This window comes from Anarhichas minor, unplaced genomic scaffold (genome assembly GCF_050575085.1).
Source record: "Anarhichas minor isolate MPS153535 unplaced genomic scaffold, ASM5057508v1 ptg000080l, whole genome shotgun sequence".
Lineage (NCBI taxonomy): Eukaryota > Metazoa > Chordata > Actinopteri > Perciformes > Anarhichadidae > Anarhichas > Anarhichas minor.
In genome coordinates, this window is record NW_027466526.1 from 1,396,562 (window position 1) to 1,515,864 (window position 119,303).

The 119,303-nt window shown below is 41.4% G+C and overlaps 4 protein-coding genes across 7 annotated transcripts in view; all 4 read left to right on the forward strand.

Moving 5' to 3' along the window:
• The first annotated feature begins 3,159 nt into the window (after window positions 1-3,159).
• Window positions 3,160-19,670, forward strand: LOC142938116 (tumor necrosis factor receptor superfamily member 11B-like). The gene is made up of 6 exons (XM_076081339.1): window positions 3,160-3,207; window positions 11,512-11,739; window positions 12,070-12,214; window positions 17,073-17,288; window positions 18,964-19,188; window positions 19,276-19,670. Exons 1-6 carry the CDS (start codon window positions 3,160-3,162, stop codon window positions 19,668-19,670), a joined length of 1,257 nt encoding a protein of 418 aa, XP_075937454.1.
• A 3,300-nt stretch (window positions 19,671-22,970) lies between these two features.
• On the forward strand, window positions 22,971-25,567 carry LOC142938167 (uncharacterized). The gene is made up of 5 exons (XM_076081412.1): window positions 22,971-22,993; window positions 23,956-24,325; window positions 24,672-24,845; window positions 24,974-25,055; window positions 25,166-25,567. The coding sequence occupies exons 1-5, from the start codon at window positions 22,976-22,978 to the stop codon at window positions 25,386-25,388; spliced, it is 867 nt and encodes a 288-aa protein (XP_075937527.1). The 5' UTR covers window positions 22,971-22,975; the 3' UTR covers window positions 25,389-25,567.
• A 1,475-nt stretch (window positions 25,568-27,042) lies between these two features.
• On the forward strand, window positions 27,043-89,141 carry LOC142938204 (F-actin-uncapping protein LRRC16A-like). Its single transcript, XM_076081459.1, has 39 exons — window positions 27,043-27,082; window positions 30,929-31,026; window positions 49,077-49,127; window positions 55,362-55,421; window positions 56,517-56,638; window positions 57,370-57,467; window positions 57,822-57,892; window positions 58,307-58,380; window positions 58,637-58,712; window positions 62,129-62,217; window positions 63,494-63,588; window positions 64,132-64,218; window positions 65,745-65,848; window positions 66,465-66,542; window positions 67,112-67,188; window positions 68,196-68,300; window positions 68,785-68,854; window positions 70,617-70,698; window positions 70,841-70,940; window positions 71,629-71,683; window positions 75,213-75,385; window positions 76,210-76,278; window positions 77,862-77,955; window positions 78,129-78,227; window positions 78,739-78,867; window positions 79,177-79,308; window positions 79,808-79,983; window positions 80,101-80,188; window positions 80,470-80,610; window positions 82,041-82,107; window positions 82,360-82,600; window positions 82,681-82,779; window positions 82,939-83,039; window positions 83,154-83,226; window positions 83,341-83,539; window positions 85,078-85,114; window positions 85,317-85,622; window positions 85,774-85,923; window positions 87,420-89,141. The coding sequence occupies exons 1-39, from the start codon at window positions 27,043-27,045 to the stop codon at window positions 87,596-87,598; spliced, it is 4,185 nt and encodes a 1,394-aa protein (XP_075937574.1). The 3' UTR covers window positions 87,599-89,141.
• Window positions 89,142-103,482: 14,341 nt separating this feature from the next.
• Window positions 103,483-119,303, forward strand: part of LOC142938205 (F-actin-uncapping protein LRRC16A-like) — a 16,606-nt gene continuing 785 nt past the window's right edge. Inside the window, exons 1-17 of one of the 4 annotated variants that reach the window (XM_076081463.1) lie at window positions 104,656-104,778; window positions 105,230-105,358; window positions 105,578-105,718; window positions 107,254-107,480; window positions 108,597-108,728; window positions 109,220-109,395; window positions 109,513-109,600; window positions 109,869-110,009; window positions 111,435-111,501; window positions 111,754-111,980; window positions 112,064-112,173; window positions 112,333-112,620; window positions 112,723-112,933; window positions 114,364-114,400; window positions 114,603-114,875; window positions 115,027-115,176; window positions 116,671-119,303. The exon at window positions 116,671-119,303 is cut by the window's right edge and continues 785 nt beyond it. In XM_076081463.1, the coding sequence (XP_075937578.1) occupies window positions 108,711-108,728; window positions 109,220-109,395; window positions 109,513-109,600; window positions 109,869-110,009; window positions 111,435-111,501; window positions 111,754-111,980; window positions 112,064-112,173; window positions 112,333-112,620; window positions 112,723-112,933; window positions 114,364-114,400; window positions 114,603-114,875; window positions 115,027-115,176; window positions 116,671-116,849 (1,965 nt within the window). In that variant the 5' untranslated portion in view covers window positions 104,656-104,778; window positions 105,230-105,358; window positions 105,578-105,718; window positions 107,254-107,480; window positions 108,597-108,710 and the 3' untranslated portion in view covers window positions 116,850-119,303. Of the gene's footprint in view, window positions 103,623-103,757; window positions 103,864-104,038; window positions 104,309-104,527; window positions 104,779-105,229; window positions 105,359-105,577; window positions 105,719-107,253; window positions 107,481-108,596; window positions 108,729-109,219; window positions 109,396-109,512; window positions 109,601-109,868; window positions 110,010-111,434; window positions 111,502-111,753; window positions 111,981-112,063; window positions 112,174-112,332; window positions 112,621-112,722; window positions 112,934-114,363; window positions 114,401-114,602; window positions 114,876-115,026; window positions 115,177-116,670 lie in introns of those variants that run through there. The other 3 variants (XM_076081461.1, XM_076081460.1, XM_076081462.1) reach the window with 3 other exon arrangements.

A 119,303-nucleotide genomic window follows, 5' to 3' on the forward strand; every position in this document is an offset into this window, starting at 1 on the left:
TACGTGTTAACACACACACACACACGCAGGAAGTACATGCGCACACAAATTGTGGCTACTATGCATTATCATAGATCTGAACAATAATAGGCTATGAGGTCTGATATCTGCCTGTAGTATGCAAACAAGATGGCAAAAGCACTACAAAGAACTAATCTCAACATCTTAGTTTACCAGTTTTATGCCTGATGGACAGATCATAGACAGACCATCATTCATGCCTCAGGGACATCAATACATCAAGACAGTACACACACGCTATGGCTGAGGAGACGACACTCATCCTTAAATACATTTTGACTAGATATTCAAAGTAAATCAAAATGTAGTATCATGTTGACAGGCCAAACCAGCCACGATTTATCAGCAAGTAGCTTTTTTTTAAATTTAAATGTGTGTGTGTGTGTATGTGTGTGTGTGTGTGTGTGTGTGTGTGTGTGTGTGTGTGTGTAGTATCTGGTTCACCTCGTAACTCCCACGTTTTCCCTGCTCGTACGCTGCAGACCTCACCGCCAACTAACACGTCACGAGGGTTCGTCGTGAGTGTGTGTTAATGTGTAAGTTTTACACGTGTGTGTGTGTGTGTGTGTGTGTGTGTGTGTGTGTGTACTAGAGAGGGTGGGCTTCAATGGAGCTTCTGCTCCACCATTGTTGCGGTGTATACCAACCTCGATGCTGAAAGATGTGTGTGCTTTTGCATTTGTGCCTGCGTGTGTGTGTTAAGTCATCGTGTGGTGAGCTGTGACCTCACCACTAAGACTTCCCTCACATGCCTCGGAGACTCGTAGGTGGGCGGCGTGTATTTTCTCTGATTACGTTGAGACCTTGTGCTTCTACGTCAGAGGGCAGTGACATTTCGTCGGGCCTCTGCATGGGAGGTAAACAGCGAGCGGCTAGAAGAATGGAAAAGCAGATTTGTTTTAGGACCTTTGACATCAGAGGTCTTGTATCAGCATCATATGTTGAAATCACAGTGTGGGACTGCCCTTTTGTTACTATGTGAGTTGTCCAGCACCCATTGTTCATTTTAACCTCAGTTTGGGAGTTTTCTCTTCGGTTGAAAAGTTGTATCGTAGATTACCCTTAAACTTTATTTAAGATGTTAAACAGACGTTGGGAGAGGAAGAAGACTAACATTTGAACAAGATTCAAATTTGAAATGTCACTGGCAAATGTCACTGGATTGGCCCATTGGACTTCAGAATTTATAAATATGTGTGTGTGTGTGTGTATTATTTCATATACCCAGAGTGCAAAAACGTTTGTCGCTATGGACTCTACAGGATGAGAAAAAAACGACTGAAATTCTTAACCTGGGAAGGGGAAAGAAAGACTTAGGGTCCGCTTACTACCTTTTTCAGCAGATGGAGTTTGCTCAGTTGTCATCAGGTGACCTAAGTATTGAACTTCAATCATGTGATTTACTTTCTTATTGTTTTTGTATGTTTATGACCCAGAAAAACTAGAAACATCCCTATGTTCTTCTAATGGGGATCCTTAAATAAATCATGATAACAGGTGGTTGTATTATACAGTATATTTACAGTGTATATTTGGGAGAAATTGTAAAGCTATTAAGTGGATCTTGAGTTAAGTTTGTTTTGTTTTTTCAAATTAGAAGAACCTTTCTTCTCTCTCCACTGAAAGCAATTAAAACTTATTTTGTATTTTTTCTATATCTGAAGAATAAAATATGTTTTCCGAACAGTTTATTTAGCCATACACACATTATATTAAAAGTAATTAAATGTATTATGAAGAATGCTACGTTCAAATGGCACAATACAGCCTAATAGTCAATTATGCCATTCGATTAGATTAATTTAGTACTCGCAAATATTCACAGGAAGATAGTGTTCAGTATCAGAGCCTCTAATCAAAGTGAATTTCACGACACAGTCCGCTGTACAGCAGCTGTGGCCTCAATGTGAGACCATGGAGCCGACAGGATAAGGGGTGAATGTGTGTAACTGTGTGAGTGTGATCAGGGTGTTCCTGCAAAAAAAAAACTGAAAAAAACAGCTTGGCTCTCAGCGAAACTTCCCTGTATAAAAGATACAAAAAAACCGACATCATATGGAGTCCATCTGGAGTCCACCCCTCATAGAAAATGATCTTAAATTTCGCAGCATAGTCCTATTTGACCAAATAAACTGTGATGGTTCACAGTTTCAAGAAAGACAGAATTTTGATCTTTGATTCTTGTGGCTCAAGTTTCTTTAACAGCTCTTCTCAGCACATGTACAGTGTTGTCCAGCCTCACTGAGATAACATTTCCAAGTTCCACCAGTGGATGTTCAAACAAGCACAACCCGTCTCACTATATGATTTTGGCTGGTCCAAATAAACAGCTGTCAATCATTGTATGTACATGCTGTCAAAGCAAAACTCACAACATTTATCCTGGAAAATGTTACGAAAATCACTCTGATTAAAACGACCTTGTTTATACTTTGACACATTGGGCGTGTTGTAGACGGGTTGTTGAATTCTCACTGAACAATTTGCTTTATAGACATATGGAAATCGTTTCTATAGCTTTGGAGTTTTACCTCATCGCTGTATTATTTTAAACATAATTTTTCAATGTCAAGCAGATAAATTATTAGCTTTCTTTCTCTAGAAATAAGGAATACTCACATCCCCACTAGTGAAAGGCACTTTTGTTTTTTATACTGAACTCATAAGTGTGGTTTTTTTGCATTCCTGGGCACTATGTGTCATATTTTTGCTGCAGTGCAATGCTCCTCTATCATTCACCATATATGTATTTGGGATATTTTAGGGAATATTTGTAAAAAAGTCGACCCATTTCAATCCACGAATGAATCCACGCCGCATTTTAGACCCCGCTTCGTTTCCTTTGCTGTCGTCTACTACACCATTGATTACTTTGCGTAATCGTAACGCAGCTCGTGAGGATACAACATTTTATTTTTAGAAGCGACTGGAGAGAGAAACACAAAGACAGACAGGGAGAGGGCTGTACACCGGATAACGAGGTGGGTGGGCACATGCTCTCTCTCTCCCTCTCTCTCTCTCTCTCTCTCTCTCACACGCTCTCTCTCTCTCTCTCTCTCTCTCTCTGTAGCCTACTGTATAAGTACAGATCTGTGATGGAGACCCCATCACACCGCATTTCACTTTCACGCAGTGAAGATGAGCGCTCGGATAGCGAAATCCAACCCGGCCATGAAACTGATACTGGTGAGTAAACAAGATATTCTGCAGCTCTCCTCCTTGGTCCGCTGAACCGATCTTATCCGCTGGAGCACCGGGGTGCTCCTGACTGGGGGGAATGAGATTCTGATTTTGCGAGACATGGATTATTATTGCGCTACACGCGGTTTCAGATAAGTGGTAATCAGTTGGGTACGGGCACTCGCCTTAGTCCAGGTTTATTACCCCAATATATTCGCTGATCACGTGGCATGTTCCCTCCTCACAGCATGCGTTCGCGTAGGTAATGTGATGATGTTCAATTTATCACCGGGGCCAATAAGCACTCACTTCAGTCACGGATGGTGTCCCCTGAGATGCAGTCCGTTTTTTTTTCATTTTAGATTTGACATTTTGGTGTCAATTGATCATGATCGGTCTTGTTTACAGTATCACTGGTTTTGAATAGACATGATCCTGTCTAAGTTTAGACAGAGTTATTTTAGAATTCACCCCGTCTTACTTACCTGTTTTAATTGTAGTCGGCATATAGAGTATGTGTGACGCATTTAAATGCTAAATAAGTAAAGCTGCATCCACTATATTCATACATATTCATGATGTAAGGTAGTAGTAACCTGGCAATATAATGCAGTCCCACGTAGCAGCCCTGCAGTAAAAGCTTGTAGGCTACAGGTAAGGTTTTGTTGAGACTATGTAGAGAGATGTCGATGCTGCTTTTTGGTTACTTCTGAGGCTGTTAGTGGTTGGTTTTGTAGTGAATAATATCATATTGTAAGCTGTTTGTGTATGTGTCCAGCTTCAGTAGCGTATTAGTAGTAGTAGTAGTAGTGTATGGATATATATGAGATCTGTCAAAGATGAATAAGAGTAAATTATTCCAGTTTTGGAAATATAATCGAACTGTGTTTAAACTGGAGGTTGTTTGCTTTTGATGATTAAAGGAGCTCGTGTTTCACCCATCTTTTTATTCACTGCTTTCAATACTCACAACCAACAAATGTTTACTTTAGCTCTTATTTCATTGCTTTTTCTATGGCACGTTTGAAATGAATGAAACGTAATCCTCTCAGAAGAGGAGCGTGTTGCCAGCAGATGGTGTTGACTGTGAGTTTGACATTACACTCATTTGTTCTACAACGCTTTCAGGGGATTAGGCCTGCAGGGTAGGAGCAGTTATTTTCTCTGGAGTGTTTTGCATGTGGTGCTGTATTGGGGCTTTGTAGGTTTTGCATATGTGCATGTACAGATGTGTATCTGGGTAGAAACAGGTTGTGCACTGTGGCTACACAACACTGGACCCACTATCTATCATAATGTGTGTTTGTCTGCATGAGAAAGAGGGAGAGATGTTGTGACGTGTAAGCTCAGTCTGTCATTTTCTTTGGAAGAAGTGCCGCTTCTTTGTGTGTAAAGTATAGTGTACAAGGCAGTGAAGTACAAATGACTGTGTGTGTGCATGTGACGGGTATACTTTCTGCCACCATTTCATGTGATGTCCTCCAGTATTCTATCCAGTATTTCTCTGTAACAATTTACCCAAAATAGGCACATGTTTTATTCTCACAATTTCCTGACGTAGTGTTGTTGTGTTTATCCATTATTCAGTTAGTCATGCAGTCAGTCATTTGGCCAGCCATGCAAGCATTTATCCAACTAATGAGTCAGACGCCCAGCTGCCACAGTCCCAACTGTCAGCATCCAGCCAATAAGTCAATCTGCACCCCTCTGGATCCCCCGTCCTCCCTTGAGCTATAGCCACTCACTGAGTTCGTAAGTAATTCTGTGTTGAAGGGGCACTCTGCCATTGTGTGTTCAAGATATTGTTTTTGCTTAGGAGCCCAGCGGCCAATGCAACTCCTTCACCTGCTCACGCTTCCTGTTCCCCCGCACGTCTCTGACTCATGTGGCTGCCTTCTGTCTGCTGAAAAAACACACTTTTTGTTTGGGTCCTTGCCCGGGATGATGTCAGTGGAACAGGCATGGAAATTGGATAGAATACTGTCATGCTGTTCCGTCTTTTTGTTTTTGTGCAGTCACATGTTTTCAAATGTTAGTGAAGAAGTGAGGTTCAAAGGAGCACAATTATGCAGCTGAGGACACCTGTCTGTCCATCCAGCCAATCAGACGGCTAGCTAGCCTGCATGTCAACCATCCATCCGTCCTTGTAGTATAGCCACTAATCCCCATTATCTCCCTCTATGATTATCTATCATCTGTGCTCTCTTTATCTCTACGCCTCCTCTCCTTCACTCTCTGTTGTGGCCGTTGGCACTCGCTGCACCAACTTCCCTAAACCTGGCTGCAGGTTCACACGCAGACAGGAGAAGCTGCAGAGAGGTCACTTGGCCAAACCGACTCAAACACTGGAGAAAGGGGGAGGAAGTGAGCGTGACAGGGGGGAGGGAGACATACAGAGGGTGTGTAAGTGTACAGGATCAACATGTTTTAAACAAACAAGCACAAACGTTTATTCAGAAAGCAACGATTACCTCTGGAAGGTGCTTCCGCACACATAACTTCCCCTTTTCCATCAACAGTAGTACTGATAGCAGAAGTAAGTGTGTGTGTGTGTGGGGGGGGGGGAATGAGTGAATATCAGATACAAAGAGCAGAAAGAATATGTAAAAGAGATACACCTGTTCGTGTCACAATCACACACTGGAATCCCTCTTTGTTTTATATTAAATCTGGATGAGTTATATTAAAAACAGCGGGATGCAAATCTGATGCAAATTTCTGTAGTTACAGTTTATTAGATATGTTTGAACATGAGAATAATTTGATTTATTTACTTAATATGCTCCATCCCAAGTAAAAATCCTTTGTTTAAAGGTTACTTAAGTAAAAGTACAAACAATATAAAGCAGCAAGATGACGATATATATTAGTACATTATAAGATTGTTAATACTATACTGGATTAATGTGAAAGTAGCATTTTATCTTTGTAGCTGGTTGAGTTGTAGCTTTTTACACAGTTGTAGGAGGTTTAGTCCGGGGACTCCCCCTCCCAGGGGTCACAATATTCATTAGGGAGTTTATGAAACTATACAATGATCTTCTTTTAGACAAATTTCAATTAATTTGTTGGACTTCCAACCGTCTTCCTTGGTTTTTATTTTCTTAAATATTGCAGAATTTGACCACTTTGGGCCTAAAATCGTCTTTTAAAATAAGCGAGAACTTTAAAGTAAAAATATATTTTTGGTGGAACTGCTAACAACCCATAGACATCTGAAGTGTGACCAGGGTCTCCAAGTAGACAAAGTTTAATATTTTGTAAGAGATCACGAGCCCAAAATGTTGGGAATTACTGGTTTAATCTTCAACAGTGCATCATATTTTATCAAATGTATATATTTTATATTTTATAAATGTTTTTCATATACAATCTTCATATGTAAAGTAACTGGTAAATATAAAATGCACTGGAGTATAAAGTACAACATTTTCTTCTGAAATGTAGTGGAGTACAAATATAAAGCAGCAGAAAATATTAAAATAAATAAATAATATCTTTCGGCTTTCAGCGATCTACATAATGGCTGCAATTAATGGTAATTTGTATTATTGATTAAACTGCTGATTATTTTCTCAATTAATCAATCAATAGTATAAGGTAAGAAAATATAGTTTTTTTATTTTTGTAAATGCCCTTCACAACCAGCAAATATTACATCTGAGAACAGCAGACTGACTGGGTTCTAGTAATTAGCCAAACACTATTAAATTCTTGGCAGAATTGCACATGTTAAACATGCACTCACACATTTTCAAGTCATTTTTATCACAATATTTAGCAGATTCAAAATTAGAAGCAGTTTTTTTTGGGATGCTGGGATGAGTAAGTGAACAAAGACAGAGTTCTCACAGGACCCAACACACACACAAACACACATGCACACACACACACACACACACACACACACACACACACACACACACACACACACACACACACACACACTCATCCCAGAGCTGGAATCCCCCCTCAGACCACCTGCGTTCTACAGTTAACTGAAGCCATGTGCCTGGTGGATAAGCTGGTGTAGTGTGGTTTGGTCCCTTTGTGCCATGGCTCTTCTCCTCATGCCATGAATTTAAAACTGACCTCTGGCTACTCAAACTCTGATTCTCCCCTTGCTTTGCTTTTCAGTGTGCTAGACATTCATTGTAACTCTAAGCCTGAACCCTATCCGTAAGTTAAATACTGAAGCAAATTTGTTCTGGAAGCATTTGAATATTTCCACCAACGACAAAAGGGAGGACATGTTTTCGGTTTCAAAATGTAATTGGGATTCACTGAATTTGGTTAAGTTGCTGCCTGAATACAGATGCTCATTTTGCCTCAATCTCTAAACATTTTTATCTTCTTTTTATTTTACCTATCAAAACAAATAAAAATGTATCTCACTCAAACATATTTTTATTATCCATAATGAAGCTGTCTGCCGTCTGTTTGCACAGTGTTTACTGTATCTTCAATGTAATGCCACTGATGAAGAGTATTTTAGCTCCAATTAATTTGTTTTTACCAATGTGCGTAAAATGAATAAACCCATTACCCGCCCATTATCTAGATGTTTCTCTTTTTTATAAGCTCTTATGAAAAGCATGTGTCCTCATTTTAAAGGCTATTTCTGGCAGGTGTCTGAACTCTTTTGATATGTTGCCACAGCCCATCTGTCATGCAGTGCATAAAGTGCAGTTACGCTTGTTTCAACAAAGCACAAGCCATCATTACACTTACGTCTATAATTTAGACAACAGACAGGTCATAGAGAAACAAAAACCCTTGGAAGTCTCATGAACCCCGTCCAGCCAAAGGACTGGCATTATTTCAGTAACTATGTCATTGAATGTCAGAGGTATTACATTTGTGCCCATACTGACAGATAAACACTCTGTGAATGACTGTAAATTTGCTCGCTTAACATCATCTCACCACCAATAACATCACACTGGATTATTCACTGTGTCCCTCTTGCATAGCCTGTTGTGAGAAACGCGGCCCATCTCCTTGAGAAGGGCCTGTGTATCTCCACACTTTACTGACTGGAATACACTTGTGCCGTTGTTTGTTTCATTCCAGAGGATAACATCTGCTAAAAAGCACATGTTCTCTGTTAAGGAATTGGTAAAGATTGTCTTTGCTCTGCATAAACATAAGGTTTTCTCTAAACTCACTTCAAATGGGATTTACTGGCATGGATTGCATAAGCAAACTGTATCAGATGAAGCCTGATTCAACCAGTAAATACATATTTCATTCTTAACCATTAAGATCCAGAGGAAGCCGATTTGGTGAGCCTTTTTTTTTTTTTTTCAGCAAACGGCTTCAAACACAGCTCTCATCAGTTACAATCATTTGCATAGCAGCTGCCCTGCCTTTCTTCGGCAGAACGTTACCATTACCTTTATACCTTCATCCATCCTCTCCCCTCAGCTGGCTGTGCTCCATGTAGGATGTGACTCTCGCTGAGCTTCCCTCGGGTGATGTGAACAGTATAATTATGGCTGTCAGTGGCCCCTAACTGCTGTGTAATTTGGGTTTCCAGCGGTCGTCCGTGATGTCATCAGATGGCAGCTTCTAAGGCGACAATGAGGTGAAAAGTTCAATATCTCTTTTAGCTGCTGATAGACTGATTCATGCACACCACAGGACATCTTCCCAATAAGTTCATTCTTAAAAAGTTGACAGGTTTCTTTTCCGCAGTAGCAGAGAGCTACTGTACTGGCTGGTTTTTGGAAAAGTGTGGCTCTCTGCCTGAAGTGTGTCATTACTAGAAAACAGAATAATACATAATACATATGATGTCCAATGTGTGAGGGTGCATTAAACCATTGACCTACTATGTGTTTTTGAATCGTTTCCCTATCATGAAGACGTGACATCATAAAGCAACGTCTCTGAGCATGCATGTGCTGTCGTTTCATTTAAACTACTGAACATTATTCTCACTCTACAGTATATTGCAGCTGGAGTCCAGCAAAACTACTGTGCTGTATGAGGGAAATCAAAAACAATACAAGCCTGAGCACTTCCACATGTGCTCAGGCTCTACATGACTAAAGACTGACTGAAGTCAAGTCCTGCCAGTAAACTCATCCCGACTCGAACCTAAGGTTAAAGCGGCAAGTGTAACCGTACCTAAATTTGCAAAAACAACAGGTGACCCTCTGTCCGTCCCTCGGTGCCCTCCACCCTCCTGATGTTTCTGAATTGATTGGATGTGGTCTGACGGCTTAATAGTGTGTATATACACTACTTAATTTGAAGAGCAAGACTATATGATTATGGGTTTGATTGCCGCGGGGGCCACCCATGCTACAAACAAACAGATGCAGCCATGGTATTGCTCAGCGAGTCGCTGCGGATGAAAGCCTTCAACCAAATGTTGTGCTCAGTGGTCGATAGGTTTTGCCGGGAAAACTACTGCGCTCGCCAGGCTGTTTGAAGTTTAGGTTTCTATTATGGTGTGTAAAACCCATTCATCTATTTTTGCTATCTTTTTCAATGACCTCCTTTGCAAAAGGAAACACAAATAGAAGGACCTGCAATTATCTTGTTCATTTTCTGTTTAATGCATCATTTCAGGTTGATAACTCCTTAAAAATGAGAAATATTTGCACAGTGTAATCGAGTATTAAGTGAAAACGCAAATACAGTTATACACATACTGTACATGCAGACCAAAAGAGTATATTTAGCAACACATGACAGATGGGGGAGACACGTCTGTGCTGCACACTGTCTCTTCTACACACACACACACACACTCATATACACATGTAGATTTCTGATGAAAAGATTTCTCTTGCCAAATATTTTGTAATATAATAGTGAATGAGAGATGCACACACACATACACACACACACACACACACTGAAAGTATCACTCTTAGTTTTGTGTCACAGACACACACACACATCGTATATTAAGTTTTGTGGTTGCAAGTTTTAAGGTAAAAGGGATAAATACACACATGCGGGAAGGAGATCAATGGTGTGTGGCGGGTAAACTGTATGAAAGAGTGGGTTAGTGTTTTGTACTCTGGTGGTGAATTGGGAAAGCCCAGTAACCTCCAACAGTACTTTTTATGAACAGCAGCCACGAGGAGACTGCAGAGCACACAGACCAACACTGAGGAAGACGATAATTGAACATCAACACTAACAAACATGCACACACACACACACACACAACACACACATTCCTGCATACACTCTTGCACGCACATGCATGAAGGTTTTGTAGTTGTTTGTTGTATGAATTCATTCATTTTTGAAGAGACACACAAACATGGTGGGAACAGAAAACCCCATACAAGCAAACTCAGTACGGCCTATTGTTAGTTTGTCCAAGCAGTGAGGATGTATCCCAGGCCAACGGGAAAGTCCACAGAGCCAATGGCTGAGGGACTTCAGGGTGTAAGGAACCAGATGTGTGACATCTGGTCTGCATGTGGCCTCGACCAGCTGCATGGCTGCATGTCAAACATGCTCACCAACTGATATCTTGGATTTTAGGCCAACGCTTTTCAGTTCCTGCTCAAGCGATGATACATGGGTTTGTTTTTGAGGCAATAGCCACATATGTCCGTCTCAGAGGCCTCGCTTACAGCCACCCACTTTACAGTGTGTCCATATGGATGGATGGATTAGGGGGGAAGATATATGGGTGTGGTGTACTCCTGCTCCAGGGCGGTATCAAACTGTTGTAGATCAGCGTTGAACCACGTCAGATGCTTTTCAGCTAGAAAGCAACCCATCTTACAGAGCTGCTGACAGGGGTAGGAGACTGCTTGTGAGGTCAGAGAACACAGGGCTGCACAATTATGGCAATGTAGAATGATCCATTACTGAAACATCTGAATTCGTTTATAAGCTTTGGAAAATCGTTACGATTTTGAGAAACAGTGACAAAAGTCCAATAAAATAAATATAGGATAAAATGATGCTCACATCATTTAGCATCGTGATTGAGGGCAGGACAAAGAGGACAATATTGCCTCCTGCAAAAAAATGTTGCTCTTGTGCTCCTGTGCAGTAATCCATATCCATGAAACTAAAGCTGAAAGTTTTAAGTCCCTGACCGGCTCCGTTTAAAGCAGAGGAAATCACTTCAGGACTGCGTGTCCACCAGGAGCTTCAACTTTACAGCTCTGACCTTTCTTTCAACTCCTTCTTACTGGAAGCTTTGGGTTGGCAAGTGCTCCAAAATGTAAACATATTTGAAACTTTAGCCAAAGAGGAGCTGTGCACGAGAGACTTTGTCACTGCTGTTGACTCTAAACTACTACTAAACCATTGTTCTTTCTCTCGCAGCTCTTCACAGCCTCTCTTTCCTGGGCCTTCCAGCAGCAGGCCGTACCGCCAAAGTACCAGTACCGCGACCCTGTGACATCTGACCTCCTGCTGTGTGACCAGTGCCCTCCTGGCACAGCCGTCAAACGACACTGCACCGCCGACTCACCCACAGAGTGCCAGGCCTGTCCTGAGAGGCATTTTGCTGAGAACTGGCACTGGGGGGACACGTGCCAATACTGCACCTCGGTATGTACGAGGCCAAAGGGTTCACCAAAGTTTCTTTTTAGTTTACCTCTTAATACCCAAGTGGCCTTTTTCTTTCTTTAGATTAGACGTCTTCCTCTTCGCCACTCTCAATGAATTACGTAATATGTATTGTAAACATATCTCCCTTGAGGTGTTTTTATATCCCTGTTCTAGTATTTCATTTCTATCATTTTTCCAGAGACTGCATGTGAAGCAGCAGCACAACACTGTTCATATATGTGCATGTAAAGCAGCATTAATGTAAATGTTGCTCTGGACCTGCAGCAGCACTGTTTCAATGTGTGTGTGTGTGTGGTTTGTTGTGTTCAGGTGTGCAAAGAGAGACAGCTCGTGAAGCAGCAGTGCAACAGCACAGGTGACCAGTTGTGTGAGTGTGCCCCGGGTTTCCACCTAGTGGTGGAGTTCTGCATCACACACAGTACCTGTCCACCAGGCTACGGAGTGACAGCATTAGGTAAGACTAAGAATAACATTATCAATATTATTATGTAGCTCTGCTGGCAGATTGCCTTTGTTTTACAGAAGATTTCTGAGAAAGGAAATCACTTAATTTGTGGATTTTCTGTCCGGTCAGCATGTAAATTAGATTTAAATCGGAGATCCCTGATTTTCTCTGGTTTTATTTTAGTTACCTATAGGTAGGTACCTATAGGTAACTAAAATACCTATAGGTAACTCAAATAAAACCAGAGAAAATTGGGAATATTCAGTCAGCACACATCCTGAGAGGAAGCACTGGCTGAGTTCAATGGATAAAAGTGTGTGTGTGTGTGTGTGTGTGTGTGTGCGTGTGTGTGTGTGTGTGCGTGTGCGTGTGCGTGCGTGTGTGTGTGTGTGTGTGTGTGTGTGTGTGTGTGTGTGGGTGTGGGTGGGTGTTGATTTATGTGCACATGTGTGAATGGGTGTTTGCTGCTATGTGTGTTATACACTGCAGAAGGTAGGTGTTTTCAGTATCCCTGTGTATTCTATATTTCCTCGAATCTTCCACTGTCACACTTTATGTCAAATCAGTATAATTCCAGATGTGTTACTGGCATGTCAGGAAGGAACCATCATGCTGCCAAAGCAGAGACACACACCAGTTACAGATCAGCATTTTCACATTAAAATGTCCTCTCCCTTATATCAATGTAAGCACTTCTCTCTCTCTCTCTTCGTCTTCTTCTGATTCTGTGAATCAGAATCTGTTCCAGATGCAGACGTCTCTTTTAACAGAGACAACATTTTTCTTTTTATACTGACTTGACTCTTTCTTAGAACTGTTCTTTCTCTGTCTCTCTGTCTGACTTTCGCACACGGACACACAGATTTTAACAGAACTATGTCATGGCCAGTAGTCTTGTTTTTAATTTGATTTGTCTGCGAGTTCCTCCTTATTCCTGTGTCTTTCTAGCAGAGAAGTGTTGTACATGCCAATGGTTGTTCTAATACAGTGTGAATAGTGGTTCTGTGTGATCATATAACACACATTTATGCATGTCTTGCACTTTCACACCTGGCCTGGTCTGAGTTGGTGGCAGTGTTGCCTGAAACTTCAGTATTTTACAGTTGTAAGTGTTGCAGCACTGATAAATGTCATGTCTTAATTCTGTCCTTACAAATTACGTTTGAACAACTCTCTTTCTAATCACTCTTAACCAAACAGCACAGACATTGGCTTGTCACTTGAACTGACGTTATTATATAATTAAATACATTATGGTGATTGATTTAGGAAAATCATTGACTGAGAGGTAAATTCTGTTTTAATGGACTATGGAAATATAGTTCTGAATATGTTCTGAAGGAAACAGTCCTTATGGAAGTTAAAAAGTCGTCCTCAAGTATTTCTAGTGTGGAAAAGGATCACTTCCTATTTTACATGAACTCCATTATTGGCATTTACAGCATTTTGTAATCGTTATCATTTAATTCCATTGGGGTAAAACTTCTGTCACTGTATCACTATGTGACAAATATCCATTATATTCCATGCTGTCATGCTGTCCTCACACCATCAGCTGACATCAGGAAGATTAACATTTACCCTTTTTCATTTGTGTGTAATTTGTTTCCAAAGTACCAGAATGATTTCAAGCAGTACTTCCTCATAACTCTGTATGTACAGAGGCTGTGAGTTTAGTTTGAATTGAATCAAATAGTTTTTGATTTCCAGGGTTTTATCGGGCCAATTCATATTTGTTTTTATTGGATCATGTAAGTGCCTTTGACATTTTTGAGTTCTCTTCTCCTGGTTCCTCTTGACCACAATACCTAGTTAAAGTTCATCATACATTGTGGGTTCCATGAGAGACAATGCTCAATTGTTTAACAAATCAATACTAATTGATATATCTTTTGGAAAAGCATTGCTCATCTTCAAAAGTGAAGTTCCTGTCTGCAGGAGGATCAGACAGTTGTTTAAGATACGCAGCTGTTCATATAATAGGTGTTATAGGTTATTATGTTATATATCTGTCTTTGAAGGAATGGCAATGGATGGACTATCCGTCCAATCATCTCTGAGTGTTAGCCAACATAAAACTATAAAAAATGAATTGGTATTTCCTGCAAAGTGCTTCATCACTTGTTCCTCATCATGAAGATGATGCATATTTTACAGGATAATTAAAGAGGAAACGGAGGTTTGTTTTGAAAGTAAATAGCATAACCTTTCCCCCTACAATCCTGAAGCTCTGCTTCCTCTTTCAATTTACTCCAGCGTGTTCGGCACAGACTCAAATATATCGTCTAGCATGAAGATTTCTTTGTTTGGGCGACTTACCTCTAATGGATTAACTCTTGCAAGAGTGGAAAAGCATTTATTTTGTTGTACGTTCAGACTGCTGCTGTTTGACTCGCGTTGTGTCACTCAAGTAGTCAAATCTATGCACATATATCCTACTATATGAAATGAATATCTCTCTTAAGAATGAGAGACATTTTACTAGAAAGAGCTACCCACGATTCTTCAGAGACAAAGATCGTCTCTAAAACTGACAGCAAATATTTGAGTAATGTTTTGTCATATGTTGCATATTAGTCTGGAAACACTGGTTCTCTGCTTTTAACATCAACATCACATTCCCTTTAGAGTCTAATGCTTTTCCACCCACTACAGCAGCAGATGCAGTCAAGGATGTCATTATCATGGTGGATATCTGACCTGATAATCCTTGCAGATTCTCTCCTTGGTGCGTCAGCAGTGACTGTGGGCAACTTAAAGAGAGGTTGATGCTGAATATTCCAGTGAACAGAATCTGATATTTCTACTGGAGCCGCAGTACAAACTGGCACAACACTTCTCATGACTTCATCTTAGACCTGAAACCAGAATCCAGCGGCTGCATAGATGAAACAAAATGTTCCATGGATTCTGGTTATTATCTGACTCACAGTATTATCTGACACCGCTCTACAGATAAGACAACTTTTTTCTGTGAATTCCTCTAGCATGGATGTTCAATCAGACCTGAGAGACTAATGATGCTCTGCAGACGTGAGACAGCATTTCAGGGGATTCCCCTCTCTGAAGCTGAAGGACAGACTAACACTTATTATGTAATGCCTTGGGTTGTGGTTTAGATCTTAAACCACAGGATGTTAGAAACCCGATGGCTCAGACCTTCTTTTATGACTCCTTATCTTTCCCCTTGATTTACTGATTTGTCTGTTTCTAGTTGTTATTCATTTCCTCTAACTGAACGCAACATTTTAAGTCTTTCTAACTAATTTATTTGTGTTTTGGGGAACTGATTTTATCGGTGTAGGAAAGAAACAACAAATGAATGAATTAAACAGTGATGTTTTCCTTGATATTAAGGCTGCCACTAAGGATTATTTTCATTATAAATGAATCTGGCACTTATTTTCTTCATCGATTATATCTATAAAATAAAAAAAAAGATTGAGATGACGTCAATAAATAGCTTGTTTTGAGCACGAAATCTAAAAAAAAATTGAACCTATATTTAACCAGGTGAGGTTTGAAATCTGTTTTTAAGGGTGACCTGCCAAGATGAAAACAACAAAACAAACTCAGACTAAAAAGAGAAAGTAATAATATAATAAAACTAAAAGTAGCGGAAGAACTAGGGCTGAGTATTTACCAATCGAGTTTACAATAATCTTGTAGTTCTCCAGAACTTATTATTATGTTTGCTATATCATAACGAAAAGAAAAGCAGCAAATCCTCACAATGAGAGGCTGAAAAAACTGAGAGATTGTTCGTAACCTATGGATTCTAGACAATTTAGTTAATTAATCGATGTAGACAGTAGAGCTACAGTAGCACCTCTACTTTACATTTTTGCTACATCTTACGATGGTAAAGTGCTAACATGCTATTTCTGCATCGACGGAGGAAATTCTGAGGAAGAAGAAGATGAAAGCATATGAAACCGTACAGACAGACGTGCACATTCTCATGCTGTATATGCTTTGTCATCAGTGCTGCAGGAAACATTAGCACGTTGCTGCATAATCAGCGAGCGGTTTCATGTTTTCAACTGTGCCACAGTAGAGGGAAACTACTAATCAAAGGTCAAATGTCATATAAGCACAACTCGTCCTCCGCCCACAAGTTTTCACTTCTACGCATTAGAGATAGAAACAAAATGAGGATGTGATTACAACGCTATTCTCAGTACATAGACATCATCATATCGTCATGCGTGCTGCAGGTCATACAGCAGAAGTTCTTGTGGTCTACTGTAGTGTCTTCATGGCATGGTTACAAGTTGTTGAAATATAGTAAAATGTCACTGTAGATGGGTAAAACATATTTAAAATGTGATCAATTGCTGAGTGAGAAAGACATCATTACATCATAAGGGCAACATTTTAAGTGATTAAATAATAAATAGGCTTAGTTATTAAATTATTATCTTTTTCTGATACTATTAATCAGTAATGTTGTTACTTCATCTGTTAAAAACACTCTGCATGCATTATGAAGTCATAGTCAGATGTTTAGACATTTATGTCAGTCACGCTTAAAAATCATCAGCTGACCAATAACGTTTCGCGGATTCATATTTCCCATTCACAAACGAGATATACCAACTAAGGAGGGGGTGTATTGAGTAAGCGCGGTGTGAGTCATTCCCGGAGTCACACAGTCTTCTGTCCTCCTGACACTTTGTCACATGTCGTCGTGGTCATAGTTCTAGGAATCACATCCTCTTGAACTCTTTGATCAGCTACTGTATGTGCAGAAAAATCTGTAAGGCCGGTTGTTTCTCATAAAATGTGACACTTGAACTGTATTATTTCTGTCACAATCATGTTTTCATTCATAAAATTAACATTTGATCCTGTGTATCTCCTCCAGGTACACCGGTGAGTGACACCGCATGTGAACGTTGTCCCGCTGGTCATTTCTCCGGCGGCGAATCCGCCACCGAGGCATGTCAGCGCCAAAGAAATTGCTCTGATTTGGGCTTGAAGACACTGAGATGGGGCACATCCACTTCGAACAGCCTCTGTGGCACTCCGGACAAGACGGCAACGCTGGAGTGTTCTCAGCAGCACACTTTGTGCCACACTGGTAAGACATACACTCAGCTGTCTGTAGCAATCACTACTAGCAAACCCTACAGGAAGGTTTTAGGACTAATGCAGGGTGGAATCAGGGTAGAGATTGTTTGTACAGAGTATTCACCGTGCACACACATACACACACGCACAAACAATGATGTTTTTGAGCTAACCGCAATTCTCAACAACTTAAAATCAGCCAGGGCTGAATTATTTCAGACATGTGGTCATTTTCATTCCAGAAATCGGGGGATTTCCTCGGTCAGGTTCTTTGTCCAGATTCCATTCTTTTCTAAATTCTTGCGTGTCTGAAAACCCGACACAAGAGAGAAAAACCAAAGCGAAGGGTTGAATGGGATGTTTATGCCACTGCTGTCATGTGACCCATGATGGATCAATTACACCGTTACACTGTCACATCCTCAAACTGCAATAACAGAGGAAACTTAGTCAAGCACAGATAGACTTAAGGCGAGCTGGTAAGTCTTTGTTACTCAGACTTAAACTATGACAGATGTGGACAATTCATTTGAGAGGAGAAGCCTCAAATATGGCAGTGAGACCCCAGAGCCTGAGAAACCACAGTCACTGAAGAACACACATACAGATGCTCAGACCCTGGCTCACTCGTGCATACTGCATACCACACTTGGAAGGAAACACACAAAGCTGTTGCCCCTCAGGGAGGGTGATGCTGTCCTCAAACATTCATTCACAAATTGTCTTCCTGCGGAGTACACAACCACAGATTGTCTCCAGCAGATCCTGGAACAGTTCAGCAGGGTTTTTCTTTTCTTTTCTTTTTTTTTACAAAGAAATGGGAAATTGAAAGCATTTGGGATTCCCAAAGTCGCTACGTGATTTGGAGAAACCACCAGGACGTCAATGTCAATTATAGAGCAAGCCACACTTAAATGATCCAGACATCAGAGAAACAAGCCTAATATCCTCTTCACATTAAACTCAACCATACTACACCTACGTTGGTTATACGAAACACTTTTTTGAAATGTCTTGGTGTCCTTCATGTTCTGCACGGCAGTCAGAAAACATATCCACACCAGGATGAACAAATGCTTCATAACGGTATGAAAATTGCAGACAGTTTCACATCGTCAGCTTTGTCAGTTCTGCGTAATACGAAAACCCTGCTCTTTGCAAAAAATTTGTTGCCTCATAAAGAAGTCCCAGAAATGTACAAGTTGGCACGTCATGACAAAAAGTGTAGGCGTTAGGTGTTTGTGGCTCAGCAGCAAAGCGCAGCAAGTGTCGGCACGCCTCACCTCTCTTCGCTGCGGTTCAACTTGCAGCTCTGGTTGCTTTGGTGCAGAGCAACAGAGATGGGCTCAGTTTGTCGGACTGATGTCAATGGTGGTTCAATGTTGTCAACGGAAAGAGAGCAAATCCTTATTTCTGCTGTGGTCAAATTACAAGCCAACGGTCTGAACACACACGCACAAACAAGTATAAAGAAATCCAGATGTATAATAGGCCATTGGGACCAAACTATGTTATCGGAATCACCTGTGCACCACGATTGGAACCTCTGTGAAGAATGCAGTTTGATTGACTTGGTCACCAGTCTAATTGTAAAATGTGCCCACTGCTATGAATTTCTTTATTGAGTTTTTTCATTTATTAATAATAATAATAATAAAGTCCCCTCTCCACACAATTTATTCCAGATGTGACCCTGTGTGAGGAGGCAGTCTTCCAGTCTCTCTCCCCCCTGCAACTGTCCTCGCTGCCCCTGGAGCGCCTGTTAGAGAGTCTTCCCGGGCAGAGGGTGGACCATAAGAGCCTGGAGAGGCTGAAGAAGACCTGCTCTCCCCAGCAGCAAGTTCTCCAGCTGCTGCGACTGTGGAGGGAGCAGAACAAAGACCAGGACAAGATGTACGCCCTCATACAAGGTACAGAAAAAAGGGCACCTTCTTTTTTTAGCCACTATAATTCAAGTCCTGGATTTGTGTATTAATGGCCGCACCTTGTCCCTTCAGGTATGAACCACTGTGAGAGGAAAGTCTCCCGCTGCAACAGCCTAAAAAACCTGACCCTGGCTGACCTCCTGAAGGTGACCAACAGCCTGCCGGGGATCAAAGTTCAGCAGGAGGATGTGCGGGCCGTGGTCTCGACTTGCCTGCCCAGGCAGTACATCCTGCAGCTTCTTCACCTCTGGAAGACAGCAAACCACGACCTGGATCTAGCCAAAGGTCTGTCTCAGAGTCTGAGGGTGCTGCGCAGCCAGGGGGCAGCACGCTATCTGGTGAAAGGCCTGAAGAAGATCGGCCGCATCATAGGAACCACCTCCACGCACAAGATGTATGAGAAGATGTTTGTTAGTATGCTTCACGATGAGTCGTGTTTTAAGGCTCATAAGCCATTAAATGAATAGAAATATGTGGCGCCTATAGCGTAAACAGAATCGAATGCATTATCAGATAAAGAACACACAAACACACATAAATGTATGTGAAAGAGTAACAGACGTGGGTTAATGTCAAGGTATCATTAAATGATATCAAGCTATGCATATAGTGCCTAACTGTAACACAAGGGCAAGACAGGCTTCAAAGATTCTTCTTTGCCTCTCTGATTTTCTGCCAAAATAAGGACGTTTTGATTATATGAGGTAGCATGGGATGCTAATAACTTCACCCTCAGTCCACAGTATCTTTCTGCAGTGATTAAACTAATAAGCCTTAAAGGAAAGAAAGAAAAACTATCACACATCTGTGTACTCCAGGTAGGCCGAAACTAAAACTTAAAAAAGAAGGTTGTCTGGGAACTTTTTGACCGGAGTCTGTGAAAAATGAAAAACTATTTAAGATGTAAATAGAACACTATTTTATGGAAGATAGGCTGGCAGATGTCGTGTTTTTATTATTGTTGCTTTCTCGCTGATTGAGAGGAAGGATTTGGTTTCATAATGAAATTGATGTATTTTCTAGTTTTCATTTGTTCGTTGGTTTGTTCTGGACTGCTGGCAAGTAAAGCTCATCAGAATTTTTTTTTTTTTTAATTGTCAGCTGTTTGAATGTACAAAGGAGTGCAATTGTTTTCTATTTAAAAAAATAATTTTACTTTCTGAATATGTAAAGGCTTGTTTTTTATTACTTTATCAGAAATACTGGATTCCAAATGCTGCAAGTTCATGAAGTGATATTTGTTTTATATTTTGTTTTATCACTTTTATATTATTAAATGTATGATCTGTGTTGTATATATGCTGTTCCTCTCTAAGCTCGTGTAACTTGTGGACACTAATGTCAATTGATCTGATTAAAATCAGTTTGTAAAAACGTGTTTTTTCTTCAGAGATAAGCGACTGGATTTGACCTGTTGGTGCAAGAGTTTTTACAGCTGCTCTTTATTGTTTACATGATGACAGGTGTGTATACAGGGAGGGGCCCTTACACACCTGCTGCAGTAAAATGAGAGGTTTTTGTGTCTGGAAACACTACCACTTTTGTCCACAGGGACCGCCAAAATCACCACAAAATGAAAGCTCCTCATAGCTTTAAGTAAATGTTAAAAAATGTTCCATCCACATTGGTCATGTCCGGTATAATTTTATCCATCGGTGAGGAATGACAGAGCTCAAAAGCCAATTTTATGTCATGGATAGAAGTGCTGGCAAACGTTGCAGGCCTGATTGACTCTGAGTCCTCCTTGGATCATCAACATTGTCTTCTGGCTCTGAAACATCTTCTTGCACAGCACATATTGTCAGCCGGGAGTGTTTCGATGGGAATTTGACCTGAGTTTGACTTACCACACATGCTACACTCATCAGTAACATCTTTACTTCTAACTACCAACCAAACAGTGATGAGAGTTGGGCTCTTTGTTCCAGATAGGAAAAGCAGTTTTGTAAAACCTTAATGTGAGATATTGTTTAGGCACCAGTATTGAAATATTTCAAACAATTCTCTACCCATTATAGTGTTGTTTCCAAGGCATTGTTGAGCATTGAAGTTCCTTATTGACCTTTGGGAGCAGATAGAACATAATCATCAAAGATCAAAGGTCCACTTACTATCTTTTCCGAGCATAAAACACATCTTGATCTGAAAGCTAGGAAGTAGATCATTGTATCCCAGTTTTACATACAAAATCTCTGGCATCATAATGGGTGCCAGGACCTTCTCCTGTGCTGCACCTGATTTTAAAACTAATTTCCCCCTCACGTCTGCATCCTGGACTCCATCACAGAATTCAGAACTGCTCTTAAAGGTGCAAAATACGAGTTTTTGATTACCTCCTGTCAGATCTCAACATGGCGACGCCTGAGCAGGTGGCTCACTGCTAACAGCCCTAACAATGCAAACTACAACAAATGTGCTAACAGTGTTCACCTGAGGGGCAACCAGAGGGTTGGTCGGGGCACCGCTGTGAGCTGTAACAAGCCGTGAGCTATAGCCAGTGGGGAACACTCACATGCACTACTAAGCACTAAAGCACACACAGGCAGCCGTGTCAACAAAGCAAAGAGAAGCTCTGATTACGACACACACGGAAGGACAGCGACTTCATTCTCTGCTCAGATCGACATTATCTTTACATGGATAATAGTTGTTTGCTCCAACATTAATGCCCTGAATGCCGCATATTGCGCCATTTAAACTGAACTTTCATCATTTTCACATCATGGTTGCGTTATATTCTCATATTCTGTGGAAACAGGAGGTGAGAGATAGATACTTGTTTGACTCATCACAGTATTTTGAAATGAATCTCAATTTGCTTGATCTGCACATTGTCATACTGTACTCGTATTTAGTGACTCATTGATTTACCGACTCTAAATCACTGGAGGTGTGAACATGAGTGTGAATGGTTGTCTGTCTATATTAGTCAGCGTTGCAATAATCTGGCGAGATGTCAGGGTGTACCCTGCCTTCGCCCAATGTCAGCTGGGATCGGCTCCAGTCCCCCTGCGACCCTTGTCCTGATCTTTGTTCTGCTCCCTCCACAGTCATGAGGAGTCATGAGCTCTAACATACACATTTTTTTTTTAATATAAATCATTACCTCAAATCATACCAAGATCATGACGCAGTATTTGTGGAAAAATCTTTTCTCACCTAATAGCCTAAAGTTCAACCATATATTTTAAATTGTGTGAGATTTCACTGAGATGGACCTTAAAATAAAACACATGAAGGGAAATGTGAACAAAATGATCACAGACCTTATACCATGGTGATTATTTCAGGTCTCATATTTATTTTACAAATCTTTTTGGAGGCATTTTCCCTTCACTGGACAGCACTCGGTCGAGCAAGACAGTAAATATCAGGAGAGAGAGAGCAAGGGGAAGATGTGTGTTGTAATCAGACAGACATTTGGGTGTTAAATTTGATGACCTTTGAATAAATTCCAGCATATGAGAAGTTGGTCATGAAGAACATAGATAACAGTTTATTCTCACAGACAAGAGAAAACCAGAAACGACTGCATTGGATCTAAGGTCAATCGGAACTGAAAAGCTTTCGTTTAATACTTCCTAAAGCTTTTTATCACCTCTGTTTAGCTGTCATGTCCAAAATTCAACTTAACTGCATGTGGAAGTAATCTGACCTTTTTAAATTACGAAGCATTATCCCTACCTCAAACGCCCACACATGGTTCCGTATAGGAACACTATATAAATGGCACTTATTCTTCTGTCAAACCCTCTTCAACAGAAGTGGTGACATGCACATCATCAGCATGGTGAGTATTCTGCATAACACAACAAGTTTAAGATGATAAAACCTACAAAGACAGAGACATACATGGTGATTAGTGATGCTTTAGATTATGTTTCATGAAAATAACTATTTTTTTTACGGTTTTATGTAAATTCTCAAACTGTAAATTGACATAGGATAAATACCTTTCTATCTTTCCTAATCGAAATGAGTGACTAGACAAATGTTTGTGGCTTTTTTTTTTATCTTATTGGAAATTGCTTTCTTGATGTAATGTTATCACTCTAATCAGGGACTTGTAGTTGTCATAGTGTATATTTTTCTTACTACTGATGCCAGCACTCTTTATGTGTTTTGACATATAGAGACATAACAGGTCTGAGGAAATACAGGTTGTCTCCACAGAGAAACAAGACATTTCAATCTAATTGTATCTCTGGCAGTTACACTGATTGAAAACAATCCGGCAGACTTATTGTATGTTATAAAGAGTTGTATGGCAAATGCTGCTGCTGTCAACTGTTGTCTTTTAATCTAGGCAGTATAAAATAACAGACATTTTTCCAATTTGCTTTTTTCTTATTCACCTTAAATTGTTGCACAAAAAAAGGTGGAAAAAACGAATTGAAATGTAGTTACAGTAACAATGGACAATCCATTCAGTCATAAAGTATGACCCAGATATGTATCAGATTACAACTGATGATGAGGCTATAAGAAACTCATCTGATGTGATCTAATGTGTAATACTATAACCTCATTCTTTGTCTCCAGTATTATTCTAATATCACTGTGATAATCCTGGTTTTTATCATTGTGTTTTGTGTCCTTCAAGGAAAAAGGAATAGCGGTAGTTGTAAAGTTATTGCTTGCCAATAAGATGTATAGTAAATGCACTCGTAGCAGTGATAGGCCCGATAAAAGGCAGTGTAGTACAGTGCAGTGCAGTCGCAGTAGGCTGACTAATCATGTGCCTCTCCTCAGCTTCTCTTGCCCGTGCTGCTCCTGCTCTCTGGTGTGGAATCCACTCCCACCTTTGCGCACCGAGACTCTTTCACCGGTGAAGCCCTCATCTGTGACCAGTGTTCACCCGGCATGCACATGACCAAGTACTGCACCGCCACCACGTCCACTGTGTGCGCGCCGTGCAGAAGCAACCAATTCACGGAGTTTTGGAACTACCTGCCCAAGTGTCTCTACTGCAGCAACTTATGCACAGAGAACCAGGAGGTGGAGACAGAGTGCACGGCGACCAGCAACCGGGTCTGTCGGTGCAAAGACGGCTTCTTTGGCTTCTTTGACTCCTGCATGAGACACAGAGAGTGCGGACCCGGACACGGTGTTCAAACAAAAGGTATGTAACAGAGAAAAGATAGTTTCTTGTTTAACTTTGTCATCGATTTGCTCTATCTGAGAGATATAATACAATATACCTGCGGGGCATTTTTGCAGTGCATGTGCATCGTGAGGCTGCATCAATGAAAACACTGTCCCTGTGTACATTTCTGAACGTTTAGAAATAACGAAAAAAACCGATCCATTAATCAATCGATGTTGTACAGGAGTAGCAGCCCCGAGACAAATTTAAGGTTAAAGTAAAAACTCTGCTGAAACACGCGCGATCACGTGGGCTCTCCGGAGCCGCAACGGTATATTTTAAAACATTGTAATGACCCCAAATGCATTGTTGTTTTCTTTAGGTACTTCGCAAACGAACACTGTTTGTGAAAGGTGTTCCGATGGCTACTTCTCATCGTCTGCGCTGGAATCGTGCGTAAAACAGCAGGAATGCGCAAGCGGACAGATTGCCCTTCTCCCCGGCTCAATCAGCCAGGATAAAATGTGTGGCTCCTGCGAGGATCTTACAAATAGTAGTGCGTACTTGTACTCTGTACAGTTTATTTCAGCACTCCGTTATGATAACGTATATGACAGAATTCTTTGGTAGGGCAAATTAAAAAGTTTGCATTTAAAACTCATGCGCTATAACTTTCTTTTTCAGGTGAGACGCTAGGAACATTCTTCTCAGGATTCTTCAGTATGCACAAGATACGTGTTGTAAAAATGAAGAGATTTATTGCCAGGTGAGTCTATAGCCGTCTAAACCGTCGTTTTACCTCTGTACAACGAATCCCTTCACTTGTAAATTCACTTCATACATAGACGCTGATAAGCCATCATCTCCCTCCAACAGGTACATTCATAAGTCAGAGGAGGGGACTCTCCCCAAACAGAGGGGTCCTCTCATGGATCAGATCAAAGCGTGGCTGGCCCAGGCTCCCGAGGAGCAGCTGAAAGCACTGCCAACGATGCTGAAGGCTTCACAGCTCTGCTCCTTGGCAGAAAAACTTGAGACAATATTCAAAGAGATTAAGCAGCAGAGTCCAAACTGTACCTTACCATTCTTAGATGTTTAGATAACAGAGTCCATGGTGCACACAGCATGGCATTACCAATATACCTCTGTCTGCTATAACTGAAAAATAAATGTTATGAAAATGTATGAAGTTCTGTCAAATTGTGCGATATCAAACTGTAAACGTTTACATGTCACTTGCAGCAGCTAAATAAAGTATACCGCTATGTTGAACTCTGAGCTTGACTGTAATTTAACCAAATCACCACAAGGTGTCGCCATCTTCCATCTCTACCTCTTTGTATCATAAATACGAAATAATACATTTTTACAAACCGTATAAGATACAGTGAAGTTAGTTATTGAACTATTGTTCATACATTTATATACCTGTCTACTTTTACATAATTCACAGTCAAAAACGTTTTGTCTTTCTTCAAAACAGACTATTGCACTGTCCCACCCAGTAGACGCACACAGTCTCATCGGTTCGTATGGACCATTGGGCTGTTTTCTCATTAGGAGCATTTTGAAATAGTGGACAAGATATAAAAATGTCCTAAAATATGTGTTTATTTTGAATCTCGAGACATTTTTTTTCATTATTTATTGTGGTTAGTTATGGTATGGCTGTATAGGCTACATACTGTCATATTTATAAAGTTAAAGTGATAACACTAAACTGCGTTGACAAAAGACCATTCTTGAAATATTATTTCAAAGACGGATCATGCCTTTTGTGATACTCAGTGGAAGTGGGCAATTAAAACCAAACTACATTCACAGCTGAACAGTTTATGTGATTTTTAGTTAGCATCATTTGTAGTATTTATTAGTAGTAGTATTTTAATAATACAAGACAGGGACAATTCTATAGGCCAACATTCCCAAAATATTCCCACGGGTTTAGAGTGTATTTAAACTCGTAGTCGTGATGTCATCGTGACGTTATTATAGGCTAGTTATAGGAGGGCTGTATTTACCTCCAATTATATGTCTATATTAAGATGTATCCATTGGGAGTGGCCTTGTGTTTGTAATGTAGCCTATTTATGAACAGCGTCATCCTCTGCTGCAACACAGGCATGGGACCAGGACCCCCATCAGCCCCCGTTAGGGACCGCTAGAGGTCCCTGGTTCCCAGCTTTGGAACCACTACCTACTGGAGCCTGCTCAATGACATCGGGCTGACACCACCGCCCCCCCCCCCCCCCCCCCCCCCCCGTGCCACGCCACGCCGCTCCGGCATCGCATCGGTTCCCTGACTGTCGCATCACCGAACGGGGAGGGGCCCCGGTTTCCACTATTGGCTGATGGGCTACTGTATCACCGACAGCTTTACGGTAGGGCCACGGCACGGAGGATGTGTGTGAGCGGTGGTCTTTTCATCTCCCCGAGGCGCAGAATCGGCTGCTTTTCAACGATGATTCTGAGAGGACTTTAGCGGGTGCTTTTTCCTGACTCTTTCTTCGGCATACAACCTGCACACAGATTCACGCGGACACATTGTCCAGACACCGCGAGAGGAGGAGAGGAGCATGTAACCGGCAAAAAAAAACACCGGCGGCGGCGGCGGCAGCACCACCTGACACTTCTGTCTGTCTCTTTCTCTCTGTCTCTCTGTCTCTCTCGCTCCCTGTTTCCTCGTAATCTGAGGCTTCCCGATGTGTTGACTGAACTCGTTTCGTCGTTTTTGGATTATTATCTTCAGCAAAATGAGCGAGGAAGTGTCAGAGGTCCCCAAAGAGCTTCTGGGTAAGCGCAGATCATTTGTAGCCATGTGTCCAGACTGGAACAATTGCTGATACTGCCTCTGTCATATCCCTGACTCACCGTGTGCATGTGCTCCTCAGTGTCTTAGTGTCTTCCATACGTACGCTGGCTGAGACACAATAGTAATGCTATTATCTCCCACAGTGTTGATACTACCCCCCCCCCCCCCACACACACACACACACACACTGGGCCAGTTTAATTGTAAAATTCTTATTGTGATGATTAGTAGATCTCTTTTCAAAATATACAGTGGGATTACTAAAACGCACTTCCAAAGGCTGAACCAGCCACATCCAGACATTACTTTGTACAGTATGTTCCTAACAGCACAGCCCTAGCCTGTAAATGCTTCAGCTGCAGTAAAGCTTGAAGCTGTGTATACATGGAGCAGTGCTGTTGTTGAGCAAGGCGCTTGTACTGTTGATGTAAAGTGGACTACAGCCTATATTTGGAAGAAAAGCTAGATAGTTTAGATGTCACCTCACATAACTCATACCTCGGTCCGCTCTCGCATATCTAACCTGGAGGTCTAAGCCTGCCATGTTTCTTTTGCTTTATTTGTACTGAGTGTGGACGTACCTAAGAGTCCTGCAGCCTGTTTGGCTCAAGCTCTGAGTTTTCTTTGTTTTTGCAAAGTAGCTCAGTTTTTAACACCTCAGTGCAATGTTTAACAAGCACAAGCTCTCTCTCTCACACACACACACACACTAGCCCACAATGCTCTTTTGGCTGCATTTATTTCTGAAGGAGACAAAAATAGCAGAATGTAGATGAGGCTTAAAAAGGAAAATGCTTGGTCATGTAGTCACTTGGTCAGGCATGCGTTCATTCACAGAACGTTTCAGCCAGTCAGTCGATTATTCTACTCAGTCATCCGGATCCTCACACAACTATCACACATTTGTTTCTGTGTTATCGGGCCTGTTGTTTGAGCTCTTGCAATATAAGAAGGAGCAGACACTAGAAGACAACAGTGTGTTCCTTTTTCAATTTAAAAACCTGTGTAACACATTTGCTATCATTGGACACTTTGGGATCCAAGCTAGAATTTAAAATGACCAGGCAGTGGGTCAATGCGGTTAATCTGAGTCCTCTGATCTCTGTAAAGTATTTTGGATGTGCACATTTTATCTTTTTTCTCGCTGTGCAGACACCATCCAGGTAATCACGAGGTCCACCTCATTAACAATGCCTCCAGAGTCTTTCATTTACAGTCTGCAGGTTCTCTATCTTCACCCCCTCTCTCAAAGAATTGTCCTGATTCTGTGCTGACCACTTTTCCCAACACGGCACACTTAACGGCAGGGATGTGGTTTGTCATGATGCTACTGCCATGGGGTGTTGACTGGAGGAGTATATAACCAGTCATTGTTTGCTGGTGATTCAGCGTCATACTACTTCACTCTTGGCATCCGGCACGTACGAGGAATGTCAGCGTGATGCTGCAGATGGAAACACCACAGACTGGGTTAAAAGAACCAACACGGAGCAGTGAGGTGTTTGTGTGCCAACTAAGAAGACATTTTACTGACATGCACTCAAACACTTCATGGCAGGAGAAACCGACTCACACAAATATTTTTGAATGAAATAAGATACTTTTTTCTTTTAAGTGACATAAGGCAAAGAAATGACTCGTGTTACCAATCAGAGCTCAACAGGCAGCTGAAGCTGTTATCTCAGAGCAGCTAGTGGCGGCATGCTGCGTCAAAACAGAGACTGTGTGTTGGACTGTCAGAACACTGGAGAGTTCTCGGTATGCTAAGGATGCTTGCATGCCGTTCACCTGAGGCGCTGTATGCGTTTGCTACTGCTCGTAAACTGGTTTCTGTGTGTTGCAGAGCAAAGCTCAGCTGATACTAGTGAACAGTTTGGTCTTCCTCTCTGCGGTCCAAATTAATTCTTTAGGTTTATAGTCACGTCTATTTGTTAGTTTGACTCATTAAGTCTACGTAAAACCACTCGTGCTTTACATGTTGTTTCTATGATCTTCCAGTAAACACCTCCAAAGTGTTTGCCAATGAGCCACTCTCTGGAGTGAAAGATACAAACCACAGATCTCATCTGTGACACAATCAACACACAAGTCTGGATTGTCCGAGGATCAATAAATGGGCGACCGACTTAATGGGCCTGTGGATTGTTTGTTGGAGCCCTTTTTACGAGGCCATAGGTCCCCAGTTTCGCCACCTTCCACACGAGTCCCTCTTGAAATTCATTCGAGCGTGACCAAGTGCACATGCCTTAACTGACAAATTTGAACCACGGGGCAGCTGGCTAGAAAAATGTCCACTCCTGTCACAGTTTTAATACATGAGCAGAACAATTGAATTAGTAGCAAAATGATCTACGAGAGTCTGTCGGGGGCTTTTCTTTCTTTCTTTGTCTGGGACCAAACACTGCCCAGTCTCATTAAAACATTCTAGATTTCATTTTGTGTAGAGGATAGTTTATAGTTTTGCAGAAATGCTGCAGTAGGAAATGGTGCACATTTTCCATAGAGTCTATTGAGAAAAGGCTGGCAGATGAACCTAATTATTAGTTTCACTTTGATCTGATGATGGTTTGTGGAAGCCTGTAGGCAAAGAGGATGCACGCATGCCAGCCCAGATGTACACACACAGACACACACACACACACACAAAACCCATCTCTGTCTCAGACGTGTGCACAGACTATACCAGCTGCTGTGTGGTGGGTGAGTGACCCAGATCTGCTCTCTAAACCAGTTCCCTGACGCTGGAGGCTTCCACTGGGTGTGAACAATCAAACCAAGCAGCAGAACACACACTCAGCATATTGCTCTGTGTTCATAGATGGTCCAAATATTATTTTGGTCCAATTACTAAGTTTGTGAGGAAATACCTGCAAAAAGACTGACCTCAGCCTCAGTTGCACTTTGTTTGTGTTTTGAGCTAATTGGCACATTTGAGTATGCTAAGCTACACACTTAACGCAGACGCAAAACATCATCATGTTAGCATGGTTGTTTTGAACATGTTAGCATGTTAGCATTTAGCTCAAAGCACTCTGTAGAGACTTTAAAATGCTGTCAGATTTCACCAGGTGAAATTGACTTCTTGTAGTGTGGCTCCAGCCATACTTTGTTATATTTGTATTATTTTGCTGTGCTATTCTGTAAACAAAGATAATAAATAAATCTACTACGTGAATGAGAGATCCGTCCGACCCCGTCTCTCAAACTTGCTGGACATCGGAGAGCCCTAATATTTTGAAACCATTGTTCAATCTGATCAAATCGAAGAAGGCGGGTCAATTTGAAGATAAAGTATGTATGTGAGGAGATGCACACAGTTTGTTCAGTTCACTAGATTGTGTGCGTGTGTATTTGATGTCAGAATTACTGGTGGCTGTTTCACGTCTCACCACAGATGTGATGACATCTGACACAAAGGAATCGGTCTTCAGAAGAGGGATTCATGATGCGCAAATTAAATGAAAACTAGAAGAAAGATCATTCCTCTGGTGGTGTGTCAAAATTGGACTCGATACATTTTTCATGGACGTACTTTTCTAGTCAGTGGATATGGGGAATTATCCCCTGTGGCAGCAATACACAGATCTGTGCTCTGCCATAGAGGTCAAAATGTTGAAATTCTGACTCAACTCGAGCTCATGATTCAGATTGGGTCTGTGTTCAGACTTCGTGGAAAGAGCCTACAAAGCAACGAGATTGCAATGCATGATTAACCGCTTGGCAGCGATTCCCTTCTTCCAATTCAAAGCACACCAGTGCAAAACTTTCCAAGTGTCGAGACTGAATCTCACCTTATTTGTATCTCCTCTCTCATTTCCTCTGTGTAGAGAGTGTGAGGGATGCAGTGGGGAGAAAGGTGAAGCTGTCACTGAGGAGGAGAGTCAAACTGGAGATCAAAGGAGACAAGACGGAGAACAGAGTCTTGGTGAGTCAACTCCTTCTGCTTTCATGCTACTTCTTCATTAAGGGGAGTTAAATCTGTGCCTGTCTTCTTCTTCTCCCACGTATCTCTGCTCTTAAAATGTACAGATTTCATCTCAGAACATCAAAAGCTCTCCGTTTTCATCTCTCTCTCTCTCTCTCTCTCTCTTCAGCACTTGAAAGACATTCGTCTTTTCAAACCACTTAATCACTTCACTGCATCGTTACTTATTTTGTAGTTCAGTTTCACTTTGATTTTGGGGTAATTTCGTGCATTTAAAAGTTGGAGAGACTGCGGGGAAACAATGCTGAAGGTCTTGTTTGGTTTGAGGAATGGTCATCGTGTTGTAATGGGAGAATTCCAAAACAGTTTGCCAAAAAGCAGTAATATCTTTCAAGCCCGCTGGTCACATTCACTTCAAGTGGAACCAGCGTCATTAGATGCAGAGAGGTTTCTTCCAACACAGAAGGGTTTGTAACTGATTGCCAGTATGCGTCCCAGTATCTGGGTTGTGGGATTTTTCTCTGTGGGCTTTATGTGTGCCAAAGTTTAAGAGTCCTTTGCAAATTGAACAAGAAAGTGTAGCACGAGATCTGAATAACTAATGATCTATCGCAGTTTGATGAATCAGACTCAAATGTGGAAAAGATTCATGGATTCAGTAAGTTAAACAAGGCAACACCTTTAGCCACACATTTCTTTTCACTATATTGTTTTACATTCTGCAAATTAGCAACATTAGAAGTGTGGCCAATAAGCAAGCTGTTCTTGTGTGCAGTGTACGCACTGTGACTGGATTAGATTGATACTCAAGAAAACTTGAAAATGTGGTGTGTCCCAGGCAAGTCCTGGAGTCATAAAGTGCGTCATTTTTCTGTTATGTCTTTATGGATTATGTTGTTTTTTTTCCAACCGACATCAGAGGCAATGATATCCTTGGAAAGTGTTAGCCGCTGCTGCTGCTACGGCTGATTGTGTTAAACAGTGGGCCAAACTACAATAACTAACTTCCTGTTTTCTTTCAGAACTGTCTATTTAACTCATTCATCCAGTCCCACCTCTGATTATGTGTCCATGTTGGCCCGGACTATGTGTCTACTGGGCAGGTGGAAATAGCAGCTCGGGCCATTAATTGCTCGCTACGGACCAGTTCATACACTGAATGGTAAATAATTAATACCTGGTAGATCATTAAAAATCCATATTGGCTCTTTCTGGGCTTGAAGCGGATTAAAAGCGGAAGACGGTTCAGACGGAAAAGTTCCCTCAGCGAATCAGTATCCGACCAGGGTCCATAAAGTTTGATGGTTCAATCAGAAAGCTTTCCTTTGCTGTGAATGAACCTGCACAACGTTTAATATGTGCGGCTCTGGGTGGAAACGGCAGGAGCCTTTTAGCTACACAACTCTCAGTGGAATGAGAAGCTTTTAGTCATACAGCTCTGTGTGGAAAAGACAAAGAAACGAGGTTGAAGAGAAACTTTTTAAAGCGCTGTGAACAGGCCTGCACAGCCAGGTGGTCTGCTTTAGGAATTAAATGTGTCATCAAGGGACATTAGCAGAGAGAGAGAGAGAGGTGAGAGACAGAAATGATGAACTTCACGTTCACATCTCTTGTACTCGCTAAATGATCTGGGAGCACGCTGAGGTGGGAAGCAGCAGGAGAGAGCGAGTTCCTAGAACATTGTCAGTTCATGTAAGCTAATCATTAACTGGAGACACATTATTAATGCTGGAATCTGGAGCCATCAGAGTGATAGCAGCACATGAGAGATTCATGTAAAGCTCTGTGTGAGGATTATTTCATCGTGAAATATCAACTTCACTATGTTCTAATTTACATTACTAGTATATAGGACTGTGACAAAATTCCACTATTTTTCATGACTTATTCTTAATGTCACCTCTGTTTAAGACATCGGGGAAAACGCGGCAAAACAACCTATATCAGTGGAAGCAGCATGAGCCTCCTAAAGCTTTGTAAATAAACTTGAGTTTTACACAAATCTTTTCAAACGTTTGTTTCAAAATCTAATCTAAAGTCAACAGAAAGTAGCCTCCAGGATTAGCTATTGTAGCGAACTGCATCGGGATGCACCTCTAGGCAACCTGTCGGTATGTATGCCTTGTCTGTATACCTATCGCGAGAACGACCACAGTTACGCAAATAAGTTAAGCTTCCCTTTAAGGACTCTGAGAGTTGCTCATACTGATTTGTGGTGTTCTTGATCATACACTAATGCTTAAGAAATGCACAAGAATTTATGCCTTTTTTGGTTGTTTGTTGAAGAATGTTTTTTGTAACTTTTCAGCTTGTGTTTCTGGCCGTCTGCTAACACGAGACAACACAACAAAACTGCATATTCTTTATAATCTAGTCCAGTCAAGTGCTTGGTTTGGGGCTAACTCTCTTGACGTGGTTATGACTACAATGTCATCATGTGGGAGTTGGAAACAGAGGCTATAGTGGTACACACACACACACACGCACACACTCACACAGACACAAAACAATGCAAAGGAGTGGGAGTCAGTACTGGGAAGTGAGGAATTCCAGTGGAGTGGTTCTGGTATTTCATCCAGACGCAGAGCATGAGAATGACTCGGAGAGTTTGTATCAACGCACTGCTTGACCGGACTGAACAAATAAGCCAGTGTTTGTTGGTCTGCATAAAAACACAGTTTGAGAGGCCAATTATACAGGAAGTGGCTCCGAGTGAAAACAAACATGTGATCGACTTTTAGCCTGTGAGTGTTATCTATCTAACGTTAGACATGATCATGAAAGAACAATATATTTACAGATTCATTTGGGATCAGATGTTGTAATGTTGGCTGTTAAAGTGAAACACAGTCTCAAGTGTTTATAAGAAGTGTACGAGCATGACGCAGCAGAATGTGGCGTTTCTTAAGACCACTTTACTCGTCACATGGGTCACTCCTCAGCCTGTGAAAACTGTATAATCGTGTCTCTCACAAGTCCATCAACTTCATGGAAGTGCATTTCTAAAGCACAGGAGCACTCCTTTAAGACTTTAGATTTATTTTCTAACTCGATAACTTCAGAAATGCAGTTTCAGCTTCACTTTATTTTATCTTACTCTATTTTCTACTGTGATCACAGATGTAATACAATCAGAGAAATAATAATTAAGTAACACTACCGCAAAAACCTATTTAGTTGTTTTTTTGGATTATTTAGTAGTGACGGTGCTCATTAATTAACATGAATGTAAATGTGCCAAAGGCTGTTTTTGTTAATCCGTAGTCACTGAACGGATCATACTGATAGCACCGCTGTCTATTGGAGAGTAATCAGACAATATTACTGTATTAACACGACAGAGTTGTCTGTTTAAACCACTTTGACATGATGTTAAACTCCATGTAATGCATTTTAGAGATTTTAAATCTAGCTGCCTGATACATTAATTGTACCCATTGTGATTTACAGTCTGGATTTGATGTTTTTAATTGACGTTTATTGAACTTCCTTTGTCAGTTTACTGCAGCCGCATACAGTAGAGAGTTTGATTTACTTCAGACAATGCAGGGCATCTATTTACAGTATACACTACACCCATAATGAAGGGAGGAATATGGTTATTTTCTCTTTCAATTTGTCAAGTACACACAAGGCTCTCCCCCTTTTCCCGCGGAGCTTTGCTCAGACTGGGAGTGGAGCACTGCAGTGCCCAAGGCGTCTCTTAAGCACACTAAAGCTTGATAGATACAGTCATCTCCCTCCTTTGAAGATGGAGGGATGAAGGAGGTACAGATAATAACATCAGTCCATCAAACACACCCCGGGGAAGAGGCGAGGGGAGAGGAAAATGGGCAATGAGACGTACTGTAAAGGGCAGAGGGGATGCAGGGGGAATGAACAGAATCATAAAGCTGTGGACTGTAAAACTCTTTGCAGTGTGACAGACAGAAATCATCAGTGACAGAGTGTAAAGCTGGAAGAAATAGAGACAACTCAGCAAAATGTCATTTAAAAGATTTGAACACGTAGTTAATTAAAGTTCATACAGAGGTATAGGATTTCTAATGGCGTTGCTATATAAAATCATTCAGTGTAAACAAATATTCTGAAATGAGAACAGCTTGACTCCAAACATTTGGTCAGACCTAGAGATCATAATGCTTTGTGTTGTCCTGCTATTACTCACGTAGCAGTGTTACTCATTCACAGATCCCTGGCTCCCATTTAAAACTACAACACTGGAGGGTTGGTGTGGTGTCAAAACCTCCTCTTGATCTCCTGCTGTGAATAAAGGAAAGTGTGTGTGTGTGTGTGTGTGTGTGTGTGTGTGTGTGTGTGTGTGTGTGTGTGTGTGTGTGTGTGTGTGTGTGTGTGTGTGTGTGTGTGTGTGTGTGTGTGTGTGTGTGTGTGTGTGTGTGTGTGTGTGTGTGTGTGTGTGTGTGTGTGTGTGTCCTAGCCAGAGACTGTCACCAATAGTTAACTGCTTTATTGCATCTCATTGTTTGCTTTGTATGTGGGAGTGGCACTAACACAGCACAAACCTGCTACGCATCAGCACAATTAGATCTGGAGTAGCTCTGATTTTAATCGTATTTTTACTTTACTTCGGAGACGATGGAGAGCGGGTAGAGCCGATGTCGGAAACCAGGATGTCTGCATTACATGTTTTGTTTCAGAATGGGTCCCACCGCCTCAGCACATGTCCTCAGATCACAGTGTTTTTCTGTTATATTACATTTCTACATTACACTGCAGAGAATAATCCGTCGTGCAACCGTCCCGTGTCACTGATACAACATGATAAAACACGGTCCCAGTTCTAATCCTGTTAAGTGACCTGGAAAACAGGATGTAGCAATCTAACCAGAGAAATGGTGCATCACAACAGCTCTCTATATTTATATATGTATGTATGTATATATATATATATATATAAAAGTTTGCAGTATGCATTTTTAGAAGCTGACACTGTAGCGGAGCTTCTGTATTTTTCCCTGTTAGATTCCTCAAACGTGCAGCTTCTCCTTCCATGACTCTGCTGTAGGATAATTCAATAGAAGGCCAACAGAAAGTTTGGCCATTTTCAAGTCTAACAAAGTCGTGGGAACCAAACTGTTAGCAAAGAGCAATTGATCCTTTGTAATTGTATTTCATTGCAAATGTTGTGCGTATGTTAAGAACACTAATATGTGTGAGACAGTCTAAGAGTGCTGTAATGTAGTCCGAAGGTGGAAAATGTTTAAGGAGCCACCAAAGCCTAACATCTCGTCCAACTCGTCTTTCCTGCCGTCCCTCTCTCCTTGTCAGTAACCTCGAGGTCTATCATTAGGGGCAGTGACCCAGTTCTGTACTCCCTGATGATCACCTGTAATGTCCTCTCATGGGAGCCTGCACTGGTTTCTTTTGTTGTGGTGCTACCCCTTCCTTTAAAGGCTGCACAGCAAGTATCCTCCACATTTTAAATTCCCTTTGATAACAGACTTTGGTGTTCAGTCTTTGCTGTAGGCTGTTGAAGTTATAGATAGTGTGGCTACTTTCTTTGCAGAAAAGTTTTAGCTGTGACTTTATTGCAACTTTGCGTTTTAAGTATTGTTAGCTGTGGCTGGTTGGTCGCTCTATATAGTTTCCTGTGATCACAGAATGATCATCTAAGAGTGAAGACCTGGAAAATAATTATTAAAGAGGGAGACGTATTTATATGATGGTTAATGGTGGAACATATTGTAGTGTCTATGTTGTGTATATATATAGAATATAATAGGTTTTGATATACTGCTAATTGGCATTGTGTTCTGTCACAGATGAAATCTTTAAACATGCAACATGTATGTTGTTTGTCTACGCTGTGAGAGTCCATCACTCTTCAATGGAGGGTTGAACACCTAAAGTTTACAATTCCGTGGAGAGCATTTCTTTTCTCTGTTCTGTGCCTTCAAAGTGTCTTCATGGTTAATCTTTCTTTCCCTCCTCTTTTCTTTTTTTCCTCAAAGTCATTCAGTGGGTTTTTGTATTTTGGGATTTGTGGTTAGAGCAGAGTGACAAAAACCACACATACAGTATGCATTTAAACCTTTGCTTGGTTGAGAGGACACAAAAGCACTTTTCTTTGTCCTTTAATCGAGGTTCGGCCCGAGTTCAAACTATTATAATGCTGTTTGGCACATAATCATTGTTTCTATTAAACAGTTAACTCTGCTTGAAGGTTCTCTGTGTGTCTGACCATATATGCTGTGGTGGTGACTATTATCATAATTTGGGGGGCGTTCAGAGCTAACCAGGCAGACAAAAAGTGTCAAACAGGTCACCATTTCCCTGCTGAGTACAGTATAGACTGTACCTCGGTGACTGTATAGTGTGGTCTTTGATGATTTATGTGTTGTTAAATGGACCATATTAGACTCTGGCAATTACATTTACTATTGCAATTTAACGTGATGTTTTACTTTAAAATAATGAAGAGGATTCAGTTTAAACAGAAAATGAATTAATGATTTTCTTACTTATAAATGTAACAATTCAAGTTTGCACAATACTGTTATGTATACTAAATAACAGAAGACAGAATATACTCAAAAAGAAGGATACATGTGGCGCTGACGGTGGCATCATGAGAACATTATTCATCTGGTTTTCTCTTAACATCTAAATGATTCAATAAAGGTGTTCCACAAATCTTCAGAAGCTGGAATCAGCAAATGTTTGAAAAATAGATATTTAAACATTTAGTGTCCTCAGTCTGAAATAGTCTCATTAGGTGCACTTCTCTAATCAAACAGAGCAATGTGTTGTGTGATTGCATATCAAATAGGATGAAAGATCCTAAAAAACGCCTCACAGTGACTCTTCTCAACTTGAGGCTCATTTGCTGTGTCATACTGTGACCAGTTCAACTAGAGCTGTCAGAGTAGCAGATGCTGGTTTAGGTTAGTCAGGGAGTCTAATCTTAGCGCACCGAGCATCCACAACATGCTATCAGACAGTTATTTTCAGCCTCCTTCTGAGTGGTTTGGTTTCTGAAAATGTTTGGGACGGATTTAGCTGATTGAGCCGGTTAAGGACCACAGTTCCCAGGACTGTTATCAGCTAGCAGTGGGCGATATCACAACAATGTTACAATTCTTTTTTTGTTTGTTGGTTTTGTTTCATTTTGCAAGTTACTGAATAGTAAAGCCTCATTTTCTTATTTAAAAAAAATACAGCCCTACAAGGTAACAAAACACCAACACTTTAACGTTTCTTTAAACTTTCTTTAAATATTTATCTGTTACTTTTTGAAATCCACATGAACCACTCTTCATATCTGTGTAAATTAGATTCACAGCACTTTATATGATTGATATGATACGTCAGTTTTAAAGCTGACGTGGTCAAAATGATCACTGCTGTGTTAACTGCATTCCTAAGTTATCATATGATTGGTTGCTGACAAACAATGTAGAATTTTAAACAGAGCTCACACACCATAGAACGCTCATCACTTCCGGCAAACTTCACCGAGGACAAGTTGGACAAAAGAGCATCACTGATCTGTTTTGACATATATATTCTCTGGTCTAACACAGATAGAAACAAAACAACACGTTAATCAGCACGTTAGCATGTCGTTCACTATTGAGCCTGTTTGTAACCAGTACCGACGTCGTTATCTTCACTTCACCTGTCTCTCCTCCGCTCCGTGTGTGGAGAGCCTGAACGGTGGAAATGTCTTGGAGTGTTTGACCTGTAATCCTAGCTCGTCCCTGACATAGGCTGCTTAAGAGATAGTGAGCACTACTAAGCACTTTATTGCAAAGCAGCAGACATGGCAGCAGCATGACCTCCCAGCAGTTGTAGAGCAACAAGCCATTTACAGTGTCTCTCTTTCATCAGTGCTCTCTTTGCCTTCCTGGAGAAAGTGAAGAACGAAAAGAGAGCACAATGCACAGCCATGCATAAAAAGCTCCACATCCGTGAACATGGTCTCCACAGTGCACTCCATCGCTACTAGCTACATGGAAGGCTAGTCACACACATGCCTCAAATAAACCTCTCTTATAATTAGATTTATGCATGAAATTAATATGAATATAAATAAAGCAATATCAATACATTCACTAAACAGCAAAATTACTTCACCATAAAAGTAAACAGAGCACAGAAGATGCAAACCTTCCCAGCGAAAGTCCAGAATGAAACGATTATTTCCACAACAATATTTTAACAACGCTTGAAGAAGCGTCTCTGTTGTATATTTACTTGAAATGACCACAGCTTACAGCGGTGTGTATGCATCATGTAACTTCTTGTCAATAATGTGTGTGAGAGAAAAAACACTCCCAGTGTGGCCCGTCTCAGAAGAAGGTTGAACATGCTCATTATGTCCTATAGTCTGCTCACTCGCCGTCACACTTTAGAGGCTGAGTATCTATCAGTCTCACTCTGTGTTGTATTGCTCTCCACCAAGCTGAATGGGGATTTTTTTTTTTTAATAGCAAGGCTTAGCATGTTTCCAGTCCACAACGCCCTACAAAAAGCCTCCCTGGAGAGATATTAAACCAGCCACAGAGCCTGGCTCCACGCAAGCACCGCCCACAGTCATTCATCTTCATTACCTCATAGGTCAGGGTCATTGTCACTCAGACGGTCTTAGTAATATAATTGACCCTGCCTCAGGTCGTTGGCTTGATAGGTTTGGTTTTATAATACAGTACTGACTTCCAATATGTTTGGATTCAACTGCTGGATGAGATGTGTAAAATAAGGTCTTGTTACTTCATGGTGCTCTTTTTGAACAATGAATGTCTTATCTGCGCGTTTTCTACATGTGACCATGCTGAACTGGTCTGACTGGCCCTGTCCCTGGTGAGCACCGTTTTGGTCATACTGTGGGAAAAGTTGCTGCTGGGTGTTATAGTGCAATGCCCTGGTTGGTACAGTGTCGGTCCGCTCTCGTCGGGTGTAATTGAATGAGGTTTGTAGGTCACAGACAACAATCAGCATTGATTGGATGATAATGACATTTGTGCACTATGTCATAGTAAACAGCGACAAGAACAATCGAGCCTAATCAATGTGATGTTTTCTGTCAAAACACTCAAGCCAGAGTGATAAAAAAATAAGAATAATGAATCTCCTCCAGAGCAGCTTGCTTGTCATTTGTGTCGCCTGGATGAGACTTTAAACCCACGTTTTCAATCTTAAGGATTATTCAGACCGTGAGTTTCAAACCAGATCGATACAGATCAGAGGATTGTGGAGTTATGTGTATGATAATGGACAGTTTGTCTCTGCCTTCAAGGACTCTGTGGCAGACTTCCCAACCTGCGCTCTCATGTGTTTTTTGCCGCACGGTTGGTTTTTATGGCGTCCTTGCAGTCGATGTTGCATTACTACTTTTGTCGTTGCCTTCTGCAAACTGCTAACCTTCTACCCTTTTCCTACATTGTTCTATTTTATTTAATTTTATTGTTTTATTTCATATGATTGTTTTATATTTTTTTTATCATCATAGTATGGTGGGTTCAACTCTCATATAACAGAGTACATTGTAAAGGATATGCCCTCCCTGTGGTGCTCATTGTGTTCTGGGTCTTTGTGCTCATCGTGAGTGTGGATTTTGACGGATCAGCAATATGTTGAACTGGTATTGATGTTTTATGACCCTGACTCCATGAAATATAACACATTTCCTCAACACTGTTTTGCTGAATTGGGGGAAAACAGTGCCTTCCTCTTCAAATGTTTTGTTATTGTTCTACTTCGTGCTTCCACTAAAGCAGGATCCACACAATTTCAGGTACTTGACCCATTCTCAGGTTTTCTGTTTTTCTGATTCCTCTAAAATGCATAGCGTCCCTTTTTGACTTCTGACAGGAAACACAGTGTTAGTTTTACATAATACGTCTCCTTTTGGTCATTTTTACTTTGATTATATAAATCTAATCATGAGAGGATATTTGCCTCACTCATGGGGGGGGATTATCGTTCATGATCTAAACCACACTAATTGTGTTTTTATCATTAAAATCAGTGTTCAGCACTGAGTGTGTTTGTGTGTGCGTTAGTAGTGCTGACTGATGTTATCTACCCGCTCCAGAGGGAAGCCATGGGTAATGCCGACACAAACCCAGAACGAAATCCCCCTCCTCCCTCCTCCTCTCTCCCTGCTCTGCCTTTGTCTCAGTCATTGCTTTCTTCTTCTTCGTCTCTCTCTCTCTCTCTCTCTCTCTCTCTCTCTCTCTCTCTCTCTCTCTCTCTCTCTCTGTCATACCTTGACAAAGCACTGTGTTTTACTTTCCACGTTGGTTTTCTTTGTTGCTGGACTTGTAAAAATAGTAACCCTGCTCTGTTTTTTTTTTTTTCTGTCTCACTTTTTCATCCCTGTGGTCTACAGTGATCCTATTTACCCAGAAACCTTGGCTCACCATCACATAGCTACACACACACACACACACACACACACACACACACACACACACCTTCTCCCCATTGTGTCTGGCTGCCATGCTGATGAATGAATGAACCCTTGTGAATGAATATTCCTTATCTCTGTAAGCTAAACACACACAGGGTTCTTAGAGGACGCCCTGCAGGCTGACACTGTTAAAAGAGGAACCACGCCCTATCACTCCCACCAGAGTCCAGCTTCTAAAAACCCTGATATCTATCCAGTGTTGGAGGGCGTCCTGCCAACCTGGACTATAATCCTAATCTGGAAGCACAATCGTTTAATCCCTCTGCCCGGCCCTTTGAACACTTGCTCAGCCTCAGTTGTGTTGTGTGAGACACATTGACTGAAGCGTGTTAGTGAGGCACTGATTTACAGGCAGCATTTAGAGATTATGCATATACGGTAAAACATATTGAATTACTGTGATTGATTGTTCCCAATTCTGTGAGAAAGAAGGATTTTATTTTCACTCAGAAGACAAATTATCAGCAGCTGAATGCGAATCTTATAGGATCCAAAGTGTTTCCATCAAACGTACATTATGTCTCATTCATTATTCAACACATTGTGCATATCCGCAGACACTTTGTGTTCTGACCGAAAAACAACACAAGCAAGAGGCAATAAAAATCAAAAAAAAGGAAGTAAAACATGAAATTTAACATAATCAGACACCACATTTATTCATGCCTCAGCTCGCTGCAGCTGTGGTCTGATGAGACCAGCCAATCAAATCAGTTCAGGAAGTACCACTGTCGGCCGCCTTTGTTCCCCGCCACGCTCATCCCCTGAGCAGTAGAACACATAACGATGAGCAGGGCAGCGATAAAAGAAGATTGATGCCCCTCTTAATTCTCTCCATGGCTGCCGGTGCGCTGCGGGGAGGATTTGCACTACTGAGAATGGTTTGCTCCAAAATGGGAGATCCATAATTTGAAGGGAGAAAAAAAGGTGGAACGTAAAAATGATGAGCAGCTTGTCTATCTGGAGACTCTTCGCTAGAAAAGTGTTCCATTATTAAGCAGTTGTGCTCCCTAAGCAGTGAGTGCTATTTACTTTCTTGTTTCTGATTAAACTATTATAACGATTATACTTTATACTTGCCGTGTAAGGATGCTGCAAACAGACCACCACACTGTCTCGTGGCTGTTGTGTTAGTGTTTTATTGTATTTGTAGAAGTGTCCAGACAATCATGCCATGATTTTTGTCTTGTCTGAGACTGCAGAAAGAAGACCAGACTGTACACCATGTTAGCTGTTCTATCCCTGAACCGTGCTGTACTATGAAAAAGTACTACATACTCCCATTGCTCTGTGGTTTTGGTGCAGCGCGAGTTTACAGGACTAGACCTCAGCTGCACTGTCAGCAGCTGGTCTTGGCCGGGAGAATCAATGTATTGTAAAACAAATGAATTCTCTGCCTGAGTTTAGAGAGGTGAGGAGGCTTGTTTTCTGGAGCAGATTAAGTTCAAGCTGGCCTCAGAGCTGTTCTCACCGTGGTGATCTTTCCTGTCTCAGCCCGATTGAGGTTCTATCTCAGCTTTCCCTCGTTATCGTCTCAGAAAAGCCAATCTGGCTTCGGAGCCAATTCCCACTGCAGGCGTATGGCAGGAAAACATAAGAGTGGGCTTCCTCTGCAGCTGAGGGGATTAACATCTTAAATTGTGCTCGGGGTCATTCTCGGGATGTTTGGACAGATTTGATGGCCATGTGTATGGTACAGTTTTGAGACTGGCAGAGGTTAGTTAAAAGTTAATACAAGATGCTGCTGAGTAACTTACACACAGTACTGTACTGTATACATAAACTGGTCTAGTTTTATCCTTGCCTTGCAGTAGAGGTCTTCATGAAATGGACCCGGGCAAAAAGTAGAGAAAGACGATCCGAAGGAGACGCGAGGATAGTTAGACCTCATCCAAAATGTGACAAACCCGAACAGAGCTTAATAGAGAGAGAACAGCAACAACCGCAGCAACGTGTTGTGCTAACAATTACCAAGCAGCCCAGGTCGAAAAGCACGGCAATTTAATAACAATATAAAGAGCAAATGCCGTGCGCTGCTCTTTAAGGAGGTGGGCCGGTTAACCAGACGTTTGTCAAAACCAACCAGTTAATCCTTCCTAAAGTTACTGTGGCAAAACCAAGAAATACAGTTTGAAAACATGTCTGATCAGCATAAATCTCACCTCAACTGCATGGACTTGCAAATGATACTTTTTGCTGCTGTATGTTCGCCTGTTGAGCAGCAGCATCGAGAGTCTTTCTCTTCTGTTACACTGAGTTACACCATCCCTGATTACTCAAAGATAAAAGCGGGACTGTGTGTGTGTGTGTGGTGTGTGTGTGTGTGTGTGTGTGTTTCTTCTGCTCCTTTGTCTCCAGATATACACAGGCCTCATCTTTTGAATACATTCACCCACACACCACACATACAAGCCCATGCAACATATGCATATATCCAGAGAGTATGTACTGTATATACTAGAAGAGAACAGAAAGACGGTACGGTAGGAAACACTACGAGAATGAAATTATAGAAAGAAATATTTCAGGTTACATTTTAAAATCTGTTAGTATGTTGTGTGATGACTGTACCTCATGTACAGAATGCATTTCTTCATGGTGCAGTCCACCTGGCATCCAATTTGAGATAAGGAAGACGGAGAGAGCAAGAATGGAGCGGAAGAAAAAAAACAACCACTGAGCATTTTTCTTCTTTCACAGAATGGATTTTTCTGTGCACTGATGGTTCGATTATCCTCTATTGGTCATACAATCCTCAACATACAGTCTCATACAGACATTAGAGCATCGTGGTCCTTTTTTAGCATTTGGAACCTTCTGTCATCATGTAGTGTAAGTATGCTTTTAGGCAATTGTTAAAAATACAGCATTAGAGCCAAGAAGGATGAGGACATTAAGAGATTAAGCGGTAGGAGGGAAAAGCAGAGATATGCCGGGTAAGAGGAGGAGAGAAATGCACTGCATCGGACAAATGTTGAGCTGATTGATTTTAAGTGCATTAAAAGCTAAGATGGGGTCATCTATTGGTTTTATCAGAGATGAAACGGCTTTTAAACACTTCCCTTCATTAAATATCTTCCCCTCTGATTTGATTTAAATCTTGGCTCCTTATCAGCAAAACAGCACTTAGAATCTATTAAGTCATTTCACATTGCCCTTCAACCGCCTCTCCTTCTCTCACTGGCTCACGCTCCGTCTCTCTGGTGTCCACTTGTCTTGTCTCAATGGCCGATCTCTCTCTCTCTCTCTGTCTCTATCTCTCATTCTATTTCTCTCTGTCTCTTTTTCTGCAGATCCCTAAAACTACTCTCACACTACATGCTGCGTTGACATTTTTAGTTTGCAGCCAGCATATCATGACTCATTAATGTTGCACACACACACACACACACACACACACGTGCAGGACATACTGGGATTAGTTATGCAATAAAGAGTCTGTGTCAGCAGCGGTGTGGGGATGAATGGAATTGTGGCTGGGTTGCTTTTTCCACTTTGCTATTTGTGTTCATGAGTCAACAGATGATTAAGTTCCTAAACAATAAATCTATTTTAAATTTTTTGGTTTTGAAATGTCCACCAAGATCCAAGTGATTAATCAATAACTCACCAATTGTATAATTAACAAATCTTATCATTTTTGTACTTATTCAAGCTGCAACTTTTTTGATTTTAAAGGAATAGGTGGTCATTTTGGGAACACTGCTTATCAGCTCTCTTGCCGAGAATTAGACGAGAAGATGTATCTCACTCCCATGTCTGTCTTTTCCTTCAGCTCCATTAAAGTGCAATTTGTCATAAAAGTGCTCCATTAAAGTGCAATTTGTCATGCACAGTTTAGTTTTTGTACTGGTTAAACAGATGATGTGTTCATTAGTGCGCTTTAGAGCTGCTCATTGGTGGATTGGGTTACCTGTGGACAGAGCCAGGCTCTCTGTTTCCGTTCTTTAGCTGCTGCTGCTGCTTCACATTTGACTGACAGATATGAGGGGGATATTATTCTTCCTGTCTATCTATCAGTTAGAAAATTGTATGTTTCATAATGTCAAACCAACCACAGAGGTTGCAAGTACACAAGCAGAATGAAGGGGAATACCTGATTCATCTGGCAAATATATTGTTTATTAATTGTTGAATTACCAACAAGATAAAACAAGCATACCTCAGGGGTGGTCAAACATTGGAATCATTTGTATCTCGCATTTCTGATGATGTTTGTTGGAGTTTTTAAAGACATTGCTCGCTCTCACCCAAACAAATACATGTGAAACAGTGTCATGGATAGACATAATGAAGTGCGAATGCACCCCGAGACATGATGGATGAATAACGGCATCTTTGGTGGGGGTAGGTTTCCTGTGGCTGAGTGCTACCACAGCTTAATGACTGCAGATGAAACACTTCTCTGTGTTGCTTCGGTTCCTACAGAGATTCAGCATGACTGTAAACCAGCGTGAATGTTGTTTAGGGCAGTGGAAACTCATTGACATTCTCAAGCAAGGCTTGGCACTGTAGCGTGCTTCTTTCATGTGTGAGTGAGTGTCTATCAGTGTGTGTGTGAGTGTGTGTGTGTGTGTGTGTGCAGTATGGGCTAGCTGTTGCCATAGTAACGCAATGTGTGATTGTGCACATGTGAGTTGGGTCAATTGGAGGGAGGCAGGTGGGGTTTACAGTTTGACAGGAAAAAATACAATCTGGGAATGGTACTATAATACTATGAATGGACTGCACAGTGCTGTGTGTGTGTGTGTGTGTGTGTGTGTGTGTGTGTGTGTGTGTGTGTGTGTGTGTGTGTGTGTGTGTGTGTGTGTGTGTGTGTGTGTGTGTGTGTGTGTGTGTGTGTGTGTGTGTGTGTGTGTGTGTGTGGTGTGTGAAGAAGATTAAATTAGTGTGTTGTGTATTCTGTTTAATAAATTATATTATATTATTAATATAAAATAATGAAAAAAATGTATCAGAGAAGCATGAGTCAAATTCTCATTCTTAAATGATTTGGCTCTGAAGTAACAGAGCTGTGTGTGTGTGTGTCTGTGATACAGAGAGAGAGAGAGAGAGAGAGAGAGAGAGAGAGAGAGAGAATAGCAGATGCTCTCTCTGGTCTTGTAGACATGCTCCAATGCTGCTGCCATCTGGTTGGCTGAGTGGAGCTGAAGCGGGTTGGTGGTCGCTGTGAAATCATTGGCTAATGGGAAGGCTCAAGGCTTCAAGTTCACTTAAAACACAGAGAGAGAGAGAGAGAGAGAGAGAGAGAGAGATAGGGGGGCAGTGACAGAGAGGAGGGGGGTTATGACACAGGGGCGTGTCATGGCTTTGTCCACTCACAGAGTGCAGGGTGGGGGGGGGGGGGGTAGTCATGCATTGACAGCAGGAGGATGGGAGGATGAAAAACAGCTTGAACAAGTTATAAAGTGCAACAAACTAGTTTAGCCAGCGATACAAGTGTCCTTGAATGCATTGGTTGATTATCTAAGTATTAATTGATTTACTTCCCTCTCTAGACCGTACAGAAACCATGAAGCTCAGTTGGTCAGTTGGTACCTCCCCCTCCCCTCAGAGTCAGCAGGTTCTTGGCCATTACTGGTTCGGACTGCAGCTGAAGCTATTCAGCTACTGGAAACCAACTGATGTGGTGTTTTTTACCAAACATATTGTTAAGAACTAAAACCACGACTTTATGGCGTCAGACACACACAGGCAAGGCTTCCCTCTATGGCAAATAAAAAGGAGAAAGGTGTATAGGGTCACACAGCCGAAGGCCTTTTTATGTCACCCAACTTCAAAGCTATGCAGCCAAACTCTTATTCCCACAACTTCTGAGGTCATTCAGACTGCAGAACTCCATCCTACATACTTACTGACCACTGTTCTCGATACAATACTACAGTATAAAATATGATTGCTGGATGATTCTTGTTTATTACACCTTTGAACTTACTTTCAAAGGTTTGACAATAGTTTCTATCTATTATGATAACATTGTTTTCACCAAAGTGACTGTTGAGGGCTGGTGACAGAGCAACATTGCTAAAAAGACATCTGACAAATGAATGGGGAGCCGGATTATAATACTGCTTTAAAGGGCCACTCCAGCGATTTGTTATTGCACCTACATTAAGACAACTCAAATGGTCAAAATCTGTGCACCAGAGGTCGAGATATCCTGACTTTTAAGTCTCTGCCATAGGTCCAAAATAACTGATGTCCAAACCTATCAAAATGAGACCTTCGTCATGTAGTTATCTTTGAAACTAGGCGATTCCATCACCAGCATATCTGCACGCACATAGTACGTGAACGAGAGCTGCGGTACAGAACAGGGAGAGTTGATCGTAGCAGTGGTGACTGGTGCTCTTTAGGAGAGGTTATCTTTGGTCACACCGTCCTGCCTGTCCGCCTCCATCACATCAAAGCACACAGACCCTGCCTGTGGAGCTGAGCCACAGAGGGCTAGGACACACTGTCATCCTTTTTCATTTTTGAGGTTGTTTCAAACAGATTGTGGCAGTTTAAAGACTTTCCTTCATCTTGTTTTCTCTCTTCACCTCTTTTTCTTCTTTCATACCAGTCATTGTTTATCAAGGACTTGTTTGTAATGCCTGGCTCCCCTCTGCACGTCTTATATTTTCTCTCCTGCTTTTTTAACCTTCTCTCTCGCTCGCACGTGTCTCTCTGCTGCCGTTTCTCATTTCCTTTCAAGCTTCTTTTTGCATTTCTCATCTACTCTAAACCAGCTTTTTTTTCTTTCTCCATTATATCCTCATGTTCCCTGTTTCATCCACGGCTATTATATCTTCCTTTGAGGCCGTTACCCTTAGCATTGAAAACCAAAAGGCCTAAGTTTCTTATCTTCAGAGCCGTACGGTGAAGGGCAGTTTGTGCCATTGCAGTTTTACTCCAGCATGCATGTCAGTGCAGAGTTAAAAGGAAAGCGAATGAAGATGACTTGCTTCGAGAGTCAAGAGGTTTCAGCTATGATGATGAAGGCACATGGTATTTGCTTACCAACCAGGGTGTTTTCATTTTGTATTAGACAGTCATGACACATGAAGGTAAAGGCAGCCCTCTGTAGAGCTGCCATCATTACAGTTATGTTTTCATGAGCTTAGAGTGAGCCCTTCATATCTACGTAGGGATCACATTCAATGGCAACCATCTCATTAAACCAGAATAATGAGACCGCTCGTCTGGATAGGAATGTCAAGTTCATGCATTCCAGTTATGCCTCTTCAAGCCGCCTTGACTGTTCCTTCACAGAGCAGCAACATGTGCTCTGATTAAGAGTAGCAAGTTGGTGTCCAGGCTGCTCAGCAGGCAGAAAGGACACAAAATAAGAAAAACACACAGACCGACAATGGGCTCACTCAGCAGACCGTAAATGTCGTTGTCTGTTTATGTGTTTGTTTTCGAGTAGAGAGGAATCTTTCTCCTCATAGTCAGGTTTTTTTCTTTCTTTCCACACTGACTGAGATGTTTTAGAGTCACGAGCCTTTTCATCTGAGTGAGTCAACAGGCGAGCTCTCTGTGCTCTTTGTCATTTCCTTGTTCTTGTTGGTCAGAGTGTATATTTACAGCTACACACTCATTATTCTCTCTCTGTTCTTTCTCTCTCTTTCAGGCCCTGGCGTCTCACCGAGCTTACCTCTTGACGGCACGCATTCCCACCAAGGTAAGAGCAGCAACTCTATGGAAAACTCTTTTCAGGAACGACAAACAAAACCAGTGTACCACACCAAACAATTGTACATTGTTTGAGCAAATACTGTAAAATATTTATTTTCTTTTAAGTCAACTGCCTGAATATGAATTCATCAGAAATTACAATGTCGGAAAATAACCAAGACTTTCTTTGATTGATACCATTTTTTTTTTAAGGCGTGTCATCTCCTCATTCCATCAGTTTCAATTGAAAACAGTTCAATTGAAAAAATGTTGCGATTGACATATTACTGGTTTAGTTTAGTGGTTAAATTCTCCTCTGGAGTCTGGTTTGATTCTTTTACCTTAATTATTTAAAACTCCATTAGATTTACCCAATAAGGTGTAGTTCACACACTAAAAACATGGAAGAAGATGTCGCATCCTCATATTGTTTTGGACATTTTGGACATTTCCCCAACTCAGCACTTTTGTTATCCAAGTTAGTTTGTGTGTGCTGTAGAGTGGATTAGGTGGATTGGTTATATTGCAGTTATACTGCTCGTTGACACCCCTGTTTTTTTATTTTTCTTAACTTGGAACTACTGTGCCATAATGCATCACAGATGGCAACTGTTGGCGCCATCACCAGCAATGAAACATCTGTCATCATCTTTACCAGCATCATTGGCACCTCTGCCTCATGGAAACCAGCAGTGCAGTAATACAATTGCTAAAACTTCCAGCAGCACCAGTTCAACAACTTTTAACTATCTCAACTGGCAAACACCAAACTTCAGACCCACTGAGTCTGGCCTGCTAGCTTTTGTAAACAGGCCCATGGAGCTGGAAGCACCCTGCAACCCTGAGCTTGGATAAGTGGAATTAGAAATGGGCTTGTCATGTCCAGTTGTTATGCTAATGCATTGTTCAAATTACATTTTTCTGAACATTTTAAGGACTTAAAAGTTGAGTTTCAAAGTTCATTCTTGACCTTGGAAACCAAAGTAGGCAAAACAATCTCACCTCAAGGTGCCTTCAAGCCAAATTCACACCACACAAATTTAAAAGTCTTCAGATTCACATTACACGACTTGCTGTCTTGTAATTTTTTTTTTTTTTAAAGTCCTTGTGTTTTTCACACGGCATAACCGGTGACACTACAGGATCTTTAACCAGAAGGACTCCCTGTAGTATATCTGGTCTCCAAACTATGTTATGTCATGATTTTTTGTTCAAAGAATCTGTGGAACCTTGTAGTCATGCTTGTTAAAGTTGTCATAGGCACAAGAGTTCACAAAATAGCCTGTTTCCTCATATATGTACTATTCATAGCCTGTTTCCTCTAAATGCAACAACAATTTTGGACCGTATTACAAATATAACACAAACAATATAGTTCCTATTGTTAGAGACAACCCCTCCCCCAGGTTTTCCCTCAACCCATGTCTTGCTCTCTCATTGGCTGTGGAGCTCCCCAACATAATCCCGACAGGTCCAGATATTTAGCCTGTTAGATATCAGGGGTGCGTCTGCGGGGAATCGTCAAGCCTCTCGGCACGGGCCTTCTAAGAGTTCACACATATCGCTCCAGTGCTGATTTGTGAGCGCTGAGCCAATGCAGATCTGCCTCAGATCTGAGGATTTTGTTCCACCGACTCAACAGTTTGTGAGTGGAAAATCTGGGGCAAAGTTGTGTATTGGTTAACCGCTCATTAATTGTGTCTTCAGTAGTAGTTACAATGTCACAAAACATCCCATTGTCAGACTACACACACAAACCAAAGCCCAAACAGGGCTGTGATTGTACATAGAAACAGACTGCAAACCGCAGTATCTGGACTGACGATCCTTCTGGTAGGAAAGAGTAGCACTTCACGGATCAGTCACAAGACAACATAACATCATCTCTTGTACCAGGTCCAGGAAATACAGCTGCCCTACAAAAAGCTGTATGCTTTCCAGTCAATAAGATGCCTCCGGGGACAGTTTAGGTGATTGATTGGTTGCTTGAGAACTGATTCATTGGTTTAGTGGGGGTAGAGGAGGCCATAAAGAACAATCAAGCTGACCCTGTTTCACATGGCGTCATATGTTTCCAGTGTTGCGAGCTGCAGGTTCAAGATCTGCTTATTTAGCTGGCTCTCCATCTGTTTTCTATTGGTGTTGTCTCTTCTCATCTGGAGGGATTTCGTAGACCCTGCTTTCTGAAGCACTAACCCCCCTCATCTCTCCTACTGTATGTTTGTCAGCCTCTTTGTTTGTCTCTTTCTTGTTCTCCTTTTTTAAACCTCTTCACATCTCTTTAATGTACTTTGTTTCCCTACTTTGGATGTTACTCTTGTTGTTAAACTTCACTTATTTTAATGAAGAAACAACATCTAGAGGAAACTTTCCAGAGAAGTTATGGAACTTTCTGAAGGTGCATCTTGTGAATTTAATTCTGTGGAAGCAAAACATTAGGTGATGCAGCATGAACACATGCCAAGCAGAATCCCTCCTCCTGCTGGCTTTCAGAAAAACCTCTATCCCCTTCTCCGTTGGCTCTGCTCAGCCAGATTACAGCCACAGATCACCTCTCCTCTCCTCTCCTTTTCTTCCTTTAAGCCATTCGTTCAGCTTTCTCACCCTCATCGTCTCTTTCTTTTCCAACAATTCAGATTACCTCCTTCTCTCTTCATCCCTGTCTCGCTCCGTGCCTTTCCCATCTGGTTTTCTTCCCCCACTCACCACTGTGCCAAAGGTCAGCAGGGATAACCTACAATGTCTTCAACACAATTGAATCAAATTTAATCTGTAAAGTACTCATTGTTTGGTTTTAAGGAACCCTCTGCAACTACTGCATAGCAACTAATAATTAGCATTTCATCTTTTAGTATTTTTAGCCGTGAAAAGTTACCATCACAAAAGTGATGATTTAAATAGCATGTTTTCTGCATTCAAAAATCCCCAAACTTAAAGATATATAGTTTACACAAAAACATGAAATCCTCTCATAAGAGAAGCTGAAACCAGTTTGCTATTTTTTTCCTTGATTAATGTTTAAAGGGATTAATCGGTTGTTATGATTGTTATCAATAATGGAATAAATAAATTACTCATCATTTTGCCACTAAATCTCTCACTATTTTTTAAATCACGCAAAATAATTGCTGATCAGTCCAATCCTAGTTTAATATCGTCTTTCCCACATTTTCAAACTGTGTGACAGCCCAATATATTGAAAACAAATGACTTAAGGATTTGTTTTTTTGTTCAGTTCAAAGTCCGGTTTGTTCCTACTGCACACTGTCTTTTTTTGAAAGATGAAGCATGCGAAAATCCATAAAAATCTGACTTTAACAGTATCTCTCCTTGTATTGATTTGTTACATGTGAAATCTATATTACAGTGGAGAGGAGTCAAATGCAAATGAAGATTAGCCTCTGCTCACTGTTCCAGCACATGAGCTATTGACTGTATGAGTCGGCCGTAGATTCAGTTTCTAGTTCACGTTTTTTGTTGGATCAAAGCTGAGACAGTGTTGGGTGTTGGTTTGTGCTTCTGGCCATCTGAATGTATTGTAGACGCTGCGTTTGATCCATCATATGTTAGACGCATCTCTATCTCGAATCCCAGAGATGCATCGAAAACACACAAGACAACAATCAGTTAGAGGGGATTTTCGCAGCAATGCTCTTCTGAGCCCACAGCTTTGATATTAAAGTAAATATATTGCAGTAGTTAAACACATTACTGTGTATCTCTCGTCTCTCAGTAGTAGTTGAAATCCCCCTGTAGCCCTCGCATGCACTTCTCATCGGGGTCTTTTGTGTCTGTGCCTCCAATTGGCTCCTTTTGAGGAGCTTCAGGGCCTCACAGTCTGTCAGTATCTCATCCCAAACATGCACACATGCTCTCTCTCTCTCACACACACACACACACACACGTTCATTCATTGTTTCTTCCATTTTGCCTCTTTGCTTTTTCTGTAGCCTCTTGTTGCTGTTAATGTTACATACCTGTACACTCTGTCTTTATCTCTCTCTACTTTCTGCTTTATGTTATAATTGTGGTTTATGAAACAAAAGATCACAGAGAGCATTTACAGCGTCTCACTTACAGACACGTTTATAAATCCCAACATCTACAGTTTACTGTCGTTGCTCAATGCAACAGCATCCTAATGTCCACCATCTCTAATCCTAAACCCATTCTCTCTGCACACCAAACTAACCTCTGCATGAACACGTTCAAAGTTGAGCTCTCCATGAAAATACAACAAAAACAAAAGTGGAGGAGAGTGGTTAAAGTGACAGACGGACACTGAACGATTGAGTGAACGCCATTTGGTTCCTCCCTACACCTCCCAGCATGAGGTCTTGCCTTTGGCCATCAATTTGGTTTGCTATTTTGCCATTTACTGGCTGAATAAAATGAACTGATTTGGACGCTGTTTATTGCATATTGTAACATCCAACTAATAGTTTGCAATGCACGTATCAAAACAATATATACTGCTGTACTACTTGTACTTGTCTACTGTAGTACTGTACCAGTCTTTATGCTAGACCTAGGTGCTTTCACATTCAATAAATGTGTGTGTGTAATAAGACACAAGTAATAAACTGTAATATAGTATGTAGCCTCCTATACTTGATGATTTCGTAATGTCAGTTATACAGTTGCATCTACCTAAGGTTTGCTTACATTAGCCACCATACTGTAAGCTATGGTCCAACCAGATAAAGTAAGGCTGTAACAGCTAATGCCTTTTGGATAATCAGTCCCCATAATTGAATTATGGGATGGAAATGATGTGTGTGCTTGTTTACATTGTACTAACAATTGTGGTACTTGTGGAATTCTTTCAGCTCGTAGACCGAACATGAGTGCTCAACCACAAGAAATAAACACACACACACACACACACACACACACACACACACACTGTCTGTCAGAAGACAGACAGTCTGCTTATCCTCTCCCTCCTCTCATCTCTGAGCCAAGCCTCAGGAACACTGAGCCCACCTGGAATAGTCTGGCCTTGCTCCCTGGCCTGCCTTCAGGCACCGTACTATAAGTCTGTGTTTGAGGAAAAGAAAGAGAGGAAAACTGTGAGCTCCGTGAGAGGCTCCACCCTCTCACATTAAAGCAGATCTTTCCCTTTCATTTTTTTGGTATGGAAAGGCAGGCTGCTGCTTTTCTCTGTCTTGAAATTGTCTGTTGAAAAATAAATAGAAAGTACGGATGGCTGTCTGTAGCCTGTCTTGGCTTGAAAAGTACAGGTATTTCTGGAGGTGAATAGAAGAAGGAAGCGGAGGCCTTTTTCTTACTCTCAATTCAGACAATTCAGGAAGAACAATGTTCTATTGTGTCTTCTCTTTGTAAAACTACAAGCAATTCAGAACAAATGCTTTCTTGCAAATGAGCAAGGAAATGAGCAGTGCATCCCATAGTGGTTGCATTTTAAATGAATTCAGCCGGCAGAGATGAAATACTCATTAAAGAGCTGATTTAGCTCAACAATTAAGGGACAGGATCTCATCCCCCATCCCAAATGTGTCCAATGTTGCCCAGAAAAAACACATAAATGTGTTAGTCAGTGATAAAGAAGTCTGCACAGGAGCGAAGAGAAATAAGAAAAGGAAATGACTGCATCCCGACCTATTCATTATGGAACAGACACATCTTTACACAACATTCCTCAGACAGACAGTCACTGTACTAGACTGCTGTTATTATACACACAATTACTCTCACAGATACTGCATCCTCTCACACAAGCACACGTAAACTGTTTATAAGAAGTGAACGTAGTCACCGTGACGTCACTCAACGGTTTGTGGACTGTCATTATGAAGCCTCAAGTTTGGCATTTTTGGCCGTCGCCATCTTGGTTTTTTTGCAAACAGAAGTAACACGAGAGGGTGGAGCTAAGTACAACCGAATGCTGAATAAGACATACAACTAACTTTCATTAACTGAAAACACACTGTGAAAGAGCTAAAGTTGTAAGACAAAAACACGAGCAAACCCACAGAACGGATGTTGCCCGGGTAATGACCTGTCAATCACAAGGTAGCCTTCCCTCAAGCATACCCGGCTTTATGGTCTATTTGACTCATAATGGGACGATAATTTACTAAATGAACATCATGCTGTAATGAAGAAGAATTGAAACTAGCGAACTTGAATATCTCTTTCATTGTCTCTCGTCTGACCTTTAGGATGTTAAGAGGCCATAACTAAGTATTTTAATGGTGATTTCTGTGCTCTGTTTTAGGTGGAACACTCCTTTAATTATCTGGAGATCCAGGGGATTGCTTGTAACAAGCCTACACAGGTAAAGAACCTATCACTAAAGCATTACAACATTACACTCATTTGTTTTCTTGCTGAGAGTTGGATGAAAAGATTGATACCACTTTTGTGTCTCTGTGTTAAGTATGGAGCTAGAGCCAAAAGGGAACTTAGCTTAGCATAAAGACTGGAAGCAGAGGGAAATTGCTAGCCTTGCATCCTCTAAAGTCCCTCACTCTCTACAGCATGCAGCTCTGTTTTAAAAAACGAATTAATGTATAAATGAATAAAATATGAATGCATATTTTATTCATCCCTCCTCTCTGTTGAGGTCAAAGGTCAGAGTCCTCTTCAGTGAAGGGATGCTGCAGAAGCTTAGCCTTAAATGTCTCGCTCAGGGACACTTGAGCAGGATGGCTGTTTGCTGATACGGGTACTTGAACCCAACTTATCCAGTTCAAGCGATATTTACTACAGTGGTAGACAGTGAGTCCACTGAGTGGATGGAAAGAAAAATATGCAAGTATAATCTTTAAAACATGATTAATGTACGAGACACAACAAAAAACAGATCATTCCTGCAGCTGAACCTCCCTCACACTCATCTCAAGAGATGTCAGTCCTCTTAATATCTTGACTGATGGTCTCCCATGTTTTGTAAGTATCAGCAAGGATTATGTTAATGTTGGCCTATAGATGAAGCATGTATCGCCTAACATCAGCATTTGCATAATTGCAGTGAGCACTGATGTGGTCAGCCAGTTTTAAATAAATGTCGTTAAATCTTCACTTTTACTTAAGACAAAGATGTGGGATGTAGATGTGGTTGAGTTGACAGATGGACGTGTTGGTTTTATTCTTGTGAATTATATTATTGGTGGGTAGATTCAGCCGAGTAGACGGGCAGAAAAGTGGAATATGAAAGTCACATAAATATAGACACATAATGAATTCATGTTAAGTCCTTTCACTGCCAACACACTATTCTTATTTGGTAGATTTTATTTAGACTCAGTGGAAGGAAGAGAGAAAGAAAGATGATTAACTAGTCTGAAGAAGTAGAACTGTGGTTGAAGCGGGTTTAGGTGAAACCATGCATGCTGGTGTGCATCACTAATTAATGACGTGTCCTTTTTAGCTGTTCATCGAGTACGAGCGTGGCTCCTTCTCCCTGAAGCTGCTCTCTACAGAGGAGGTCAATGAGGTGGTCGCTCACATAGGGAACTGTCTGCTCAGGATATGTCCCGGTCTACAACCAAGGTGAGTTACACCGACATGCGTGTTTGATCGCGTGCAACAAAACCATTCACGTGGTCATGTTTCAGTCATGTAAAGAAAATTTGAATCATTCCTAATAAAGATGTATTTAATTAATCCGACAGTATTTCCATTATAAATCTCTGCGTGGGTGCTCTAAAAAATATCTGTACATGTTTCTAACACCGAGAGTTTAACCAGGTGCAACAGTCAGATCTCTAGAAGGCGCTACGGTTGAGTCACAGCTACAGTATACTGTATTTAATGTCCAAAAAAAACGTGCATCTAACATGTCATCTCATAATGAGGATGTGAATCTCATTTAATATGGTTTGTTGAGAACAGGAAGCATGAATATGAATGCAGAAATGATTGCAGAAAACCATAAACTTTTATAACCTCGTCTTGCAAACAGGACAAAGTCTTTGACTGGACAGAGAGGCTGATGTTTTTATGTTTGAGCTGCAGTCGATTAACGCTGCATTGAATTCTACATGTTTGTTGTTTTTTACATTAGAATTTAAATGTGTAGTTTATTTAAATGTAGTTCAGCGACTTCCTGCTTTTAAAAATGACCACTGACAAGTAAGGCAGTAAGAAAATAGCCTGGAGCTGCTTGTTTTAGAAGCTTTTAAAAAGATTATAGGCTTTTGAACATTTTCACCAGCGACAATATTTGGGAAATGTAGAAATGGGATGACTAAATTATGTTTCAATCTGTATTCTCTTCTCAGTAAAGTGATGAAGAAGCTCTGCATGGAGCCTCCAGACAGGCTGATCTCTCTGCAGACTCTGTGGGAGAACAACAAGCCTGCTGAGCCTGGACCTTGTGGTAAGAATTTGTGACTCTACAGTGTGTGTGTGTGTGTGTGTGTGTGTGTGTGTGTGTGTGTGTGTGTGTGTGTGTGTGTGTGTGTGTGTGTGTGTGTGTGTGTGTGTGTGTGTGTGTGTGTGTGTGTGTGTGTGTGTGTGTGTGTTTTGGGGGGCTACAGTCATTTATACAGTGGGTTTAGATCAATGATATAGTAGTTTTATATGGTGGATGAAAGCAATTGTCATTTGTGATAAAATTGTTTGAAATGACATGCATGTTTGCCCAATCCACATCCCACAGTTCTCTGTTAAGATGCCAACATTTTCTGTTATTTATATTTTTTCGTTGTGTTCTCTCTCTCTTTCTGCACAGGGGGGTTTTCTCAGATGTACAGATGTGTCTGTGACTGGTTGGGGCTGCCTTACAAGGAAGAGGTGCAGTGGGTCAGTATTGTTTGCATTCCTTTGTGCAGAGGCACAGCTTTGACAGATCCTGGTTCAACTGTGCGTCAGTGCTGTTGCCTGCCTGACAGGAAACTGAATAAAGCCCTTTGATGAATAGGATAGCCACAGCAGTATGAATACAGTACCAGTCTCCTTCATATCTTTAGATTTCTCAAAATCCTTTTGATGGTCTTGCTCCCAAATAAAAATGACTCTTTCCCAAATAAAAATGACTCTTTCCCAAATAAAATGACTCTTTCCCAAATAAAATGACTCTTTCCGTACTGTATATGTTTCATCTGCTCTGTGCAATTGCTTGTTTCTATGTGTTTCTATATGTCTCATCAAGTAATTTTTTTTTTGCTAACAGCCATGTTTGTTAACACTCGCTTTGTTTAATTGTTTCCCTTGCAGGATGTGGACACCATCTATTTGACACAAGACACCAGAGAACTCAACCTGCAGGACTTCAGCCATCTGGAGAACAGGTGAGTGTTGGCACAGAAAAATATAAAAACATATATATCAAATATAAGAATATAGCACCTAATAGGAAAAGCATTGCACACAGATGAGGCCATGTCTTGGGATAAGAGACACACTAAACTAAAAGATGAGAGAGCTGTTGCAGGTCTGACATGATTTATTTTCAAGTAAGAATTTGCTGAAGTCAACACTAAATTAAGGTGGCATTGATGAAAAACAATATATAGTTGCAGCTGTGGCCTTTTCTTTCCTCCTCAGGGATCTGGTGGCAATAATAGCCGTGCTGGAGTTTAATCAGTGGTTCACCAAGCTCTCCACCAAGGACTACAAACTGGTAAGTACCCCCTTTTCTGAAAATCCTCCTCGCGTCTGTTCACTAATCATGTCGGCTCAGTTTGTACATCACCGTACATTACGTTGAGTGAACATTATCACAGTGTTAGTCTGCTGCCACAATACGGCAAAATAATCCAGACATAATCCCATCTCAGAGTTAAATAGTGAGGAGCATCACCACTTAACATAGACGGATAGATGCTTGTCAGTTTGTTTTCTATTCCTCTAACGTCTGTAAAGTCCTGCTTCTCACTTCCTTACTGCACTTATTTTTCCCATACAGTAAAACATGGGGTGAGAACTGCGGACGGGCCTGCGTCTCTTGGGCGTATCATTACTTTTGCTGGTATTTATTAAACCAAAGTGCTGGACAGATTAAAGTTTTGAGCCTGGACTAAAGTGGGGGACTGGGGTGGACTGACAGGCCGACCGACCAACCAACAGGCTGACATTGAGATCCATAGAGCCACGCTGCAAGCATGGATGAAAATTAGTTTCGATAGTTAAAGGAGAGGGTTACTGTTTAACACGAGAATTGGCATACTATACTCCCAATTCTGATGAAAAGCAGAAGTCTGAATCGTATTAGTGTTATGGTCGTTAAAAACTGGCCTGTAGTTAAAGGTCAGAACTTCTAAATAAAGTACTACATTACACGTCTCTCACTCTACCTTTGCCTAACTATTTACCTGTATGTATCTCCCTGTACAGAATATTTTCTCTTTGTTTCCTCCATCTTCCCCTCCTGTCTGTTGACTGAGGATCAGTCCAATGTTCTCGTGTGATAAGACTCTTAATCCTAACGAGACAAAGGGGCTCAATGTCTCAGGCTGCTGCCCCCCTGCAGCACTCCATTACTACCTCCCCGTCTCAAGGCTTCGCTCAGTCTTACCAATTACCACACGCAGCCTCCTCAATCCAAACAATTATCTCACGCCTCCGTCACAGACTATTCCTTTTGTATTGAATTTTAAAATCCTGCCCCTCGCCGTGCCATGTGCATATTTAGGCTCAAATACTCACACAGGCACATGTGCACCAACGTGTGTCTTTTCTGTCCCAGATTAGTGTGTATTATAATGGACCCTCAGGCTTCTGTGCTGGGAAGGTTTCAGCACATGTTTATTCACAGTGTTTTATTCGGGTGGTTTCGGTGATGTTAGCCATACATGCCACTTGTGTTTGTGCAAAGAGGCAGATTTTGTGTGCATTTATGGTTGCTGTTTAATGTTGCTTTTTTAAGGAAACTTCAGTCTTATTTTCCTATTATTTTATGTGTGTGCATGTTTATATGGTAAATATATATAAATATAATAGAAAGTCAAGGGTTGCATGGATGTGCTCTGGAGCGTGATTTTGAGTTGTTTTGATCCTGTGCCAATGGAAACAGTAACAACAGAATAAGAAGGAAACAGAGTGAAAGAGAGTAAGTGCTGACAGAACCATGAGGCCAGCGGAGAGGTCAGTGGACAGAATGAATGGGTGAGATGCCAGATGAATAAGGAAATGAGTCAGGAGGTATCAAGAAAGAGATCAGATCTAACGAATGAAGCCAAAGCAGGCGATGAACTGAAGAGGAACTAGATATTTCCAGCTCGGGAAACTAGTCGCCAAATCTTTTGGGATGGAAAACGTTCAACTCAAGGGCAACAATGAGCCTGAACAAGTGTATCTGTATAACTGTGTACAGCTGCATAGAAAGGAATCTAAAAAACAAATGTCATAAAGCAGCAAGAAAAAGAAAAGAAGAAGTGAGTGTGAAACATGAAATGCACAAGTCTCAGGCTTAAATTACAAGTCTAACCATCTCAGTCAAGCAGATAAGGAATCTCTCAGTGCAGTGGACTGAATAATATAACACACACATGTCCGCACAAACACTCTCTCACGCACAAACGCAGCCGGCCATCACAGCGAGGGATTATGCTGCTCATCCTCAGTTCAATCAGGCTGTTTGTCTTGTGGTCTAATCAAGATGCTGAGCCGTAAAATGAGAGAGGAGGAGAGGAAAAGGAAGGGACAGCAGTGATAAAAGAGCACTTGCCTCCTGATTACCTCATGATCGCACAGTATGTGTTGTATTTCAGCAGGCTGGGGGTCAGAACAGCACAGCATGACAAGGCTCTTGTTTAATGGGTGTTAAATGTGCTGTACGCAACATTTGTATTGTGAAAATACAGGCTCCTTTGTATGTTCCCTCTCTATCTGCTACTCCACGACTGACTCCTCTCTCCTTTCTTTTTCTCCATTTCATCCCTCACTACCCTCATATCTGCTTTTTCTGTATTATGTGTCATCCCTCATTGCCCTCCATCATTTTTATTGCTTTTCTGTAATACTCACAGTTTCAGAGAGTAAACATGTGAACAACAGTCCTTTTCTTCTATCTCTCCTTCTCTTGTCCCTCCATTACCCCTCTCTCCTTTTCTCCTTTTCTCCTTTCTCTCCCCCTCACTGTAGATAACAGTGTGGGACAATGTCGGCAGTGTTTTGGCCAAACTGAGACTGCTTGCTGGGAGAGACAGGCCCTTGTAGCATTAATGCCAATTACCAAGAATAACAACCAAACAATGGTCCAGTAAAGTGTGTATGACTAAAAATGTTTGTGTTATGAATCAGTGCATATAATTAGCGTAGAGTAATCAGAGTTACTGCAGTTGCTGCAGGATGTGTGTTTGTCTACATGTCTGAGTATGACGCAGTGAACCGTGAAGTGGGTCAGTGAACATCTAGGTAGCGCACGGACGTCCAACTGTTGAATTTTTAATTTTGTCTAAATATAAGTGCCTTTGCTCCCCCGACCGTCTATCCTGTAGTGTTGAGAACACATAAGTGAGAGAACTTGTCTCCCTCTAAAGTGACTAAAGTCGGCTATCCCCAGTCTCTGCTTGTCACGCATGAATGGTCTTTAACGAAAGAGACGGTATTCACTTGCATGCTGGGGATTGTCTAACGTTCTGCAGGGCTGCTTTAATCAGCATATATGAACAACTTCCAAGAGCAGTTTAACAGAGTTTTTCACACGAACACTTGAGGGAATCATGTTCCCCAAAAGTGAATTTCTTTGTTATTTCTCTGACCTTGAATGTTTCAATCCAAGCTTTGCTGTTCTAGATAAAAAGTGCATTTTAAGCCTCGAAGCTGGTTCAGTTAATTAGTATATTTTCATGCTTTTGATTAGCTGAGATACTGCTGTGAGCGTGAGACTCATTATATCATTATATTATATCTCCATCTTTGCATATCACCCTTACTGTCCACTTGTTTTATCAAGCACTAACAAAAAACCTGAAGTCAATTTAGAGGTGTTTTTTGTCTAAATTATACCAGCTGCAAAATGATGTATAACAAATGTTTTTTAGTTTTTTTCTGACATCTGTGTTGTGTTGTGTACATGTACGTGTGTGTCTTCAGTCTGCAGATGTGTGTGAGCAGATCCTTCGGGTAGTGTCTCGCTCCAGTCGACTGGAAGAGTTGGTTCTGGACAACGCAGGACTCAAAACGTGAGATAGTGCAAACTATTAAAAGGGCAAGGTCAATGAACTCATAATGAAGAGTACTGCTGGCAGAGCTTTGTGTGAGACAATGAGTCCAGTGCAATCACTTGGAGACGACACGTTTTTAGCAGATTGCCTGTTTTACCAACTGCTGCTGTGGAGAAGTGTTGGCGTTTCCCCAGACAGAAAGGGTCTAATCAAAGACGCTGTCTTGCATTATGGGAAATATAGGATCCAAAGAAATAGAAAAAGGAGTTGAAGGGACAATCTCATTCAAATCAACGTAGCAGGATGGTAAGAGGGGTAGCCATTTTACGACTTAAACGAGCAGCGGAGTAGGAATGTTACAAAGCAGCAGAGTAAGTCAGTAAAATGTAATGCTTCATCCACACACTCTAGTCACAGCGTAGAAAAGCACATTGCTTTCGCCAGGTAAGTGAAATCTTTTTTTTTTTGGGCACATTTTCTGTAACCAGTGTAGCATTAAAGCATGGTGGAATTAGCAAGCTAGATAGCTAACTAGCAGACTAGCTGGCATGCTTTAATGTTACACTGGTTACAAGTTACAGAGCTAATAGCCCGACATCAATCTCCGGAGCTGCGTCCGCTCTCTTCCCGCCGGGAACACAACACTGATGCACATTGTCACCATAACAACAAACAAAAATCTGCATTTTCTTTTGTAATAGTCAAATGACCACGGAAAAAAGTTCAATATCCATTCTACTCCTATTCTATTTCTATGGTAGCATATAGCAACAAAAATTCTGGATATTTCACCCTGTCGCATCAATTTTAGCCCTTTTTAAACAATCACAGGTCCCCTAACTTTATGGAAATGCAATACTAAGTCACTTGATTGCCTGCAACAAAAGTAAACGTTAGCGCATTACATATAGAATACCAAAATTCTGACTTTGTGAATGTGAAATTGATTGACCTATTATCATAGTTTAAATACAGGTATTACTAATAACACTGCCGATGGCTCTGTTTTAAGTCTTCCAGTAAGCCATGGCAGTGTGGGCCAACATGCACAATACCAGGACACTCTAGCAGCTAAATGCAGCCACTATTCATTTTATTATTTACAACTGTGCTTTTCCTACTGTGACATGTCAAAATGTGTTCTGTGAAAAAGGCCGATTCACTTCTATTCTGCTCTTGCTGTTCTGCTTTGGCCAAATTATATTTATGTTGCTAAACCTTTTTGATAGGTTCCACACGTGTACTGTACATTGGTCATACACACATAACGGCTACACTCTTTCCCACACTTTAGAGATTTTGCCCAGAAGCTAGCTGCTGCCCTGGCCCACAACCCCAGCTCAGGACTCACCACCATTAATCTTGCCAACAACGCACTGGAGGACAGAGGTGAGATGTCTGCTCTAATGTAGTCTAATGTCTGCGGTCTGTTATACTCTCAACTGTACTTTGTTCTAAACGGCTCTGTTCTACATCTGGTCAGAAAGGTAAATCTCCTACCGAAGCAAAATATTGAAGACATTGAACATTTAGATTTTGCTTGCCAACTCTTAAATGTGCATTATTCATGTATACTATTTACACCACAGCCTGTCACATGTGTAGAGTGTATTGATTTTTCTATTCACTGGTTACAGTGCAGTGAGAGCAACAAGTTTAATATTTCATCACCTCTATTCTAATGAATTAATGACACATTCCACCAAATGTACGACAGATTTCTGGGGTTTACATCTCTGGCTTATTTTTTATCATGTGAAATTTACCACAATGATCTTTTGAATGTTCTCTTATTTAAACAAAATTACACCATATTATTTTAGACATTTGGGCTCGGAGTAATTTTGCTTTGATAGTTTCTGTTTCTGTGTATAGAATTAATATTTTGTCTGTTCATGAGTCACTATGACTGTTTCCTCTCCCTTGCTGCAGGTATCTCCTCCCTGGGAGCTCAGTTTGCCAAACTTCGTCAGGGGCTCAAGCATTTAAACTTCTCCAAAACCTCACTATCACCCAAAGGTATGTGCTATATGTATACAGTTCCTAATACATGATAAATGAAAACATATGCAGTTTTGAAATGGAGTTGGTTGAAATTATTCAATTACAAAAAATATTACTAATATTGTGTTGTGATCAGCCTGCTCTCTAATTTACGTGAGCTCCTGTCATCAGGCATAATCCACATCTTCCACAAATCTAATCACACCTACCGCTGGGATGCTAATGACACCTAATTATTGCACTATTAACACTGTGAGTGAGAGAGGGAGAGGAAGAAAAATGTGTTGTAGTGTTTGTAATGTGTGAGTGTGCAGAAGAGACAATCTGTAAACAGTATTCATGTTTTTTCATTTGCATAAATACTGCTTACTACACCACTTTCCTTCAATCAGTAGAGCCGTAGCTTCATGGCATGATGGAAAAATCCTTCTGCAATAATGGCCTTTAATGAAATTCTATGAAAGGGCTGATTGCTTTTCTGCAGCAACAAAAAATGCTGGGGATTTGTTGTCATTCTTGTTATCATTTCTAGATTAAATGTAGTCAGCTGTCAACAACCACTTGCAGGTCAAATTTCTTCTTGGTTCTCACCCAAACTAAACGCATCGGGCACCGTCTTCAGGGACCCTCTGTAAACATGCTCTGCTCTCAGGCAATCAATAAAGAGCTATCATATTTCACAGTGTAGGGTTAGCGAGAGGGCTGCTCTGCTTAAACTGAGCCCTGCTCGTCTAGCTAAAGGCCCGGTCTATAATCCAAACCCCAAAAGCCCCCAATGCTTAGAGCAAAAGTAAAGCATTGAGGATATTTTCCTCTTTTTTAGCACTGATTCTGATAAAGCTGAAGTAGATCCATCATTTGATCTTGTGAATTCCAGTTCAATGTAACTTGAAAATGTTGAAATGTTGTGATCCATTGCAGAAATCTTGTCTCTCTTGTTATCTCATCTTTATTATTTCTGTGTATTTGGCAGTTTTTCCTTTTTAACTCCCCCCTTTTTCATCTGTTCTCAGCTTTCTATCTCTGTCGAGTCCGTCATTTGACAGTCACACCTTGATTCACTGCTAGTTCAGTGTGTCAGCCATGTGATAGACTTGACACGGGGTCAGAGGTTGTACGCAGAGGATAACGACATCACACGCACACAATAGAAATCCATGCATGCAAAGACGTGCATACAATCTCTGTCTCTCACGTCGTAAACATTTGAGACAGCAGCACTTCATGAGGTTGTTGAGAGCTTGATGTTGGCGTCATGCCTTTAATGGATTTATTTTGATATATCTTCTTGTGACATAAAATTAAAAACGCCTCATCCTTAACATAGACTTACAGTGAGAAAGGTGCAGCATTACATTTACACCACCATGAGAAGGCTTGCTCTTTTCCCTTTCCATGCAGTCACTCTACATTCTGATCCAGTTCTTTCCTGTTTTCACCCACTGATATTTCCTTCGCGCGCTGTCAAAACAGGAGGCTTGAGGGTTGGGATAATGCTGACATTGCATGTGTGTGTGTGTGTGTGTGTGTGTGTGTTGCAGGGGTGAACAGCCTTTGTCAGTCACTGAGTGCCAACCCGTCCATCCCCAGCAGCCTGGTCCATCTGGACCTCTCAGGGAATGTCCTCCGAGGAGACGACATGCAGGTACAAACACACAGTTTCTAATCCATTTTAGCGCTGGTAGCAATAACACTCAATCGATTGAAACAGTTCAGTGCTGCGGATGTGTGGAGGCGTTTGCAGACCGTTATAAATCAGTTAGCATGTCACTCTGTAGGAGAGCATCGACTTGGGAAATTCAACATCTGTCCAGAGCACAGATACAGGGATAAGGAGAGAAACCTTCTAGTGTGGGGTTACAAATCAGAATCTAGTCTAACTGACACAGTCGTACCAATCCCAGTGACATATTGTATTTATATCTATACAACAAATCACGATACATACACACACAGATGTTAGTATCATCTGCTGCCTAAAATACTGCAGTGACTGAAGCTAAAATAGTTTTAGAGGAATAGGGAACAACACATATTCCCTTTTTTGTCAAAGTGTTTCATGAGAAGACTGATGCCACTCTCATGTCTGCACAGTAAATATGAAGCTAGCACCAGCAGCCGGTTACCTTAGCTTAGCACAAGGACTGGAAACAGCTAGCCTCTAAAGTATACAAATCAACACGAGTAGAGGAAGTTCCTTGTTGACAAGGCATCGTCTTCTCCTTTGTAACAATGTGTGTCGTGTTTTGCTTTACATTTAGCATTTCTACCACTTCCTGGGTCAACCCAACAGCCTGTCAACCCTTGACCTCTCCAACACTGACTGCTCATTGGACCAGGTGAGTTAGGAGGCAAACTAAAATGATATCCTGCCTATTAAAAGAGAATCGGGTAAAAAGACATACGATAATGGATGACACATTTCTATCAAAACAATCCCAGCAGAAGAATGAGAGAATTACTTTCTGTGAGCAAACAACGTGCAGTTCTAGTTGTCCCTCATTATGCCGTATTGTAAAATGAAGTACAGGCCATTAATGTCGGTGTTGCAGGGAATGTAATCTAATTGTACACGCCCACTCAAACTGTGTTGCCATATACTGCTTGTGAAGTGATCTGAATACCGTATGTGCTGTATTGATGTGGGTCTGAGAGCCAAATACAGCTTATTGATTAGTCTGAGACGTAGCCAGCTGTCAGCCTGTCACTGAACATATTGACTAGCTCTTAGATCATATTCTGTCTCTCTCACGTACACAAACAGCCAGACATAAATACATTCACACACTTCTTAACACGTAACACAGGCGAACGCTTTCTTCACTTTTCCAAATAAAGCATGAGAACTCAAACGACACTTGTTTATACAGCTCATATGTCCTGTTAATACATTCAGTGTGCTTTCCAGGTTTGCTCGGCTCTGCTGCGTGGCTCCGTCGAGCACCTCTCTGTTCTTAATGTGTCAAAGAGCGTCTTCCCTCACAGGTAAAAACCCATCCGTGTTGCACTAAATTGATCTGTATCTTAAAACGTGTGATGGTCAAGAGTGCATTTGCAAGATTTCCAGAATACCATCACAGCTAAGATGGCTTCCATAGTTATCCACAACCACCACTTGCATCTTTTTGTAAAATCAGGGCCTAAATGTAAAGTTGATATTGAGTTGTATCTCCTGTAAGTTGTCATCCACTATGTCATCACTAGACAATGCTTTTTAGCCCATAACACCACTGAAGCTTCTCTGTAGAGACAGTACATGTACATGTAGTATGTGTATACATCAAAGTGTCTTTTTGCCCTAAAAGGTTGATTTGACCTGAAATGAGAGACTTGTTACAGCAGTTCCTTTTAGCCAAAGTCTGTATGTTGGTGTGTGACACCTGCTGGTGACAAAGTGCCATTACAGACAAGATGAAACAGGTTGACAAACATCCTGTGTTTTGCTGGGTTTGTAAATGTGCAGTGTGTGTGTGTGTGTGTAACAGATGGGTGGTGGGCGGAGTTTTCTTCCAATTATTATCTCTCTTTCCAGTGTGCCTCTAGGGAGTTGAGGACTTCATCAAGGGGAGAGAGGAGCAGAGGATGGGGGGGGGTTATTAGGTGAGAGAGGTGGAGGCATGGAGAGAGGAGTAGAGAACACGAGTATGGTAGAGGTGGAAGGAAAGAAGGGGAATTGAATGTGCGGACACAGTGGCAGAAGTGGGTACGGGTTGTACAGTAAATGGGGCTTGAGTGATTCTCCTTTGTGAAAATCCTCTCTGAGGACTTTGTTTTGTGGAGCTAAAACAGTTTCTTCAACAGCAGATAAAAACTAAAATGGGTCACAGGCTTTTAGGACATGGTAAGAGTAATAAAAACGTATTGTTTGCCTGAATCTCCGGTCATCATCGAGCCTTTTCTGGTGTTGGATCAAAAGGGCTTAAATAGTCTGAAAAGTTGTTGACATGTTTTTTCATTGTTTTTATTTCCTGCTCTCTTTTTGTTTTCTGTAGGAAAGGCAAAGAGGTGCCTCCGTCATTTAAGCACTTCTTCAGCAGCGCCATGTCTCTGAGCTCCATCAACGTGTCAGGAACCAAGCTGCCACCGGAGGCCCTCAAGTGAGAGCACGATTCATTCACATTTAATGCGTCTGTGGAGCTTCTGCCCCACATTCTCTGCGCCTGTACATTCTGTTCCTCATCTCCTTTTATCACCTGTCTCCTCTTTCAAAGTTGAGCATTTTCAGACTTTCAGGTACAGTAAGAATAAACTTGTCTTGTCAGCCTATTTCACAGTGAGGAGCAGCATTGGAGGACAGCAGCTGCAGCTTTATCTGAACTAACTGGGAGACTGCAGTTTAATGTTTATTTTACTACAAGTGGTATCATCATTAGTATCTGGAGTTTGGATATTGACAGTGGCAAAAAAAACATGTATGCTCACCAATGGAAACAAATTTAAACGTAATGGAACAAAATATAACCAATTAGGGAAACCTGGATTCACAAACAATGAACAGTCTACTGATGAAACGTTTTTCAAATCTCTTAATACCTTTTAAAGTTATAATTATTTTAACTGCTTACATTGATATTGTTGTAGAGCTCTCCTGCTTGGCCTGGCCAGTAACCTCAATCTGAAGGACGTGTCTCTGGATCTCAGCTGCTGTGAGGTAAGACCGACAGAGATGCACCGAGCAGTCATTTTCCCTCATACATCATTTCATTTGAAGTCAAGATATCATTGAGAGCTTTCTGTGCATTTGTACCCGGCCCGTGAGTCGGCCCGTGAGTGATCATTCCCTCGTGGCTGCACTGAAATCAAATCTCAATGTGACAGCTGTCGAGCTGAAGCCCCAAACGTTCAGTAGAGATGGAAGTGTTTTAAATGTATCACCAAATGCAGCGACAACAGTTTCCAGAGCAGTTGCAGAGAAGACTAGACCCAGATCCCTCAGCTGTAGTAACATTAAATGATGATGCATCAGTTGACACAGTTAAAGCACAATGCTACAAAACACAGTGAAAGCCTGAGTAATCAAAAGACGGCAACCAGTGGGTCTTCCTGGGGCACTGCTTGTGTCTTCTGGATTGTATTCCTTTATTCTTTCTGTGTCTAGTATTAGCGGTATTTGTGTAAGTGCCTTTGTCAGCTAAAGTTTGGAGAGGGTGGTTTTTAATAGTATGGAGGGAACACTCATCCAATGCAATCAGCCTTTTAGGATCCACTCCAAAACCGTCCCGACAGGCCAGTGACACTGTTAAGAGGCGGTATAATGGAATACTTGGCCGACAGCAGGCAGGGGGGGTGGAGGGGGAAAGATGAGCAGAGGGGTGGGGGGTGAAAGGGAGCTGTTTCCATCCCTAATTGTTTCATCACATCTCTCACCCACACACACCAGCTCCTCGCCTTCATCTCCTCCCCTGCTCGAACAGGAAAAGACAGCTTGCTGCAGATTCAATGCAGATTCAATGGGAATGCTAAAGATAACACATGAATACAAATTACACAGGAAATCCAATTCCAGATTCCCATAGAAATCTTCCCAAACTGAAGCTGCGGGGGGAAATGATGCGTTCGGCCCTTTTTTTTTTTTTTTTTTTTCGAGGTCTAAATGAGCCGCTTGGTGAAGATGGCCCAAAACTGTGCTTTGAGTGGGCTGACAGCATGCGAGAGAAGGACTGTGTATATGATTTCTGTTACGTGTCTTCGTGCAAATGTGTGCGTCACTGGTGAGAACAGAAGTATTAAGCATCTGTGTGTTTTGTTGCTGGTAATTGTTGGCATGGCTCTGACATGCCGTTCTCTCCCCCTAATGCTTCTGTAAGCTTGGCCATTGTGTAAGTACAAATGTGCTCAATCTTAATAATTAACATCTCATTCCTACTCATTTTTTTTGCACGTCTGTTTTGGCAGATGCTTTATTTTCTGCTGATCCTATTCTTCTCAGGGTCCATATTTTTATTTTGGATGATCTGTGTTGTTATTTTAAGTTTTATGATAAAACCACAAGTTCCTCATAAGTTGTATCCTGCATGTCTCCATTATTAGTTGTCTGTTAGAAACCAAATGCATGTTTCACCTAAAAATCTTACACGCATAATTTTGTCATTGAAACCACTTGCTTTGTTGTTTTCACAGCGGTACTCAGGTTCATAATGTATATACAGTAGTTGAATCTCGTATTGTCGAATGCGTACAACCTTCTGCACAATATTGGTGCAGGATTCTCTAAAAGCTGTCTCATTCTAGTAGTCGTGCAGCAGGCAGTTAGGGAGTCGCATATTTAAAGTGTTAGGAGCTCTGGCTAGCTGTACCGTTATTAGATGAACATGCCATACGCTATATTGTGCCTCACGTACTGTGTGTGCGTGTGTGTGTGTGTGTGTGTATGTGTGTGTGTGTGTTTAAAATTCGCCCTCCTGTCTTCCCAGTTGCGGTCAGGAGGCTCTCAGATCCTTGAAGGTTGTATTGCCGAGATCCCGAACATCTCCAGCCTAGACATCTCTGACAACGGTGAGGTGGCAGCTTTCATGCATGTTGTATCATATATTTACTTTCAATTCCAACATCATGCTAATAATAAGTCCTCAGCATGCAGCTACCAAAATCAAAGACCAGTCAACCTTATCATCTCAACCTATTCCTCCACCTCCAGGCCTGGACTCGGACCTGTCCACTCTGTTGGTGTGGTTGGCCAAGAACCGATCCATCAGACACCTTTCTCTGGGGAAGAACTTCAACAACATCAAGTCCAAGTAAGAACAGATGAGGTGTACAGTACGGGGCTGTGAGAGAAACCTCAGTGGTTAGGCCTGGGTTGGGTTTGGTTGTGGCTTAGTGTGTCTTAGCTCGGTCTGTTGTGGATGACCAAAGACTGCTCTGTCAGATGCCGTCTACAAACCAACATCCAATAGTCAGCCATGTTTGATCTTATAAATGCCACATGGCAAGGAAGTCGGAGGACTGTACATACTTAGAAGATGTACTGTACATAGTGAGGGGTCAAGATGACCAGAGATCTACATAGTAGGGCTGTCCATGACCAAAGAAATTCTTAATCGACTAACACTCTTTGTCGACTAATCCAGTGTTGATTTAATTGACAGATCTGTATAAACAGAGTATCTCGACAAAGAATCACACAAAAGCACCTCTTTAAATCGTGTTTTTACCAGAAATTTGCACGTAGGTTTCTTGGAAGTAAGTCATTCGGCATGATAAAAGCATAAAAAACGACTCCCTACTACAAAATGTTGCATTCCTGATGGATTCGCACAGATTAATCTAGAAACGGTGTATTCTGCAGATTTTTTTATACTTGAGTATATAAAGAAAAATCTGTGCGGTGCAGTTCTCAAAAGATTGTTCTCTCAGTGCGCTTATCATGTCCACGCTTCCTTTTTGCCTCATTTTTTCTTCCTGTCTTTCTTCTGCCTGACATAGAAACCTTGCTCCAGTGTTGGACAGCCTGGTCCATATGATTCAGGAAGAAGAGTCGGTGAGCTTTTTTTCATTTCCTTCTCCATCTGCCGTTTGTGAGGGACAGCAGATAAATGGTGACGGAGAACGTCCTCCAAACAGACGCCTCAGTTTCAAATCCTGTATCAGCGAGCATCCAGCTGAAGCAAATCACTGAATCGCCACCAGCTGCTCTACAAATGACCCCTGACCTCTCTGTCGGAGGGTGGTGTGAATATAATCACCCTAGTGATGAATAAAGTATCACATTAAACTGAAACCATGTTGTTTATGAGAGCTGTACTCAAATATTCATGCTATTTCAAGTATCAGGTGCAGAACGTTAGGAACACAACAGCACTACAAAGGAAAACCACCAAAATACAGAACATTTAATAAATGTTCTGTATTTTCTCCAGTTTTATCTCTGCCACCATCATGGGAGCTGTCACAGATTTTGCCCTGGTGCCTGTCCTTTTATTGTCTCCCACAGAGGCAGATGTACTAGATTGATGGTCCTATTGTGTGTGTGTGTGTGTGTGTGTGTGTGTGTGTGTGTGTGTGTGTGTGTGTGTGTGTGTGTGTGTGTGTGTGTGTGTGTGTGTGTGTGTGTGTGTGTGTGTGTGTGTGTGTGTGTGTGTGTGTGTGTGAAGATAGCGTTTCTGAAGGAGCTGGTTATCTGGCTGTGCAGGAAGGACACAAAGAGAGGACAGGAGGGAAAAAGTGATATGCAGAGGTTAAAGGTGGAGGGTCAAAGAATGTTCATTAGATGGGATAGGATAGTAAGGAATAAAAGTAATAGTGGTAGGTAGGAAATGTGACGGAGAAGGTCATTCTTTGTATCTTATCAGAACAGCTGATTGGTCTGGGGGCTGTTCTGAATGGGTGACGGAATAAGACCTTCGATGAAAGGAGGGTAACCACTGCCAAAACGGAAAAAAGAGAGCACTAGAAAAACTAAAACAGAGACAAAAAATCACAAAATATTTGCCACCCCTGCCATTAACTTTATTTACTCCTACCTCTCTCTCTTTTTTCACACTCGCATACATACTCACAGAAACCCTACGCAACAGACTGCCCTGCACAGTCGCTGATACACAATACAGTGAACACATACACACTTGCTTGACTTAGTTCCAGGCACCACATTTACCCTGTTGTGTTTCTGAATCCAGACCTGAGATACGTTATGGCTGTAAACTGTATTCTGTTTCAGAGAATATTGATCTCACTTATGTGCAGAAAAAAAAATAAAGCTTCCGCTAGCAGCTGATTGACTTAGCTTAGCATAATGACTGGAAAATAGCTATCCTGTTTCTGTCCAATGGTACCTTAATTTACAGCACCTGGACTCTTTCTTGGCCGGCAGCAATAACTTCCTGAAGTCTGAGCTGGTTGCCTGGAAAGGAGAGGAGGAGACGCAAGGAATTTCCTTTGGCCAAGAAATAGTCCCCTAGAGAAAAAACAAACTGGGTATCTGCAAAATACAACATCTCCTTTATTGCTCTTTTTGCTTGTGTAATATATCTGTGGTAAGCAAACAACATATATTAGACACTAATTGAATCTGCATAACTGCCATCACTAACCAGAAAATGTAATTCTTATATATATATATATATATTCATCCCTTATACAAACTACAACACATGCAAAACCACAGACCAGACCTAGTAATTATAATCTTAATGTTTGTTATGGCAGTAAGAAATCAGTAAAAACCTAAATTTCACCAGCATGAAGTTAGAGAAGACGATACAGAGAAGATATGTGAAAGGGGAAAGTAGAATAACTGTACAACCCCAATTTCTCTAACCTAACAATAATAATAATAATCATTTAATGGTTGAGAAAGAGTAACCAGTAAGACTGCAGACACACTGCAAGATAAATGAGTTTCATTAGAATAAACGCAGCTCATCAGTAAACGCTCATTCATTAAATAGATTCATTTGTCTCTGGTATAATGTCACTTTTATCTGCGTGTCTTGGGCTACAATTTCTAATTTTCTTGGTTTTATTAAACAAGAAATGTATACATGCCCAGAGTAATGATTTCACTATTTTAGGGATTAATAAGGGCTGGGAATCTGAGCTGCTGGAAGTCATTTGCTTCAGCGATAGAAAGGGACAGGACTTGTACGTTTTGCAGGCAGCACAACATGCAAACGTTGCCATTGTATACTTCCCTACTTCCACATTTACTGCTATGATCAGATGGTATTAGTGCACTGATTTTCTGTGCTACAGCAGGACATTTAGATTTTTGTTCAGCTGTTATAAACCCAGTGATTTCTACTTTGCATCACTGGAGTGAGGATTACCGCGGCTACAGGTCCATAAACATGTACCCATTTAAATATGCATGTTCAATGTTTGCTCTGTGCCCCACAGAAGCACATGCAAACAGTAAATAATTCTCTCTGCATCCTCAAACAAGACATGTTGATACTATTCCGCCACACATACATTGCTATCCAATCAGTGTATCACTCTCCTTCGTAGACAGAAGCTTCATTAGAGAGTAGCTCACACGTCATTCAGACCTTTACTGGCAGTGCTTCTTGCAGCGCTGTGCGCTTTTGCATCTGTCATATTTATGAGATCAAACACTAAAATTGGGACTGACACAGCCCTTATTTTTAGGAGTTCCTTCTAACTCAGCCAGTTCGGACCTACTGATTTGCATTTGGTGTGAATGCAGCCTAGCCTCAGCGCGTTTTGTGAAGATGGCCCCCAGGAGTCTCCAGCTGTGTAAATGACATGCATCATAGAGCAGCTCAGAGCTGGTGAACAGACGGGCGCTGTTGGACATTTGTAAGCCCTCACATCACAAAGAAATCTACTTGATCCAGTACTGAATTTTTCATTTTGCCCTGTGGAGTGCCCTGTTTTGAATGATAACACCTCTGACATTTTAGAAAAGTCTCTTGCAGGTCCACTTGATCCTCTGATAAATGTTTAACTAGGGTTTGCCCTTTTGAGTATACCACCCTCTGCAGGAACAGAGCTGTATAACCACTGTTATATTTGCACAAGATGAAGTTGCTTTTTAACGTTTTGATTGATTTTAAAAAGCTTCAGACACTTGTAATGATGAAAAAGTGGCGTTGAGCTCTGACGACCGTGCTCAACTGCATGCTCATACTTTCTGATAGGAAGTGTGAGAATTAAGCCAAATGAAAAGAAGACACAGGGATATCAGGCACCCATTGACAGTGAATACATTCAAGGACACTTTGGCAGGAAAACATGATGGCACTGCTTAAAGGAATAATAATGCTCTCAACGTTATACATTACAATAACTTTTGTTAAAGTTGGCAGTGATGTACAACAAGGGCCAAGAAAGCTCTTTTTAAATGTTCGCCTAATGCAAAAGGTAAATAAGAATTGGAAGACTGTCCTGCGTCCTTTTAACAGTCACAAACACATCATATATAACAGTCATAAGGTAGTATTAAATGCCTCGTTCTCATAATATCAACCCTCTCTCAAAACCTTTTCTTTTCTCCTCCTCCCACCCCACATATACACTTCCTTCTCCCTTATTTCTTCCCTCCCCAGCCCCTCACATCTCTGTCTCTAGCAGACTCCAGACTGAAGAGTGATCTGACCATCGTTCTGAACGCTCTCGGCAGCAACTCCTCGCTCACCAGGTTAGACATCAGCGGGAACGCCATGGGGGACATGGGAGCCAAGATGTTGGCCAAAGCGCTACAGATCAACTCCAAACTCAGGTCAGTATACATTCAGGGCTCTAAGGCTGTGTCACATGACTGCCAGTCATAAATAACAATAAGTAACTAGAGAACATGCTGTGATGGGATCACACCAGCCGCTACATCTTTTAAGGACAGGGGCACTTCTTTCGCCTCTACTTCCGGGCACCCTTGCTCGGACCACACCTATCTTAGAGTTCGGCTTTCATTTTGATCTCAGCTACAGACCTATAAAGGTTTGTTACTGCATCTTGCACGGTTGTGCTACTATCATGGTGACAAAATCTGTCCACACACAGAAAGAAATATCAAAACCTGGCAAAGAACTCAAGACCGTTTCTGTGGTCGTTATTAATGTACAATTATAACTTGTCCCATGAAGACAGATTGTATATTATTACAACTGCATTTTACTGTGTTGTCATTGATTATCTGTTCATACAATGGCCCCCACTTACGGTTGCCCACCAAGTTATTGACTTTGTTGCATTCACAAATGCTCTACTTAAAACATCCATAGTGATAAACCATTTATTAAATGATCTATATATTGTCTATAAATGCAAAATAAGAGGGGTTAAAATAAGGTGTTGACTGATAAAATGATATTAAAGACAAATAGACAAAAACAATAAAAGACCACATAGGTTCCCTTATATTTGACCCTATATGCACTCAAACACATGCATGAATATTGGAACTTGTGTGGTTCAAATATGTATTCCAATATTGGAAGTAAAAAAACATTTACAAGTCGATATTACTTGTCATTTGATGGCAGTTAAAATGTTGTAGATCGTCTCTCTGTGTTACCCTGTGTCACAGTGTGTTTGTCTGTGCAGGACTGTGATGTGGGACAAGAACAACACCAGCCCTCAGGGTCTTCAGGATGTAGCAGCCGCTCTGGAGAAGTGAGTAGCTCTGTCTGTATCTGTGTATACTGAGTCCATGTACGTGTGCATGACTGTGTGCTGATGACTGTCTGCTTGTGTGTTACAGTTATTAAGGCAATGTTGACAACCTATGAATGTTACATGGCACTGTTACACCTTAATTCTAACAGTTTGCATACACCGGTGCCCTACAGTCTGTTACATTTGTGCTGAGCAGGGGGACACCTTGAGATGTGTTAAGACAGGAAGAGTAGGAGAGAGGATGAGAGGAAGGAAACCGGAAAATGAATACAGCAACAAAGAAGCAATGACTGATTAAATCTGATTTTTGTCTACTGTCTGAATGTTCAATATTCCCTGTGTGTGAAATGACACGCTCACTAAATTATCTTCTGGGACACATCTGTACATCTATCCCTCTCTCTCTCTGTTTATCATATTCTCCCAGCAGCACATCCACCTACAGTATTTCCCCATTGGGTCTCTGTATTGAATTATTGAAATAACAATTTCCTTTCCTTCTTGCCCCTGTTCTATATTCTGCTCAGCAGTGCAGTGGTTTGTGCATGTGTGCATTTTGCCGCCTTTAGTCAATTTCCTTACGTCTCTTGTTCTCTTTTGTCAGATTTTCTTTCACAATGCTCAATGTTAAATTCCTCTGAGGTTTGCCCAGACGTTCAATGCTGCTTAATAAGACGGGCGTATTTTGTGGGAATTTTAAAGTGAACATAGAAAGCATGCAACGTTTCCTACATTCACCGATATTAAAAGTTACTGTATGAATACTTTTCAACCATTATATCCATAAAAACAGCATTTTTGTTATTGTTGTAAAATTAAAGAGATGCTATTTAAGGCTGGTGACGGAGGCAGTATGTAGGCCATGTTAATAATCATTATTCAGTTCATACAGAAGTCAAATCTTCAGTAGTTTGCGAACCAGGTTGCCTGGCGTGGTGCTTCGCTGTGTGTGTGTGTGTGTGTGTGTGTTTATTGTGAAGCATATCTGATCAAAGATGAATCCGTTCACCTTCGAATTTGAAAACAATCAACATCTGACTCGGCCTTTACCTCCAAACACCCTCATTTTAATCTCTTTTCTGTGCCTTCTGCTTTCCATTTTACTGTGTCTTCATTTCTTCCTCCTGCCATCCATTCATCTCCTCCATCATAATATGAATATTATTACTGTGTGGTGACCTCTATTTGCAGATCAGTAACCTCTCTAATGGTGCCACTTCATTGCTTGGTAATAGACCAATGTGGGAGGAGCCCGAGTGGCTGTGCCACATGTAACGCTGTCTCCACCATATGCACACTCATCATGCTGATTGAACCATGGCATATAATTACTGTATAAGTCATGGTTAAAACAAACTGTAGGTTATCCTGAATGAAAATGTGCAGATTGACTTCTTAAATTGTAAAGCATTGTATCAAGAAATACCACATTGGGATGAATCACTTTCCTTCATGTTTATTTAAATACCATGTTAAACCTTCTGTCTGAACATCCCTAGTCACGCCTCTGCCTCTTTCCCTTCATCTACAATGTGAACCATCTGTGGAATAACAATGTCCTCTGGCTGTGTGTCCATCAGGAACTTCACCATTCGTTTCATGCCCATCCCCATCATCGATGCCTCCCAGGCTCTGAAGGCCGGCCCTGAGAAAACGGAGGACGCCTTGCTAAAGGTATGTTCAGAATTCTCTCTGGGTCCCTCGGCTGTCCTGTCATAGTGTGAGAGGATTTGTATAGTGTAGAAAACACGATAAAAAAAGGGAAAATCAAACTAAATGATCTTCTTCTTTTTTTCATTATCACTTTGGTTTATTATCATGACAGTGGCTTTGTGTTTTCCCCCCAGATCGAGAATTATCTGTACAGGAACCATGAAACAAGGAAATACCTACAGGAACAGGCCTATCGGCTGCAGCAGGGCATCGTAACCACAACCACACAACAGGTGTGTAACAAAACTGATAAAACACACACACACACACACACACACACAGTAACTATTGAATTAATATGCACTATAATCTGTATGTTTTTGACCAAACTTAATCTATAATTGTTTACAAAGTAGATAGAACTGTACCAAATACAATAAGTAGGACAGTTAATACAGAATTGTACAAACTTAACTTTCTTGAGTCTTGAGAAAAGTAGAAAATTGTTTCACTGGTAAAAGAGATTTAGTTTTTTCGGGACTAAGAATTTTGTCCTGATTGCACTTCTCCCTGTTGGTATATCACATTTATATCCTGTGAAGACAAAGCTGTGTTTCATTGACCGGTGTGTCTAGCCACTGTAGATATTACTGTTTAGGGTAATCAGCATCACACAGGTTGCCACATAACTCAAGGAAATATCCATTTTATGTTTATATTAGGTACTGAAATAATATAACATTTAACCCTGGAGTAGGTATTTATCCATTAACCAAATTTTGACATTTCGTTTTTGTCTTCCAGATGATTGACAGGATTTGTGTGAAGGTGCAGGACCACCTGAACTCTCTGAGGAACTCTGAGACAGACGCCATCTTGGAGGACGTCAGGTCAGCAGAGAACCTCATCAAAGATGCCAGAAACTCTAAAACGGTGAGGAGACGCACATTATACACACGGGCCTCACTGCTGTGTGTGTGTGTGTGTGTGTGTGTGTGTGTGTGTGTGTGTGTGTGTGTGTGTGTGTGTGTGTGTGTGTGTGTGTGTGTGTGTGTGTGTGTGTGTGTGTGTGTGTGTGTGTGTGTGTGTGTGTGTGTGTGTGTGTGTGTGTGTGTGTGTGTGTGTGTGTGTGTGTGTGTGAATTAAGAGGTTTTATCTATAAGCTAATTGGGAGATCAGCTACCTGCATCCTTTCTTTGATTCCTTCGTTCATCCTATGTCCTCCTCTCTGTGTCTCCCCAGCTGCTCCCGAACCTCTACCACCTTGGGTCAGCCGCCAGAGAGGAGGTGAACAGTTCGTCAGTGGGACCCATCCAGGAGAAACTGGAGTCTGTGGCTGGGGAGGTGACTAACGTCATGGACCAACAACTACAGGTGGGGTTAAAAACTATGAATTATAGCCACCAAAACAAAGTACACTTTCAAATAATTGTTGAGTAATGTTTTATTTTTAGCCAAGGACCTTAAATCGAATTCTGGCAAGGGTTCAAAGTATATTGTGTCCAGTATTTGTGGTTTTTAAGGTCTGAATACAGTGAAAACTAGAAGATAGACGCCACCTACAGGTAGAGAACAGAAAACTTTAAATCGAAGGATATTATTTCATTTCATTTATTATAATTATTTTTATTTATAGAGCACAAGTTGTAAAATGCTTCACCCAAGGCACCAAAATATAAAATGTTTATATCAATTTTACAGTTAAACAGGTAATGCCAATTTCAGATAAAATAAAAATAAAAAATGACTTATAAATTCAAGTTTTTGTCAGCCAGTAGTTGCTGTAATCAAATCCCTCATCATAAACACACACACACACACACACACACACACATGTTCATATCCATCCATCCGTTATCTTCACTCCTTCCAGACTCTGTTGGAGTCGATGGTGGACGCAGCAGAGTCTCTGTGTCCCCATGTGATGAAGAGGAGTGCTCTTCGTCCAGAGCTAATGAAGGCCAGCTCAGCCAAGATGGTCGTACCCAAAAGCTTTGTCACTAAAACCCTCCTGGAGCAGTCTGGGGTGGATATCATCAACAAGATCAGGTGAGAGTGTGTTGAATAGTATCATTTATATTTACACGTAGCGATGGATTACACGGGCGAATCACCGAGATCTTTCCGTGGTTGTTTGTTTCTGCTGTCTTTCTCCCTCTGTGTCAGTGAAGTGAAGCTGAGTCTAGCGTCTTTCCTGTCTGATCGCATTGTTGATGAGATTCTGGAGGCTCTTTCCACTTCACAACTCACTCTGGTAAGATTAAAGTCAACAAAGCTCTCAACTGGCTCATTGATTCATTAACAATGGCTGATAACTTGCCCTCTAAATTGCTGTAACATATGTAAATCTCTCTGAAACTCATTTATATCTGTTTTTTTATCTTCCATTTCTGTCAATTCCTCACATTCCATCTTATCTCGCCTTATCTCTCCGTTACCATTCTTGCCAATTATATCCACATCTTCCCCCCCCCCCCCCCCCCCCTTTGCTCCCATATCTTCACCTCTGCTCCCGGTTTCCTCTCCTCCTACCAGGCAGACCACCTGGTGCGGCGAGGTCGCCCCTTGGTGCAGCAGGAGTCTGTGGATCTGGACGTCCCGGAGGAAAAGATTCCTAAAAGAGCATCGACCGAGATACTGGAGGCTGAGAGGCTGGAGGATCTAGAGACATGCATGGTAGGCGTGGGTGGAACCGTGTGTTTTAACTGTCCGTGATTTATTTCATGTATTATTATCTAGGCACCTCGTGTTTTTCATGCGACTCAAATTACATTTATTAATTAAATGTTCGATTTAGTTGTATGACGCAAACTACAACCTAATACCACCCTCTACTGGAAAAAAATAGACCTTGGCTACTCTACATTTGCCAAAGACAATTGAGGATTGAATTTAGTATTAATTTAAAGAATTGTCTCGATGTTCAGTAAATATCAGAACAGAACTTTTTGCAAAATGCTAAAAACCTGTTTTGCTTTTATAGTTGGCTTTTCAGGTTGGTTCATTTGTACTCTATGAGGGCAGATATGTGTGTGTGTGGAGACGTACCTGAGTCTTATTGTTTCCTCATCACCTACCACTCTTTCAAATGTAGTCAACCCTTGGAACGGTTGCTTTTCACCACGTTTGTTTTTGTTGATTTTTGTGTTGATGTAATAATGTGTGAGAGTTGGGATGTACAGTAAATGCAGGCTGCAGTCAACAGGAAGCTGCATGTTCTTCGGTCTCTGGTCCTGTCTGTTTCTCTGGTGTCTTGCCCCTCTTTTCATCTTATATCCCTCTCTGTCCTATTCACCTCTACTTTTACAAGAACACCAGCTATCTTTCTTTTGTCTTCACTAGGCTTTACTATGTGTTGTCTTTCTTCCTCTTCAATCTTCTTTTCCTCTGTTCTTCCTTCTCTTTCCACCTTTGCTCCATGGAGATTTTGTGCTGCACCAGTGTAAGTAATTCTCGACTGTCCCTCTAAACTCTCTTTTCAATTCACTTTCTGCTCACGCTGCTCTTTTCCTTTTCTGTCTGTCGTTGCTGCGCCGGCTTGCTTCACATTTCTCTGTGCTACAACACAAAGAGCCTCACGTATTTGAATATTTAATCCTGGTGATGTATTTTAAAGATGGTGTAGAAAAGCTACACTACGAGTATCGTAGGACGCATTTATCTATTACTTCCTCACTCACTCTCCAAATTATTTAACAAAGTTGAATACTGATATTTGAAAATTAACTTTTTTGTTATGCATCCAGCCACATTGCACTGTTTCTCTCCACTCAATGCACTATGTGCGTCATCACCACCTTGTAAATGTGGATCACAGCACAATATAATATGCAACATCATAATAAGTACCGTCTAAAAAAACATAATAAGTAACTCTATAATTTGTTAATAATTACATGATGATGTCTGGTCTTAGTACAAACTATGAAATCTAGTGTAGTTAAAATAAGATGTGGACAGAATCCCAAATAGCCACAGAGTTAGCTGATCAATTTCATGATTTTTGACAGTACTAAAAGCTCTACTGGTCTTGAGTGATAGAAATGACTTGGACAATTTGTTAACAATTACCAGAAATTTTATTTGATTCTGTGCGCCTCTTTCAGATGACTCCAAAATCCAAGAGGAAGAGCATCCACAGCAGAATGCTTCGGCCAGTGTCTCGTGCCTTTGGTAAGCAGTATATTATATTTTTTTTATTTATATGTCGTGACATTTAGCTGTATTAGAATCAAATAGTACATTATCTTTCTGCTTGATAATATAAAAAGCGGATGGATCAGGGTGGCTGGTTTTAATCATTCTGCCTTTGGTCTTTCAAATAATTCCTCAATCTTGTGCTACCTGATGACACGTGGAAGGAAGTACTCTTGAATATTCAATGTGTATCTACAATGAACCTTCTAATGACCGTCTAATCCACAGAGATGGCGTTTGACCTGGACAAGGCCCTGGAAGACGTCCCTATCCATGTGGACGAAGCATCAACTTCATCTCAAACTCCACCTACTCCATCTCAGGTCCTGCCAAAACTGGAGCACCGACCGCCAGGAGGGATGGTGGAGCTGCCGTCCGAGGAGGAAAAAAAGCTGCAGCACTTCACCAAACTGCGACCACGAAGGAACAAGAAAAAGCACTCCAGCAAAATACCTGTGAGTAAAGCTCAGCTGCTTTGTATGGATTTTTAAAGTTCATTTCCAGACATGGTACCAGATCCTTCAACTTCCTCTTTCAGCAAATCAACAGTGCTCCATCTCAGGATGGGGAGCAGAACGGCCTAATGGGAAGGGTGGACGAGGGTGTGGACGAGTTCTTCTCCACAAAAGTCACCAGGATGGACTCCAAGTGAGGATAATGCTTCATTTAGAGTTTTGTCATGAAGGACTGTCTGAATATGTATTCCAGTATAGATGTATTCAACTATACTTGCTTCTAATATTTATATTTTACTATTATGTATTAATTATTTAATACTTTTTTGTCTCTCGTTCTGTCTCCTCTCAGACGTTCCAAGAGTTCAGAATCTCATGATGGAGAGAAGAAGAAGAGTAAAGGAGGATTCCTCAACCTCATCAAACGTTCCACCAAATCCGAAAAAGCAGATAAATCGGACAAATCAGAAAAAAATCAGACGACCCCCCCAGTTTCGGGTAAGTCAGAGAAAAACCAGGCGACCAATCCAGCTTCAGGTACATCCTCAGCCACTGTAGCCTCGACGGCGGCTTCCATCCCTGAGGAGCCCTCTTCACCAAAGGTGGCAGTAAAGAGCCCAGCACCTGAGCCAAAGTCCAGGTACAGATGAATATTTTCTTGTTATAGAACAACAGATTTCACAGTACCTCTGAATGTACCAGTCGGCCCCTGATACCCTAATAATTCCTGTCCCTCCTGCAGAGACGCCTCCAGCCGCTCCCAGCACACAGACTACAGCAGCAGCTCAGACCGCTCGGAGGAGCTGAGGACGCCAGACTCCATGGACGAGCCCTGGGAGTGTTCGGACGGCAGGGGCAGCCCTCAGGGAGGCCGGCGGTACCAAGGGTTGCAAATGATGGGCAGCGGCCTCCTCGCAGAGATGAAGGCCAAGCAGGAGAGGAGAGCACACAAGGTGAGGCGGTGTGATTTCAAAAAGCAAAAGATACAAGAATAAGGGAAAAGTAAGGTACTGATGGGAGACGCCACCATGTGGCAAATGTCTTGTGCCTGATTTTAATTTCATAGGACAAGATGAATATGCCCCCCATAATCAAACACAGAATATCCTTATCCTGCAACATCTGTTTTGGGTCGTAACTTGCAAGGCAGTTACAAAGTGAGGTTGTAGTTGCAAAATGTCGTTGACAAAAAAAACTCAACTCAAGGTTGAATTACCTGCTTCTTTTGGAGCTGGAAGAGATGATAGTGGTGCTCAGAATCAGTTTTAACGTCTAAACTTCCATAGAAATAAGCAAACTCAATCTGTGGACGTGGACCATGTGATCTGGTTGGAAGCTTGAGTTTAGATTTAGATAGTTTGGTTACAAATGGGCTCTTCCTTTCACTTTTGCAAACCATCGCAAAAACAAACACGGCACAAAAGAAAGTCAACAAGAAAGAGAGTGACACTAATAAACTGCAATAAAAAGGAGAAACCCTACTGTAATATGATCAAATTAAGTTAATGAAAGAATTCAAGCTCAGTTTTGCAAGAGATTCAAAAGTGATTATCTTTGAACTCAAGTTAAGCCTTCCACCTGTAAAAAGGGTGTTTTAGTAATGCTCCATTTATTTATTTAATAATAAAAAAATGAAATAGTCTATTTTAAGCCAATTCTGTAAAATGAATGTCAAAATAACATGACAGTAAAAGATAAACTTCAAAAGTAAAGTGGTATGGCAGTGAGATATAGAGGGATGCTTCTTTAAATATTTTAGTTTTGGGGACAAAGTGCTCTAAGTGTTCAGTGCTGAAGACAAGCGAGAAGGCTGACATGCAAATGATCTAAATATTGGAAATAAATCGAAGGGGAGCAGAGTGACAAATATGTTTTGTGTGTCTGTCTTTGAAATAGGAGTTGGTGTTTGCACCTGTAAGTGTGTTCACAAGATGTATAACTCCTTAACTAGTTACTGCACTGCAAAGTGTGTGTGTGTGTGTGTGTATGTGTGTGTGTATACAGGTGTAATGGAGAGAGCTATTCAGGAGACTACTTAATACAGAGCTTGGGTGTGTGGGCATTTTCTAACACAAAGGCGCCACCTCCTGTTTGAATGTTGCTTTGCTTTACACGTACAGTCAACAATAAAAGCTTGAAACTCCAAATATACTGTATATAAAACTGACTGCAAAGTGTAAAATATACCAGACTCAAAAAGATGGTCACTACTGGGACTGAAATTCAGCCCAGGACTTTGAGAAGGAGAGGGCTTTTTTTAATGCAAGGGATTTTTTGGGGGGGGGGGGGGGGATCATTTAAAACCAGTACAGTTATTGCGGAGTAAAGATAATCTGATGATACTAAAGACCTTCAAGAGACTTTAAGATGTCTTGCTGACACTTGCCTGTTCAGTTTGTATAATCACTTCACCACTGCACTGAATCAACACAAGAACGTTCTACACTCGTGAATATCGTAATACAATATTTTGTCCTTGTGTCTCCTCTAGTCTTCCAGCCCCGACAGACCTGACAGCAATGCAACAGGTGAGAGTTTTTTTCTGTTGAGATAAACATAGGAAGAAAACAAAACTTTTAACTCAACAGTTAGTGACTCAAGCAGACCTGCAGCTGGTTTTAGTGGATTATTAGTGGATCACGTTCCTGTTTTAGTGTCTGGTTTCATACCCATATGGTACATGAAAATCATTGTGTGCATGATTTTAATTTATTTTTATGCATGTGCCAGCAGCCAAGCCCCAGCCCATCGTCTCAGAAAGCCGCTCTCCCAGTGGCTCAATTAATAAATCAGATCCTCCGACTGGTTCTCCAGAGAAGACCCCTCCTCGTGGCGAGACGAAGCCTGACAAGGCCCCTCCTCGAGGCGAGACGAAGCCTGACAAGGCCTCTCGTCTCAGGGCTACGTCCTCCTCGAGTTCTCCTGGGGGGCCAGTAAGTCCCAAACCACCGGTGCCACAGGGAGCGAAGCCTGCCCTGGCTGCCCGACCCTCCATCCCACATAAGCCAAGGACCAGCAGCACCAGCAGGAGCATAGGTACAAGCATTGGATCTGATTACCACACTGTTTATGTCCACATTACTGAGAGGATTGTTGCTGCAGTGGTTCAGTTGTTAATCTTCCCGTCAGATTGTTTGACGGATGAGACCATATTTGTTATAAGCTGATAATATGTTTTTCCTGACAGATGAGAGCTCAGATTCCCCAAACAGTGGTGGCGTGTCTCCTAAAGCCACAGTTCTTCCTCCAACGCTGAAGAGGACGGTGTCAGAGAAAGACAAAGAGGGCCAGAACAGTCTGCAGTCAGGAGGCTCTACGAACAAAACCACTCAGGATGGTGGGTCACAAAATCTGTCTGTCAAAATCTCTGAGTATCTTTTTTTTTTCTCCTTCACCTGAAACCTGTCCTTTGGCCAGAGCAGATTTCCCCTTGAATCTAGAGGAATTATCTAGGGCCTAGACAGACTGATAGATGTTTGATGTCACTGTCAGGTTGTGACAGCAGTATTATGTAACAGGCAGCCCGGCAACTTGGTGATTTATGACTGTCTATGCTCCTTTCCCTCTGATGTTTTTATACATTATGTCCTCTCCTTTGGTCTCCCTTTCTTCTCTCTGCTCTTCCTCCCTTCATTTTCTTTACTGAACGTTATCAGTGACGCCCTCTGGGCCCTGTCAGAGGCACACACATCTGATTCATGTTGATGAGCTTAATTCCTGCTCTTAAGCAAAGGACAACTTCTTTTGAAAGCACTGGCTACTTAGTTTTTTTTTGTTTGTTTTTTTGTATCATCAATAGAACTTTAATAAAATCAGTGTTTTATCCATATGCATATTGAATAATTCCAGAGACTTAAAAGCTAGAGGATGTAGTTTCTGTTTGCTCAGTGCAGAAAGTGCAATGTCAAAACATCTGCGCCATCAGATGGATTCTTGGACAACAACACATTTTTTAACCAGAAAAAAACCTTTGCTCCTACTTATTAGAGATTTAATGATGCTGGAACAATAAATGTAGGACATGAAAGCATTCAGGGCTTTATAAGAAACGTTTAAAAAAACAAAGACTTGCACATTGTCCTCCCTTGTCTGAAAGCACTGTACATATATGACCATATGCGTCAGATGCAGATCATTACAGAGTCAATCGAGAGCCATTAGGTGGCGGTATACACAAGGGAATGTTTAGTTCCCTTTGCATGTTGAAGAAGACGATCAAGAATAGTGAAGTGGCAGTGTGGAGCAGAATCCCTTTTAAGTACTCTATCCCAGCATGCTTTGGGCAGAGAGTAGGGAAATATTCTTAAACGATTATCAGTCAATCGAAGGGATAACAATCTGTATATCCTTAATAAAGGTTTACAACTTGTGCTGTATATCTAAGAATCCATTGTTTCTGCTACAGTTGTAATCGTGCACTCCTTTGCACATTTACTAAGACGTTTTTGGCAGCAGATTGCTCGCAAAGATAAGGGTGAATTGTTGCGCTTTACATCACTTATTGCTGTAAAGCCTCGGTTATCCTCCAAAACGGACACTAAGAGCTGCGTATGCGTAGTTGTTCTGTCTGTGCTCGATGCCTGCGTTCTACACATGCACAGAAGACTGCTACACTACCTCTTGTAACGTACAACAACGTACGATGCGGTCGTCACCCTCTGATGAAGAAACTGTAGCAGTATACGTAATATCAGATATATTTAAACAAAATGTGTAGTTTCAACAATTTCCCTCTCTTCCTCACCTTTCTTTTCTCTCCCCCTATCTTCCCCTTATTCTAAGCATTGTCAACACTTGCTGTCATTTTCATCTTCTCCCTCTCTTGTTTTTTAGTGAGGGCGGGGTTTGTGTCGGACTCTGTTCAGCGACCCAGCCGTCTCCGTACCAACTCTGAGGATCATGGCTCCTTCAAGACCAAGGACCAATCTCCAAACCCAGACAAGGACAAGGCAGCGGGCAAAAAGTCCTCAGACTCTGGGGAGGAGGCAGACAAAGACTTTATTTTAATATGAGTAAGAGAAATTCACAGCAAAAACCTGTTGACAAGTCTCACATGTTTTCCTTTAGAAAAGCAACTAAAGGAGGACTATAATCAATAATCATTAATTGATATGTTTTCATTTATATTAGCGGTTGTACCTGTAGGTTTTATCTGACCGCAAAGTACAAATCCTCTTTGGTTTGCAGGAAGACCTGCTGTAGTGTCATGCAATACACCGTTTCAAATTCAAGTTTGGTTGTCTATGACAAGATAAAACTAATGATATTAACACTTGGGGTAATATCCTCTGTAATCTTTTTTTAGTCACAACTTGTCACCTAGTAAACCAAACTGTGCTAAGTCTCCTAAGAGCTTCCTCCTCACAGACGGCCTTTTCTCCTTTTTTCATTCCTACTCTCTGCCGTCAGGTGAAAATCTCATGTCTCTCAAAAAATAACCTTTTCAGGGTTTGAGGAAACGGTTCCTGACGTTTTCAAGCATCTTCAGCCAATGACTACTGAATCTTGAATGAAGTTTGTAAACCACAAAAAAAAAAGATGCTTCCAGGAACCAGCAGACTTTTTGTGCAAAAGACAGAGAGAGAGAGAGAGACTGTGAAAATATGAGTGGACATTAAAAAAAAATTCTCTTTCTTTGTCTAATAGCTCTTCTCCCAGGGACCAAACACATGTAACAATAATATCAGGATCACTGTACTGTACTTGATCTCAAACATACAACCAGACCAGGACCCAATGGCATTCGTTTCCTTCTATATATTTGTATAGATTTTTCTATATGCTATTATCAGCATGTGCAAGTTACTTTTCTCCGGACTTCAGAGGTGACTGAATCCATTATGCAATTCATCTTTTTTTTTTTCAGGAAAATACAGGTTCAGCTGAGAATCTCAGCCCACCATAAATCAGAAATACACATTTGATGTAGCTTATCTAACAGCAAAACCACAAGTCCCTTAGAGGAGACTACATCAAACATCCCGTCTGAACTCTTGTTTGTCTCTGTGTGGGAGAGTTGGAGTAACCATATGAAGTGTTGCTTTGAGAGGACTGTGGTACACTATAACATCACTGATCACCAATCCATACGGCTTCAGCACTGTTAACTAACACTGTTCTGTGTTTAGACACTGTGAAAAAAAAAAAAAAACATTTACTGTATCATGATACCTTTAAACTGCGGATGTCTTTTTTCTGCTGTTTGTGGGGGAAAGGAGTATGTGTCTGTCATTAAAGAGCAATACAGAGGCCCATCATAAACATGTCTGTGGTGCTTTATGGTAAAGAAAAAGAAAACAGCATTATGTCTAGCTGGAACTTGTCAAAACAAATGAGAATATAGATCATTGCTAAACTCTGTCACACATACTCTGAATTGCTCTTAAAGACAGATTAATTCCTCACTTCTGGTAGCACTACCTGGTGTGCCGATGGTCCAATGAAAGCTTACTCAAAAACAGGATGTTATAATGTTATGTATGTAATGTTGTGTATAATAATCTGCTTGAAGGTAACATGGAAACCACTGACATTTGCTTTCAATTTCAGAAGCTATTTTGTCTTATCTTTGTGTGAAATCGGCACACTGAGGGAACTCCAGCCTTCAAACACTTCAGACTTGACCTTCAGGGATTTCAAATTCAGTTCACTTTCAATTTATTCTGTCCAAAGACAAGTTTTGAACTTTAAATGATAAGGAGTTGGCATTTGTTAGAAAACGATTGAGAAAACAGTGCCTGAAGGAAAAGTGCACAGAGGGTAGCTGGATTTTGACCACAGGGACCTGTAGGCTAGTCTGTATGTAGCGTTTTCAGGACCTGAACGCCACACAACAACAACGACGACGACGACACACATTGGTCTCAGGCCTCATCTTTGTCTTTTAACAGCGAGAAATGCCCTTTTCACACTGCTACACAGTCAGCATACAGATTCTAAAATCATGTTCAAAATCATTCATCTGATTAATTGGTTACGGTTAAAAAAATTCAGATTGTGTGTCAACTAATACCTCTACAGATTGTACCCTTAGCGTTGGATTGTTTGCTTTGAATTATAAACATGCAGTTTCACTAATATTAGAAAAAGCGGTTGGGACAGACATTTAGCCTTTGCATTAAATTATACTGCATTCATCTCATATTGGGGTTACTATAATTACCAGTTAACTTACAAATACCATCGACATCCAAGTTGTAATAATAACTCTGAAAAATTGTTCTGAAAGTTTTCCTTAAAAAACAAACAAACATGGACGCCTCACGTCAGTCAAGGGAAATAACCCAAATTGAAAGGATAGAATGCTATATTGTCAAAGCATATTGTTTAAACCCTTATCCAATCAACTTTGCAGTCATACAAAGGGATGACAGAAACACTTGTCGCATGTCATAAATATGATAATCTGTCTCATTTCTGTTGAATAAATACCTGAATGTGAGATCCAACTAATGCTTCATTATATCAATGATATATATCATTATATCTAGTTGTTTGCCAAACTGTGCTCCAACATTAAACATTAAATGTACACCAGACCTCACTCTTTATGCCCAGTGTGAAAAGGGCACAACTTGTATTTTGTTGTACCATGCAAGAGTTATTTTAGTCACAGCCAAAAGTCTTACTGGTGCACCTTTTCCTGTGACGTCTATGGATGTCTCTTTGAAGGATTATGATGAGATTTTGTTTTTTTTGTCACTAATCATGGCTCGGAAATAACACTGTTCCTTCTGTATGTAGTTAATCTAGTGTCTGATGTCAACAACTGCTTTGATTTACAGTCAAAGTCCCAAAACTGAAACATTACTTTTAGTTTGAAATATGCCATATCCTGATGGAAGGAAATCAAATGGACACCTCCTCTCTCTGTTTTTGTTTTCTGTTTCGTATTTCAGAAGCAGCTGGCTGTGTTTCTGTCAAGTTGTGTGAAAGACTGTTGGTGCACGGAGTGGAGAAAGTGAAGATAACCAGTAACACTGAGTCTTGACTCCTGAGTCTACATGTGTGAGACTGCATGATGTGGCTGTGAGTTGTACTGTATGTATATATGTGCTTTCATACATGTAGGAGTGTACGTGTGTAGATATGAATGTGTAATATACGCACATGTAATATACACACTGACACATACACACGCCTATGTGAACTCAGCAAAACCTACGTTGTTTTGGTACTAAGTACACTACTATACTAGGGGTTTGTTTTTAACTTATTTGGAATAAAAAACAGTGGCCGGTGATGTCTTGATCCTTTGTTGTTTTTCTTCTTGTACATTGTGTTCATAAATGTAGAAATTAATTCTTTGTATGTATTAATTTGTTATTACATGTAATCAATTCAATGCTACTTTCATCATTATTCAAAAAAAGGAAATTATGCAAAACAATGGAACATTTTCCCTGAGCTGGAAAAATAAAACACACAAACAAATGACATGTTTGCTCATTGTCAGTGTTGATAGGTTATTTGTTCCATTTTGTCATGGATCAATAAGATCCACTAAGTCATTCTGCTGGTGTTGGACATTTCTTTGTGCAAATATTAATATTGATTAAAATAATTTGACAGGCTTTAAAATCTCTGTATTGTCTTTCTTTGCAACTTTTGACTTGCACTGCAACAATACAGCCACCAGATTGCAAATACAATGCTACAGTACACTCTCTCTCTTCCTCTCTCTCTCTCACACACACACACACACACACACACACACAGAGGAGGAGTGGTTTTTACGAAGTCAGAAGGAAGAAGTCTAAGTTACAAACAACTTTTTATACATTTCCAAAAACATGTTCACACATAACAAGGCATCCTATAATATAATCACATCACTGGTGATCAAACCATGTATCACCTGCTTGTCACCTGTGTGTGCTTTAAATATGATGGCACCATCTTGTGATTGAAATAAGAAATACAACAAGTTATATCCAAACTAAATAGTAAAAGTTGAACTTAACATATGAGGATTTATCTCAAGTCTCAAATCTTTGTGGACTCACACATGAAGAAACTTCACTGAAACCAGCCAGAAAAAAAGGTGACAAGTTAATGCAGGTGATACATGTGATGCCTTGATTACCAGTGATGAGATGATCCTATAGTACGCCTTGTTATAAGGCTTTATGTTACCCGGCAACAAGAGAGCCGATGACATTGCTGCTCTTCTCATCCGATTTCTGGAGGACCACGATTGTCTGGACAAATAGAACAGCGTTTGGTAAGTGAAACTGCTTTTGTTTTCTTTACATCTGCAGTGTGTTAATTTTGCCTATCGTGTCGTTTATGGATTGTGTTCCCTGATGTAAATAATATTTGAATGGCCCTTGCTCTTTAGTGTGAGCGTTGCTGGATTGTTTTGTCACGTTTTGTTGTAAATATATGTGACTGGTTCTTGTGAGTTCGCTCTTGTCATTGTGGTAATTACATAGATTTTGACCATATGCATTGTCCGTTAATTACGAGGCATACCGTCCTGCGTGGGTTTAGGGTCCGGACAATTGAATCTGTTTGGGCTGTTTTCTTTTACAAACAAGAATGATGGTCTGGAGAAATGGGGATTGTGTGGCGATTGCTTAGCCCTGTTTGAATCAGTAGGGAACAGCTGCCTAAATGTGGCGTGAGTTTGTGCGTGTTGTTTTCCTTACTAAGCTAGTTTAGCATAGCCTCGCAGAACATACGTGAACATACGTCAGCTGTGTTTTGTTTTGCTTCCGGGGTCAGGCGCTGACCCGGAAACTAAACAGACAGACAGACCGGTGTCTCCACCGAAATCTTTATATTTACTTCTGCATTTTCCAAATGCACTAGTATTATTGTTCGGTTTATAAGCCTCGTACCGAACGGTTTAATACGAATACGTGATGTTACACACCTAGAAACAAATAACCGTAGCTGTGGCGCCATCATGAGGTTATTAGGTGGTAAGACGGCACATACATTATAATGTGTTATGATTGTGCTTATAAAGCATTAAAGACATGAATTTCATATATGAAAGACATGGTGATGATGAAAGAGATGATGATTTATTATTTTACAGTGATAAACGTAAGCATTTTTAACCAATAAATAATTTGTATCAACTCATTTATCAGAAAGTAAAAATATCTGCTGGTAAACTGAAGTAAAAACATAAAAAAAACTGACTATGATCTCTAATATGAACGTGTCTGTTTATGTTAACTCTTGTGGACACAAACGACTGATCTGATGACTGCAGAGAATGATGGACATTTATTGAGCAACAGTGAAAAGGTTTACACGTGCACAGTAACAGAGCGAGCTAACTGGCCGTCTCTGCATCTTTCAGACTTCCACTAATCTGGCGGTGGTGGAACTGAGACAGGGAGGGGCGCTCTCAGTTTGGGAGAGGAGCAGCAGGAGTCGGTGGCGAATGTGCAGGATGTGGAGGAGGACAAAGCATCTCTGGTACACAGCTCTGGTAGAAGGGATCGTCCTCATCGGCTCTCTATCAGCTCCTTGTGGATCTGGATGTGAAGTCCAACAGGGTCTGGAGGAAACCACAAAGAACATGTGTTGTATTGAAATAACACGCATCACCAACCCTCCATTAAAAAAAATCAGATGAGCTGAAGAAGCACAGCTACACACTGAGACACTACCAAATATCTCACACTGCTGAACATCTGGCTGATCAACTCTACCTTGAGTTGAGGAGGAAGAAGAGCGCTCTCTGGTCCATGAAGTTCAGCATCACAGTCAGTCAATGTGTGGAAATAGCTGTGAGGAGAAGAAGGATGTAAACAGAAAGGCAGCTTTACTTCTTCAGCCCAGACATGTTATTATGACACAGCTATGTTTCTGTTTGTTATCTGAGAGGTGATATTTACGAGTGTGTCTCTGGTCCTTGCTGTTCCTCTATGGTCTTCACATGGCAATAGGAGAGGAGGCAGCAGTGCAGGTTGATGGAGGAGGCTTCAGGTGGAGCTAGAGTCATCTGGCAGTGTCTTCAGGTGGAGGCCGAGGTTGATGGCTGCAGGTGAAGGTTCAGGCGGCAGGTGTCTGCGAGGATCTGCAGGTGGAGGCAGCAGCAGTGATGGTTGTTGGTAGAGCCTGTAAGTGGAGAAAACAGATGGATATTCAATTAAATTCAATTCAATTAATTTTTGTATAGCCCAAAATCACAAATTACAAATTTGCCTCAGAGGGCTTTACAATATGTACACATTTGACATCCTCTTGTCCCGGAACCCTCACATCGGAACAGGAAAAACTCTCCCAAAAAAAACCTTTAACGGGGTAAAAAAAGGAAGAGGCCTGTGGGAGAGCAACAGAGGAGGGATCCCTCTCCCATGATGGACATAAGTGCAATAGATGTCATGTGTAGAACAGCATAACAGAATTACAACACATTCAATGAAATTACAACACATTGATTATATCAGATAATAGGCAGACAGCTAAAGGAAAAGCCTAAATTCGGCAAATTCAAAAGTAATGTCGCAAAGCCACACAGCTCTCAGAGTACAAGTCCAAAGAGCTCCCAGTGTTACAGATGTGGTGGTATGCCCCACCCTGAACACGAGTGCCCTGCTAAGGATGCAGAGTGCCGTTCCTGTGGGAATAAAAGGTCACTACCAGCGTGTGTGCCTTGCTGGTAAAGCCGTGCTTGGTCTTGAGGAAGAGGAGGAGAGTTTCTTTCTCAGCTCTGTGACATCTGATGCTGATCCATGGACTGTTGATATAGACGTTATGGACAAAACTTTCACTTTCAAACTTGACACCGGAGCGGATGTCACTGTTGTGTCACAGTCTGTTTTAAGAGCATTCTTTCCAATGCACAGCAGACTGTGCTCCAGAAGGCAGAGAAGCCTTTACTTGGTCCAGGACGGATTCCTCTAGATGTGTTGGGGTTCACTAGACTGCTGCTGAGGATAGGAGCCAAGCAAACCATGGCAAAGGTCTATGTGGTCAAAAACCTGCGCATGCCATTGCTCAGGTTGCCAGCCATAGTGGCCCTTACTCATTCGTGTTGACAGCATAGACATGGCGACCCTAAAGTCAAGCTACCCCAGGCTATGCAGTGGCCTAGGGGAGGTACAACGTTATGAGATAGAAAGTCGAAATTATCAGATAGAAAGTCAAAGTTATGAGACAGAAAGTTATGAGATAAAAAGTTAAAGATGGATAGAAAGTCTCGAACTTGAAGGATAACAGAATCTATAACTGTAGGATGGTCTTAAAATGCTAAACATTATTAGCCTTGCAGTTCTCTCCTGAACGCTTGGTCACTCGAAAAGAAGGATTTCACGTCCTGCTTCGCTCTTCACGTCGTGCTAGCTTTCTCTGGAGTACAGTGCCTTCTAGTGGCTTTAGTGGCAACATCATTGTTCCCACTAGGTCAGTCACTTATAAAACTATTGCTGGAATAAACAAGTGTGCTCACTTTAAAACATATTGGCTGTGCATGAAAACAAAATGCATAACAATGTGACAACACATTGGTGGGCATCACACTCACAACATGTTATCTTTGTGCTAGCTCAAATGCACATGTAGCGCAGACGGACACCAATTCCATACAGCACTAAACGAAAATAAACATTATTTTCGGTACAGTACACGCACATTAAATGTTCTCGAACACGAAGGATAACAGTATCTATAACTGTAGGATGGTCTTAAAATGCTAAACATTATTAGCCTTGCAGTTCTCTCCTGAACGCTTGGTCACTCGAAAAGAAGGATTTCACATCCTGCTTCGCTCTTCACGTCGTGCTAGCTTTCTCTGGAGTACAGTGCCTTCTAGTGGCTTTAGTGGCAACATCATTGTTCCCACTAGGTCAGTCACTTATAAAACTATTGCTGGAATAAACAAGTGTGCTCACTTTAAAACATATTGGCTGTGCATGAAAACAAAATGCATAACAATGTGACAACACATTGGTGGGCATCACACTCACAACATGTTATCTTTGTGCTAATCATCATATGGGCCTTGACAGGTTGCACACTCCAGTCTGACCAATTAAAGTGCTCACTATTCCCACTCCAACGACAGCGATGCCTACAAACAATCCTGCTTTCAGTATACCTTTGGCACAGCGAAACCACTGTGTGGTCTGAGTCTCAGCAGCTGGAGCCGGCAAGAGGCTCTCTTCAGACTTGACATCATTGTCATGCTCAGCCCGCTTTAGCTGCTGCTCAAGGTCATTGATTTGGGCCGACTTGACATCTTTGTCAAGCCTAGCCCCCTTTAGCTCCTGCTCAAGGTCATTGATTTTGGCCGACTTGACATTATTGTCATCCTTAGCTCCCTGCTTAGCTCTCTTTAGCTGCTGCTCAAGGTCATTGATTTGGGCCGACTTAACATCATTGTCATCCTTAGCTCCCTTTAGCTCCTGCTCAAGGTCATTGATTTTGGCCGACTTGACATTATTGTCACCCTTAGCTCCCTGCTTAGCTCTCTTTAGCTGCTGCTCAAGGTCATTGATTTGGGCCGACTTAACATCATTGTCATCCTTAGCTCCCTTTAGCTCCTGCTCAAGGTCATTGATTTGGGCCGACTTGACATCTTTGTCAAGCCTAGCCCCCTTTAGCTCCTGCTCAAGGCCATTGATTTGGGCCGACTTGACATCATTGTCATCCTTAGCTCCCTTTAGCTGCTGCTCAAGGTCATTGATTTGGGCCGACTTGACATCATTGTCATGCTTAGCTCCCTGCTTAGCTCCCTTTAGCTCCTGCTCAAGGTCATTGATTTGGGCCAACTTGACATCTTTGTCAAGCCTAGCCCCCTTTAGCTCCTGCTCAAGGTCATTGATTTGGGCCGACTTGACATCATTGTCATCCTTAGCTCCCTTTAGCTGCTGCTCAAGGTCATTGATTTGGGCCGACTTGACATCATTGTCATGCTTAGCTCCCTGCTTAGCTCCCTTTAGCTCCTGCTCAAGGCCATTGATTTGGGCCGACTTGACATCATTGTCATGCTTCGACCACTTTAGCTCCTGCTCAAGGTCATTGATTTTGGCCGACTTGACATTATTGTCATCCTTAGCTCCCTGCTTAGCTCTCTTTAGCTGCTGCTCAAGGTCATTGATTTGGGCCGACTTGACATCTTTGTCAAGCCTAGCCCCCTTTAGCTCCTGCTCAAGGGCATTGATTTTGGCCGACTTGACATTATTGTCATCCTTAGCTCCCTGCTTAGCTCTCTTTAGCTGCTGCTCAAGGTCATTGATTTGGGCCGACTTAACATCATTGTCATCCTTAGCTCCCTTTAGCTGCTGCTCAAGGTCATTGATTTGGGCCGACTTGACATCATTGTCATGCTTAGCTCCCTGCTTAGCTCCCTTTAGCTCCTGCTCAAGGTCATTGATTTTGGCCGACTTGACATTATTGTCATCCTTAGCTCCCTGCTTAGCTCTCTTTAGCTGCTGCTCAAGGTCATTGATTTGGGCCGACTTGACATCTTTGTCAAGCCTAGCCCCCTTTAGCTCCTGCTCAAGGCCATTGATTTGGGCCGACTTGACATCATTGTCATCCTTAGCTCCCTTTAGCTGCTGCTCAAGGTCATTGATTTGGGCCGACTTGACATCATTGTCATGCTTAGCTCCCTGCTTAGCTCCCTTTAGCTCCTGCTCAAGGTCATTGATTTGGGCCAACTTGACATCTTTGTCAAGCCTAGCCCCCTTTAGCTCCTGCTCAAGGCCATTGATTTGGGCCGACTTGACATCATTGTCATGCTTCGACCACTTTAGCTCCTGCTCAAGGTCATTGATTTTGGCCGACTTGACATTATTGTCATCCTTAGCTCCCTGCTTAGCTCTCTTTAGCTGCTGCTCAAGGTCATTGATTTGGGCCGACTTGACATCTTTGTCAAGCCTAGCCCCCTTTAGCTCCTGCTCAAGGCCATTGATTTGGGCCGACTTGACATCATTGTCATCCTTAGCTCCCTTTAGCTGCTGCTCAAGTTCATTGATTTGGGCCGACTTGACATCATTGTCATGCTTAGCTCCCTGCTTAGCTCCCTTTAGCTCCTGCTCAAGGTCATTGATTTGGGCCAACTTGACATCTTTGTCAAGCCTAGCCCCCTTTAGCTCCTGCTCAAGGCCATTGATTTGGGCCGACTTGACATCATTGTCATCCTTAGCTCCCTTTAGCTGCTGCTCAAGGCCATTGATTTTGGCCGACTTGACATCATTGACATGCTTAGACCACTTTAGCTCCTGTTCAAGGTTATTAATTTGGGCCGACTTAACATCATTGTAATCCTTAGCTCCCTGCTTAGCTCCCTTTAGCTCCTGCTCAAGGTCATTGATTTGGGCCGACTTGACATCATTGTCATGCTTAGACCACTTTAGCTCCTGTTCAAGGTTATTAATTTGGGCCGACTTAACATCATTGTCATCCTTAGCTCCCTGCTTAGCTCCCTTTAGCTCCTGCTCAAGGTCATTGATTTGGGCCGACTTGACATCATTGTCATCCTTAGCTCCCTTTAGCTGCTGCTCAAGGCCATTGATTTTGGCCGACTTGACATCATTGTCATGCTTATACCTCTTTAGAAACTGCCCACGTTCATTAATTTGGGCCGACTTGACATCATTGTCATCCTTAGCTCCCTTTAGCTCCTGCTCAAGGTCATTGATTTGGGCCAACTTGACATCTTTGTCAAGCCTAGCCCCCTTTAGCTCCTGCTCAAGGCCATTGATTTGGGCCGACTTGACATCATTGTCATCCTTAGCTCCCTTTAGCTGCTGCTCAAGGCCATTGATTTTGGCCGACTTGACATCATTGTCATGCTTAGACCACTTTAGCTCCTGTTCAAGGTTATTAATTTGGGCCGACTTAACATCATTGTCATCCTTAGCTCCCTGCTTAGCTCCCTTTAGCTCCTGCTCAAGGTCATTGATTTGGGCCGACTTGACATCATTGTCATCCTTAGCTCCCTTTAGCTGCTGCTCAAGGCCATTGATTTTGGCCGACTTGACATCATTGTCATGCTTATACCTCTTTAGAAACTGCCCACGTTCATTAATTTGGGCCGACTTGACATCATTGTCATCCTTAGCTCCCTTTAGCTCCTGCTCAAGGTCATTGATTTGGGCCGACTTGACATCATTGTCATGCTTAGACCACTTTAGCTCCTGTTCAAGGTTATTAATTTGGGCCGACTTAACATCATTGTCATCCTTAGCTCCCTGCTTAGCTCCCTTTAGCTCCTGCTCAAGGTCATTGATTTGGGCCGACTTGACATCATTGTCATCCTTAGCTCCCTTTAGCTGCTGCTCAAGGCCATTGATTTTGGCCGACTTGACATCATTGTCATGCTTATACCTCTTTAGAAACTGCCCACGTTCATTAATTTGGGCCGACTTGACATCATTGTCATCCTTAGCTCCCTTTAGCTCCTGCTCAAGGTCATTGATTTGGGCCGACTTGACATCATTGTCATCCTTAGCTCCCTTTAGCTCCTGCTCAAGGTCATTGATTTTGGCCGACTTGACATTATTGTCATCCTTAGCTCCCTGCTTAGCTCTCTTTAGCTGCTGCTCAAGGTCATTGATTTGGGCCGACTTGACATCTTTGTCAAGCCTAGCCCCCTTTAGCTCCTGCTCAAGGGCATTGATTTTGGCCGACTTGACATTATTGTCATCCTTAGCTCCCTGCTTAGCTCTCTTTAGCTGCTGCTCAAGGTCATTGATTTGGGCCGACTTAACATCATTGTCATCCTTAGCTCCCTTTAGCTGCTGCTCAAGGTCATTGATTTGGGCCGACTTGACATCATTGTCATGCTTAGCTCCCTGCTTAGCTCCCTTTAGCTCCTGCTCAAGGTCATTGATTTTGGCCGACTTGACATTATTGTCATCCTTAGCTCCCTGCTTAGCTCTCTTTAGCTGCTGCTCAAGGTCATTGATTTGGGCCGACTTGACATCTTTGTCAAGCCTAGCCCCCTTTAGCTCCTGCTCAAGGCCATTGATTTGGGCCGACTTGACATCATTGTCATCCTTAGCTCCCTTTAGCTGCTGCTCAAGGTCATTGATTTGGGCCGACTTGACATCATTGTCATGCTTAGCTCCCTGCTTAGCTCCCTTTAGCTCCTGCTCAAGGTCATTGATTTGGGCCAACTTGACATCTTTGTCAAGCCTAGCCCCCTTTAGCTCCTGCTCAAGGCCATTGATTTGGGCCGACTTGACATCATTGTCATGCTTCGACCACTTTAGCTCCTGCTCAAGGTCATTGATTTTGGCCGACTTGACATTATTGTCATCCTTAGCTCCCTGCTTAGCTCTCTTTAGCTGCTGCTCAAGGTCATTGATTTGGGCCGACTTGACATCTTTGTCAAGCCTAGCCCCCTTTAGCTCCTGCTCAAGGCCATTGATTTGGGCCGACTTGACATCATTGTCATCCTTAGCTCCCTTTAGCTGCTGCTCAAGTTCATTGATTTGGGCCGACTTGACATCATTGTCATGCTTAGCTCCCTGCTTAGCTCCCTTTAGCTCCTGCTCAAGGTCATTGATTTGGGCCAACTTGACATCTTTGTCAAGCCTAGCCCCCTTTAGCTCCTGCTCAAGGCCATTGATTTGGGCCGACTTGACATCATTGTCATCCTTAGCTCCCTTTAGCTGCTGCTCAAGGCCATTGATTTTGGCCGACTTGACATCATTGACATGCTTAGACCACTTTAGCTCCTGTTCAAGGTTATTAATTTGGGCCGACTTAACATCATTGTAATCCTTAGCTCCCTGCTTAGCTCCCTTTAGCTCCTGCTCAAGGTCATTGATTTGGGCCGACTTGACATCATTGTCATGCTTAGACCACTTTAGCTCCTGTTCAAGGTTATTAATTTGGGCCGACTTAACATCATTGTCATCCTTAGCTCCCTGCTTAGCTCCCTTTAGCTCCTGCTCAAGGTCATTGATTTGGGCCGACTTGACATCATTGTCATCCTTAGCTCCCTTTAGCTGCTGCTCAAGGCCATTGATTTTGGCCGACTTGACATCATTGTCATGCTTATACCTCTTTAGAAACTGCCCACGTTCATTAATTTGGGCCGACTTGACATCATTGTCATCCTTAGCTCCCTTTAGCTCCTGCTCAAGGTCATTGATTTGGGCCAACTTGACATCTTTGTCAAGCCTAGCCCCCTTTAGCTCCTGCTCAAGGCCATTGATTTGGGCCGACTTGACATCATTGTCATCCTTAGCTCCCTTTAGCTGCTGCTCAAGGCCATTGATTTTGGCCGACTTGACATCATTGTCATGCTTAGACCACTTTAGCTCCTGTTCAAGGTTATTAATTTGGGCCGACTTAACATCATTGTCATCCTTAGCTCCCTGCTTAGCTCCCTTTAGCTCCTGCTCAAGGTCATTGATTTGGGCCGACTTGACATCATTGTCATCCTTAGCTCCCTTTAGCTGCTGCTCAAGGCCATTGATTTTGGCCGACTTGACATCATTGTCATGCTTATACCTCTTTAGAAACTGCCCACGTTCATTAATTTGGGCCGACTTGACATCATTGTCATCCTTAGCTCCCTTTAGCTCCTGCTCAAGGTCATTGATTTGGGCCGACTTGACATCATTGTCATGCTTAGACCACTTTAGCTCCTGTTCAAGGTTATTAATTTGGGCCGACTTAACATCATTGTCATCCTTAGCTCCCTGCTTAGCTCCCTTTAGCTCCTGCTCAAGGTCATTGATTTGGGCCGACTTGACATCATTGTCATCCTTAGCTCCCTTTAGCTGCTGCTCAAGGCCATTGATTTTGGCCGACTTGACATCATTGTCATGCTTATACCTCTTTAGAAACTGCCCACGTTCATTAATTTGGGCCGACTTGACATTATTGTCAAGCCTAGCTCTCTTTAGCTCCAGCTCAAATTCATTGATTTTGGCCGACTTGACATCATTGTCATCCTTAGCTTCCTGCTTAGCTCTCTTTAGCTGCTGCTTAAGGTCATTGATTTTGGCCGACTTGACATCATTGTCATCCTTAGCTCCCTGCTTAGCTCTCTTTAGCTGCTGCTCAAGGTCATTGATTTTGGCCGACTTGACATCATTGTCATCCTTAGCTCCCTGCTTAGCTCTCTTTAGCTGCTGCTCAAGGTCATTGATTTTGGCCGACTTGACATTGTCATCCTTAGCTCCCTGCTTAGCTCTCTTTAGCTGCTGCTCAAGGTCATTGATTTTGGCCGACTTGACATCATTGTCATCCTTAGCTCCCTGCTTAGCTCTCTTTAGCTGCTGCTCAAGGCCATTGATTTGGGCCGACTTGACATTATTGTCATGCTCAGCTCGCTGCTTAGCTCCCTTTAGCTCCTGCTCAAGGTCATGCATTTGGGCCGACTTGACATTATTGTCATGCTTAGCTACCTTTAGCTGCTGCACAAGGTCATTAATTCGGACCTGCTGATTCAACATTTGACGCTCCCTAAATTGATTAATTTGTGCCGGATTCATATTTATTTAGTCAAATAAGGAAGGAATAAATAGCTGTACTGTGTGTCTTGAAAGTTCTCAATAACTGTGGACAAAGTCTGGGGTAGGTAGGCTTTATAGTTTCTTTGCCTTTGATCTGGACAAATGATTGTGCCTTTCATCTCTTTGTGACGTCATGCCGTTCTAGAGTCTGTTTTGCCTTTCATCTTGAGAATCTTGAGTCATTCTATGCGCCAGCTGTGGCCATTCGGAGACCGGGCGGCCGCTGGCAGAACCGCTGCGGGATGTTTTCCATGCTAAATCCCTTGTGTAGACTAAATTACTATCGCCGGTGATGAGTGATTTATTTATTCATGCTGTGCGTCAGATCGCATTCCTGTAAAGTGTGCGATGATATCGTTAGCCAACATGCGTCTTCTGCAACGTCCTTATTCTCTGATTATAGCTTATCCTCTTCACTTGATTCTAGCCGAGGTTTCTAGACCGTTTGGTCCATACATTAGAGCAGAGGTAGCCAACACGGTGCCCGCGGGCACCCTGTCGCCCGCAGGGACCAAGTGAGTCGCCCGCAAGACATGTTCTAAAAATAGCACTAGTCATTATGGAGCTCCGTCTAAAATTGTAGTTGTTCTTTTTTTAATCAAAAACGCTTGCAGAGAGTTAAGAGTTGGGTACCCGGAGGCGCACGGCGGACAGCCAGGATGAGGTTGCCGGACCGCACTAGGTTTTCAGGTTCTGAATGGCGGGCGCATCCCGTTGGTGCCAGACGCGAGCTGCGAGCGCACCCCGTCGTCAGGTCCGTAAATCCTCGGAACAGGCCGCGGGGCAACAACTCAGGGGTGGCGGGGGTAGAGGCGAGGCAACACAATCCGACCGAAAAGGCCCAGACTAGAGGTTTGAACGCGGGCGCCCGAAGACGCTCGCGCGTCTCGGTGGGTTGGATCCCCCCCCTCGGCTATAGACGAGACTTTTTACTAGTTTCTTCGTTGAGAAAAAGGTACCATTGAAAAAGCTGGTGTCGGTGACTACAGACGGGGCTCCCGCGATGACGGGCCGGCATGCGGCTTCATTGCGCAATGCAAAGGTGACCCAGACTTCGCAAAATTTCTACATTACCACTGGATCATTCACCAGCAGGTGCTATGTGCAAAAGTAACCGGCTTTAATCATGTGATGATACAAAAATATTACAGATGTGATACCTCTGACTTTCAAATGTTGAAACAGATTAACATAAATAAAAGTTGCATGTTTAAATATGTATGTGTAACTATACCATCATTGTTGTGGAAATCATTATTAATAATTATTGTGAGGAATAATTAACTGACATGTGATTAAACAGTCTCTTCACATATATTATTATTATTATTATTAAGGTGATCTGTGCAATTTTGTTATTCAGGAAGTTTGTATCAAATAAGTAGCCCTTCGTACTACTCGGTACCTTTGAAGTAGCTCTCAGTTTAAAAAAGGTTGGTGACCCCTGCATTAGAGGGAGAAGGAGGCGAACTGTTGCTGCGCCTGCACGACTTCATTCGTACACTCACTCTTTCTGTTGTATTGAGGACAAACCGATAAGCCAGAGATGGACTTGCTGCTGCAGGACTAGGGGGAAAACGTCTTACATTCCGAGGTAAGTCAGGCATCATGATGGACAGACGTATTTTTCTTGAATCAAGTTACCTTTCAAAAACATTAAACGTTATTATATTTCAAGTTAGATCGATTGTTTGCATTATTATCTTCTATTTTCAGGTAGTCGTACTGATCCAGATGACTTTAGAGAATTTATTTTAGAGGCATATCCAAAACTCAGACAAGGGGGAGGATTTGAGTTGCTCAAAATCTCTGGAACAACACGAAGTCGCCAAATGGTGTGTTACATCATTTATTCCAATAAATTGTTGCTCTCTACATATCAATTCATCCAGTATTAATTGGAATAATTTAAAAACTATTTTTAGATTGGAAAATTCTTTCAAATCCCAGCAAAGAGATTCAAAGAAGACATTTTAAGCCAGCATGCAACTAGAAAATCATTATATCTCACCATGGATCTTGGAGACAGTGCAGAGGACAGTCCTTTCTTTTTATAAGATGGCTAATGTTGAGTGGGCTTGCCCCTTGACATGCACACTCGAGGGTAAATTGGTTACACACGCAAAACTAAAGGTAAAAAATGATCATCTATTCATTTAACTGATGTCTGTACTGTGTATTTTGCTTTTTCAGGAGATCCAGCAATTGGTGATGACGTGACTCGCCATTTCTTTGCAAGCATCATGTCCAAACTTCAGTATGGTTTTGAGATGACTTTTGGTAAGTGAATATTCACTTTGGCTGACGGCTGGTTGTCAGCTATCAGGCTCTGTGTTTGGTTTGTAGAGAATACCTAAAACCTTAAAAAACAAACAAATGTGACGCAGCTGCTGTGGCCCTGTAGGTTTCTACAGGATCACCCAACGTATTCAGTGGCTGATTGATATTTCCTTCATTCTGCACTATCAATGTTCTTTCACTTTTCTCTTTTAATTGAAGTACCAGGAGGAACTCTTCTTTTTGAGGGGGAACAAGATCATCGGATTCCCTCCACTTGGCATTACCTTTTGGAGAGTGACTTCTTTGTTGCTGCTGGCCGAATGCTTGGTCATTCATTCCTCCATAATCGGCCATGCCTTGGAGGACTCAGCCCAGCTATCCTGCATGTGCTCTTTGGTGGAACCCCAGAAGAAGCCATAATAGATATTAAGGACTGTGCTGACCTTGACATCCGTGAAACAATCAAAGTGGTAAAATACATTTTTCCAGTAAGATTTTAATGATAAAAATTCGGGGCAAGGACAATAAAAGTAATACCTGATGTCAGCAATTTTTCTCAGATATTTATAATGCCACAATCACATAATTTACTAATTTAAACCAGCAGGGGGTGCTGAAGCAATATTAAAACCATAAACGTAAGTCCATTTCTTTAAAACATGTGATTATAGTGACGGATGTCATCATGTAAAATGTGTTTTTAGAGCAAACACAGTTTTAACAGGTTCCCAACATGCTGTTTAAAAGGGATACAAAATGACATTATTTGGGATGTGGTTTGAGACCAGTGGGTGTCAACCACGTGATTGATAGTTATTGACAAGTTGTCCTCTCCCTATTTGTTGTATCAAATCTGAATATTATGCAAGTCTTGAGAAATCAGGATTTCTAATCTATTCTAATTCTAATTGTCATTATTAGCTGGAGGGTACAGCAGATTTGTCACCTGAAGAAAATAACCTTATTAATGAGTTGGCACTGTTCTGGGATTTGCCTGCAGTCACATCTGACAACAGAAGATGGCTGCTGGACAAACTGCTCCTCCATGCTGTGAGTATTCTGATCTGTACTTAATAGATCATACAAACCAGACCGACTAATCAGAGTTGAAGTCCTGATGTAGGACAACATTTTGTCTTTCACATTTTGTCTTTTTTGTGACATACACAGATAGATGTTGATGAGTTTATTAAGTAATGCTAATTAGACTATTACTTAAAGATTAGTAAGGCTGCTTTGCTTTTCTGTTGTGATGCAAATGTTTTGCAGGTCCTTGGAAGAACCTCAAGACAAGTGAAACAGTTACGAAGGGGGTTGAAAGAGACACCGATCTGGCCTTTGCTAACTGAGAGGAAAGACACAATTCCCCTCCTCTTTACAAGAGCATCTGATGTACAGTGCACACCACAGGTAAGTGAGCCCATGATGCTGAGTCAGAAACACTCACACAAATTACTTTCTCAGAAATGACATGCGTTTTCTACCTTGGTTTCACTTCATTACAATAAACATTAACCTGGTGAGATCTGAAACGTGTTGCATTGAAATGATCACAGTCAGCATTTGATCTCTACCGACATCACATCACTGCATGAACAAGTACTGCTCAAACATGGTTGTCCTGAAGTCCTTGCAAGTTGAGTTTCATAGAAATGAACTGACACTAATTGCTGCCTGAAAGGAAGGAAACCAATTTAAAAAAACGTGTTACCATGCAAAAACCTCCAGTATGGTTCTTTAAAATAACAACTATGCCCTGATCGAATTACAATTTGGATTATTAGAATTGAAAATGTCTCATTTTCTATTCTGCTGTTTATTGTGCTTTCTATTCTCTTGTTTGTTTGGAAACACAAGTTGACTGCCTGCCACTTTAAATTAATTTTAGCAAAGCTCTTCGTCAGACTTCACACTAGAAATAGAAGGTTAGTCTAGGGTTAGCACTGTTGGAATATCAGCTGAACTAATCACAGTTTAAACCTCTTCAATCCATATTTACAGTTCAATAATCAAACTGATTCAACAGGATTCGTCTGTAATGTGACACTGTGGGACATCCACTAAATGGAAGTCTGAATCATTTCATTCTTTTTTTGGGGACAAAACTATTTCAAATGTAAAACATTTGGTGTCCTAATTATACTTTTGTTAATATAGTAGGCCACGTTTAGATTATATAATGTGGCACTGGTGCTTTATTACTCAAACTATAACAAATGCTTTGCTTGTTTACATTAATTTGTATATTGAATATGGGTTTTGTTTTCTGTGTTTCTTTTCTATTTAAAGGTTTTTTTCTAAACTACACTACACACGACGCTACACTAAGTGGCTTAGTGAACAAACTACTATGCTGAACCTACCAAAATAAAAGGAGGAAAAAGAAAAGTTGTTTGGTCATTGAGTGAAATCTAGTGAGAAATCCTTCGGGTAGACTTATCGGTCCTTCTCAAGTGGGGAAAGTGCACATGTTAACATAACTTGAGACTGACTTTGCTAAAATACTAAATAACTGAAGGAAACTACCTGACTGAGATGTCACATAGTGATACACATCTTAGTGTTGATGTTGAAGTTTGGGTGGGACGTTCTTCCTCTTGATGCAAGGCAAGGTTTGTTTGTATAGCACATTTCAACAACAAGGCAATTCAAAGTGCTTCGCATAAAAACATTAAAAGCATCAAAACATAAGGCAAAGCCTTACTGCCCGACGCAGTAGGCTTACTTTTGAAAGTCTGTCTTGTGAAAAACATTTGAGGAGGAAAGAAACGAATCAGCATGAACAAATGCAAATGAAGTCTCAACCACAAGTTCCCCATTTAAATTATGACTATTTTCGTCTCTTTTTGTGTCTACTTTTCTCACATTCTTGTCCTTCCTGTTGCATCTTTTGGAGATTTGCTCGAATTTTATGACTCCTCCTACCCTGACTCTTGCTTCTACAGAAATATAAATGTGTGACGTGGCAGTCGCTAACAGGACGTCGTGCTCAACTATCAGATGTTCGTTTGGATATCACCAGTCTACAACTTTCCTCTTGATCCATGCTGCTCGCTGTCACGCCAACTTATGAGAGATCAAATCCCCAAATCTCACATCTATCTCCAAACTTTGTGTTTTGCTTTGATGGAGAAGATGCTGGCAATGCTGGTGCTTCTGATCCTGAAGCCAGGTAAGGAGTGACTCTTTTTCAAATTCCGTTTTAAGACAAAGTGCTAGGCTTGAATTTCTTTCCATAACTACTGTTTTTATTCTATTGTGTTCATATTGAATTGTTATAAACACTTCTAGCAAGGGCATAGTTTCATTTTCACAGGGGATGGGGGGTGACACGGTCCTCACTTCCCCAAATTAAAATGTTTGGAACCTGACCAACCCTTTATTAAACCCATGGTACTCTAGACTTTTACAATACATTCATTCCCTTTAATGCTCTCAAGTCTCATCTTAAAGTTAGGGAACTATTGGTGCAGCGCAGCATGTTTCCATTCCTTCTTTTAAAGCACAGGGATCTGTTTTTTCAAAAGTCACTGACCAACCAGCACTTACAGCTCCTGCAGAGAGATCATGTAATGTATTTAATTAGTTAGGCAGAGTTAAAGGGATCGTCGGTGGAGCTCAGCTGCTCATACAACTACACGGATGAAGAAACTGTTAAAAAGACTGCATGGTACAAAGGGGAATTACAAAACGGCTCCTGGAGACGTGTTGCGCTCTCAGACCTTCCTTCATATCAAAATCGTTTTGAATATCTTGGTGACCAGCAGCACGACTGTGGCCTGGCAATTCATGACCTGCAGGTTAATGACACCGGACATTACTACTTCAGGTTCGATACAGAGGCGTATGGAAGGCGGAGTATGGAGTCAGTGTATCTGACTGTCACAGGTAAAATGATTCTACAGTGAGCGTGACTCTTTAATGTTTTCAGCTTTTGCATCAAAGATGCCAGAAACTCTAAAACGGTGAGGAGACGCACATTATACACACGGGCCTCACTGCTGTGTGTGTGTGTGTGTGTGTGTGTGTGTGTGTGTGTGTGTGTGTGTGTGTGTGTGTGTGTGTGTGTGTGTGTGTGTGTGTGTGTGTGTGTGTGTGTGTGTGTGTGTGTGTGTGTGTGTGTGTGTGTGTGTGTGTGTGTGTGTGTGTGTGTGTGTGTGTGTGTGTGTGTGTGTGTGTGTGTGTGAATTAAGAGGTTTTATCTATAAGCTAATTGGGAGATCAGCTACCTGCATCCTTTCTTTGATTCCTTCGTTCATCCTATGTCCTCCTCTCTGTGTCTCCCCAGCTGCTCCCGAACCTCTACCACCTTGGGTCAGCCGCCAGAGAGGAGGTGAACAGTTCGTCAGTGGGACCCATCCAGGAGAAACTGGAGTCTGTGGCTGGGGAGGTGACTAACGTCATGGACCAACAACTACAGGTGGGGTTAAAAACTATGAATTATAGCCACCAAAACAAAGTACACTTTCAAATAATTGTTGAGTAATGTTTTATTTTTAGCCAAGGACCTTAAATCGAATTCTGGCAAGGGTTCAAAGTATATTGTGTCCAGTATTTGTGGTTTTTAAGGTCTGAATACAGTGAAAACTAGAAGATAGACGCCACCTACAGGTAGAGAACAGAAAACTTTAAATCGAAGGATATTATTTCATTTGATTTATTATAATTATTTTTATTTATAGAGCACAAGTTGTAAAATGCTTCAACCAAGGCACCAAAATATAAAATGTTTATATCAATTTTACAGTTAAACAGGTAATGCCAATTTCAGATAAAATAAAAATAAAAAATGACTTATAAATTCAAGTTTTTGTCAGCCAGTAGTTGCTGTAATCAAATCCCTCATCATAAACACACACACACACACACACATGTTCATATCCATCCATCCGTTATCTTCACTCCTTCCAGACTCTGTTGGAGTCGATGGTGGACGCAGCAGAGTCTCTGTGTCCCCATGTGATGAAGAGGAGTGCTCTTCGTCCAGAGCTAATGAAGGCCAGCTCAGCCAAGATGGTCGTACCCAAAAGCTTTGTCACTAAAACCCTCCTGGAGCAGTCTGGGGTGGATATCATCAACAAGATCAGGTGAGAGTGTGTTGAATAGTATCATTTATATTTACACGTAGCGATGGATTACACGGGCGAATCACCGAGATCTTTCCGTGGTTGTTTGTTTCTGCTGTCTTTCTCCCTCTGTGTCAGTGAAGTGAAGCTGAGTCTAGCGTCTTTCCTGTCTGATCGCATTGTTGATGAGATTCTGGAGGCTCTTTCCACTTCACAACTCACTCTGGTAAGATTAAAGTCAACAAAGCTCTCAACTGGCTCATTGATTCATTAACAATGGCTGATAACTTGCCCTCTAAATTGCTGTAACATATGTAAATCTCTCTGAAACTCATTTATATCTGTTTTTTTATCTTCCTCACATTCCATCTTATCTCTCCTTATCTCTCCGTTACCATTCTTGCCAATTATATCCACATCTTCTCCCCCCCCCCCCCCCCCCCCTTTGCTCCCATATCTTCACCTCTGCTCCCGGTTTCCTCTCCTCCTACCAGGCAGACCACCTGGTGCGGCGAGGTCGCCCCTTGGTGCAGCAGGAGTCTGTGGATCTGGACGTCCCGGAGGAAAAGATTCCTAAAAGAGCATCGACCGAGATACTGGAGGCTGAGAGGCTGGAGGATCTAGAGACATGCATGGTAGGCGTGGGTGGAACCGTGTGTTTTAACTGTCCGTGATTTATTTCATGTATTATTATCTAGGCACCTCGTGTTTTTCATGCGACTCAAATTACATTTATTAATTAAATGTTCGATTTAGTTGTATGACGCAAACTACAACCTAATACCACCTGCTGGAAAAAATAGACCTTGGCTACTCTACATTTGCCAAAGACAATTGAGGATTGAATTTAGTATTAATTTAAAGAATTGTCTCGATGTTCAGTAAATATCAGAACAGAACTTTTTGCAAAATGCTAAAAACCTGTTTTGCTTTTATAGTTGGCTTTTCAGGTTGGTTCATTTGTACTCTATGAGGGCAGATATGTGTGTGTGTGGAGACGTACCTGAGTCTTATTGTTTCCTCATCACCTACCACTCTTTCAAATGTAGTCAACCCTTGGAACGGTTGCTTTTCACCACGTTTGTTTTGTTGATTTTTGTGTTGATGTAATAATGTGTGTGAGTTGGGATGTACAGTAAATGCAGGCTGCAGTCAACAGGAAGCTGCATGTTCTTCGGTCTCTGGTCCTGTCTGTTTCTCTGGTGTCTTGCCCCTCTTTTCATCTTATATCCCTCTCTGTCCTATTCACCTCTACTTTTACAAGAACACCAGCTATCTTTCTTTTGTCTTCACTAGGCTTTACTATGTGTTGTCTTTCTTCCTCTTCAATCTTCTTTTCCTCTGTTCTTCCTTCTCTTTCCACCTTTGCTCCATGGAGATTTTGTGCTGCACCAGTGTAAGTAATTCTCGACTGTCCCTCTAAACTCTCTTTTCAATTCACTTTCTGCTCACGCTGCTCTTTTCCTTTTCTGTCTGTCGTTGCTGCGCCGGCTTGCTTCACATTTCTCTGTGCTACAACACAAAGAGCCTCACGTATTTGAATATTTAATCCTGGTGATGTATTTTAAAGATGGTGTAGAAAAGCTACACTACGAGTATCGTAGGACGCATTTATCTATTACTTCCTCACTCACTCTCCAAATTATTTAACATAGTTGAATACTGATATTTGAAAATTAACTTTTTTGTTATGCATCCAGCCACATTGCACTGCTTCTCTCCACTCAATGCACTATGTGCGTCATCACCACCTTGTAAATGTGGATCACAGCACAATATAATATGCAACATCATAATAAGTACCGTCTAAAAAAACATAATAAGTAACTCTATAATTTGTTAATAATTACATGATGATGTCTGGTCTTAGTACAAACTATGAAATCTAGTGTAGTTAAAATAAGATGTGGACAGAATCCCAAATAGCCACAGAGTTAGCTGATCAATTTCATGATTTTTGACAGTACTAAAAGCTCTACTGGTCTTGAGTGATAGAAATGACTTGGACAATTTGTTAACAATTACCAGAAATTTTATTTGATTCTGTGCGCCTCTTTCAGATGACTCCAAAATCCAAGAGGAAGAGCATCCACAGCAGAATGCTTCGGCCAGTGTCTCGTGCCTTTGGTAAGCAGTATATTATATTTTTTTTATTTATATGTCGTGACATTTAGCTGTATTAGAATCAAATAGTACATTATCTTTCTGCTTGATAATATAAAAAGCGGATGGATCAGGGTGGCTGGTTTTAATCATTCTGCCTTTGGTCTTTCAAATAATTCCTCAATCTTGTGCTACCTGATGACACGTGGAAGGAAGTACTCTTGAATATTCAATGTGTATCTACAATGAACCTTCTAATGACCGTCTAATCCACAGAGATGGCGTTTGACCTGGACAAGGCCCTGGAAGACGTCCCTATCCATGTGGACGAAGCATCAACTTCATCTCAAACTCCACCTACTCCATCTCAGGTCCTGCCAAAACTGGAGCACCGACCGCCAGGAGGGATGGTGGAGCTGCCGTCCGAGGAGGAAAAAAAGCTGCAGCACTTCACCAAACTGCGACCACGAAGGAACAAGAAAAAGCACTCCAGCAAAATACCTGTGAGTAAAGCTCAGCTGCTTTGTATGGATTTTTAAAGTTCATTTCCAGACATGGTACCAGATCCTTCAACTTCCTCTTTCAGCAAATCAACAGTGCTCCATCTCAGGATGGGGAGCAGAACGGCCTAATGGGAAGGGTGGACGAGGGTGTGGACGAGTTCTTCTCCACAAAAGTCACCAGGATGGACTCCAAGTGAGGATCATGCTTCATTTAGAGTTTTGTCATGAAGGACTGTCTGAATATGTATTCCAGTATAGATGTATTCAACTATACTTGCTTCTAATATTTATATTTTACTATTATGTATTAATTATTTAATACTTTTTTGTCTCTCGTTCTGTCTCCTCTCAGACGTTCCAAGAGTTCAGAATCTCATGATGGAGAGAAGAAGAAGAGTAAAGGAGGATTCCTCAACCTCATCAAACGTTCCACCAAATCCGAAAAAGCAGATAAATCGGACAAATCAGAAAAAAATCAGACGACCCCCCCAGTTTCGGGTAAGTCAGAGAAAAACCAGGCGACCAATCCAGCTTCAGGTACATCCTCAGCCACTGTAGCCTCGACGGCGGCTTCCATCCCTGAGGAGCCCTCTTCACCAAAGGTGGCAGTAAAGAGCCCAGCACCTGAGCCAAAGTCCAGGTACAGATGAATATTTTCTTGTTATAGAACAACAGATTTCACAGTACCTCTGAATGTACCAGTCGGCCCCTGATACCCTAATAATTCCTGTCCCTCCTGCAGAGACGCCTCCAGCCGCTCCCAGCACACAGACTACAGCAGCAGCTCAGACCGCTCGGAGGAGCTGAGGACGCCAGACTCCATGGACGAGCCCTGGGAGTGTTCGGACGGCAGGGGCAGCCCTCAGGGAGGCCGGCGGTACCAAGGGTTGCAAATGATGGGCAGCGGCCTCCTCGCAGAGATGAAGGCCAAGCAGGAGAGGAGAGCACACAAGGTGAGGCGGTGTGATTTCAAAAAGCAAAAGATACAAGAATAAGGGAAAAGTAAGGTACTGATGGGAGACGCCACCATGTGGCAAATGTCTTGTGCCTGATTTTAATTTCATAGGACAAGATGAATATGCCCCCCATAATCAAACACAGAATATCCTTATCCTGCAACATCTGTTTTGGGTCGTAACTTGCAAGGCAGTTACAAAGTGAGGTTGTAGTTGCAAAATGTAGTTGATAAAAAAAACTCAACTCAAGGTTGAATTACCTGCTTCTTTTGGAGCTGTCTTCAACATGGAAGAGATGATAGTGGTGCTCTTCCTTTCACTTTTGCAAACCATCGCAAAAACAAGCACGGCACAAAAGAAAGTCAACAAGAAAGAGAGTGACACTAATAAACTGCAATAAAAAGGAGAAACCCTACTGTAATATGATCAAATTAAGTTAATGAAAGAATTCAAGCTCAGTTTTGCAAGAGATTCAAAAGTGATTATCTTTGAACTCAAGTTAAGCCTTCCACCTGTAGAAAAAAAGGGGTGTTTTAGTAATGCTCCATTTATTTATTTAATAATAAAAAAATGAAATAGTCTATTTTAAGCCAATTCTGTAAAATGAATGTCAAAATAACATGACAGTAAAAGATAAACTTCAAAAGTAAAGTGGTATGGCAGTGAGATATAGAGGGATGCTTCTTTAAATATTTTAGTTTTGGGGACAAAGTGCTCTAAGTGTTCAGTGCTGAAGACAAGCGAGAAGGCTGACATGCAAATGATCTAAATATTGGAAATAAATCGAAGGGGAGCAGAGTGACAAATATGTTTTGTGTGTCTGTCTTTGAAATAGGAGTTGGTGTTTGCACCTGTAAGTGTGTTCACAAGATGTATAACTCCTTAACTAGTTACTGCACTGCAAAGTGTGTGTGTGTGTGTGTGTGTGTGTGTATGTGTGTGTGTGTATACAGGTGTAATGGAGAGAGCTATTCAGGAGACTACTTAATACAGAGCTTGGGTGTGTGGGCATTTTCTAACACAAAGGCGCCACCTCCTGTTTGAATGTTGCTTTGCTTTACACGTACAGTCAACAATAAAAGCTTGAAACTCCAAATATACTGTATATAAAACTGACTGCAAAGTGTAAAATATACCAGACTCAAAAAGATGGTCACTACTGGGACTGAAATTCAGCCCAGGACTTTGAGAAGGAGAGGGCTTTTTTTAATGCAAGGGATTTTTGGGGATCATTTAAAACCAGTACAGTTATTGCGGAGTAAAGATAATCTGATGATACTAAAGACCTTCAAGAGACTTTAAGATGTCTTGCTGACACTTGCCTGTTCAGTTTGTATAATCACTTCACCACTGCACTGAATCAACACAAGAACGTTCTACACTCGTGAATATCGTAATACAATATTTTGTCCTTGTGTCTCCTCTAGTCTTCCAGCCCCGACAGACCTGACAGCAATGCAACAGGTGAGAGTTTTTTTCTGTTGAGATAAACATAAGAAGAAAACAAAACTTTTAACTCAACAGTTAGTGACTCAAGCAGACCTGCAGCTGGTTTTAGTGGATTATTAGTGGATCACGTTCCTGTTTTAGTGTCTGGTTTCATACCCATATGGTACATGAAAATCATTGTGTGCATGATTTTAATTTATTTTTATGCATGTGCCAGCAGCCAAGCCCCAGCCCATCGTCTCAGAAAGCCGGTCTCCCAGTGGCTCAATTAATAAATCAGATCCTCCGACTGGTTCTCCAGAGAAGACCCCTCCTCGAGGCGAGACGAAGCCTGACAAGGCCTCTCGTCTCAGGGCTACGTCCTCCTCGAGTTCTCCTGGGGGGCCAGTAAGTCCCAAACCACCGGTGCCACAGGGAGCGAAGCCTGCCCTGGCTGCCCGACCCTCCATCCCACATAAGCCAAGGACCAGCAGCACCAGCAGGAGCATAGGTACAAGCATTGGATCTGATTACCACACTGTTTATGTCCACATTACTGAGAGGATTGTTGCTGCAGTGGTTCAGTTGTTAATCTTCCTGTCAGATTGTTTGACGGATGAGACCATATTTGTTATAAGCTGATAATATGTTTTTCCTGACAGATGAGAGCTCAGATTCCCCAAACAGTGGTGGCGTGTCTCCTAAAGCCACAGTTCTTCCTCCAACGCTGAAGAGGACGGTGTCAGAGAAAGACAAAGAGGGCCAGAACAGTCTGCAGTCAGGAGGCTCTACGAACAAAACCACTCAGGATGGTGGGTCACAAAATCTGTCTGTCAAAATCTCTGAGTATCTTTTTTTTTTCTCCTTCACCTGAAACCTGTCCTTTGGCCAGAGCAGATTTCCCCTTGAATCTAGAGGAATTATCTAGGGCCTAGACAGACTGATAGATGTTTGATGTCACTGTCAGGTTGTGACAGCAGTATTATGTAACAGGCAGCCCGGCAACTTGGTGATTTATGACTGTCTATGCTCCTTTCCCTCTGATGTTTTTATACATTATGTCCTCTCCTTTGGTCTCCCTTTCTTCTCTCTGCTCTTCCTCCCTTCATTTTCTTTACTGAACGTTATCAGTGACGCCCTCTGGGCCCTGTCAGAGGCACACACATCTGATTCATGTTGATGAGCTTAATTCCTGCTCTTAAGCAAAGGACAACTTCTTTTGAAAGCACTGGCTGCTTAGTTTTTTTTTTTGTTTTTTTTTGTATCATCAATAGAACTTTAATAAAATCAGTGTTTTATCCATATGCATATTGAATAATTCCAGAGACTTAAAAGCTAGAGGATGTAGTTTCTGTTTGCTCAGTGCAGAAAGTGCAATGTCAAAACATCTGCGCCATCAGATGGATTCTTGGACAACAACACATTTTTTAACCAGAAAAAAACCTTTGCTCCTACTTATTAGAGATTTAATGATGCTGGAACAATAAATGTAGGACATGAAAGCATTCAGGGCTTTATAAGAAACGTTTAAAAAAACAAAGACTTGCACATTGTCCTCCCTTGTCTGAAAGCACTGTACATATATGACCATATGCGTCAGATGCAGATCATTACAGAGTCAATCGAGAGCCATTAGGTGGCGGTATACACAAGGGAATGTTTAGTTCCTTTTGCATGTTGAAGAAGACGATCAAGAATAGTGAAGTGGCAGTGTGGAGCAGAATCCCTTTTAAGTACTCTATCCCAGCATGCTTTGGGCAGAGAGTAGGGAAATATTCTTAAACGATTATCAGTCAATCGAAGGGATAACAATCTGTATATCCTTAATAAAGGTTTACAACTTGTGCTGTATATCTAAGAATCCATTGTTTCTGCTACAGTTGTAATCGTGCACTCCTTTGCACATTTACTAAGACGTTTTTGGCAGCAGATTGCTCGCAAAGATAAGGGTGAATTGTTGCGCTTTACATCACTTATTGCTGTAAAGCCTCGGTTATCCTCCAAAACGGACACTAAGAGCTGCGTATGCGTAGTTGTTCTGTCTGTGCTCGATGCCTGCGTTCTACACATGCACAGAAGACTGCTACACTACCTCTTGTAACGTACAACAACGTACGATGCGGTCGTCACCCTCTGATGAAGAAACTAGCAGTATACGTAATATCAGATATATTTAAACAAAATGTGTAGTTTCAACAATTTCCCTCTCTTCCTCACCTTTCTTTTCTCTTCCCCTATCTTCCCCTTATTCTAAGCATTGTCAACACTTGCTGTCATTTTCATCTTCTCCCTCTCTTGTTTTTTAGTGAGGGCGGGGTTTGTGTCGGACTCTGTTCAGCGACCCAGCCGTCTCCGTACCAACTCTGAGGATCATGGCTCCTTCAAGACCAAGGACCAATCTCCAAACCCAGACAAGGACAAGGCAGCGGGCAAAAAGTCCTCAGACTCTGGGGAGGAGGCAGACAAAGACTTTATTTTAATATGAGTAAGAGAAATTCACAGCAAAAACCTGTTGACAAGTCTCACATGTTTTCCTTTAGAAAAGCAACTAAAGGGGGACTATAATCAATAATCATTAATTGATATGTTTTCATTTATATTAGCGGTTGTACCTGTAGGTTTTGTCTGACCGCAAAGTACAAATCCTCTTTGGTTTGCAGGAAGACCTGCTGTAGTGTCATGCAATACACCGTTTCAAATTCAAGTTTGGTTGTCTATGACAAGATAAAACTAATGATATTAACACTTGGGGTAATATCCTCTGTAATCTTTTTTTAGTCACAACTTGTCACCTAGTAAACCAAACTGTGCTAAGTCTCCTAAGAGCTTCCTCCTCACAGACGGCCTTTTCTCCTTTTTTCATTCCTACTCTCTGCCGTCAGGTGAAAATCTCATGTCTCTCAAAAAATAACCTTTTCAGGGTTTGAGGAAACGGTTCCTGAAGTTTTCAAGCATCTTCAGCCAATGACTACTGAATCTTGAATGAAGTTTGTAAACCACAAAAAAAAAAGATGCTTCCAGGAACCAGCAGACTTTTTGTGCAAAAGACAGAGAGAGAGAGAGAGACTGTGAAAATATGAGTGGACATTAAAAAAAAATTCTCTTTCTTTGTCTAATAGCTCTTCTCCCAGGGACCAAACACATGTAACAATAATATCAGGATCACTGTACTGTACTTGATCTCAAACATACAACCAGACCAGGACCCAATGGCATTCGTTTCCTTCTATATATTTGTATAGATTTTTCTATATGCTATTATCAGTATGTGCAAGTTACTTTTCTCCGGACTTCAGAGGTGACTGAATCCATTATGCAATTCATCTTTTTTTTTTTCAGGAAAATACAGGTTCAGCTGAGAATCTCAGCCCACCATAAATCAGAAATACACATTTGATGTAGCTTATCTAACAGCAAAACCACAAGTCCCTTAGAGGAGACTACATCAAACATCCCGTCTGAACTCTTGTTTGTCTCTGTGTGGGAGAGTTGGAGTAACCATATGAAGTGTTGCTTTGAGAGGACTGTGGTACACTATAACATCACTGATCACCAATCCATACGGCTTCAGCACTGTTAACTAACACTGTTGTGTGTTTAGACACTGTGAAAAAAAAAAAAAAAATGTACTGTATCATGATACCTTTAAACTGCGGATGTCTTTTTTTCTGCTGTTTGTGGGGGAAAGGAGTATGTGTCTGTCATTAAAGAGCAATACAGAGGCCCATCATAAACATGTCTGTGGTGCTTTATGGTAAAGAAAAAGAAAACAGCATTATGTCTAGCTGGAACTTGTCAAAACAAATGAGAATATAGATCATTGCTAAACTCTGTCACACATACTCTGAATTGCTCTTAAAGACAGATTAATTCCTCACTTCTGGTAGCACTACCTGGTGTGCCGATGGTCCAATGAAAGCTTACTCAAAAACAGGATGTTATAATGTTATGTATGTAATGTTGTGTATAATAATCTGCTTGAAGGTAACATGGAAACCACTGACATTTGCTTTCAATTTCAGAAGCTATTTTGTCTTATCTTTGTGTGAAAGCGGCACACTGAGGGAACTCCAGCCTTCAAACACTTCAGACTTGACCTTCAGGGATTTCAAATTCAGTTCACTTTCAATTTATTCTGTCCAAAGACAAGTTTTGAACTTTAAATGATAAGGAGTTGGCATTTGTTAGAAAACGATTGAGAAAACAGTGCCTGAAGGAAAAGTGCACAGAGGGTAGCTGGATTTTGACCACAGGGACCTGTAGGCTAGTCTGTATGTAGCGTTTTCAGGACCTGAACGCCACACAACAACAACAACAACAACGACGACGACACACATTGGTCTCAGGCCTCATCTTTGTCTTTTAACAGCGAGAAATGCCCTTTTCACACTGCTACACAGTCAGCATACAGATTCTAAAATCATGTTCAAAATCATTCATCTGATTAATTGGTTACGGTTAAAAAAATTCAGATTGTGTGTCAACTAATACCTCTACAGATTGTACCCTTAGCGTTGGATTGTTTGCTTTGAATTATAAACATGCAGTTTCACTAATATTAGAAAAAGCGGTTGGGACAGACATTTAGCCTTTGCATTAAATTATACTGCATTCATCTCATATTGGGGTTACTATAATTACCAGTTAGCTTACAAATACCAACGACATCCAAGTTGTAATAATAACTCTGAAAAATTGTTCTGAAAGTTTTCCTTAAAAAACAAACAAACATGGACGCCTCACGTCAGTCAAGGGAAATAACCCAAATTGAAAGGATAGAATGCTATATTGTCAAAGCATATTGTTTAAACCCTTATCCAATCAACTTTGCAGTCATACAAAGGGATGACAGAAACACTTGTCGCATGTCATAAACATGATAATCTGTCTCATTTCTGTTGAATAAATACCTGAATGTGAGATCCAACTAATGCTTCAT

Bases quoted from the DNA above. Each gene is read 5' to 3' on its own strand.
- LOC142938204 (XM_076081459.1), top strand. From the start codon at position 27,043: ATGAGCGAGGAAGTGTCAGAGGTCCCCAAAGAGCTTCTGG. The intron at 71,684-75,212 runs GTGAGCTTTTTT...TTCCCTCCCCAG, and splicing joins TGATTCAGGAAGAAGAGTCG to CCCCTCACATCTCTGTCTCT. The intron at 80,611-82,040 runs GTAGGCGTGGGT...CGCCTCTTTCAG, and splicing joins AGGATCTAGAGACATGCATG to ATGACTCCAAAATCCAAGAG.
- LOC142938116 (XM_076081339.1), top strand. From the start codon at position 3,160: ATGAGCGCTCGGATAGCGAAATCCAACCCGGCCATGAAACTGATACTG. The intron at 3,208-11,511 runs GTGAGTAAACAA...TTTCTCTCGCAG, and splicing joins CGGCCATGAAACTGATACTG to CTCTTCACAGCCTCTCTTTC. The intron at 17,289-18,963 runs GTAAGACATACA...AATTTATTCCAG, and splicing joins GCACACTTTGTGCCACACTG to ATGTGACCCTGTGTGAGGAG.
- LOC142938167 (XM_076081412.1), top strand. The intron at 24,326-24,671 runs GTATGTAACAGA...TGTTTTCTTTAG, and splicing joins ACACGGTGTTCAAACAAAAG to GTACTTCGCAAACGAACACT. The intron at 24,846-24,973 runs GTGCGTACTTGT...TTTCTTTTTCAG, and splicing joins CGAGGATCTTACAAATAGTA to GTGAGACGCTAGGAACATTC.